The sequence below is a fragment of the Myotis daubentonii genome, chromosome 20 (assembly GCF_963259705.1).
Source record: "Myotis daubentonii chromosome 20, mMyoDau2.1, whole genome shotgun sequence".
NCBI lineage: Eukaryota > Metazoa > Chordata > Mammalia > Chiroptera > Vespertilionidae > Myotis > Myotis daubentonii.
The window spans coordinates 15695592-15830718 of NC_081859.1; the positions used below are offsets into that span (position 1 = coordinate 15695592).

At 49.8% G+C, this 135127-nt stretch overlaps 2 protein-coding genes and 2 pseudogenes across 13 annotated transcripts; 2 read left to right on the forward strand and 2 right to left on the reverse strand.

Moving 5' to 3' along the window:
- Positions 1-4410: 4410 nt before the first annotated feature.
- On the forward strand, positions 4411-5023 carry LOC132222648 (isopentenyl-diphosphate Delta-isomerase 1-like; annotated as a pseudogene).
- Positions 5024-10933: 5910 nt separating this feature from the next.
- On the reverse strand, positions 10934-12806 carry LOC132222649 (GTP-binding nuclear protein Ran-like; annotated as a pseudogene).
- Positions 12807-13725: 919 nt separating this feature from the next.
- Positions 13726-69769, forward strand: LIN9 (lin-9 DREAM MuvB core complex component). 12 transcript variants are annotated; one of them, XM_059677818.1, is made up of 19 exons: positions 15818-16019; positions 16121-16243; positions 16352-16459; positions 18922-19078; positions 21210-21242; positions 22732-22826; positions 23746-23796; positions 24426-24530; positions 32160-32293; positions 33683-33808; positions 38270-38427; positions 39391-39524; positions 42848-42967; positions 45714-45815; positions 54779-54859; positions 62846-62971; positions 67313-67492; positions 67645-67742; positions 68331-69769. In XM_059677818.1, exons 7-19 carry the CDS (start codon positions 23791-23793, stop codon positions 68434-68436), a joined length of 1476 nt encoding a protein of 491 aa, XP_059533801.1. In that variant the 5' UTR covers positions 15818-16019; positions 16121-16243; positions 16352-16459; positions 18922-19078; positions 21210-21242; positions 22732-22826; positions 23746-23790; the 3' UTR covers positions 68437-69769. The 12 variants fall into 12 exon arrangements, with proteins under 12 accessions (XP_059533800.1, XP_059533804.1, XP_059533797.1 ...); XM_059677817.1 differs by lacking the exons at positions 15818-16019; positions 16352-16459 and adding an exon at positions 13726-13832; XM_059677815.1 differs by lacking the exon at positions 16352-16459.
- Positions 69770-74915: 5146 nt separating this feature from the next.
- Positions 74916-76683, reverse strand: MIXL1 (Mix paired-like homeobox). Its single transcript, XM_059677842.1, is given in 3 exon segments — positions 74916-75022; positions 75025-75196; positions 76279-76683. Coding segments are annotated over 3 exon segments (684 nt in total).
- Positions 76684-135127: the final 58444 nt, after the last annotated feature.

A 135127-nucleotide genomic window follows, 5' to 3' on the forward strand; every position in this document is an offset into this window, starting at 1 on the left:
CAGAAACAATATAGAGTATGTTCTTTGACCACAAAAGAACCTAGAAATATGACTGCACATCTACCAGAATGGCAAACAAACAAAAAATGATAGTACCACATGCTGACAAAGATACAGAGCAACTGGAGCCCTCAGACATTGCTGATGGGGCGTCAAATGGAAAACTGTTCGGTAGGTTCTTATAAAGTTAAACACACAGCCCTAACCGGTGTGGCTCAGTGGATAGAGCGTCGGCCTGCGGACTCAAGGGTCCCGGGTTCGATTCCGGTCAAGGGCATGTACCTTGGTTGTGGGCACATCCCCAGTGGGGGGTGTGCACGAGGCAGCTGATCAATGTTTCTAACTTTCTGTCCCTCTCCCTGCCTCTCTGTAAAAAAATCAATAAAATATATTTAAAAAAAAATAAAAATAAACGCATCTCCTTTAAAAAAAATAAAAATAAAAAAAAATAAAGTTAAACATACACCAACTATATGACCTAGACATTTCACTCCGAGGTTTTTAACCCAAGTGAAATGAAAACACATAATCACAAAAAGACTTGTCCACACCTATTATTCCTGGCAGCTTTATTCATAATACACCAACACGACACAATCCAAACATGCACCTGCAGGCACATACACAACCAAAGTGTATGTCCACGCAGTGGAATGCTAGTCGGCAATGAGAAGGATTAAATGGGTTCGTGTGACTACATGGATACATTTCAAAAATATATCGCTGAGCGAAAGCATCAAGACCCCAAAAGAAAAGCAGATCAGCCCACCGGCCTGGCTCAGTGGTTGAGTGGCAACCTATGAACCGAAAGGTCACAGCTCAATTCCTGGTTGGGGCACATGCCCAGGTTGTGGACTGGATCCCAGGTGTGGGTGTGCAGGAGGCAGCTGATGGATGGTTCTCTCTCATCAGTGATGTTTCTATTTCTCTCCTTTCCTCTCTGAAATCAATAAAAATATATTTAAAAAAGAAAAAAGAAAGAAAGCATCTCAGTGGCGGTCCAGCACTGGGAGGGTGGGATTGACTGCAGAGAATGAGTGAAACATTTTTGGTCATGGGAATGTATGTGCCTTATGGTGATGTGTACATAGGTGTCAAAATTCACCAAACTACACATAAAATGTGTGCATTTTATAACTATAACTTTTACCTCAATAAAGTTGGGGGGGGGTTGTTGTTTTGTTTTTTTATTTCAGAGAGGAAATGAGAGGGAGAGAGAATTAGAAACATCAATGATGAAAGAGAATCGCTGACCAGCTGCCTCCTGTACGCCCCAATCAGGGACAGAGCCTGCAACCGGGCATGTGCCATGACCAGGAATTGAACCATGACCTCCTGGTTCATAGGTCGATGCTCAACCACTGAGCCACACCAGCCGGGCAAGTTGATGTTCTTAAAATTGCCAAGATGTGATATATTTCAGACTTGTGCACTTTACTATTATTATGCTTCAATTTAAAGATTCTTAAAATTGATTGTGGTACAAACTATTTGAAGAAATTAGTAAGACGAACATTGACCCACAATCCCACCCCCCGAAGTAAGCTATTTTAACCTTTCTTCCTGGCCCACCACCCTTCACACTATGCAGGTTGGTTGAACCACATCATAGAAATACAGGCTAGGGAGGCCTCGGGTTCCAAGTATCCCACACAGCTGTGCCTCAGGAAGGCAGGGGAATGGAACCAGGGGGGAGTGGAACCAGGAGGGGAATGGAACCAGGAGAGGAATGGAACCAAGAGGGAGTGGAACCAGGGGGGAGTGGAACCAGGGGGAATGGAACCAGGGAGAATGGAACCAGGAGGGGAGTGGAACCAGGGGGGAGTGGAACCAGGGGGGAGTGGAACCAGGGGGGGAATGGAACCAGGGGGGAATGGAACCAGGGGGCAGTGGAACCAGGAGGGGAATGGAACCAGGGGGGAGTGGAACCAGGGGGGAGTGGAACCTGGAGCGGAGGAGAGGAGGAATGGAACCAGGAGGGGAATGGAACCAGGGGGGGAATGGAACAAGGGGGGGAATGGAACCAGGGGGGAGTGGAACCAGGGGGCAGTGGAACCAGGAGCGGAGGGGAGGGGTGATGGAACCAGGAGGGGAATGGAACCAGGGGGGAGTGGAATGGGGGGGGGGATGGAACCAGGGGGGGAATGGAACCAGTGGGGAGTGGAACGGGGGGGGTGGGGGAAATGGAACCAGGGGGGAGTGGAACCAGGGGGGAATGGAACCAGGAGGGAGTGGAACCAGGGGGCAGTGGAATCAGGAGTGGAGGGGAGGGGGAATGGAACCAGGAGGGGAATGGAACCAGGGGGGAGTGGAACCGGGGGGAATGGAACCAGGGGGGGGAATGGAACCAGGGGGGAGTGGAACCAGGGGGCAGTGGAACCAGGAGCGGAGGGGAGGGGGAATGGAACCAGGAGGGGAATGGAACCAGGGGGGAGTGGAACCAGGGGGAATGGAACCAGGAGGGAGTGGAACCAGGGGGAATGGAACCAGGAGGGAGTGGAACCAGGAGGGAGTGGAATCAGGAGGGGAGTGGAACCAGGAGGGAGTGGAACCAGGAGGGGAGTGGAACCAGGAGGGGAATGGAACCAGGAGGGAGTGGAACCAGGAGGGAGTGGAACCAGGAGGGGAATGGAACCAGGAGGTAGTGGAACCAGGAGGGAGTGGAACCAGGAGGGGAATGGAACCAGGAGGGAGTGGAACCAGGAGGGAGTGGAACCAGGAGGGAGTGGAACCAGGAGGGAGTGGAACCAGGAGGGGAATGGAACCAGGAGGGAGTGGAACCAGGAGGGAGTGGAACCAGGGGGAGTGGAACCAGGAGGGAGTGGAACCAGGCGGGGAATGGAACCAGGAGGGAGTGGAACCAGGGGGGAATGGAACCAGGGGGAGTGGAACCAGGAGGGGAGTGGAACCAGGAGGGAGTGGAACCAGGAGGGAGTGGAACCAGGGGGAGTGGAACCAGGAGGGAGTGGAACCAGGCGGGGAGTGGAACCAGGAGGGAGTGGAACCAGGGGGGAATGGAACCAGGGGGAGTGGAACCAGGAGGGAGTGGAACCAGGAGGGAGTGGAACCAGGAGGGAATGGAACCAGGAGGGAGTGGAACCAGTGGCGGTGTGGGGGTAGCCCTTTGGGCAGGTGGTGCTCCTCTGCTCCCAGCGTCCCTCCCTGTGAGGCCACCACTATCTTCTCCTTGTGAACTGGCTTCTTCTGCTTTTCTAGCCCTAGAGCAGAAACCATGGGAACAGGAAAGCTAATTTCTGCCTTAGTTTGTAGTCGCCTGGAAAGTGACCCCAGCTATAGTCCCTGCAGGAGTGGCGGGCTGACGGGCCCCTGTCCTGAACCGTCCTCTGTGGGAAGGGTGAGGGTGGACCCTCGGGCGCCCCAGGGAGACTCACTGTAAGCTGCAGCGTTGCTGGGCGCTTGCTGTCTAATGGGCCCTGGACCCTCCGCTGCAGTGAGATCAGGGACATTTAGGACACAACAGACCTGAGTTAACATCTACACTAATAAAAGAGAAAAATGGTAATTGGCGTATGACGCTACCCTTTTCATTGGCTAATCAGGGCTATATGCAAATTAACTGCCAACTAAGACTGGCAGTTAACTGCCAACAAGATGGCAGTTAATTTGCATATGTAGGCACAATGCAGGGAGGCGAAAGGGAAAGCAGGAAGAAGCCACTGACAGTGATCGGAAACCCAGGGGGGAGCTAAGAGCTGGGGGGCAGGGCAAAGGTGGCCCCAGGGCCGCCTTTGCCCTGCCCCCCAGCTATGATCGGAGAATCAGGTGCCTTTTCCGCCCTGGCCAGTGATAGCAGGAAGTAGGGGTGGAGCCAGCGATGGGAGCTGGGCCCGGTCGAAGCTGGCAGTCCCGGAAGCTAGGGGTCCCTTGCCTGGGCCTAAAGTGAAGCCCATGATCACAGGGCTGCTGCAGCTGCGGGTCCCCGCTGCCCGGGCCGGACGCCTCAGCCAGAGGCGTTAGGCCTGGGCAGGGGCGGAGCCTGCAACCACGGGGAGCTGGGGGTCCCCTGCCCAGGCCTGACACCTCTGGCAGAGGCGTCAGGCCTGGGCAAGGGGCAGAGCCAGCAATCGGAGGGGTCTGGGGGTCCCCTGCCCAGGCCTGATGCCTGGGCCAGAGGCATCAGGCCTGGGCTGGGGGCAGAACCAGTGATGGGGGGAAATGAGGGTCCCCTGCCCAGGCCTGACTCCTCTGTCTGGGCAAGGGGCCGATCCTGCGATTGGAGGGTGATGGGGGTCAATGCCTGAGGGCTCCCAGTATGTGAGAGGGGGCAGGCTGGGCTGAGGGACACCCCCCCCCCACACACACAGTGCACAAATTTCGTGCACCAGGCCCCTAGTTTCTGAAATAACTGCTGACAACTTTGATGTGCAACCCATTCCGTTTCGGGCAGGGATGTGTGTTCTTGTTGACAAAAGTAACAATAAAATTGGACCTAGAACCAAAACACATTGTCACTTGAATGAAAACGTTGAGAAAAGACTATTGCATCGAACCTGAAGCATCACCTTATTCAACACAGAAAATAAGCTACTACGGCAGCCGAGGTGAGACGCAAAAACTTTCTTTTCAGGTTGTTTCACCAATATTTGTAGTTATTCATTAAGTTTTCCAGGAGAACTTGAAGAAAATAATGCCATTGGAGAACTGGAGGCAGAAGGGGGCACATAGCCCCTTAGAAGGTGAATTAAAAATCCCCATGGGAGCAGCTTTCCCCCGAAGACGTTAATTATTTAACACAAATTCACTACCAGCTCAATCTGATGATATTTGGGGAGAACATGACATTGTCTCCATTGTGTTTGGGAGGACGACTAACCTCAGACCGAGATCCCTGTGAGATTAAGAGCTATTCTTACCTGTCAGAGGAAGAAGGAGAAGAACTTCCGAGAAGAGCAGCCAGCAGTTAAATCAAGATAACGTCATGGTTTAAAATGACTGCACAGACTTCTCTCTTTACACGGTGAGATGACTTTATTTGAATCAGTTCGTTGAACATGAAATGTGAAGGCATGGCTGAATGATTTTACAAGTACTGAAAAACTTGCCCACATTAAACTTAAAAACCAAATCTGAAATGTGATATCATTAAAAAATATATATATATATATTAAAATGATATCACATTTAAATTATATATATATATTTCCCCCCCCCCCCCATTGATTTCAGAGAGGAATGGAGAAGGAACCATAGAAACATCAGTAGCCCTAGCCGGTTTGGCTCAGTGGATAGAGCACCAGCCTGCAGACCGAAGAGTCCTGGGTTCAATTCCAGTCTAGGGCACATACCTAGATTTTGGGCTCCATCCCCAGTAGGAGGCGTGCAGGAGGCAGCCATTCAATGATTCTCTCTCATCACTGATGTTTCCATTTCTCTCTCCCTCTCCCTTCCTCTCTGAAATCAATAAAAATATAGTTTAAAAGATCAGGCTAGAAATTTTTTGATATTTGCAACCATAGTAAAACAAAGACTTATATTTTTGATATTTATTTTATATATTTAAATGCCATTTAACAAAGAAAAATCAACCAAAAAAAATGAGTTTGTGTGTCACCTCTGACACGCGTGTCACCGGTTCGCCATCACTGCATTAGACGATGAAATCACAATGTTGCATTGAATTTTACCTAGCGCCTGCCATAGACTAGGTAAATATTTGCTGACCAACTACTGGGTAATTCTACCCTATTAAGTTGCTTAGAATACTGGAGGTTAAGAAGAGAAGGCAAAGTCAATTATTATCCAGCTGTTAATGTTTCCTTACATCCATTGGACACATACATGTCCGGAAGGGACAGTCTTTCTGTTCTCAAAGATCATTAGAACGAGTACCAAGAAGTCCAAAACGGACTTGGGGTGGGGCTCTCTTAGTGTGAGCTGATCATGTGGGCGTATTCCAGCTCTTTCTGGGTTAGAATCCACAAATCCACTGTGTTGAGCCATCTGATCTTTCTGGTTTGGGCAGCTCTGATGAAAAGGCTCTTTGGGGAGCCTGCTCGCATGTGCTCCCGAGTTGATGTGCCCCATTCATTTAGGAAATTCTGGACAGTGATTGAGCGTGTTCCTGTATGGGGGAAATGTGTCTCTCGACTTCCCTTCCATGGGATAACCATAACTTTTTCATATTTTATTACACAAGGTATCTGATGAAAGAGGTTGCTATTATTCCTAACAGAGGTGGTGTTCTTCCTTAACGTTGGCTCCATTTTGCAGATTGAAAAACAGAGACCTCCACAAGTAACCTGAGATGCACCGGTAAGTTTTGCCAAGCATAGTATCTTTATTTTATTTTATTTATTTATTTTATTTTATTATCTATTATCTATCTATCTATCTATCTATCTATCTATCTATCTATCTATCTATCTATCTTTTATTTATATTTCAGAGAGGAAAGGAGAAGAAGAGACAGAAACATCAGTGATGAGAAAGAATCATTGATCAACTGCCTCCTGCACGCCCCACACTGGGGATCGAGCCTGCAACCCTGGCATGTGCCCTGACTGTGACCTCCTGGTTCATAGTCGACACTTAACCACTCGGCCACACTGGCTGGGTCTAAGCATAGTATTTTTATTTTTTATTTTATTTTTTTAAATATATTTTATTGATTTTAGACAGGAAGGGAGAGGGAGATAGAAACATCAATGACGAGAGAGAATCATCGACCTGCTGCCTCCTGCATGCCCCCCACTGGGGACCGAGCCCGCAACACAGGCATGTGCCCTTAGCCGGAATCGAACCTGGGACCCTTCAGTCCGCAGGCTGACGCTCTATCCACTGAGCCAAACCAACTAGGGCAGTATAGTATTTTTAAAGGCTGTGTCTTAGAAATACAATTAACAACATTTAGTTATAGGTACCATTTAGGGAAATAGGATATAGGAAAGAGTGGCAGGGAGCTGGTGTTTATGTGTGTGTGCTGGTGGGGGGGGGGGGGAAGGGATCTGGACCAAGTATTTTACATAAGTGATCTCATTTAATTCTCACTACCACCTTAGGAAATAGGTCTAAGGATCCCCTCCTCTTTTTGTTATTTTTAGATCAAATGATGCTTTTACCTGGGTTCCAGGAAAACAGGTATTTGATGACCCTCCTAGGGGTTGGGCTATTCTAAAGAAACAGGATTTCTTGCCCTGGCGTCTGTGGTGAGGTTGGTTGTGTGGCAGCCAACCAGTGTTTAGCTCTCACATTGATGTTTCTTTCTCTCTTTCCTCTCCCTTCCTCTCTCTCTAAAAATCAAGTTTTTTAAAAGAAAGAAACAGGATCTCCCGAGAATGCAATTTGCATCTTTCTGTAGCCGCTTGGATCCACAGGAAGAGCAGCGTCTCTTTCTAGCAGTTTGCAGGATAGTAAGTAGAATGTTTAGCAGAAAAGACAGAATAGAAAGGAGAGCAGTTTGATATTGTTTGTTGCTATTGTTTAAAGTAGCCCAGCAAAGTGTCTCTGATTTTGCATCTTCATTACGTGCCATAGAAAAGTGCGTACCAAAAATTATAGATCAAAACAAATCTTATTTTCACATTTTATTATAATAAAACTAGTGGCCCGGTGCACAAAATTCATGCACATTTAAAGGGGATTAATTAGAGGAAATTTTTTTAAAATATATATATTTTATTGATTTTTTACAGAGAGGGAGGGAGGAGATGGATAGAGAGTTAGAAACATAAATTCAGCTGCTTCCTGCACACTCCCTACTGGGGATATGCCTGCAACCAAGGTACATGCCCTTGACCAGAGTCAAATCTGGGACCCTTCAGTCTGCAGGCCTAATGCTCTATTCACTGAGCCAAACTGGTCAGGGTGAGGAAATATTTTATTTTTTTTTATTTTATTTATTTATTTTTTTAAATATATTTTATTGATTTTTTACAGAGAGGAAGGGAGAGAGATAGAGAGTTAGAAACATCGATGAGAGAGAAACATCGATCAGCTGCCTCCTGCACATCTCCCACTGGGGATATGCCCGCAACCCAGGTACATGCCCTTGACCGGAATCGAACCTGGGACCTTTCAGTCCGCAGGCCGACGCTCTATCCACTGAGCCAAACCGGTTTCGGCGAGGAAATATTTTAATATTGCTATTTGCCCTTTCTCTATAATAGAAGTGTCAGAGTTGAAAGAAAATTAGTAAAATGTATATGAAAATCTTCCTCCTGTTAGAGTCTGGGGCACACCATGGGATCCAGAGTCAAGTCCCTGCCCACCCATGTGCACCTCAAAATCGTATGAGGCCCAGACCCAGCCAGCCCCCACATTGGGCTAGATCCAGACCTGACTGGTGCCACCCTTGTTAAGCCCCTCTGGGCGGGGGGCACAGCCTGAGGTCCCGTCAAGCACTGCCTGGCGGAAGGTGTGGCCTCAGGTGCCCCGGCCTAGCACTGTGGTGGGGGGCGTGGCCTGAGGTCCCCTGGCAAGCCCCACGGGGGCGGGGGGCGGGGGTGCAGCCTCATGTCCCTGCTGATTGCTCCTTAAGGCTTGTTACGGGAACTCGGCCACTGCGGTGGGTGCCGCCATCTTTGTGGCGGAGTGGTGGTCAATTTGCACATTCCCTCTTTATTATATAGGATATAAGATTTTTCTTGTAACAGCTTTATTGAGATATAATTCACATACCACACAATTCACCTATTAAAATGTATAATTCAATGGTTTTTAGTATATGTAGAGTTGTGCAACCACTAATCTACTTTCTATTTCTATAGATTTGCCTATTCTGGACATTTCGTATCAATGAAATCAGACAATATGTGGTGTTTTGTGACTGACTTTTCACTTAGCATACTGTTTTCTTCAAGGTCCACCTATGTTGTACTATGTATTAGTACTTCATTTCTTTTTATAGCCCAATAATATTCCATTACATGAATATTCAGTTTTTCAATAGGTGCTTTTATTATAAAAGTAGTATGAATGTTCTGTAAAAAAACGATAAATACAGATTTAAAGAAAATAAAACCACCCATAATCCTATCACTCAGGGTTAGCCACTATTGGCTATCTTTTCTTCTGGATTTTAAAATACGTTTTTATTGATTTTAGAGAGGAAGGGAGAGGGAGAAATATCGCTTGCTCGGCTGCCTCCTGGACGCCCCCTACTGGGGATACAGCCTGCAAACCAAGCACGTGCCCTGACCAGGAATGGAACTGGGACCTCTTGGTGTATGGCAGGATGCTCAACCACCTGAGCCACACTGGCCAGGGCTCATTCTGGATTTTAATCATGAATGTACATTTGTACCTGGGATCATATTGTAAGTACTGCCTGTGCCAAAGAGGATCTTTTATTGTGATAAAATATACACAAAATTTACAATTTTAACCACTTTTAAGTGTACAGTTCAGTTGCATTATGTATATTCACATGGCCATGCAACCACAACCACCTCCCATCTCCAGAACTTCTCCATCTTTCGGGAATGAAACTCCATCCCACTAAACCAGCGGTTCTCAACTTGTGGGTCGCGACCCCTTTGGTGGTCAAACGACCCTTTCACAGGGGTCGCCTAAGACTATCCTACATATCAGATATTTATATGATGATCCATAACAGTAGCAACATTAGTTATGAATTAGCAATGAAAATAATTTTATGGTTGGGTCACAACATGAGGAACTGTATTTAAAGGGCCAGAAGGTTGAGAACCACTAAACAGTAATTCCCCACTTCTCCCTTCCCCTGGCCCCAGGCAACCATGTCCTCCTCTTGCCTCTGTGATGTTGACCACTCCATGCGCCTCATGTAAGTGGAATCATAGAGTATTGGTCTTCTGATGGCTGCCTCATCTCAGTATAATATCGTCAAGATTCATCCATGTTGTAGCGTGTCAGTTTCCTTCCTTTTTAAGGCTGAATAATATTCCCTTGTATGTATATACCGCATTTCGTTTATCCATTCATCCATTGAGGGACACTTGAATTACTTCCACCTCTTGGCTGCTGTGAATAATGCTGCTATGAACAAGGGTGTTCAAATTATCTCAAGACGATGCTTTCAATTGTGTTGGTATATACAGGCGTACCTCGTTTTATTGTGCTTCACAGATGTGGCTTTTTTGTTTGTTTGTACAAATTGAAGGCCAGCTCCTCCAAGCAGAAAGATGGCTGGAACTGAAACCACAGTATCTCCAACATATGTCCATACTCAGAGGTGACATTACTAGATCATATGGTACTTCTGTTTAATTTTTTGAGGAAATACTATAGTGGCTGCACCATTTTACATTCCCATAAGCTGTGGACAAGTTTCAGTTCCTCCACAACTTTGCCAACACTCGTTACTGTCTCTCTGACTATAGCCACCTCGGTGGGTGTGAAGTATCTCACTGTGGTTTTGATTTGTACTCGCCTAATGACTAATGACCTTGAGCATCTTTTCATGAGCATGTTGGTTTATTCTATCTTCTTTTGAGCCTTTCCTCATTTTTGAATTGGGTTATTTTGGATATAATTTAGGTATATATTTTAGGTATGTCCCTTATGAGATATATGACTTGCAAATATTTCCTCCCATTCTGAAAGTTGTCTCTTTGCATTCTTGATAATATCCTTTGGGGCACACAAGTTTATACAGAAATAACTCAATATTCAATAAATGGGCCGCAGGTTTGAAATGATCAAAACTGACATGCCTAAAATGTAGCTGCTTATTTTTTATGGTGTATTTTTAACTAGATTTTTCAGGGCTTAGTGTCCTCATCCAATTTTTTTTTCTTAAGCAATGACACTTAGGCAGACATGTCACTGTAAATTGGAATACAAAATCTAACAGCTCTGTGATGGACGTTATCCTCGCATCACAGAGGGAGAAAATGAAGCGAGGAAAGTGGGCCAGATTCCTGATTCTATCACCTGGTGGATGTTGTCCTTGAAAAAATCACCAGGTTTTGGGGCAAATCAAGTAAGGCGATGATTTTATTTTATTTTTTTTAGATATTTGAAATACAACTTTATTCTGATTCTAAACGAAAAGGAATGGGAATGACAGTAACATACAAGGTTTCACCACTGAGTATTGTGATGCGACCACAGCATTCTTATAGTTGAAACTCAATAAGGAAGCAACTGCGTTCCAAAACAGCTAAATATGCAGGCCCAAAAAGTGAAGGTATTTTAACTGCCACATTCACTCGAAGCGCATTCATCTTTCGGCATCCCAGGATCAAGCACAGGTTCTGCTTAGCTATATGATAGAGTGATAAACACGCAGTACCACTGACGTCACAGGACAGTTGCCTATAAAACGAGACTTCGGACATTGGGCTCCAGCTTCCCGCTCACAGGTCGTCATCCTCGTCTGGGATTGCTGTGGTCCGAGCAACCTCGAGATGGTGCCCACGCTGTGCTGCCAGCGCGGGGTCCATGGCCACCTCCGGAGGGGCGAGAGCAGGCATGGCGACCAACTCCGTTAGGGTCTCCGATTCCAGCAAGCCAGAGCAAGGGCTTTTCAAAGCTGTAGTTACTTTTGGCAGAAATGTCGTAGCACCGAAGGTTCTTTTTTCGGGGGAAGACAATGGATTTCGCCTGCACTTTCCTGTCCTTGACGTCCACTTTGTTGCCACACAAGACGATGGGGATGTTCTCACATGCACACCAGATCTTGATGCCAGTTAGGCATGTTCTTGTAAGTAACTCTCGAAGGTACAGCAAACGTTATGATGATACACTGGGCTTGGATGCAGCCCCCGAACTTCTGGCCGCCGTGTCCCACGAGGTGACCGTGAGGGGCCCTCGGTTGGTGTGGAACACGAGGGGGTGCACCTCCACGCCCAGGGTGGCGACATACTTCTTCTTGAATTCGCCCGTCAGGTGACGTTTCACGAAGGTCGTCTTCCCAGTGCCCCCGTCCGCCACCAATACAAGTGTGAACTGAACGTGGGGTTCTCCTTGGGCGCCCTGGTGATGTCACTTCCAGAACTGTCTCCGGGCCGTCCCAAGGCGATGATTTTAAAACCCCTCTCACAAACATCCAATGAAGAACTTCTCTGAGAATAACAGCTGTTGCCGTCGCTCAGCTCATAAGCGGTGGCCTGCTGTGGGGACAGAACCTCAGGCGAGTGTGGAAACTCATCTAGGAGGATGTCCGTCTCACACACAGGCCCGGAGTGGCCTAGAAATTATCAGACACCAGACCTGCTATTGTGTGCAGAACCCCTTAGGCTCTGCCTTGGTTTAAGGATACCTCGCCCCTGGGTTACACTCAAACCTCTACTTCCACTCCCTAACCGGCTTTGCTTTTGTTTGTTTTTTCATTTTCAGAGGGTTGACCTTCTCTTGTATTGTCTCCAACTGACAGTATCCTACTGCCCCCCCCCTGCCCCCCCCCCCCAGGGGCTGGCAGTAGGGACCAATGGTTTGTTATATTCTTAGAAAGGAGATCAGGATGTGCTCGGTAGCATTTAATTTTTAAACCTCTGCTCACATCCTGCCTCCCCACAGCAGCACCCAGTACCCCAGGCACGGAGCTGGCCCCACTAACACCCCCTATTCGGAAGCGGGTGGCAACAGAAACATCTGAGCCAGGACGGCTGCTGGGAGCTATTACAGGAGGTTTTTTCATCCATCAACTCATTGAATCCTCAAGCCGACCCGGGCGCTGTCTGCACATCACACAGAGAAACGGGGCAGCGGAACAAGCTGAGGCTATGCCACCAGCAGCCAGAACCCCGCCGGCCTCGGACCCGAGCCGCCCGCCCCCACGCCTCCTCGAGGCCCTGGGCTCCTCCCGCCTCGCCCGACCCGCGCCCACGTTTCCGGTTCCACTCGGCGGGCACGTGCGCCGCCATCACTAAAGCCAGACCTGACCGGTCTCCTGCCCAGGCCGCGACCCCGGGCCCCACGGCCACGTGGGTGGTGGGAAGGCGACCGGGACTCGCTTCCGGTGGGGCCGGCACGGACGGTGCCACCTCCCGGCTTCCCGCGGCCTGGCCGGGCCCTCGCCGGCGCCCGCCGGGTTTGCTCGCGGTCCTTGGGCCCCGCACGGTCCGGTCCGTGTCCTCCCCGCGGGGCCTCCGCGCCAGCCTGCGCCCCCGGCTCAGCACGCGCCTCCGCGCCCGGCGAGGGGCCGGCCCGGAGCTGCCCCCGCGCGAAGCCGCGCTGCTCAGGGTCTCTCCTCCGGGCGCGGCTCCCACCGGCGGAGGGGGTCCCGCTCGGAACCCCGAGTCCCGGCCGGGCCCGCGCCCTCCCGGCTTCCCGGAGACGGGGGCGGGGACCCGGGGGAGCGTGGGTTCGGGACCCGCGCAAACGGACTCGGAGCCGCGTCCCCTCGGTGCCGCCCAGCCCTGGGCTCCCCGCCCCGCGCGCCCCGTCCCACCGGCGCCCCCTTCCCCTCGGAGCCGACAGCCCGCGGCTCCCGCAGCCGCAGCGCCCGCCCTCGGGGGGTGGGGGGATCGAGGGGCTCGGGGGACTCAGGGGCTCGCGCGGCGCCCCCCGCGCTCCGGCTCCCGGCTCTCGGCGCGGCCTCCCCCCGGGCGCAGGGGCGATGCTGCTGCTCCCGCTCCCGCTCTTCCCGCGGCGCCCGCTCCGCATCCGGGGGCCCGGGCTCAGCGCCCGCGGCGGGAGCGGCGGGAGCGGCGGGAGCGGCGGGAGCGGCGGGAGCGGCGGGAGCGGCGGGAGCGGCGGGAGCGGCGGGAGCGGCGGGAGCGGCGGGAGCGGCGGGAGCGGCGGGAGCCGGACGGCGGCCGCCGGACGGCGGCCGCTCGCGTTGGAACCGCCCCGCGCGGCGCCGCCCCACAATGCCCCGCGCGGGCAGCCTTTGAAAAAGCGGCGCGGCTCGTTCAAGATGGCGGAGCTCGACCAGTTGCCGGACGAGAGTGAGTAGCGCCGCCGAGCACCCCCTCCTCCCGCCGGCCGCCCGCCCGCGGGCCGCCCCGGCCGCGCCCGGCGCCCGTGCCCCCCGCCCGGCCCGGGGCGACCTCCCTCCCGCCGCGGCCCCGTCCTCCCCCGGCCGCCGCGCCGCCGCCTTTGTTATGGTGTCGGTGTGTGGGCTCCTGGGGTGGCGGGAGCGCCGGGGCCGGAAACCGGGAGCCCGGGGCCCAGCCCGTGCGGGCGGCGGCGGGGGCGGCGGGGCGCGGGGCCGGGCCGAGGCGGGGAGGCGGCCCCCGGCGCGCGGAGGGGCCGGCGCGTTACGTAACTCGCGCCCGGGGCGGAGGGTCCCGGCCCCCGCGCCCCCACCGGCCCCTCCGCACCCCACCCCTCCGACCCCGCCGCCCCCGCCGCCCGGGCGTCCACCGGGAAGTGTTTCCGTGTCAGAGGCTGGCCGCCCGGACCACAGGTGGCCGCCTCCCCGGGCGCCCCTCCCCGCCGGCTGCTCGGCGACGGCGGCGACGGCCTCGCGGGGACCTGGCCCCACGGACGTGCCCCGCGCGGGGTCGCCCCCCGGCCCCCCCCCTCCCGCCCGGCGGCGTCCACCTGCCAGACCTGCCCGCCCGCTCCCCGCAAGTAAACAAGGCGAACCCCGCGAGCGCGCTGGGCTTGGGCCGCCTGTCATTCATGTGTGAACTGTGTGAAGTGTGGGGGCGCCTGCTTAGGGGTCACCTGCTCGGGGGTCAGCTGCTCCAGGGGGTCACCTGCTCCGGGGGGGTCACCTGCTCCAGGGGGGTCACCAGCTCCGGGGGGGTCATCTGCTCCAGGGGGTCACCTGCTCCGGGGGTCACCAGCTCCGGGGGGTCACCTGCTCCGGGGGTCACCTGCTCCGGGGGGCGCCTGCTCCGGGGGGGTCACCTGCTCCAGGGGGTCACCAGCTCCGGGGGGGTCATCTGCTCCAGGGGGTCACCTGCTCGGGGGTCAGCTGCTCCAGGGGGTCACCTGCTCCAGGGAGTCACCTGCTCCGGGGGGCGCCTGCTCCGGGGGTCACCTGCTCCGGGGGGCGCCTGCTCCGGGGGGGTCACCTGCTCCAGGGGGTCACCAGCTCCGGGGGGTGCCAGCTTAAGGGTCACCTGCTCCAGGGGTCCGCCTGCTACGGGGGTCGCCTGCTCCAGGGGTCACCTGCTCCAGGGGTCACAGGGCCCCGACTCCACTCCCGGCGGAGGGTTTGTGTCGCTCCTGGGAGTTTAACGGGACCGTGAGGGCCACCTGCACCGGAGGCAGGCTACGCCTACCCGAGGGCCAGGCCGTGTCCGGGGGTGCGCTCCCCGCGCCCGGGCGGAAGGGTGGCGCCGGGCGTGTGCTCGGACCCAGCTGAGCACAGGACGGACACATGGAGGCTTCAGACGTGGCTGGAGTGACAGGAGCTGAATCTTCAATTTTACACAATTTCCGTCCTTTTGAATTTCAGATGGTCACAGTGGCGAGTGGCCGCTGAGCCGGGAAGGGCGCAGGGTGGGCGCCCAGGAGCTCGCTGTGTGGCGAGCCGGGTGGGTGCGCTGCTGGGTGCGCTGTGGGGCGGTCCACGGGCTGCCGTCTCGGTCCCCGCCGTCTGGGCCATACAGATTCTCTATCTCCTCCTGGAGTCACGGCCCAGACTCGGTTACTGTCCTTGTGCTGAGATGAGAGGCGTTTAAGTGCGTTCCTTACACCTGTCCCTGGAATGTCCGCTCCACACGGGGAGTGTGTTGACTTCCTGCGGGTCTTTGTAGAGACCCGGGGGGACCCGGTGCTCAGACTCCAGCTGCGCTCGCCGCATCGCTGGTTACAATGTGACCTGGCGTCGCACAGGGCGGGCGGGCGGCCGTGTGGTGGGTCCTGCCTGGCAAGCCCACAGCTTGTGCAGAGCAGCGTGGCTTGTCGCTCAGTGCCACACGCCAGTCATAGAAATACTTCCTCTAAATGGGATTGAACGTAGGGTAAGAGGCATGATTAGTGAACGAGCTGAATCGTGAAAAGGGGTGCAGGGAATAGCCATAGGTTCCTGTGCCCGTTCCGGTCCAGGGGACTGGCTGGTCCTTTAGCCAGCAGCTGGTCCGGCATCACCAGTGCTAAAAGCACCACTTACTGAGGACTTAGGGTAGACAGCTGCTGTGTGAGACGCCTTTGCTCATTGAACCCTCATTTCCGTTGAGGTAAGTGCTCTTCCTAGTTTGCTTGCATGTGTGAGGAGCCCAGGTCTTCCCTGGGAGCTCCTGTTCTTGATATCTCTTGCCTGTTTCACGTCTCCTCTTAGATGCCTGAGGCCCCTCAAACTTCACGGGCTCAAGATCCACCTCCCAGTCCCATCCCAGGGAAGGACACTTCCGTGACTCCTGCCTCAATGAGGCTGCACTATGCCCTCAGCTGAGACCTAGAGGTTATATTTGGAACTTCCCCCTTTTTTACTTTCCCTGTTTAAGCCTTTACTAAGTCTTGTAACTTTTGCCTTAAAAAAAAATTCTACCTACTTCTCACCACACCCTAGTCGAAGCTGTCAGCATCTGTTCCTTGCACTAATGACTTCAGCCTCTCGTACTGTACAGACCCAGCTGTCGTCCCAGCTCAGCCTGCACACAGTTAGAATGACAAATAGGTATGTCACCTGCTGCTTACGCACCTCCGTAACCTCCCCCCTCCTCCCCCAGGCTCTATGTGATATAGCACGTCCTCTCGTTCTGTCCATTTGAGCTGCGTCTGGCCTCTTTCATCCCCCACCCTCACCAGCAGGGCCTTTGCACCTGCTCTTCCCTCCACTTGGAATGCTCCTCCTTCCGGTCCTTTCTGGTTAACGGCTGCTCATCCTTTAGGTCCCTTTTGAGTGTCTTCAGACGCTCTTCCTCTCCTCCCTGATGAAGATGACATCTCCTTATCGCACCTTTTCGTGCCGCGATGTCACGCCGAGTGGCGGCTGTCACAGGTGCAGCTTTACACTGGCCATGTGGTTGGTTAACTCTGCTTAGAAGTTGCTCTAGAGAAGGTACCATTGCTGTTTTTCTCTATTCCAGTCCCATGCAGAGCACCTGGCTGGTTCTCTGACTTTTCTTCATCCTGTGTCCCTTGCTACTCCTCTAGCTTGGTGGCCTCCCCCCTGCCCTCCCTCCCTGGAATATGCTAAACTTTCTACCTCAGGCTTTTTTTTTCTTTTTTTTTTTCACCTACTGTTCTACCCAGACTCTGGTTTGACTTCCTGCTCTCGCATGGTTTCAGATCTTCCCTCCTCAGAGGACCTCCCCTGACTGCCCTGTGTGAAGTCACTCCCCACCCTGAGCGCACCTGGCTGGTTTCCTTTATAACAGCTGCCCGACTGTAATTGTCTGCTGTGTGTCCCCTCCCACTGGAGTGCAGCTCCCCAGAGCAGAGGGTTTGCTTATCTTTTCCTTCCTGGAACCCAGCCCTTAGAATAGTGCTGTCAGGCACCCGGCGAATATTTGTCGAATGACTGAATGAACATACCCAGTTAGAGCAGGATTCTAACTTAAATTCACATGCCTGTAAAGTCTGTGTTCTTAACCTAATAGTTGTGGGGGTTTTTATTGACAAAAGTAATACGAGCAGCATGATATAAGAATTAGCCATGTACTATGTGCATTGTTCTCGAAGCACTTTGACATGTATTAATTAATTTAATCCCCATTTTACAAATGATGGATCAGCCGCACAGAGAGGTTAAGTGACTTGCTTAAGGTAACATAGCAAGAATGTGGAAGAGCCAAGATTCAAGTACAGCTAGTCTCAATCTGCTCTCAACCCTCTGCAATGCTGTCTCAAAAAAGGTCAAAGGTTAAAAGAGGTCAGAATCCCCAGGACAAAGTTCCTGCCTTCATGGAGCTGGAATGGATATCCTTGCTGCTCACACCTCTTCCTTCAGATCTCTGCTCAAATATCACCTTAAGAGAAGCTATTCATGAGCATTTTATAGAGAAATCGTCTTCCCTCCCCCACCCCTCTCCACATTCCCTGTTCATACCGTCCTGCATTATTCGGTGCGGGTTCCCTGTTGGTACCACCCTGCATTATTTGGTGCAGGTTCCCTGTTCATATCACCCTGCATTATTTGGTGCAGGTTCCCTGTTGGTACCACCCTGCATTATTTGGTGCAGGTTCCCTGTTCATATCGCCCTGCATTATTTGGTGCAGGTTCCCTGTTCATATCGCCCTGCATTATTTGGTGCAGGTTCCCTGTTCATATCACCCTGCATTATTTGGTGCAGGTTCCCTGTTGGTACCACCCTGCATTATTTGGTGCAGGTTCCCTGTTGGTACCACCCTGCATTATTTGGTGCAGGTTCCCTGTTGGTACCACCCTGCATTATTTGGTGCAGGTTCCCTGTTCATATCGCCCTGCATTATTTGGTGCAGGTTCCCTGTTCATATCGCCCTGCATTATTTGGTGCAGGTTCCCTGTTGGTACCACCCTGCATTATTTGGTGCAGGTTCCCTGTTCATATCGCCCTGCATTATTCAGTGCAGGTTCCCTGTTGGTATCGCCCTGCATTATTCGGTGCGGGTTCCCTGTTCATATCACCCTGCATTATTTGGTGCAGGTTCCCTGTTGGTACCACCCTGCATTATTTGGTGCAGGTTCCCTGTTGGTACCACCCTGCATTATTTGGTGCAGGTTCCCTGTTGGTACCACCCTGCATTATTTGGTGCAGGTTCCCTGTTCATATCGCCCTGCATTATTCAGTGCAGGTTCCCTGTTGGTATCGCCCTGCATTATTCGGTGCGGGTTCCCTGTTCATATCACCCTGCATTATTTGGTGCAGGTGGTATTTGTTTACCTCCCTCACTAGAATGGAAATTCTCTGAGAGCTGGGACTTCCGCCGCTTTGAGTGCTCTCCTGTCCCATGTGCCTATAGCAGGGACCGGGATGCCTTGGCAGTCTGTGCATACTCCCGAATGTGTGCAGGGTCGCTCCTTTTTCTCACGGGAACCACGTTTCTCACGGTAGCCACGCTGGGGGATGTGTCCTGCCCACCACTGTTTCTGTCTGTTGTGTTGTTGGAAGTTTCTTAGCAAGACTTGACAGCGTTTCTCCCAACTTCTCCCCACAGCGTTACTGCCTTTGGTCATTAAGCTTCAATTTGCCATCAGAAGCTGTTCAGTTGTCCTGTTAACCATTCTCCACATCTAGGCAAGAGGGTAGTGAAAGCAGCAGTGGCTTTGATGTTGATGGGTTGTCTGTTCTGCTGCCCCTGGAGGAAAAGTCAGGTGAGGTCTAAGGATCTGAGATGCATAAAAAATGTTTCATATCCAGAACTACAATACTGTATCTGCTGCTTCTCAGTTCAGGTCTGTCTGTTTATATGAGTTGTAACTTACTGCTACTTCTGTTAAACACCGAGAATCTTTCTTCACTGATTTCTGTACTAAGTTCATGTTCTTCTTTCTTTATCCCCTGAGATTATCTTTCATTTCTCAATTTTTATATGTGTAGTGGCTCCTTAAAGATATTTACACACATTTTGAACATGCCATTTAAAAAATTGTCTTTTCGAATAACCAATGGACACAAGACACTGGGGGGTAGGGGAGGCCGGGGGAAGGTCAAGGGGAAAATAAAAAAGGAGACATATGTAATACTCTTTGTAATACTTTAAGCAATGAAAAAAACAACAAACCCCCCCCAAAAAAAACAAAACCTCCGTGACTGCAGGGATTACACCCAGGTCCCCAGCACCTAGCAGTGTCAATAAATGAAGGCAGCCCACTCTCTACAAGTAAAGCTTAAGTATAAGAAAATACAAAATAAATAAATAAGTAAATAAAAGATAAAAAAATTGTCTTTTCTCAATGCAAATAACTGACCACATTTCAAATAACTTCACTACTGTCTGAGTTTAGATTGTAGTCTTACAAATATAAATGGATGTCACAGTAACTGAGATGAGAAAGTAGCTGATTATAAAATAAAATTGAAAACTAGGAGTGATGAATAATTTGACTAATAAAAGAAAATAATAGGTATTCTAAACAGAAGAAGATTTGTTCATCTATAATTCTATGAATAACTTCTGTTTTGGAGCATAGAAAGGGTGTTTTTCCCTTGTTAATTTCTTTTTAAAATTGGGTGTAATTGACATAGCATTGTATTGTTTTAGGTGTACAACATAATGATTTGATGTAGATATACTAGAGGCCTGATGCACGAAATTTGTGCAAGGGGCTTGGCCCCGCCGCTGCCTTGACCCCCGCCTCTGCCTCGGCCCTGCCGCGGCAACTTCATCCAGAAGGACGTCCGATCTAATTAGCATATTACACTTTTATTATTATAGATATATAGAGGGCAAAAGTTATTACCCCACTAAGTCCTGCTAACACCCATTTCTACCCATTGTTACAAGTTTTTTCCTTGTGATGAGAACTTTTAGGATCTGTTCTAGCAACTTTCAGATGTGTGACAGCATTGTTAGCTGTAGTCACCATGCTGTGCGTCACATCCCCAGGTGTATGTGTCTTAGACCTAGAAGCCTGTACTTTTCACTTATTTCCCCCACCCTGGCAGCCATCAGCCTCTTCTCTGTACCTATCTGAGTTTGTCTGTTTGTTTGATGCCACATATAAGTGACAGAGATCACCCTTTATTATTTTTCAAATGACTTAGACTTCTTTGCAGTTCACATATTCAATTCAGAAATTTTCAACTTCGTGCTCTCCCTTTTTCATAAAAATCCTGTCCTTGATTCACACCAGTAGCTCAGTGTTTCTCAGATGAGCCTGCGGCTTACCTGCACCAGCATCCCTAGGGACCTTTATTAATCGTACAGATTCTTTGTGCTGGAGGAGCTTTCTGATTATTCTAATACGCACTAAAGTTTCTTTTAGCCAGTGAACCCCTCCAACTCTGTGCTAGTCCCCCTGGCCTTTCCTGAACTCCTTTTGCAGCCTGGGTCTTTAAGTGTTGCACAAACCAGCATTCTGCACACCCAGGGGACTTGCTGCCTACTGCGACAGGGCCGGCACGGTTTCTGTTTCCCCCTGTATTGCCCCTGATCTTTGCCTCCGTAAATGTCGGTTCCCTTCTCTTTTCCTTCTCCAGCACCAGCACACTTCTAGATGAAGATCCAGAATTGTGTCTGTCCTTAAGTCGTCTTCTTTCCCCTCTTTCTACATTTTTCACCCTGGGAAAGGTCTCCACTTGTCACAACTTCAGTAAGACTCCCAGATGTCTCTCCAGTTCTCCCTTACCTTTTGAGCTGAATGTCTACTAGTTATTTCTAATTGCACATCCCACCGTCACTTCAAACTCAACATCTAAAACTAAATGGATTGCTTCTGCCCCAATCAAGTTCTTTTTCTCTCACTTTGATTATGGAATAATAGTGATTTGTTTTAATTGCAGGCTCTTCAGCAAAAGCCCTTGTCAGTTTAAAAGGTAAGGGTCCCCCCCTGGTTCTCTAGGTATGGCATAAGCTAGAGATTTAATTCATGGAATGAATGTGGGTTAGTGTTTCTCTCTTCTGAGTTATGATTCATTATAGCTTTTCAGTACTGGTTTTCACTGGTGACAATTTTACATTCATATGCTGTTACAAATTGGTCCTTGGATATTAGAAATTACTAAGAATTTTTCCCCCTAGAATTATTGATTAAAGAACTTCCTTATTAGATTTAAAACATTTATTTTTTAAACATTCATTAAACAATTATGCTAAGCTGTATTTTTGCATAATAGCTTATTTTTTAAGAATCTTGCCTTTAAGTAATAATACAAATCTCTTAAAAATAAAAGAACAATAATAATTTCCTTTTCTGAGAAAAAAGATAAATGTTCCTTGGTCTTGCTGTTTCTTTCTGTAAGTAGTACATTAGACCAACCCTCTTAATATAGCTCATTTTGAAATTTTACCTTTTGAGCAAGATTCTACTGGGTAAGTACATTTGGAACTAAGCTAGATATTCTAAGCCTCATTAGTACTTTTAATTTTTAAAACTACTGTGTTGTGCTTTGAGTTGGTGATTTACCAAGTTAAATCCTCTGGCTTGAGAACACTTATCTTCCAGAGTTACCCGAATTTATTTGCCTACCAAGATCAACCCCATCCTACCTTTTTTCTTTTGTACTTATTAAAAAAGTATTTCATTATTATGAAATACTTCATACTTATTAAAAGTATTTCATATTCTTCCTCAATAGTAAAATCACTTTTCTTTTAAAAATACATATATCCGTGTATATTATATGTATGTATGGTACACATGATAAAATTTCTTATAGAAAAAAATTAGAAAATGCTGATGAGCAGCCAGAAGGAAATGAGCTAACTGCGTTTGGTGTACCCATCCCGGGACTCTCTGTTTCTCTGTGTAAAGATCCTTTTTATAAAAGTTAAACTCAGCCTTTTCTTCATAGTATGTCCAATTGGCCACTTGATTGAATCTCTTCTGGTTGCATACAACTCAAGACACTTCTTAGAATTAAGGAAAACAGAAACATCACACATTTCCTTTTTTGAATATCAAGGGTTCATATTCTGAAGTAGAAAACATTTAGAAATATGCTCTAAATTCAAGGTTAGAAGAAGTTTTTTTCATTGCCTGCTTTCGATTAGATTGTATTTATGAGATAGTTCCTGGAAAATGAGAATAAAGAAGCCACACATGTTTTAATAAGAAAATTTAATATTTTCAAGATGCATTGCCTTGCCTTGCCAAGTTACTTAGAGTTTGACCAAAACAACAACAACAAAAACACACAGAAGAGACCTTTCATTTGAAATAAACTAAAGTTATTATAATCAGTGTATTTTTTCTTATCTTGGTAAATACTTCAGATATATTGCTATTATTAAAAAGGCAATGTTCATAGTATGAAATCCGTTGAGCTAAACCTAAATCTTATTAGTAATAATTATTTATTACAGAGGGAAGCTTATCTAACACATGGAATGAAAAGTTCAGTTCTTTACAAAAAACACCTGTTTGGAAAGGCAGGAATACAGGCTCTGCTGTGGAAATGGTAAGGAATTAGTTTTTAGAATATGATAGCTAAATTGTTTGTATTATTGTCATGTGCAAGTTCTTACAGCACAGTAAAAATTTTCCAAGGTTTCCCCCCACCTTTAAGCATTTGAGGTTTTTTTAAAATTGATTGATTTGAAAGAGAGAAACATCAATTTGTTGTTCCACTAATTTATGCATTCATTAGTTGCTGCTTGTATGTGTCCTAACGGGGGAATTGAACCTGCAACCTTAGCATATCTGGAAGGCGCTCTAACCAACTGAACTACCCCACCAGGGCAAGCATTTGAGTCTTTAAGTGCCATTGAGCGGTATATGATCCTATATAAGTAAATAATCTGTAGACTGTGATAATCTGGTCATTGTTAAGCATTTGTTAAGTAATTGTAGTTTTTTTTTAAAATAGGCAAAAACAACAAAATTCCAACAACCCAAACTCGTACTTTTATTAGATAGTAAAATTTGCATGGCTCTGGTCCCTACAAAAAGATATATAAATAAGTGGTAAAATAGTAAAATCTTGTGTAGGTCAAGGGTAACTGCATTTAGGGGTGGGAAGTAGAGGTGAGCGTATAGTTGGCAGGACTAATGATTTGGGGGACCTCTGCTCCTCCCCTGCCCAGGAGGTTAGGGGTCAGTCCTTAAACAAGCCTGGAGCTGGGATACACAGCAGTGGTCACTGTACCTGGACAGCCGACCACAGTGAATGTGCAGGACGTTACACTCCCGTCAGTTCTGTCACCATCATCCTCTTCCTCCTCTTGGGAGGAAGCAGGGGAGAAGGGCTTCCGGTCAGGGCTGTGGAGGGTTGAGACTCTCAGTGGATTTAATTTCAAGGATCCTAACCTCTAACCTTGACGCGATGGGATGCTGCCCACATGTTGCTAGCTCTCTGTACCTCCCTCCCTTCTAAATAGGCATGAAGCTCTGTCTTGAATAGTGGAAGAAGGATTTGAAAAAGGATGCAGGTACTATGGGATATTATTTCTGTTGTTCTTTTCATGAGACCTCTGAACCTAGAATGGACTGTAAAATTTTTCCTATTATAGACCCTTAAGTATATGATGTACTTTGGGCACTTAAGTTTTTTTTAGTTCTACAGGCATTTATCAGGTATCTGTTATAGGTATCTCATATTTTTATTTATAAATGGAAATTCAGCTAACAATTTTTGACCTCAGATCTAGTATATTATATACATTTAGAGTTGGAGTCTAGAGTGACCTAGTCACTTTGCCCTAGCCCCGCCCTATTCAACAGACATATGTGATGCACCCAGGTGGCATTAACCCAGACACCAACATAGTAAGAACTGGAATTTCCAGAATTTATTTTCCTGCCTTCATTCAAAGCTGCTTGATTTCGGTTCCAGTTTTAATCATCAGCTAGGTGTTCTATTTGTAAACATTTTGCATAAATATGTATCTTACTGCTTTCTAAATCTGAGATCACTTGTACTTTGTATTACCTACTTCATCCTCCTGTACTGCCTGCTAATAATCTAGAGTTAGCTGTACTTTCCTATATAGAATTATATTTTGGAACAAAAGTGGGAAGTGTTCAGTCTTTTCATGAAATAAAATAATTTATATCATAGCCTTTCAGAAATTCAAAACGAAGTCGATTCTTTTCTGATGAAGATGACAGACAAATAAATACAAGATCACCTAAAAGAAACCAGAGGGTTGCAATGGTTCCACAGGTATGTGTGTGCTAAAATTTTGTTTCATGTGATAGGAAGTGAGCAACTGCTCAGTGTAATAAGTTTATATTTATTGTTACATTTTGAGTAACAAGTTCTTTTCTTTAAATCAGTGCTCTACCTTAGCTGCTATTGTAGTTACCTAGAAAATGCTATTATTTTATTGATGGACTTGAAACCAGAATAGAAAGCCAGTCCTCAGTCTTACAAATACACTTTCTTCTAAGAATGGAGATAGTGGGCATTAAGCAAATGGGTTTGGCAATATGGAATCAGTTTGGAATTTGGCATCGAGATGAGCTGCCTCCTGCAGGCCCCCCCCCCCCCCCACTGGGGAGCGAGCCCACAACCCGGGCACGTGCCCTTTCAGTCCACAGGCCGATGCTTTATCCACTGAGCCAAACCGGCTGGGGCTGGCATCTTTTAAAAGTCATGGCGGACATGTAAGAATCAAAGCAATGAATGAAAATTGGATAAGGAAATACTAACTTCAAGAATAATGTGGCCCAAGGTGGTTTGGCTCAGTGGATGGAGTGTCAGCCTACAGACTGAAGGGTCCCAGGATTGATTCCAGTCAAGGGCACTTGTCTGGTTGTGGGCTTGATCCCCAATAGGGGGCGTGCAGGAGGCAGCCAACCCATGATACTCTCTCATCATTGATGCTTCTATCTCTCCCTCTCCCTTCCTCTCTGAAATCAATCCTGTATAATAAAGAGGTAATATGCAAATTGACCATCACACCCTCGCACAAGATGGCCACCCCCATGTGGTCACCAGATGGCCACCACAAGATGGCCAACAGGGGAGGGCAGTTAGAGACGACCAGGCTGACGGGTTAGGGCAGTTGGGGGTGACTAGGCCTGCAGGGGAGGGAGGGCAGTTGGGGGCGATTGGGCCGGCAGGGGAGGGCAGTTGGGGGCAATCGGGCTGGCAGGGGAGCAGTTAGGCATCGATCAAGCTGGCAAGGGTGTGGTTAGGGGGTAATCAGGCTGGCAGGCAGAAGCGGTTAGGGGCAATCAGGCAGGCAGGTAGACGAGTGGTTGGGAGCCAGCAGTCCTGGATTGTGAGAGGGTGCAGGCTGGGCTGAGGGCCCCCCCCCCCCCCGCCCCAGTGCATGAATTTTGTACACCAGGCATCTAATAAAAATATATATTAAAAAAAGAATAATGTGATTTTTTCCCCCCTATCAAATTTTTATTTTTTGAAAGTCATTCCCTACTTCCCTGTCATTTTTGTTTGTTTTGTTAATCCTCATCCAAGGATTTTTGCCATTGATTTTAGATAAAGTGGAAGGGAGGGAGGGAAGAAGAATGGGAGGAGGGGAGAGAGAGAGAGACAGAGAGAGAGAGAGAGAGAGAGAGAGAGAGAGAGAGAGAGAGAGAGAGAGGAGAGCATCAATGTGAGAGAGTTGGTTGCCTCCTTCATGAGCCCCTACTGGGTGGGTATCAAACCTGCCACCCAGGTATGTGCCCTTGACTGGGAATGGAACCACTGAAGGAACAGCACCGGCCAGGGCTCATTTCCCCCGAGTGCTGGAGACTTCAGTGTGGTGGGTCATAGTAGAGGTGATTTCCTCAGCCAGGGATTGGGCATCAGAGGGATTAAAGGAGTGACCAGCAACATGCCCTACCAAGCACATAAAACGCCTTCCATGCCTTTATGATAATCTCAAATAATACAAATGCTTACGTTCTGTAAAGTGAACAAAAAGATATTTTGAAAAACTTTAATAACAAATGTACATGAGCATCTAAACTTCAGTTTGAAAAATGGAAATAATACAAAATGTGCATAGTTGGGCTTAGTAGGTGTTGGATACAAGGTTGAGTGAATGTAAGAAATAGTTAAATAACTTTTTCCTGTGTTGACTTAGGAGAGGTGTGTTATTAGGATAATTTGCGTAACAACTCTCTAAAGTGGGTTGTTTTAAAACTTCTTTTCTTCCTCTAGCTGTTTCTTAGGAAAATTTCCAAGCATTCAGAAAACTTTAGTCTCTGTGACTATAAAGCCATCCTGCCCAACTCATCCACTGCCTTGCTCTGCAGACACATGGTCCTTCTAGGACTATTACAGTCCTTTGTGCTTCTGAGATGAGACTTCTGAGATTGTCGTTTCTAGCCTTAACGTGCCTAGTTCTTCAAGTTGTATTTACATGACATGGCTTGTTCCCTTATCTTCCTACTCAGCCTCTAAGTACTTATATTCTGTCTGTGTGTGTTTTGTTGTTGTTGTTGTTAATCCTCATTTGAGGATAGTTTTTCCATTGATTTTTAAGAGAGTGGAATGAAGAAGGAAGGAGAAGAGGAGAGAGAAAAGCATTGATGTGAGAGAGCCACATCAAGTGGCTGCCCCCCCCCCCCCCCACACACACCCCAGCCAGGGCGGGGAACACGCAACCTAGGGCCCTGCCCTGGGCCAGAGAGCCCTCGACCCTTGGCTTCTCTGGCTGACACACTAACCACGGAGCACACTGGCTGGGGCATACCCCTTTGTTTGTTTTTTAAATTTACCTTTATTATTGAAAGTATTCCAGATGCCCCCCACTGCCCCTCGCCTCCCACTCCTACCCCGCCCCCGCATGTGTATTATGTTGATTTGCTCTGGAGCAGTCCTGATGAGATAGGCTACTATTATATTATCTCCCATTTTTCAGATGAGAAGACAGACACAAGTACCTTGCTCAGGGCCACAAACCTAGGAAGTGAAGGCTGCTACTAACGTGGCAGACATCCTGTCTCCAGAGCCCTGCTTTTTTATGTTTTAGCAGTTTTATTGAGATATAATTCATGTATCATCCAACTCACCTATTTAACGTGACACGTCAGTGGTTTTAATGTAGGCACAATTGAGCAAGCAGCACAACCAGTTTTAGAACGTTCTCATCACCCCCCAAAGAAACCCTGTTCCCTGTACAGTCACTTCATTTTCCATGCGCTGAATGAAAGAGGTGTGATGGCTACAAGGGTATGAACATTGAAACTTTAGAAGATAGTGCCAACAAAGTCAATTCATAAAAGTTGGAATAATTTCTATTTCCACTAATAGTTTGAATATATTTCCCCATACTCAACAGGGGATCTCTACTATAGTTTTACTGTATCCAATGAGCCATTAAAAAATCTGGGTCAGTAATTCAAAGGAAAGAAAAGTAACACTTTTTCTGATAATAATAATTTATAGTAAATTGGTTATTATTTATGCTTAACTCCCAACATACAGAGAGAGATAGAAACATCAGGGATGAGAGAGAATCATTGATCGGCTGCCTCCTGCACACCCCACACTGGGGATTGAGCTTGCAACCTGGGCATGTGCCCTGACTGGGAATCGAACTGGTGATCTCTGGGTCGATGCTCAACTGCTGAGCACACCTGGCTGGGCAGTTATTTTCTTATTAGTCTGTAAGAATTTTGTATATATTAAGAATATTAGCCTTTGGGCTGTTTATATTGGCTATCCTTTTCTTCAGAGTTTGTAGGTTTTTTATTTTTTAGTTTGTTTTTTTACTTTGTATTTTTCACCATGCAGGATTGAATAAAAATTTTAAGAGTCAAATATAACTGTCTTTCCTTTTTATGATTTACTGAGTTTGTGCTCAGAAAGACCTTCTTTAGTCTGAAATTTATAGTTCTAGAATTCTCTCAAATTTCTTTTTTTTAAAAATCTTTCAACAATAAAGATTACATATTTCAACAAGAAAGTATTACATATGCCCCCTTTTCCTCCCCCTTTAACCCCTTCTAGCCCACCCCATCTCTCATATTTCTTATATCATTTCATTTTTTAAATATTTAAATATTCGGTCCATCTGGAATTTATTTTGGAGTAAGGAATGAGGTAAGACTGCAACCTGATCCCCCCCCCCCTCCCCAGACGACTACTTACTTGTCCTGGTCACATTTACTGCGTAATCCATCATTTATACATTGATTTAATATGCTGCCTGCAATACGAGGCAAACTTCTGTATATATTTGGGATTATTTCTAGGCTTTCTCTCTTTATGTCTACTATGTCTCTATGTGCTAGTGTCAAGTTGTTTTAATATTGCTTTATATTTTGGTTAAATGTCTATAAGACATTCTTACTTACTCTATTTTTAGATTTTCCTAAATATTCTTGTACATTTTTTTCTATGTAAATTTTAGATTCAACCTGATTAGGAAAAAAATCTTGATGGCAGTTTTGTTGTTCTTTTCAAAGAACTTTTGGTTTCATCACATTTTTTTCTATTGTTTTTCTGTTTTTTATTTCATTTATTTCTGTTCTAATCTTAATTATTTTTTTCTTCTGCTTGCTTTGGGTATTATTTGTTCTTTTCTGGTTTCTTAAAGTGGAAAGGTAGGTTGTATATTTGAGATCTTTCTTCTTTTCTAATATAGGCATTTACCCTATAGATTTTCCTCCAAGCATTACTTTAGGTGTACCATTTAACTTTTAGTTTATTGTATTTTTTCAGTGGTTTCCTCTATTTCTATTCTATTAAGAATTATTTTAATAGATATTGAATTTTATCAATGTCTTTAGCATCAGTGAAGGTGATCATATGAGTTTTATTGTTTTGATTTATTAATAATGGCAAGTTATATTAACAGTTTTTTAATACTGGAATCTCCTTACATTTTGTTTTGTGTGTCTATTTATAATCCTTGCATTTTTGACAGAAGTTTTAGTTGGTTGTGCTGTATTCTTTTGATGTTCTGATGGTGTTTATCTGGTAACATTCTTTTTTTAAAGCTTTTTAAAAATTGAGATATAATGACATATAACATATTACTTTCAGGTGTACAATATAATGATTGATATTTGTATATTTGCAAAATCATTGCCACAATAAGTCTGGTTAACATTTGTCACCACAGTTACAAATATTTTTTCTTATTATGAGACCTTTTAAAATCTCTTAGCAACTTTTAAATATGCAATACTGTATTATCTATAGTCATCATACTTTGTAGCCCATCCCTATGACTTATTTATTTTGTAACTGGAAGTTTCTACCATTTGACCTATTTGGCCCATTTCCCACTCCTACCTGTGGCAACCAATATGTTCTCTGTATCTATGAATTTGGACTTGTTTTTGTTTGTTTGTTTGTTTGTTTGCTTTGGATTATACATATAAGTGAGATCATATGGTATTTGTCTTTCTCTGTCTAATATATTTCACTTAGCATAATACTCTCAAGGCCCATCCATGTTGCCACAGATAGCAAGATTTCGTTCTTTTTTTATAGCTGAATAATATTCTAGTGTGTGCGTGTGTGTGTGTGTGTGTGTGTGTGTGTGTGTGAGTGACATTTTCTTTATTCTTTTATCCATTGATAGACACTTAGGTTGCTTCTGTGTCTTGGCTACTGTAAATAATACTACAGTGAACATGGGGGTTTATCTTTTCTTTTTATTATTAAATTTATTGGGGTGACATTGGTTAATAAAAAGGGGGTATATGTCTTTTCAAGTAGTGTTTCATTTTCTTCTGATAAATGGCCAGCAATGGCATTGCTAGGTCATACGGTAGTTCTGTTATTACTTGAGGAACCTCCATACTGGTTTCCGTAGTGGTTGCACCAGTTTACGTTCCCACCAGTGGTGCACAATGGCTCCCTTTTCTCCATGTCCTCACCAGCACTTGTTATTTCCTAACTTTTTAACAACAGCCGTTCTGAAAGGCATAACGTGAGATTTCATTGTGTTTTATTTTCATACATATTTTTATTGATTTCAGAGAGGAAGGGAGAGAGAGATAGAAACACTAGTGATGAGAGAGTGTCATGGACCGGCTGCCTCCTGCACGCCTCCTACTGGGGATCGAGCCCGCAACCTGGGCCTGTGCCCTTGACTGGAATCGAACCTGGGACCCTTCAGTCCGAAGGCCAACGCTCTATCCACTGAGCCAAACCGGCCAGGCTCATTGTGCTTTTGATTTGTATTTCCCTGATGGTTAGTGATGTGGAGCATCTTTCCGTGTATCTGTCAGCGCTCTGTATGTCTTTGGAAAAATGTCTATTTAGATCCTGTGCCCATTTTTTAATTGCTAGTTTTTTTGCTGTTGAGTTTTAGAAGTTTTTTGTTTGTTTTTTTAAATATGCTTTTATTGATTTCAGAGAGTAAGGGAGAGGGAAAGAGAGGTAGATACATCAATGATGAGAGAGAATCGTTGATTGGTTGCCTCCTGCACACCCCCTACTGGGGATCAAGCCTGCAACCTGGGCATGTGCCCTGACTGGGAATTGAATGATGACCTGGTTCATGGGACTACACGCAACCAACCGAGCCACACTGGCTGGGCTCAATGCCTTTGCTTTTGATGTCAAACCCAAAAAGTCGTCACTTAGACCAAGGTCAAGGAGCTTACTGCCTATTTTCTTCTAGGAAGAATTTCAAGTTTTACATTCAGTTTTTTAATGCATTTGGGTTAGTTTTATGCGTGTGAGATAGTAATTCAGTTTCACTCTTTGGCATGTGTTTTTTCCAGTTTTCCCAACAGTGCTTATGGAAGAGACTGTCCTTTCCCTGTTAAATACTCTTAGCTCCTTTGAATTAATTTATCATATGTATGAGTTTATATCAGGGTTCTCTACTCCATTCTGTTGACCTGTGTGTCTGTTTTTGTGCCAGTATCATACTGTTTTGATTACTGTAGCTTTGTAATATAGTTTGAAATCAGGGGGCATGATGCCTCCAGTTTTGTTGTTCTTTCTCAAGATTGCTTTGGAGATTTGGGGTCTTTGTGGTTCCATACAAATTTTAGAATTGCTTGTTCTACTTCTGTGAAAATGCCATTGGAATTTTAACAGGTATTGTATTGAATCTCTAGATTGTTTTGGGTAATATGGAGATTTTAATAATACAGGGCGGGACAAAGGTAGGTTTCCAGTTGTATGTACATGAAACAATTTATTCTTCGTATGTGAAACAGTTTATTCTTGTATTATTATTTATTATTTATTGTATTATTTTCCATACGAACAACTGTAAGCCTACTTTTGCCCCACTCTGTATTAATTTTTTGCAGCCCATGAATACAGGATATCTTTCTAAGCGTTTTTAAATTTCATAGAAATAAGTGATATTTTCTGAGGTTTACTTTTATTATACTTGGGGCAGATTTTATTATCTGTGTTACGTGGTCTTTATGAAAATAGTTCGGAACTATGTTTTCTTCTTCAGTGATTTGAAGCAATTTAATAGCATTGGAGCCCTGGTTTAATAGAAGAATTCACTGGAAGCCGTCTGGGCCTCGTGCTCGCTTATATGTTTTCTCTCTGACTCTCTCAGGAGCAGCAAAGTTCTCTTACTGGTCTTTTCCGGCCCAGGAACTCTAGGAATATTTCTCACAAGCATCTTTTTCCTGCTTGCCTTAATTGAAATTGTACTGCAGTGCAAACATGTTGGGGACACATAGTTCACCTTCTTTGTAGGAATGTTATGAAACCAGAGGCTTTAGTTAACTTTGTCATAATTAATTAGAATGCTTATTAAATAATAACAAATGTTTCATGTTGGACATTGTGGAGTCTTTTTGAGTACTTAACTGTAATCTACTTTTTTACAAATGTATTCAATGTTGTAGAAGCTCATTTTTACTTAATGGAAATGTAATTAATCTCTGTTTCTTTATTGTATAGAAATTTACAGCAACAATGTCAACACCAGATAAGAAAGCCTCACAAAAGATTGGTTTTCGATTACGCAACCTACTCAAGCTTCCCAAAGCGCATAAATGGTGCATATATGAGTGGTTCTACTCAAATATAGATAAGTATGTATCATGAATTATATGATGAGTATTACTTGAAGCAAAAATTTAAGTTTTTCAAACGTTATAAGCTATAACCTTTTCTGTAGGTCCATTTTGAGCCTCTTTTCCTAAATTCCTTTTTCTATTCTTTATTCTGGTTTGACCTGTTGCCATTTCTCATCATTTTCTTCCCCCTTTTTGAGGAAGAAGTTATTATACATTTTAGTGTAAATAAAATGAAAGTATAATTTTTATATTATAATTTATAAAGACTGTGACACAAAGAACCAGTATTTGCAATGAATGGGGCTTGTTTTATAATTGTTCAGATTTTAAGTGTTAGTATAATAGTAGAGAAATAGTGGATTCAATAAGATTTCTAGACGGATAGTCTTTCTTATTTGGTAGCACTTAGGAACTTTAGTTACACATAAATGTTTAAATAAAACATTAAGAATCTATGCACTAACAGCATTTGCTGAGGAAGAATGTTGGTTTCTCAGCCGTCACATTCTGTTCCCTGCTGGTTCTGGGTGGTGCTTTGCTGGCTACTTATCTTTACTTCCCGTCCACACCAGTGGCCTGCTCTCCTCTGGTAAATCTCGTGACTGTTCATATTTAAGCCCAAGCCCTTTCTAAAAAATACATGTTTTTATGGATTTTTAGAGAGAGAGGAAGGAAGAGGGTGAGAGAAAAAGAAACATTGATGTGAGGAGAGCCATCAGTTGGCTGCCTCCTGCATGCCACATACTGGGGATGGGGCCCACAACCCAGGCATGTGCCTAGACCGGGAATCGAACCAGCAACCTTTTGGTGCACCGGACAACACCCAACCAACTGAGCCACCCTGGCCAGAGCCCAAGACCTTTGTGTATCATTGCTAGTTCTTGACTGCCCAAACCCATGAATAGAATTATTGTTGTCCACAGGTTTTCCATAGATATATAAGCAGGCTCTGAGGGTGTCGGAGTGTGGTCTGAGTTCTTGAATTCCGTTCTAACTTTCTGGAGTGCTCCGGTCTTCTAAAACGGATTTATTCTCAAAGAGGACTCCTTGATGAAGGTGTTCCTTTGGGACAAACACTTTGTAGCTAACATTGCTTATCCTCGCAGGTGCACTGCCAGAGCCAGGATAGCCCCGAGGGTGTACTCCTGTAGGACATTGAACATGAGTGTCTCCTGGGCCTCTCGAGCACAGGCTAACTGTTCCACATGATTTGTTCCACAAAAGCCAAGAATTTAATGCAGTTTTAGCCCTTTGTGTATCTGATGTGTATATATTTTGTGTAAAACTGAAAGTTTGCATTTTGTGATTAGTTTGATGTTGAAAATTGAAATGCATATTTAAATTTTTGTCTCTTTAAGTAACACACTGTCTATTAACCATTAAAATGCCATTTCTATTTTGTAGACCGCTCTTTGAAGGTGATAATGACTTCTGTGTATGTCTAAAGGAATCTTTTCCTAATTTGAAAACAAGAAAGTTAACAAGAGTAGAATGGGGAAAAATCAGGCGGCTAATGGGAAAACCACGGAGGTAAGAATGTTTTGTTTCAAGTAAAATCAATATGTCAGGAGTATCATTACTGCGTTGATTTAGGTTCACAACTGAATTGAGAGGAAGGTGTAGAGATTTCCCATATACCCCCTTGCCTCCACACAGGCATAGCCTTCACAGTGATCAGCATCCTCCAACACGGGTACATGTATGACAATTGGTGAACCTACATCAACACATTATAACAGTGATGGCGAATCTATGACATGCGTGTCAGAGGTGACATGCGAACTCATTTTTTTGGTTGATTTTTCTTTGTTAAATGGCATTTAAATATCAACACTAATAAAAGAGAAAAATGGTAATTGGCGTACGAGCTACCCTTTTCATTGGCTAATCAGGGCTATATGCAAATTAACTGCCAACTAAGATTGGTAGTTAACTGCCAACAAGATGGCGGTTAATTTGCATATGTAGGCACAATGCAGGGAGGCGAAAGGGAAAGCAGGAAGAAGCCCCCTGCCACTGACAGTGATCGGAAACCCAGGGGGGAGCTAAGAGCTGGGGGGCAGGGCAAAGGCGGCCCCGGGGCCGCCTTTGCCCTGCCCCCCAGGCATGATCGGAGAATCAGGCACCTTTGCCGCCCTGGACAGTGATAGCAGGAAGTAGGGGTGGAGCCAGCGATGGGAGCTGGGCACGGTTGAAGCTGGCAGTCCCAGGAGCTAGGGGCCCCTTGCCTGGGCCTAAAGCGGAGCCCATGATCGAGGGGCCGCTGCAGCTGCGGGTCCCCGCTGCCCGGGCCGGACGCCTAGGCCAGAGGCTTTAGGCCTGGGCAGGGGCGGAGCCTGCAACCGCGGGGAGCTGGGGGTCCCCTGCCCAGGCCTGACACCTCTGCCGGAGGCCTCAGGCCTGGTCAAGGGGCCGATCCGGTGATTGGTGATCGGAGGGTGATGAGGGTCAACTCCTCTGGCCGAGGCATCAGGCCTGGGTGGGGGGCGGAGCCGGGGATTGGGGGGATATGAGGGTCCCCTTGCCAAGGCCTGAAGCCTGGGTCAGAGGGTCAGGCTTGGGCAGGGGGTGGAGCAAGCGATCAGAGGGAGATGGGGGTCCCTTGCCCAGGCATGATTCCTGGGCCAGAGGCCTCAGGCCTGGGCGGGGGCCAGAGCCAGTGATCGGGGGGAGATGGGGGTCCCCTGTCCAAGCCTGACACCTCTGTCAGAGGCGTCAGGCCTGGGCAAGGGGCTGATCCTGCGATTGGAGGGTGATGGGGGTCAACGCCTGAGAGCTCCCAGTATGTGAGAAGGGGCAGGCTGGGCTGAGGGACACTCCCCCCCTCCCCCCCAACACACACACACCCAGTGCACGAATTTCGTGCACCGGGCCCCTAGTATAAAATAAATATCAAAAATATAAATCTTTGTTTTACTATGGTTGCAAATATCAAAAAAATGTCTATATGTGACACGGCACCAGAGTTAAGTTAGGGTTTTTCAAAATGCTGACACGCCGAGCTCAAAAGGTTCGCCATCACTGCATTATAACCATCCACAGTCCATTGTTAACATTAGGGTGCATTCTTGTGATTAGTTGTGTACATTCCGTGGGTTTGAGGACTATATGAGGACATATACCCGCCGTTATCATCAGACAGAGCAGAGTCCCTGCCCTAAAAATCCTCAGCCGCACTGTGCGTCCTTCCCCTCCACCCAGCTCCTGGCAGCCCCTGCCCTTCCTGTCATCTCCCTAGTTTTGCGTTTTCAGGATGTCATGCATTGGGATCATAGGGTATGTAGCCTTCCCAGACTGGCTTCTTTCACTTAGTAATCATGGCTTGGTAGCACCTTCTTTTTGGCCGTGAGTAATATTTCATATCTATATGTATACCATTCACTATGAAGGACACCTCGTTGCTTCCAATTTTTGATGATTAGGAATAAAGCTGCTATAACCACCCGTGTGCAGATTTTAGTGTGGACCTAAGTTTTCAGTTCATTTGTGTAAATACCGGGGCTGTGGTTGCTGGATCATATGGTAAGAGCATGTTTAGTTTTATAAGAAACCAATGAATTGTCTTCCAAAGTGGCTGCACCGTTTTGCTTTCCCGCCAGCGGTGAATGAGAGTCTTGTTGCTCCATGGCCTGGCTAGCATTTGTGTCAGTGCGTGGACTCTGGCTTTCTAATAGAATAGTGGCATCTCGTTTCATTTGCATTTCCCTAATGACATATTGTTACAGAAGAACGGAGAAAAACTAAGCAACGTTTAGAGCCGGGGCCCTCAACCTTTTTAAACAGGGGGCCAGTTCACTGTCCCTCAGACCGTTGGAGGGCTGGACTATAGTTTTAAAAAACAACAACTATGAACAAATTCCTATGCACACTGCACATATCTTATTTTGAAGTAAAAAAAAAAACGGGAACAAATACAATATTTGTATTTGCATGTGGCCCGCAGGCTGTAGTTTGAAGACCCCTGGTTTAGAGAAAGGGAGTTACATTTTATTATTATTATGCACGGGCACAGAGAAAAATATCTTTCAAATTCTGAGCCCCCAACATGGAGGAAACTTTCCCTATTTATACTTTTTCCAGTTCTTTGTCTCCCAAATTTGGAATGAGTCTTCCGGGCCTTCTGAGAAAGGAGGCCTGTGTGCTGGGAAGGGGCCCTGAGACCATCTCTCCAGGCCTGGCCTGGTGCCAGCCTGACAGCTCTGTCTGGGGCATGGTTTACGGCCTCTGGAAGGGAAGTGAGTGTTATTTTCCTTATTTAAGCAAGCAAATGTTTACAGAAGCCAGACTAGCAGGGTTAAAATTTCAGACAGCAGGTTTTATATAAGATGGATGCTTCAATATGATGTGGATCATCTTTTCATATGTTTATTTGCCATCTATATTTCTTCTTTGGTGATATTTGGTTTCTTAAAAGTTAAAACATAAACTGGCCATATGACCCAACCATATCACTCCTACGTATTCACATAAGAGAAATGAAAGTATATGTTTATACAAAAACCTATACACAAATATTCGTATCAGCTTTGTTGTAAAAGCCCCAAACAGGAAACAACCCAAACATGCACCAATAGGAGAATAGATAAACAAATTGTGATGCGTCCATAGAATAGAATACTGTTTTCCAGTAAAAAGGAATGAACCACTGATACATGACAACATGTATGAATCTTAGAATAACTACGCTAAATGACAGAAGCCTGACAAAAGAGTACATACTAGATGATTCCATTTATATAAAACTTTAGAAGATAGAAATGATAATGATGGAAAGCAACTCAGTGATTGCTTGGGAAATGGGAGTATAGAAGTAGGAGTGCAAAATAAGAATAATAAAGTGGCACAAGGAAACTTAATGGTAACCAATGTCTTCATACTTTATTAATCTCGACTGTGATGATATATATTTTGTGGCATGAAATCTGTGTTTAAATACCTTTGTTTCTTCATAGAATTTGAAAATATAAGTAAGACAAGCCCTAAAGATAAGAGTAAATTTAGTATTCATACTTCAAGGCAGGAAGAATGATTAAGCGTTTACACAGGCACGTCTAATATTTAATTCCTGTATTAGTAGGCTCACTGGGTGACAGGGAAAATGTCATGCTCTTCTTAATAGAATATTAAAATGGAACTTTTTCCTTTTTTTAAAAATTTATTTTATTTTATTTTATTTTATTTTTTTATTTATTGCTTAAAGTATTACAAAGGGTATTACATATGTGTCCATTTTATCCCCCCGCCCTAGACAGTCCCCTAGCCTCCCCTATCCCCCAATGTCTTATGTCCATTGGTTATGCTTATATGCATGCATACAAGTCCTTTAGTTGATCTCTTACCCTCCTACCTCCTGCCCTCCAACCCTCCCCAGCCTTCCCGCTGCAGTTTGACAATCTGTTTGAGGCAGCTCTGCCTCTGTATCTATTATTGTTCAAAAGTTTATAATGGTCTCTATTATCCATGAATGAGTGAGATCATGTGGTATTTTTCCTTCATTGACTGGCTTATTTCACTTAGCATAATGCTCTCCAGTTCCATCCATGCTGTTGCAAATGGTAAGAGTTCCTTCCTTTTTAAAGCAGCATAGTATTCCATCGTGTAGATGTACCACAGTTTTCTAATCCATTCATCTACTGATGGGCACTTAGGCTGTTTCCAGATCTTAGCTATGGTGAATTGTGCTGCTATGAACATAGGGGTGCATATATCCTTTCTGATTGGGGAACTTTTTCCTTAAGAGAAGACCTGGGATCCAGCCACAGTTTTGTCAAAGGATGTGAACAAATCCTTCTACTTTGTAGGAAGGAACAATCTAGACTTGCTTATGTATCTTTGAGTCTTGCAAGGTCTGTTTTTAATAAGATGTTTGAAAAGAAATTATTCCTTCTATGAACCCATTTTAAATACAGTACTCAAGAGCGAGATGGATGGCCTGATTTAAAGTTTTTGTATAGGGTAGTTATTTTATATTATTTTTATAATTTATTCTAGATGTTCTTCTGCATTTTTTGAGGAAGAAAGATCAGCATTAAAACAGAAACGGCAGAAAATCCGGCTCTTGCAACAAAGGAAAGTTGCAGATCTTTCACAATTCAAAGATCTCCCAGATGAGATTCCTCTGCCCCTGGTCATTGGAACCAAAGTTACAGGTTAGTAAAGACAAGCTTACCGATATTTTGACTTTTAATTTTTCTCCAAAATAAACTCCATTAGAGAAATGACTTTTAAATTTAGAAAGCTTAAATACAGTTCTACAGCAGTATACTGTAGAGATGACTGTTTCTTCATCTGTGAATTGTTTAAATTTCAAAATTTTAAATTATTTTTTTTCCCTTTTTTAAAGCAGACTTTTCTGTGTAGTTCATAAAAACCATTCTTCTTAGGATCCTTGGGTCTAGATATAGTCCATTTCTAATGGTTTAATAAGACTAAATTATTCACTAGGTAGTTTGCCCAAAATTTTGTAAGGGTATAAATTTTGTCCATTTGTAGATGTGATTCTGTATATTCTTCATTTATAACAGGGAGGGAAAGTACTGCGAAAACCAAGTTTAAAATTATCTTCAAGAATTTGGTAAACTAAAATCACAACTATGTAGTACAAGAAATAGCAAGGTGATAAGTGAGTGGGTGGGTTAGTAACTGAGAAATGTTTGGACTAATCAGGGGCTGTTTCTGGAGGGAAGGGAGCCTTAGCTTTTACTTTTTTAAAAATATATTTTATTAATTTTTTACAGAGAGGAAGGGAGAGAGATAGAGAGTTAGAAACATCAATGAGAGAGAAACATCAGTCAGCTTCCTCCTGCACACCCCCAATGGGAATGTGCCCACAACGAAGGTACATGCCCTTGACCGGAATCGAACCTGGGACCCTTCAGTCCGCAGGCCGACGCTCTATCCACTGAGCCAAACCGGTTAGGGCTCATTTATAGTTTTCTATCAAAAATTTTTTTGTTTCTCTAAACTGAAAATAAAATGCATAATTTTTTTGGAAACTATAACAGACAACAATACTGTTCTTTCTATGTTTCAAATTACATGCTTGGAGCAGTTTTGGATTTGACAGTTCTTTATATCTTCCAAACATAATGCCTTTTTGGTTCTTTTCTCAGCACGATTACGTGGTGTTCATGATGGTCTGTTCACTGGGCAGATAGATGCTGTGGATACTTGTAATGCTACTTACAGAGTCACTTTCGATAGGACAGGGCTGGGAACCCATACTATCCCTGACTATGAAGTTCTTGTGAGTATTTCATAATATATTTGTATGTTATGCATATTAAATATGTTATGTAGAATTTTCTTAGAGATTGTGCTGTATGATATCACCAAGATTTCAGGTCACTGAGGAAAAGATCCTTAGGGTTCCAAGCCCTGCCTCTGGGACCCCTGGGACAGAACTATACTTAAGCATTCCACATTGTTGAGAATCTGCCATTTCTCTATTTTTTTTTTTTTAAATATATTTATTGGTTTTTTACAGAGAGGAAGGGAGAGGGATAGTTAGAAACATCGATGAGAGAGAAACATCGATCAGCTGCCTCCTGCACACTCCCTACTGGGGATGTGCCTGCAACCAAGGTACATGCCCTTGACTGGAATCGAACCCGGGACCCTTCAGTCCGCAGGCTGATGCTCTATCCACTGAGCCAAACCGGTTAGGGCCATTTCTTTATTATACCTTAACCACATGGCACTTTAGTGAAACAGAACTCTTCACTTCTGACTCGAATAAGCTCTATAAACACTTTCGTTTCAGCTGTTTTGTTAGAGTGTAGTCCTCTTGCAGAGTGATTTTTAAAGTCTGAGGTAACATCTTTCACTTTAAGGTTTGTTCTCCTGTTTGTCCCCAGCACTGTACAGGGCAGGTGTTGGTCCCTCCCACGTCTTGCATGGTGACACTGAGACATTAGTCATTACAGACACTGTCAGTAATTTAGTCCAGGCTCTAGAGCTGGTTTCCTGATGGGCTGAGAGAGGAATTCAGGCCTTTTGAGTTTCTGATACAGTCCACTAAACTACTGGGCCGTTATTTCATGATCATACTTGATCTAGCCATGTCATGAAAATTATACACCTTTCTAATAAGTTAAAATAATTTTAAGGACTAATCTCTGCAATCTAACAAAGCTTTTAAAAAGTGAATAATGAACTTTAAAAAAAATTTTATTGATTGATTTGAGAGAGAAACAGTTTGTTGTTCCATTTATTTATACATTCATCAGTCATTTCTTATACGTGCCCTGACTAGAGATTGAACCTGCAACCTTGGTGTATTGGCACAACACTCTAATCAAGTGAGCTCTACCTGGCCAGGGCTCAATGATGAACTTTCTTTTTTTTAATCCTCAGCCAAGGATGTGCTTTTATTGATTTTTAGGGGGGGGGGGGGTTGATAGAGAAACATTGGTCAGCTGCCTCCCCTGTGCACCCCAACCAGGGATCAAACCTGCAACCTAAATATGTGCCCTGATCAGGAATCGAACCCATGACCTTTTGGTATGTGGGACGATGCTCAACCAACTGAGCCACACCAGCCAGGACAGTAATGAATTTTTTATAATAAAACTAGCGCCCCAGTGCACAAATTTGTGCACATTGAAAGAAAATTAATTAGAAGGTGGCTGGCAGGATGGTACTGGGCCAGGCGGGCCAGACACGCCCTGGAGCCAACCTCCCAAGGTCCCTCCCAGGCCGGTCGCACCTGGGGCAGCGCTGTGGCTCAAAGGGCGTCTACGGAGTGAGCAGGGTCCCTCCAGCAGGTGGGGTTCCTTGGCCTGGCCTGCGGGGATTGGGCCGAAACGGGCTCTCTGACATCCCCCAAGGGGTCCCGGATTTCGACAGGGCAGTTCTCAGGTAACGCACCCTGGAATTGGGCTCCCTCCTCTCTGGTTCCGGGGTGCGTCGCTCAAGAACCACCGCTGCTCAGTAACTGCAGCTTGTCAACTCGTTGAGCGTCTGCTCCCTGGTGGTCAGTGTGCATCATACCTAGCCGCCGGTCGGACAGTCGCTTAGCCTTTTAATATATATAGATTGTTTGCCTCTAAGCATCTTGGAAATTAAATTGTTAGCCTTTAGCCTCGCTTTTTAAAAATTTCTTTAATTTGACTTTTAAGGTTTATGGGCCTACAATTAAAAATCAAAATTTCTGCCCTAGCTGGTTTGGCTCTGTGGTTAGAGCAGTGGTTCTCAACCCGTGGGCCGCGACCCCTTTGGGGGTTGAACGACCCTTTCACAGGGGTCGCCTAAGACCATCAGAAAACACATATATGCCCTGACCGGTTTGGCTCAGTGGATAGAGCGTCAGCCTGCGGACTGAAGGGTCCCGGGTTCGATTCTGGTCAAGGGCATGTACCTTGGTTGCGGGCACATCCCCAGTAGGAGGTGTGCAGGAGGCAGCTGATTGATGTTTCTCTCTCATCAATGTTTTTAACTCTCTATCCCTCTCCCTTTCTCTCTGTAAAAAATCAATAAAAAATATATATATAAAAAAAGAAAAGAAAACACATATATAATTACATATTGTTTTTGTGATTAATCACTATGCTTTATGTTCAGTTTGTAACAATGAAAATACATCCTACATATCAGATATTTACATGATGATTCATAACAGTAGCAAAATTACAGTTATGAAGTAGCAACGAAAATAATTTCATGTTTGGGGGTCACCACAACATGAGGAACTGTATTAAAGGGTCGTGGCATTAGGAAGGTTGAGAACCACTGGGTTAGAGTATCGGCCTGTGGACTGAAGGGTTGCGGGTTCGATTCCAGTCAAGGGCATGTTCCTTGGTTGCAGGCTCAATCCCTGGCCCTTAGGCATGTATAGGATGTAACCTATCGATGTGTCTCTCTCACATCAATGTTTTTCTCTCTTACTCTCCCCCCCTCCCTTACACTTCTTTAAGAATCAGTGGATAAAATACTCTCAGGTGAGGATGAACAACAAAAACAAAATAAAAGAATCAAAATTTCTTTATCTCCTTAGTGTAAAAATAAAAGAATCTTCCTTTTCTGATACGTACTTTTTGAAAACTATGACTATTTACTGTGAGGGTTTCCTTATCCAACATAATTTGTAGAGAGGACAAATAAGAGAGAAAGAAAATTTGGACTAGATACAGAGCAAAGAACACCAGACATAAGTTTTTTCATTGAAGGATGAAATCTTTCAACCTTCCTTTCCAATATAGGAAAATGGTTTCTGCTTCATCAATGTAATTTCCTTTTTGAGAACACCTAACTAATTTTCTCTGGCCAGAAAGTTCACTTTAATTGCAGTAGGTAGCATTTAGATGGTCTTTTACACACAAGCAGCATCTTTGATCCTCTGTTTTGGTCTTTTGGTCTTTTTCTTAATTCTTCTTGTTTTGTGGGTTCACTTTCTTGGTAGTCTAGTATTTTCACACTCTGACTTAAGTTCTAGCCCTTTGATCTTTGTAGGATAATATAGTCTCTGGAAAACAGTATGAGCTAGTGTATATCAAGCAGAAATGTCATGTGTATGAGACTAAAATGATTGGCAAACTTCTACAAGTCTAGGACTTTTCTCGTTTCCCGTAGAGTAATGAGCCTCACGAGACAATGCCCATTGCTGCCTTTGGACAGAAACAGCGGCCTTCTCGGTTTTTTATGACTCCACCACGGTTGCATTACCCTCCTCTTCTCCCAGCACCCACTACGGTAACGTTTTTAAAATGTCATCAGTAATTTAAATGGTTATTATCAATGCGAATTATGTTTTATGAAATATACATCTATTACAGCAACCTCAGGAGGGACCCATATTATTTTGAGTTGTCAGATTTTAAATAAAATAGTAAACAGTTGCTTCAACTGGAAATATTTTTGTAGAGTTTTTAATACAATATTAAATATAAGAGAATTGACTCTTTATCTAAATATTAGTGGCCTGGTGCACGAATTCGTGCACATTGAAAGGAAATTAATTAGAAGAAATATTTTAATGTCGCTGTTCACCCTTTCTCTACACTAGAAGTGTCAACCAAATTCACAATGGACAATGACAGATGGAAACACACATGTGATTGGCGCCAGCGAGAGCTTTATATGTATCACGCATGTGCAAGTCAGCTTAGCCTTTTATAGATATAGAATAAAATTGCTTAATTTGACCTGCTTTCTGATTTAGCTAAACTTTTTCCAGCCCAGTGAAGCACCCCAACTTCTCTTTCAGATAATTGTCAGTAGCACAATTATATAATATATCAACATGAAGCAGATTATTATTGTAGATCACACAGGGAGAACTAAGGGTAAAATATTTAACTGCAACAGTGTTTGACTATATTCTGCACAGTGAGAAAACCTAGTCATTTTCAAATCGGGTCAAGTTTCTAAGATTTCTAAATCTCCGTTTTCTGGCTAATGAAAAGAAAGTAGGATTCCACCAAGTCTCCTATCTACCTATTCCAGGACTTCTGTGAGGATCAAATGAGATGAGGCACAGGAAAACAATTCACAAACATTTGATTAAAGTGTAAAATATTTCTACCAACGGCATACTTCAGAGATCTAGAACGAACTTTCCAAAAATTCATCTGGAATAAAAAAAGACCCCGAATAGCTGCAGCAATCCTGAAAAAGAACAAAGTAGGTGGGATCTCAATACCAGATATCAAGTTGTATTACAAAGCCACTGTTCTCAAAACTGCCTGGTACTGGCACAAGAATAGGCATATAGATCAATGGAATAGAATAGAGAGCCCAGAAATCGGCCCGAACCAATATGCTCAATTAATATTTGACAAAGGAGGCAAGAACATACAATGGAGCCAAGATAGTCTCTTCAATAAATGGTGTTGGGAAAATTGGACAGATATATGCAAGAAAATGAAACTAGACCACCAACTTACACCATACACAAAAATAAACTCAAAATGGATAAAGGACTTAAATGTACGACAGGAAACCATAAAAATTCTAGAAGAATCCAAAGGCAACAAAATCTCAGACATATGCCGAAGCAATTTCTTCACTGATACAGCTCCTAGGGCACTTGAAACTAAAGAAAAAATCAACAAATGGGACTACATCAAAATAAAAAGCTTCTGCACAGCAAAAGAAACCATCAACAAAACAACGAGAAAACCCACTGTGTGGGAAAACATATTTGCCAATGACATATCTGATAAGGGCCTAATCTCCAAAATTTATAGGGAACTCATACAACTTAACAAAAGGAAGATAAACAATCCAATCAAAAAATGGGCAAAGGACCTAAATAGACACCTTTCAAAAGAGGACATTCAGAAAGCCAAGAGACAGATGAAAACATGCTCAAAGTCACTAATCATCCGAGAGATGCAAATCAAAACAGCAATGAGGTACCACCTCACACCTGTCAGACTGGCTATCATCAACAAATCAACAAACGACAAGTGCTGGAGAGGATGTGGAGAAAAAGGAACACTTGTGCACTGCTGGTGGGAATGCAGACTGGTGCAGCCACTATGGAAGACAGTATGGAGTTTCCTTAAAAAACTGAAAATGGAACTCCCATTTGACCCTGTGATCCCACTTCTAGGAATATATCCCAAGAAACCAGAAACACCAATCAGAAAGGATATATGCACCCCTATGTTCATAGCAGCACAATTCACCATAGCTAAGATCTGGAAACAGCCTAAGTGCCCATCAGTAGATGAATGGATTAGAAAACTGTGGTACATCTACACGATGGAATACTATGCTGCTCTAAAAAGGAAGGAACTCTTACCATTTGCAACGTCATGGATGGAACTGGAGAGCATTATGCTAAGTGAAATAAGCCAGTCAATAAAGGAAAAGTACCACATGATCTCACTCATTCGTGGACAATAGAGACCATTATAAACTTTTGAACAATAATAGATACAGAGGCAGAGCTGCCTCAAACAGATTGTCAAACTGCAGCGGGAAGGCCGGGGAGGGTTGGGGGGCAGGAGGTAGGGGGGAAAACAAAAAAAAAAAATAAAAAAAAAAATAAAAAATAAAAAAATAAAGTGTAAAATATTTCTACCTGTGTTCCTGAAACTCCAAGGAGGCTAGTCACTAGGGAGAGGAAGTCAGGTGTTGCTACATGACGTCATTACCCGGCACCCACAGCGACCATTTCTGGGCTAGGCTGGGTTATGGGCTGCATTTTGCGCTATGGGGTGGGTCTTGGCAGCGTCAGCTGGGATTTGGTGGGCTTTTGCTCCAGGGTGGTGGCGGGGCCACTGTCTCACTTTGGGGGAAGCCGAGACTGCAGTGCCATTTCTCTGTGCGTGTCACAGCAGCTCCTGCATTGAGCATCTGCCCCCTGGTGGCCAGTTCATGTCATAGCAACTGGTCGGAAGGTGGGAAGGACATTAGCCTTTTTTATAGATAGATAAGATGCCTCCTTTTGAACAGGCAGTGGTTAAATGATTCCTTTTTATTTCCGTAGGATAATGATCCTTTATTAGGACAGTCACCTTGGAGAAGTAAGATTTCAGGCTCTGACACTGAAACATTGGGTGGTTTCCCAGTAGAATTCCTTATTCAAGTGGTAAGAATTTTTCTTAATATCTTGACTCTTAAAAAAAACCTCAAATGTCTTTTGTGTTATTGAAGTTGAAAGTTTTTCTAGGACCAAATATTTAAATTTTTTTTACCATTGTATTGGTTTTAAGAACTTCATTATTTCCATCAAAGCTTAAGAATAAAAATTTATAACAGCCATAAAAGACTTAGAGGTCTTTTTGTGGGGCTTTTATTTGGTTTGGTTCTTATTTTGTTATGTTAAGGATTCTCCCATTCTTGCCTGTCCTCTGTGAAACTTTTGAGTGGTTAGCTGTTAGTAACTTGTATAAGTATAAAGCTTTTATTTGGTTATCTCAATGCATCTTGCCAACTCAACAGTTATGATGTATTGGCTAGCTTTTTGGTTAAGAGGAACTTTCTTTCTGATACTAGAAATATCTATTCAACTAAGATCTAAGCCTAAATTGAAACAAGTATAGAATTATTATGTAGGACAGTTTTCCTAAATAGCCTCTTAAGAATGTAATGAGTCGTTTGTTTTGAAAATTAGGTTAAATGCATTATTTCCTTTGAGTCATAGTTTAATAATACTTAATTTGTTTCTTTTTTGCCTTTTTTCAAAAGAAAAACTACTTTGGCTTAGGATAGTCTTTATAAATAAGAAAGTTTGTATATATGTATATTATGTTATAAAGCAGTGTTACCTTAAAATTCAGTGTTACCTTTTGCAATTCATCGTTATCCTTAAATTACTGATGTTATTTCAAGGAAAAGTCTTGTCATTTGTGTGCATGTGTATAGCATTTTGTATTCCTCAATCATATGTTATTAAATTTCCTAATAATATAGAATTTTATTATGCCTTTGGCTTCAAAGGTAGAAAAGATATTTTTATATAAAAAGTTGAAATTGTGAAAAGAGCCAAAGCTTATGCTTTTCACAAATAGGATACTGTTCCCTTTTTTTTTTTTTTAAAGACATGCTTTCTTTAAATAGTAAAAGTATAAACAAAGCTAATATGTCATATTTAGAGAGAGAGAGAGAGAAAGAGAGATAGATATCAACCAGCAGAGGGAGCCAGAAACAGTACTACTGCACTGCTCCTAAAGTATTGATACTTTCATTAATGCTTAGATGTTTCGTTTCAGTGCTTAATTTTTTTAACTTCAAAATCTATGTCTAGCCCTAACCGGTTTGGCTCAGTGGATAGAGCGTCGGCCTGCAGACTCAAGGGTCCCAGGCTCGATTCCGGTCAAGGGCATGTACCTTGGTTCCGGGCACATCCCCAGTGGGGAGTGTGCAGGAGGCAGCTGATTGCTGTTTCTCTCTCATTGATGTTTCTAACTCTATCCCTCTCCCTTCCTCTCGGTAAAAAATCAATAAAATATATATTTAAAAAAAAATCTGTCTAAAACCTAGTTAAAACACTACTTTCATTAATATTTTAAGCTATCTGAGAAGTAAAAATAAGGTCCTTTTATGTATTTGTCTTGTAATATGTAAGGTTTTATGAAACTCAGGTTTACTCTTGTTAATATTAAACTTTGAAGTATATGAATGTTTTCTTTTATTTCTAATATTTTTTCCTATGGCAAAATAAACAACATTAAAATTTTTTACAAGTTTCATAATTCATAGTTTACAATGAATGTTCTTTTTGAGGGAACTTTTTATTCCTAGGGTTTGGGATTTGGAGGAATCTAAAAAGACTGATCCACTTTTATTTATTTATTATTTAAGATTTCTGTTTTGTTTTAGAGAAGAAGGGAGAGGGAGAAGGAGAGGAAGAGGGGGAGAGAGAGAGAGAGAGAGAGAGAGAGAGAGAGAGAGAGAGAGAGAGAGAGAGAAAACATCTGTATGAGAGCAGAACATCGATCGGTTGCTTTCTGTACTTGCCTGAATGGGGGTCAAACCCACAACTCAGGAATAGGCCCAGATGGGGAATCGAACTGGCAACCTTTTGGTGCACTGGGTAACACTCAGCCAACTGAGCTCTGGCTGGGCCTGATCTACTTTCTTTTTTTTTTTAAAATCTGTATTGTTCAGATTATTACAGTTGCTCCTCTTTTTCCCCCCATAGCTCCCCTCCACCTGGTTCCCACCCCACCACCTGCCCTTACCACCACCACCCCCACTGTCCTCATCCATAGGTGTACTATTTTTGTCCAGTCTTTTCCCGCAACCCTCGCACCCCCTTCCCCCCAAGAATTGTCAGTCCACTCCCTTTCTATGCCCCTGATTCTATTCTATTCACCAGTTTATTCTGTTCGTCAGATTTTTTATTCACTTGATTTTTAGATTCACTTATTGATAGATATGTATTTGCTATCACTTTGTTGTTCATAATTTTTATCTTTACCTTTTTCTTCTTCTTCCTCTTCTTAGAGAATACCCTTCAGCATTTCATATAATGCTGGTTTGGTGGTGATGAACTCCTTTAACTTTTTCTTGTCTGTGAAGCTCTTTATCTGACCTTCAATTCTAAGTGATAGCTTTGTTGGGTAGAGTAATTTTGCTTCTAGGGTCTTGCTATTCATCAGTTTAAATATTTCTTGCCACTCTCTTCTGGCCTGCATAGTTTCTGTTGAGAAATCAGCTGACAGTCATATGGGTACTCCCTTGAGGTAACTAACTGTTTTTCTCTTGCTGCTTCAATATCTCTCTTTGTCTTTTGCCCTTGGCATTTTAATTATGATGTGTCTTGGTGTGGTCCCTTTAGATTCCTTTTGTTTGGAGTTCTCTGCCCTTCCTGCACTTGTAAGTCTATTTCTTTCACCAGGTAGGGGAAGTTTTCTGTCATTATTTCTTCAAATAGGTTTTCAATATCTTTGAAATACCCCTATAATTTGGATGTTGGTGCGCTTAAAGTTGTCCCAGCAGCTCCTTGCACGATCTTCATATTTTTGGATTCTTTTTTCTTTTGCTTTTCCAGTTGGGTGTTTTTTGCTTCTTCATATATCAAATCCTTGACTTGATTCTTGGGATCCTCCAGTCTGCTGTTGGATCTCTGTATATTATTCTTTATTTCAGTCAGTGTATGCTTAATTTCTAATTGGCATACACTTTTTTATATTCTTGAGGGTCTCAGTATATTTCTCGGAGGTTTCTAGAAGACCCTTGCGTAACCTTATAACTGTGGTTTTGAACTCTATATCCAGTAGTTTGCTTTCCTCCATTTCTGTCATTTGTGACCTGTTTCTTTGTCTCTGCATTTTGGCTGCTTCCCTGTGTTGATAGAGTGGCTTTGTGTGTTAGGTGTCCTATAGGGCCCAGTGGCCCAGCCTCCCCAATTACCTGAGGTGAACACTCTAGGTGCACCCCTTTGTGGGCTGTATGCACAGTCTTGTAGTTAAGCCTTGATTGTTGTAGGTATCACTGGGAGGAATTGACCTCCAGGCCAATTGGCTGTAAGAACCTGTTATGTCTACAATGGGAGAACTGCTCTGCTGGAGACACCCTTATGGGGCAGGACTTGCTTCAGTGGGGCTTTGGCGCTCACTGAGTCTGCCCAGGTTTTTAGCCCGAGAAAGGCCAGGCAATTGGTATGCAAAAGCCACTGCTCACAGCTTGGGTGGGTTGTAAATTGGGTGGGGCGGGGTCTCAGGGAATCACCAGGGTGGAGCAAACAGCAATGGCTGCCAGTCTGCTCTGCCTCAGAGAGGTCCCGGATCTGTGTCCTGCGGCCCCATGCAGGAACAATGACCGCTGCAAGAACCTCTGCGAGAAAGCCACCCTCACGTTCCAGCCTGATGCCAGACAGTCCAGTTTCTTCTCATATGAGTCTGGGTCCCCAAATTCTCACCCAGAACTGGAGTTCAGAGCAGTCGGGAGCTTGTATCTCCCTCCCGATTGAAAAAAACAACAGCGTACCCAGCTGCCAGCCCCTTTCGCGTGAGCCTCCCTACCTCCAGACTTCCGCACCTCTGCACCTCCTACCAGACTCTGTGCTTTTTTCTTTCCTTCTAGTGGTAGAATTTCCACTCAGCCAGCTTCCCCTGGTTCTGGATGATATTTTTTTTGTCTTTTAGTTGTAGTTTTAATGTGTTTGTGCACGGCAGCAAATTCAGGTGTTTACCTAAGCCGCCATCTCGGTTGTCTCCCCTGATCTACTTTCTTATAGAGAACTCAGTTTTGAAAAGCATTGAAAGGAAACAAAGTGATTTTCTATCAAGAACAAATAAGCAATACAAAACAAACAAACAAAAAAGGGGAGAGAGACTGTGCCTTCATCCCATTTTTTTAAAATTAAATCTTTATTGTTCAGATTATTACAGTTCCTCTTTTTTCCCAGCCCATAGCTCTCCTCCACCCACTTCCCACCCCACCCTCTGCCCTTACCCCTCCCACTGTCCTCATCCATAGGTGTAAGATTTTTGTCCAGTCTCTTCCTGCACCCCCACACCCCTTTCCCCCCAAGAATTGTCAGTCCACTCCCTTTCTATGCCCCTGGTTCTATTATATTCACCAATTTACTCTGTTCATCAGATTTTTTTATTCACTTGATTTTTAGATTCACTTGTTGATAGATATGTATTTGCTGTTCATAATTTTTATCTTTACCTTTTTTTTCTTCCTCTTCTTAAAGGATACCTTTCAGCATTTCATATAATACTGGTTTGGTGGTGATGAACTCCTTTAGCTTTTTCTTGTCTGTGAAGCTCTTTACCTGACCTTCAATTCTGAATGATAGCTTTGCTGGATAAAGTAATCTTGGCTATAGGTTCTTGCTATTCATCACTTTGAATATTTCTTGCCACTCCCTTCTGGCCTGCATAGTTTCTGTTGAGAAATCAGCTGACAGTTGGGTATGCCCTTGTAGGTAACTGTTTTTCTCTTGATGCTTTTAAGAGTCTCTCTTTGTGTTTTGCCCTTGGCATTTTAATTATGATGTGTCTTGGTGTGGTCCTCTTTGGATTCCTTTTGTTTGGGGTTCTCTATGCTTCCTGGACTTGTAAGTCTATTTCTTTCACCAGGTAGGGGAAGTTTTCTGTCATTTCTTCAAATAGGTTTTCAATACCTTGCTCTCTCTCTTCTTCTGGAACCCCTATAATTCGGATGTTGGTGCGCTTGAAGTTGTCCCAGAGGCTCCTTACACTATCTTCGTATTTTTGGGTTCTTTTTTCTTTTTGCTTTTCTGGTTGGGTAATTTTTGCTTCTTCGTATTTCAAATCTTTGACTTGATTCTTGGGATCCTCCAGTCTGCTGTTGGATCTCTGTATATTATTCTTTATTTCAGTCAGTGTATGCTTAATTTCTAGTTGGTCTTTTTTCATATCCTTCAGGGTCTCACTAAATTTATCGGCGGTTTCTAGAAAATTCTTGAAAAACATAACCGTGGTTTTGAACTCTATATCCAATAGTTTGCTTTCCTCCATTTCTGTCATTTGTGACCTGTTTCTTTGTCTCTGCATTTTTTTGTTTCCCTGTGTTGGTAGAGTGGTTTTGTGTGCTAGGTGTCCTATAGGGCCCAGTGGCTCAGCCTCCCCAATTACCTGAGGTGGACACTCTTGGTGCACTCCTTTGTGGGCTTTGTGCACAGTCTTGTTGTAGTTAAGCCTTGATTGTTGTAGGTATCACTGGGAGGAATTGACCTCCAGGCCAATTGGCTGTGAGAATCAGCTGTGTCTACGGTGGGAGAACTTCTGAGCTGGAGACACCCTTATGGGGCAACACTTCCTTCAGTGGGGCTTTGGTGCTCACTGAGTCTGCCCCCTGAGTGTGTCCCTTATGGATCTGAGGAGTTGTAATCTGGATGGTCCCACTCTGACCACTGGGTACACTGGCTCTTGGATCTAAGGAGGTGCTAATTTAGCCTCTTCCTGAGGCTACCCAGCAGGAGCTACGGAGGGATCTGCAGATTCCCCTTCCTTGTTTGGGGTTTGGAGGTGCCAAGATGAGGCTCAGCTGTGAAGCAATGCAAGCTGCTGTGGGGCCTTGGGCCTTCTCTTGGAAGTTCTGGGTCTGTCTGGCCCAGCTGCAGTTTGTTAGGTAATTTTCAGATTGCAAAGGGCCAGGGCATTCATATGCAAAAGCCTCTGCCTCAGCTTGGGTGGGGCGGGGTCTCAGGTCATCAACAGGGCAGAGCAAGCAGCTATGGCTGATCCTCAGCCCTGCCCTAGGAGGCCCCGCACCTCAGTGTCCCGGTAATCACTGCAAGCACCTCTGAGGGAAAGCCGCCCTCAAGTTCCGAGTTCTGCCCGCTGCCAGACAGTCCAGTTTCTCCCCGTATGAGTCTGGGTCCCCAGAGACTTCCTGGAATTGGAGTTCAGAGCAGTCAGGGGCTTGAGACTCCCTCCTGATTAAAAAAGACAGCTGTGTCCTCAGTTGCCAGCCCTGCCGTGTGCACCTCCGTACCTCTGCACTTTACTCCGCACTGCACCTCCTCTGAGTCTCAGTGTGCTTTTCTCTTTCCTTCTAGTTGTAGAATTTCCACTCAGCCAGCCTTCCTGTAGTTCTGGATGATGTCCGTTTTGTCTTTTAGTTGTCCTTCATCCCATTTTTAATGCTTCTAACTTCCTAGGTCTGCATGAACAAGTGTGTAACATACCTCATTAGGCCCCTGCCAGCATGTAAGAACTTTTTATATCAAGCTCTGTCCAGTGTGTCTCAGTTGGTTGGATCTTCGTCCCATGCACCAAGAGTCATAGGTTTGATTCCTGGTCAGGACACATACCCAGGGTTCAATCCCTGGTTGGGGTGCATGCGGGAGGTATCCAAGTCTATGTTTCTCTCACATGGATATTTCTGTATCCCTCTCGCTCTCTAAAATAATTTGGAATTGTTTAATGTACTTCTTTGTACCCATCGTTGGCTGTAACAGCTATCAACAACTGCTGGCTAATATCAATCAATATATTAAAAAAACAAAGCAAAACTCCTGGCCCGTACTATTTCACCTTTACTCCCACTTTCTTCCTTTTGTGTTATTTGGATATCATTTATCTGTAAATATTTCCTTATGTGTTTCCAAAAGATAAGGGCTCTTTTTATAAAAAGAACCACAACTCTAATATTGTTACATCTAAAAAGTTAAAGTATCTTATTAGTATCAGATATCCAGTCAGCATTTAAATTTTTCAGTTGTCTCTTAAATGTTAGATGCTCTGTTTCCCCATACAATTTACTTTTCCATAGAGTGTCCCAGAGTCTGTTTTTTTAAATATATATGTCCTTTGAGGATATTTTTTTCATTCATTTTCAGAGAGTGGAAAGGAGGGGGGGAGAGAGAGAAACTTCAGTGTGAGAGGGAAACGTTGACTGGTTGCCTCCCCCGTGCACCCCACAAAGATGGGAACGCAACCGTTCCGTACATAGGCCAATGCTCTAACCACTGAGCCGCCGGCAGGGCTCCCACTGTGGATTTTGCTGACTGAATCCTTGTGGTATCATTCAGCATGATCTGTGTTTTGTGTTTCATGAAAATTGCTTATTGGATATAAAGTTTTGATTAGATTTGGGTTTTTTTATTTGGTTGGTTTACTTTTTTTATGTGCTTACTTCTGTAGGTAGTTATGTATTCTGATAAGAAACTCATGCTGCCCTAGCCGGTTTGGCTCAGTGGATAGAGCGTCAGCCTGCGGACTGAAGGGTCCCAGGTTCGATTCCGGCCTAGGGCACATGCCTGGGTTGCGGGCTCATTCCCCAGTAGGGGGTGTGCAAGAGGTAGCCAATCAATGATTCTCTCTCATCATTGATGTTTCTATCTCTCTCTCCTTCTCCCTTCCTCTCTGAAATCAATAAAGAATATATATATATATATATATATATATGAAACTCATGCTATTTTATCTCTTTTTAAATATAATGTTAGCTGGTACTATTAATCAGTACCCAGATCCACCATTCATTAGAATTGTAAATGGTGCTATTCTCGTTCTATTACTTCTTCACTTATTAGTTGAAAGAGTTCTATAAAGAAAGATTTCCCCTAATCTATTATTTGGTTACCTAATGGCATAGTTTACATAGGAAAGGCAGGATAAGTGCTTGATTTTCCTCTTTTCCCCATTTTATAAAATAATGCGTGTAGTCACTAGCATTCTTTAACAGTGGTTATTTTTTTAGAGTATTAATATGAACGCATGGATTTTAACATATTTGTGCTTTAATCCCTCGCAGTTACCGTTCTTGGTGGTTCACCAGTTGTCCCATTTTGGGCCAGTGAAAGCTTGTTCAGGTGGACTCTGTAGTCCTTTTGACGTGTCCTAGTTGCAATGGATTTTAAATAATATTTTTCTGTCAGCCAATCAGATTTATAAAATAAAACTAGAGGCCGGGTCAACAAAATTCGTGCAGGGGAGTTGGGGGTCCCTCAGCCCGGCCTGCGTCCTCTCACAATCCAGGACCCCTTGAGTAGGGTCCCTAGGCCTGGCCGGTGATCAGGGCCTATCGGGGCTTTCCTCCTCCTCCACCCCCGGCTGCTGGCAGCTGGCCCCACCTAGCCATCTGTGCAGCACTGTCCCCTCTTCTTCCTTGCCACCGGTCGCCTCCCTCTGTGGGTGACAGGCATGGGGTGTGATCATTTGGGTGGCCTGGGCTCCCTCTGTGGGGCGATCGCTGGCTGGCCCCACACACCTGCCTCAGTGTCGCTGGCCGGTGGCCTGGGCCTCCCTCTGTGGGGTGATGGATCGCGGGGCCCCCAGATCGATCGCCCCGCAGAGGGAGGCCCGCCCACCCAGCGGGGCTCCAGGATCAGTCACTGCACAGAGGGTGGCCTGGGCCTCTCTCTGTGGGGCAATCGTGGGGCAATGGCAGGGCCCCCCAACCAATTGCATCGCACCTGCCTTGGCGCCAGTGCATGTCATAGCTTGGTCGTTCAGAAGGTGGTCCGGGCAGTCGTTCAGTCGATTTGCATATTATGCTTTTATTATTATAGATGCCTGTGCTATATTTATATTGAAGCACTGAAATCTGCTCAAATATCTTAGTGAAAAATTGGAAATTTGAAGACTAACTGATACACTTAAAACATCTCTTATTTCTCTGTAGACCAAATTATCAAAAATTCTCATGATTAAAAAGGAACATATCAAGAAATTAAGGGAAATGAACACCGAGGCAGAAAAATTGGTAAGGATGTTTTTCATTCTTCTTTGCTTGTCTACTTTTGAAATAGTGGGAGCTTCTATAAGGAGTTTTTAAATATTTTATGGAAGAAAACTTTGAGATAAATGTTTATTTTTTAAAATATATTATTACTGATTTCAGAGAGGAAGGGAGAGGGAGAGAAACATCAGTGATGAGAGAGAATCATTGATCAGCTGCCTCCTGCACGCACCCCACTGGGGATTGAGCCCACAACCCAATCATGTGCCCTGACCTGGTTCATAGGTCGACGCTCAACCAATGAGCCACGCCAGCTGGGCGAGATAAATGTTATTTTTAAATATTCATTTGTTATCACTAAGAATTCCAAACTGGAGGAAAAATAAAATCCAAACTCTGATATATAAAAGAGACACATTGAATATAAAAGAACTCTCAAAGGATAAAAATGTAAATGAATGAAAAGATGTACAGTGCAAAGTTTTAAAATAACAGCAGAAGATCTTATAGCTATAGTAATAGCTGAGAGTAAAATTCAGGGCAATAGATATTACAGGACATAAAGAGGTTTCTTGCTAATGATAATGGTATAATTTAAAAATTAATAATTTGAAATTTATATGTACTTAATAATTCAGCCTCCAGATATATAAAGCAAAAATCGCCAAAACTCAAAGGAAAAAGACAGAGCCACTGCTGTAATGGGACAGTTTCCATAGCCTCTTAGTAACAAATAAAACAAGTAGTCAAAAAATCAATAAGGATATACAGATTTGATATACAGTTAACAAACTTGATTTTATTAACATAGGTACAATATTATACCTACCAACTACAGGATACTATTCTTTGGAAACACACATAGAATATTTACAAAAATTAATTATATCCTGGCCCTGAATCAAATTTCAGCAAATTTCAAGATGTTTAGAATTCTCCAGAATGTCCTCTGATCACAGTACAAATAAGCTTAGAAGTTAATAACAAAAGGATGCCAAGAAAAAAATGCTTGAAAAATTTTAAATGCAGCACTAAACTATTGATCAAATAATTAAGTTATGTTGGAGACTAAGAAAATGTTTGGAATTGAGGTGATCAACAAAGTCAAAAGTTGGTTCACATGGAATTTACAAAGAAAATCTGGGAAAGTCTCCTTGAATTTTGGAAAGCTCAAATGTTTATCTCATATTTTACCCAGCAGAAGCAAATGTTTAAACTTTCTGTTTGTAAAGTGAAAGGGGGAGGAAATTACTTTATATTATATTAAAACTAGTGGCCTGGTGCATGAAATTTGTGCACATTAAAAGGGAATTAATTAGAGGAAATACTTTAATATTGCTATTTATCCTTTGTCTATAATAGAAGTGGCAGAGATGAAAGAAAATTAGTAAAATGTATATTGAAAATATTCCTCCTGTTAGAGTCTGGGGCATGCCGCGGAACCCAGAGTCAAGTTCCCGCCCACCCGTGTGCACCTCAAAATTGCGTGAGACCCAGACCAGGCCGGCCCCACCCCCATTGGGCGAGATCCAGACCTGGCCGGCCCAACCCCTCATCAAGCCTCGCTGGGTGGGGTGCGCAGTCTCAAGTCCCCCAGCCTGGTGCCAGGGTAGGGGGCGTGGCCTGAGGTCCCCCGTCAAGCCCCGCCAGGCGGGGGTGGGGCAGGTGCAGCCTCAGGTCCCTGCTGATCACTTGTTACGGCTTGTTATGGGAACCCCGCTTCCGCTGTGGGCGCAGCCATCTTGTGTTACTGGAACCCTGCATCTGCTGTGGGCATAGCCATCTTGTTACAGTGTGACGGAGTGACAGTCAGTTTGCATAGTACTGCTTTATTATATAGGACATTTTAGTCACTTTCATGGAACAAGGACAAATTTCTCAATCATATACCTGAGAAGTTTTCTTACCAGGTTCATTCAGAGTTAAAGTTTGAGCTAACATTTCTTGGTTAAATTACATAGTATATTAAAGTCTGAAAGTTTGTCTAAGATTTTTAATTTCAATATGCCTTTTCTATTTCAGATTATTTAAATATTCAAAAAATACTCATCTAGATCATTCACATAGAAATTAATTGTGTGTGTGGAATTTATTAAAATAGATTTGAATTGCCTCAGCAATATATAAAAATAGATACTGAACTAATAGTCTCAATCTCTCATAACTGCTTTTCCACTTTGAAAATCTGTCTTGTCACACATGGACCTGAACCGTTGAGGAGTAGGGAAGGGGAGTGTATCACTGAGAGCGCTGAGTCATCCTTTAAAGCCCTGTCTCAGTGGTTCTGGGACACTGGATACTGTGTGTTCTGTGCTCCTTCCCTTTCTCATACTCACTGCTGCGAGAGCTGGTTTTCTCGCCCTGACTCTGCTGTCACATTGTCCTTACCATGTCTGTTAGTTCATGAATCTATGCAGAAATCTTCTTAACAGTAACCAGTCTTCAAAATAGAATCCATGTTGTATGTCACACTCCACCTGTATGTGATCACTTAAAGCACACTAGCTGATTATAGGAGGGATTGATAGAAAGCCATAGCAATAAGAGTAACATATTTAAAAGGGCAGGGCTTTTTTAAATAACAGCTTTATTAAAATAGTCACATACCGTGCAATTTACCTGTTTGCAGTAAGTGAACAGTTCAGTAGTTGTTAGTTTACAGTTCAGTTCACAAGTTGTGTGGTCATCACAGTCAATTTTAGAGTATTTCCATCATTCCCAAAAGAAATCCCATACCTTTTATTTATTTTTTATTTTTTTAAAATATATTTTTGCCGAAACCGGTTTGGCTCAGGGGATAGAGCGTCGGCCTGCGGACTGAAAGGTCCCAGGTTCGATTCCGGTCAAGGGCATGTACCTGGGTTGCGGGCACATCCCCAATGGGGAGTGTGCAGGAGGCAGCTGGTCGATGTTCCTCTTTCATCGATGTTTCTAACTCTCTATCTCTCTCCCTTTCTCTCTGTAAAAAATCAATAAAATATATTTAAAAAAAAAAAATATATTTTTATTTCAGAGAGGAAGGGAGAGGGAGAGTGAGAGAAACATCAGTGATGAGAGAGAATCATTCATTGGCTGCCTCCTGCACGTCCCCTACTGGGGATTGAGCCCATAACCCCTGGGCATGTCCCCTTGACCAGAATCGAACCTGGGACCCCCTGGTCTGCAGGCCGATGCTCTATCCACTGAGCCAAACCAGCCGGGCAATCCCATACCGTTTAGGAGTCACTCCTCATTTCCCCTTAATCACTTCCCCACCCCATACATAGGTAATCACTAATCTAACTTATTTCCGCCTGGATATTTAACATATCTAACATGTTAGCCATTTCCCAACTTTTTACATTTTGATGTACGTATGTAAAGTCCTTATATGTTTTTTAAACAACTTATAAAACTGTTGAACATAGCCCTAGCTTGTTTGGCTCAGTGGATAGAGCGACAACCTGAGGACTGAAGGGTTCCAGGTTCAATTCAGGTCAAGGGCACATGCCTGGGTTGCAGGCTCGATCCCCAGTAGGGGGTGTGCAGGAGGCAGCCAATCAATGATTCTCTCTCATCATTGATGTTTCTATCTCTCTCCCTTCCTCTCTGAAATCAATAAAAATGTACTTTAAAAAAGAAAAAAAGCAAAACAGAAGTCCCATTGAACACAAAAGTTGAGGATCAAGGTTTTTGACACCTACTAATGAATTCTGTGCAGGATGATACGGAGCCTTTAATTATATTTTTTATTTTTTTTTAAATACTAGAGGCCTGATGCATGAAATTCGTGCAAGGGACTCGGCACTCGCAGCCACAGCGGCTTTCCTTGGCTCTCGCAGCCCCAGCTTTGTCTGGAAGGACATCCGGAAGGTCATTTGGCTGTCCAGTCTAGTTAGCATATTATGCTTTTATTATTATAGATTATTATGGAAGATATTTTTATTGATTTCAGAGAGGAAGGGAGAGAGATAGAAACATCAATGATGAGAGAGAATCTGCCGGGATCCTGCCCCAGCGGGCCAGGGGTTCCCAAAGGTGTGGACGGAGTCGGCGAAGAATGATTTACATGGAAACAGCGTTCGTAGCTCTCTAGCTCTCCTTAGTCTCTGTGGATCTTCCTGTGCCTGACTGAGGCCACAGAGAGAGATCCCAAGGCAAACAGCCTTTATTTTATAGTCAGAGGTAAAGAAGGTAGTAGTTACCATAGTTACACAGTTCTTGTGAGTTTCACTTGTTTTTGTTCTTGTTCTTGCTGCACTTCCCTCAGCCCATTAGCTTCCCAGGTAAGATCTAGGGAGCGTTATAAGGTCAAGCCTAATTATGCTTAAGAGGACTGTGCCCTCGAAGCTGGGACTTGTTTGTGACTTTGCCAACAGGTCAGTCGAGGTCTAACCCTATAGCGGCTCCCCACAAGAATCATTGATTGGCTGCCTCCTGCACACCCCCAACTGGGGATCTAGCCTGCAACCCAGGCATGTGCCTTTGACCAGAATCGAACTCGGGACCTTTCATTCCGCAGACCAATGGTCTCTCCGCTGAGCCAGATTGGCTATGGTAGAGCCTTTAATTATTTTGATTTCGATTAACTAGTTCTGAGCCTATCAAATTATATACTTATCCTCAAGAAAAGACATGGTCAGATGCTTAATTAAACTCAACACTGTCTTCAGTAACCCCCAGTCCATCCAACAGGGAAATGAACTTAAATTTACCAGGTCCTGTTTTCCTTGCACTCTGATAAAATACTAAGTTTTTGGGTAGTACAGTGGGCAAATCCACAAAAATTGAGGCTTAGGTAGGGGAAATGCAGGAGGCACCAGTGGTAGACTGAAAGCAGGGCATCCTGGATATGATTCCAGGCTGCTCTAGAGCTACCCTCCCCTCCTCTCCTGTGACGGTCCCTCTCCTCCTCTTCCAGGGCATGAGTGGCCCCAGACAGGAATCTGACCCATGCACCCTGGCTTCAGCTCCTGCATGCTCACCACTTAGTGGCTGTGGTAGATGGGCCGCAGATTCCTCCTGTGTGACATGGGGTGATTCTAGTACCCTTCTCATGGGGTGGTTGTGATGATTCCATAAGACCACATTAAATACTGAGAATAGTGCCGGTACTTTATTTTACTTATTTATTTTAAATTTATTTTTTATTTTATTGTCTAAAGTTTTACGTATGTCTCCTTTTTCCCTGATTGACCCCGAGCCCTGTCCCCCCAGCCATTCCCACCCCGGGCAAGCCCCCATCACCCCAGTCCATTTTCTTGTCCATTGGTTATGCTAATATGCATGCATACAAGTCCCTTAGTTGCTCTCTAACCCCTCCCCCCCTTCACCTGCCATTTGTCTCTGGATCTATTTTTGTTCACTTAGCATAATGCTCTGCAGTTCCATCCATGCTGTTGCAAATGGTAAAAGTTCCTTCTTTTTTATAGCAGCGGAGTATTCCATCGTGTAGATGTACCACAGTTTTTTAATCCACTCATCTGCTGTTGGGCACTTAGGTTGTTTCCAAATCTTAGCTATTGTAAATTGTGCTGCTATGAACATATGGGTGCATATATCCTTTCTGATTGGTGTTTCTGGTTTCATGGGATATAGTCCTAGAAGTGGTATTACTGGGTCAAATGGCAGTTCCATTTTTAACTTTTTGAGGAAACTCCATACTGTCTTCCGTAGTGGCTGCACCAGTCTGCATTCCCACCAGCAGTGCACGAGGGTTCCTTTTTCTCCGCATCCTCTCCAGCACTTGTCATTTGTTGATTTGTTGATGATAGCCATTCTGACAGGTGTGAGATGGTACCTCATTGTTGTTTTGATTTGCATCTCTTGGATGATTAGTGACTTTGAGCATGTTTTCATGTCTCTCGGCCTTCTGGATGTCCTCTTTCTAAAAGTGTCTATTTAGGTCCTTTGCCCATTTTTTGATTGGATTGTTTATCTTCCTTTTAAGTTGTATGAGTTCTCTGTTAATTTTGGAGATTTAACCCTTATCGGTGATAACATTGGCAAATGTGTTCTCCCATGCAGTGGCTTTCTTATTATTTTGTTGATGGTTTCTTTTGCTGTGCATAGGCTTTTTATTTTGATGTAGTCCCATTTGTTTATTTTCTCCTTAGTCTCCATTGCCCTAGGAGCTGTGTTGGTAAAGATATTGCTACGACATATGTCTGCTATTTTGCTGCCTATGGAGTCTTGTAGGATTTTTGTGGTTTCCCATCTTACATTTAAGTCCTTTAGCCATTTTGAGTTTATTTTTTGTGTATGGTGTAAGTTGGTGATCTGGTTTCATTTTCTTGCATGTATCTGACCAAATTTCCCAGCACCATTTATTGAAGAGACTGTCTTGACTCTATTGTATGCTCTTGCCTCCTTTGTCAAATATTAATTGAGCATAATGGCTTGGGTCGGTTTCTGGGCTCTCTGTTTGGTTCCATTGGTCTATATGTCTGTTCTTGTGCCAGTACCAGAGTGCCTAGCACTTTAGTCCGCTCTAATTAATGTTAGCCTCTTCATCGTCACCATTAAGTCATTAAAACATTGTCATGTTGTGTGCTTATTAAGGAAGACATTTAACTTGGCCTCAGTTTTCTCATCTCTAAAATGACAGGCTGCATGGGGTTTCTGTTAGCTCGAATAATTGTAATGTTGTGATGGTGTTCATGTGAGTAGTTTACTCCTATACAGTCTAGGTACACTGTACTTGCTCCTTAGCCATACTTCCTAGATGGTGCAGTTGATCTGCTTTCTTGGAAATCTTCTGAAAAAAGAAATGGGGTTAAATTTGGCTCCACTGGAGGCATTTCATTGCAGCATTTGTAGCTGGGATGGAATGGAGAGTGTGATTTGTTGGCGGTACTGTAAAGAGAAAAGGAAGCGAAATCAAAGTCCATTTACACTTACTAATGGGAAGCAAATATGGAATGATGGCAGTGATGGTAACAGCTCACATTTGTTGACCATTTTCTTTCCCCCCCTCTTAAATATGTATTTATTGATTTCAAAGAGGGAGTGGGAGAGAGACCTAGAAACATCAGTGATGAGAGAGAATCATTGATCGGCTGCCTCCTGTACTCCCCACACTGGGATTGAGCCCACAACCCGGGCATGTGCTCTGACTGGTTATCCAACGGTGACCTCCCGGTTCAACCACTGAGCTACGCCTGCCGGGCTTTATTGAGCTTTTTCTATGTAGGGGGCATGTATTATTTCATTTCATCTTCGCCGTAATCCCATCTAGTATATATTCTTATTATCCCCGTTTTGCAGATGAGGGGACAGAGCACAGAAAGATTAAGGAACTTGCTAAGGTCACACAGCTAGTAGGTGACTGACTTGGGATTTGAACATATATACTCCAACTAGCCTCCATGCTTAACCATGATGCTATATTGAATTGATTCCAGATGGAGAATCAACTAAGTTTAAATAACTAAAACCCTTTAAATGAGTACATACAATTTTTTACCAACTTTTTATTTTGAAAAATCACAACACTTAGAAAAAAGTTGAAATACGAATATAAGGAACATTATATAGAATCGGCAATTTTGCTTCATTTGGTTTATCTGTATAATATTTCCTTTTTAAAAAAGTAAATAGCAGCCCTGACCTGTTTGGCTCAGTGGGTAGAGCGTCGGCCTGCGGACTGAAGGGTCCCGGGTTCGATTCTGGTCAGGGGCATATGCCTTGGTTGCGGGCACATCCCCAGTAGGAGGTGTGCAGGAGGCAGCTGATCGATGTTCCTCTCTCATTGATGTTTCTAACTCTCTATCCTTCTCCCTTCCTCTCTGTAAAAAAATCAGTAAAATATAAAAAAGAAAAAAGTAAATAGCAAACATCATGATGCTTCTAAGAATAAAGACAGTCTTCTAAGTAACAGTACATAGTGTTGTTATGACACACAAGAAGTATGGCATTGAGTATTGACAATTCTAATAACCTTTAGTTTGTACTGGATAAGTCATCTCTTATTAGATCATTGAAATTGCACTGCTCAAAAAAATCCTTATGAAAATCTGATTTTCTTCTCAGAAATCATATTCCATGCCCATCGGCATTGAATTTCAGCGGAGATATGCAACAATTGTTCTAGAGCTTGAACAGCTGAACAAGGACCTAAACAAAGTTTTGCATAAAGTTCAGCAGTACTGCTATGAGGTAGGTAATTTGCATGAATTTCCCTTGAAGATCTGTGCCCTCTATACTTTCATTTGAAGCTTAATACTGTTACACACTTTAGAAAATCCAAACTAAGCCAATACCTTTATAAAATCCTTTAACAGAACCATATTTCATATATATTTTTATTCCTTACAGTATCAGTGTTGAACAGTGCTTTTATATCCAGTGAGCTATCAATTTTATTGATTTTGTTCATTTGGATTACAACTGATATAGGTCTCAAAAATTTTAGAAAAATAATTACTCTTTAAAAAAAAATGTTATTGATTGATTTTAGAGAGAAAGAGGACGGGATGTGGGGGAAGAGAGATTTGTTGTCCCACCTATTCATGCACTCATTGGTTGATCCCTGCATGTGCCCTGATCAGGGATCAAACCCACAACCTTGGCACATCAGGATGATGCTCCAGCCACCTGAGTTACCTGGTCAGGGAGAAATATAATAACTTAATTCTGCTGTCCCAAAGACTACATTTTGGTTTATTTCCTCTTAGTTTTTATATGTACTAGTATATGCTTGTTATCACTAAGTTATGATCTTGCTGTGTATACAATTTTGTTTCTTCCTCCTTTAAACGTTACATTACAATTGTGGATTGTTGAACTTCAAGCACATAGGTCATAGGGTTATTTGTGAATTGCATTATCATGCACACAAAATTATATATATGGCCCTAGCTGGTTTAGCTCAGTGGGTAGAGCGTCGGCCTGCGGACTGAAAGGTCCCAGGTTTGATTCCAGTCAAGGCTGCATGCTCGAGTTGCGGGCTTGATACCCAGTGCAGGAGGCAGCCAATCAATGATTCTTTCTCGTCATTAATGTTTCTATCTCTCCTCTCCCTTCCTCTCTGAAATCAGTAAATACATTATTTTTTAAAATTATATATATGAATGTGGTTGCAGGTTCGATCCCAGGCCCTGGTCGGGGCGTTTACAGGAAGCAACCAATCGATGTGTCTCTCGCATATCAATGTTTCTTTCTCTCTTCCCCTCCTTCCCTTCCTTCCACTCTCTCTAAAAATTAATGAAAAAAAATATACTCAGGTGAGGATTAACAACACCACCAAAAAGATGACACATAACAAAGCTGATGATACATGCAGAAGTGGGTTACCCATCAGTCTTTTTGTATAATTTCATAGGTACACAAGGCCCTTTGTGATAGGCTCATTTTCTAATGAAGTAAAATTACTTAATTTTCAGAGTACTTTTGTGGAAATATAATATTGATATTAATATAAGAACATGTCAGAGAGAACACTTATGACTAAGAAATTGTACTCCTAAATACATACCAATACTTAATATATATGTGAACAGATATTTACCAAAAGATATACTCTAGAATGTTCATAGCATCACTGTTCATTATAGCCAAAAATTAGCAATCACCCAAATACCCATTAATATTAGAATACATTAATAAGCTGTCATAAAATTATCCAATGGAATATTCTCAGCAATGAGAATGAATGAACGCAACTACATGCAACACATGGATGAACTCACAAATATAATGTTGAACGGATAAAATCAGACACAAAAGAATATATATAATGCATGATTCCATTTACCGGTATGTAAAGATCAAAAGCTAGTCTATGATGCTAGAAGTCAGGGTGGTGGTTACCCTCAGAGCATTACACTGGAAGTTGGCGTTAGAGGGCCTCTGAAGTAATGTTCTGTTTTTTAATCTAGATGCTGATTTCTCAGGCATGTTTGATTTGTGAAAATTCATTAGTCCATATACTTTATGATTTGTGAACTTTTATGTAGTGATGTATATACTTCAATGGAAAATTTTTTTAGAAAGTGTTAGAGGACTAGGCTACTCACTGCAGCATATTGGTAATTGCAAAATATTAGATAAAACCTAAAAGCCCACACACAGGGGATTGGCTGAATAATATGGTGCAGCTGCACAGTGGGGCGCTCTGCTGCTGTGAGGACGAACCCAGAGCTCTCTGTCTGCTGGTGGAGGGAGTGTCCAGGATGTGGTAAGTGAAGAAAGAAAGACCCAAAGCTGTGGGTCCCCTCTGGGGAGCAGAAATCCACAGGAACAGAATGGACATGCCTCTGCTTAGCTTTTCCAAAACACCTGGAAGGGTGAGCCAGAAACCCACCTGGGAGCCGAGTGGGGATAGAGGAGCGAGGAGGAGTGACATTCCTGTCCGTGCTTGTTCCCTCAGCGAATACAGGTAAACTGTAAAGTGCGACGCAAACAGAGGAGCCTGACTGGTTCAGAGGAGCAGCATGAGCACACTGAAGGGCAGAGACGCGTCCACATGACTTTACCATAGTGCCTTGTCAACCAGACGTTAACCCGCCCTGAGCTCTGGGTGATAGGGTCTCTCTCATGGTGGTGAAGGGTTAGCAATGCTGAGGCGCTGTCCGAGGACTGAGCAAACGGTTAAGTGCGTATATGAGGGTAATGGGAGCCAAGCCTCGCCCTGTTGGAGAAAGGACTTACCGAGAAGGGGAGACCAGAGCGAACCCTTCGGTATGCGACTAGACTAGGAAGAATCGCATGAATTCCTGGTTCATTTTATGTTTACAACGTGGGTATAAGTACGTGTGGGTGTGTGCTGAGAGAACCTAGAGCCGGGACACCCTGAGCGCACTGAGCACACCCCGTCCGCATCTCAGTGTCTGAACCCTGCTCTCCCACAAAGGAAGCGGCGCTCCTTGGAAAGGAGCCTGACCCCAGAGCTGGGGCAGAGAGAGTAGAAGAGGAGCCTGGACCGTCTTACTGTGCCAGGGAAGTAAAATGTGCCCCAGAATTATGGGGACGTATCAGAAGGGACCAGCTCAACAGGGTCCCCACTGGCCAAATCTGGGACAATTTGAGCTTCAGCATAAGTAATTATAGTAAGAAGTTATAACCCATTGAATAAAATAAGATCCATGAGTCCACTAATATTAATTATTTCTTAAGGAAAAATTCTTAATAGTAAAATATCAGTAATAGACGTGGAAGGAATGATGAGTGAGAAAGACGCCATTTGTCAACTCTCATAGTAATATTTGGTAAAGATGAGAGTCATCAATAGATGCTAAGACTAGTGGGTAAAAGTTTGATGAGGAACATAATCTTTACAAAGCCTCACAATATCTCTTCTCAAATACTTATTCATGACTAAGGGGCAGGTCCTTTACTCTGGGGAATCTGCAGACACTTAACTACCTTAAGCAAGTGATCAAAGATAACACCACAGTGATGGGACTAGGTGCCTCCTGGTCATGATCCACAGAGAAGTCAGCATCTCGCTGTGGTTCCTGCCCAAACTGCATAACCTCAGTGTAGTCAGGAGGAGACACAAACCACATTGAGGGATGTTACACAAAGTAATCGGCGGGTCCTCTTCAAAAACATCAAGGTCATGAAGTAAAGGAATCTAAAGGGACAGGATAACCAAATGCATTCGGGGAAACAGCCGTGTGTAAGACATCATTGAGTCAATTAAGAAATCTGAATGTGGACTATTAGAAAATGGAATTATATCAATGTTCAATTTCCTGAGCGTGATAACTGGACTGTTCTTTTTTGAAAAAACATTTTTTATTGATTTCAGAGAGGAAGGGTGAGGAAGAGAGAGAAACATCAACGATGAGAGGGAATCATTGATTGGTTGCCTTCTGCACGGTGGCCCTCACTGGGGATTGAGCCTGCAACCCGAGCATGTGCCCTTGACCGGAATCGAACCCAGGACCCTTCAGTCCGCAGGCGGATGCTCTATCCACTGAGCCAAACTGGCTAGGGCAACTGCACTATTCTTATGTAAGACAATATTCTTGTATTTAGGAAATAATGAGTATTTAGGGATAAAAAGTATAAGGGAAAAGAATTATATATACACAAACAGAGAGATCAAATGTTAAGTCAAATGCAATAAGCCATAAACAGTGAATCTGGGTAAAAGGTTATCTAGAATTTTTAAAATATATACATATATATATTTTATTGATTTTAGAGAGGAAGGGAGAGGGACAGAGAGATAGAAACGTCAGTAAGAGAGAATCATTGATCGGCTGCCTCCTGCATGCCCCCCACTGGGGATCGAGCCCCCAACCCGGGCATGTGCCTTTGGCTGGAATCAAACCTGGGACCCCTCAGTCCACAGGCCGGCGCTCTATCCATTGAGCCAAACCCGCTAGGGCTTGTTTCATTTTCTTTAGAAAACTGTTATAGGAGAAAGACTTCTAAGGTAAGCGTGCACATAGTTTTCGTTATAAATGCTAGTTTGTGAAAATCCAGATCTGAAACGGCACAAGCACACAATGACACGGCTTCATCTTACCTGTCAATCCTCATGTCCAGCTCGCTCCAGACCAGGGGCTGCAGCCTGCAGACCAGCCGACAGACCTGAGACGGCGGTGTGAGGAGGAAGCACAGGAAATCGTTCGGCATGCGAACTCCTCAGCAGGGCAGCCCTGTGTCGAAAATAAAAACCTGACAGACCTCATCTCCAGGCTTACAGCTATTTTATTACAAATTAAGGTAAATTTCAGAGAAAATGTTTTCTTAATATCGATACCTAAACGGACTATGCTAATTTGTTGCTAAAAAAATTATAATGTATAGATTATATCGGTATTTTTTAGTCTGTAGTTGAACTATAAATTAAATTTTGAAATATTTTTTCCTTTTAGTGTCTAGCAGAAGGAGGAGACCTGAATTCCTTTGAATTCAAATCACTTACAGATTCATTGAATGATATCAAGAGTACAATAGATGTTTCTAATATCAGGTAATTCATTAGATGTACTCTAATCATTTTTATATTAAATTCAGTGATTTCCAGTACTAGTTTTAAGAATTATGCATATTTGTGAAGTACTTACATAATTTGTGTCCTTTAAATAAATTGTAAAAGAGCTTTTCAGTTATATCCAGTCTGTTGATAGAATAGAAACTTCACATGGAATTTTTTTTTACATGGAATTTTTATATAAAGGAATCAGAAAACATAATATTTAGTTTTTTAAAAAATATATATTTTTATTGATTTCTGAGAGGGAGGGAAGGGGGGAATTGGACTGTGACCACCTGGTTCATAGGCCCACGCTTAACCACTGAGCCACGCCAGCCAGGCCCGGTTTTGGTTTAGCAGGAGGCTCAGCGTAGAGGTGGAGAGAGCATCCCCTTCCCATCACGCCTGGGCTCCTTGCTGCTCTCACGTATCCTCCTTCAGTTAGTTCTGACAGAATTAGGGCCACTGTGAAGGGTGGAATCCTTATCTTAGCTATCTCCTAATATTCTTAGCTATTTGCCTTTTTAAAAACTTGTTTTTAATTTTGTGAGATAAAGCAGTGAACTCTATTTTTTCTTTCTTTAGTTGCTTTCAGAATAATGTAGAAATCCACGTTGCACATATTCAGAGCGGCCTAAGCCAGATGGGGAACTTACACGCCTTTGCAGAAAATAACACCAACAGAGATTGAGTAGAAGATTTAATTATTCCTCCTGGTAGGACATGGTTTTCGAGAAGTTCTTTCCTTTATATAGGCTTCCAAGACCAAATAACCTGACTGCTGGAAAACAAGGGAAATTTACATCTGCAAATAAGGCATTTTAATATACTGTACTGCTTCTTATGCCAGCATTGCTGACCATCAGTATATTTATTTTTCTTTTATTATTCAGCTGCAGTAGCATTGCTTGTATTACATATGTTAATTAGCAAGTCGTTTTTAAACTGAAAATGTCTGAACATAATTTCATGGAGGAATACATTGGCCATTTTTTAATGTGCATGAATTCAACCCTACACGTGCAGACAGCTGTAGTGGAGAACATGGAGCAACGGTCTTTTGTGCACACGTGTGGCAGTGTGGAAACCGCGTCTAGAAAACGGCGACTCTGGTTCATTCAGTCTGTCACCATCTCAGTCTTCAAAGGACATCATGAGCTATGGGAAGCCCTAAAGTGAGGAAGGCACTGGAATATAGGTGGGAATACAGACTGTACTGGTATATATAGTATATACTTGCCATGTGACATGGTTCTGTAGATCATTTTATAATAATAAATATTTTAATTTATCATAATTTATAAAAGAAACCTTTGTTGTTTGTCTGTTGAAAGAAAATGAAGGAGCAGGGAAAAAACCATTACTGGCAAAATGCCTGAATCTCAGCAAGTGGATTTGGCATGTCTTTCCCCGTCAGTTCAGGGCAAAAAGTGCTATTGTTATGAGATTTATTTAAAAAGAAAAGACTGATAACACACTATTTTCATATTTTTTGTTTATTTGCACAACTTTTAGACCAAATTATTGGTTAAAATCCAACAATATACCATTTATAAAGTAAAAAGATTTTATAAGGAAAACATAATAACCTGTGCTGTGAAATACAGAGAAAAGGTTTGTATTTGGTTGTGGTTTTGTTTTTTTAAAGAAAACCCTGCCTAAAATATTAATCTTGTAAAAAGTGTATTTCGAATTCTCTTTGTTTTAATATAGAATATTATAAAGTCAAAATATAATAAATTGTTTTCAGATTTGGAGTTTAAGATATAGCTGTAGAAGTGGCTTTAATTCTTTTAAATGTCTCATAAAATGAGGCTTTTTATATGTTAATGTATAAAAAACCAAACAAGATTATTTTCCATTTTAAATTTTTGTATAGTTTAAAAATGCTTCCATATTCTGTGCCACTGCAGAACTTTAGTGCAGAGTTTATATTTAGCTCAACTGTTATGTTAATTAAGAAAAGCATAAATCTTTTATTCTTAATATTTGTAATTCTAAATAAATTGATCTATGAAAATTAATATTGTCTACATTTTCCTTAATATAAGTTGATAAGTATTCCTTCTGTTTAAGAAGTTTTAAGGAATTACAATTTCTATTAAATTTTATTTTTAGGGGAAATAGTACAGATTAATTACTAACTCATTCTGAATAACAAAACCATCCAATATTATTTTAAGGAGGAGTTTTTTTCCATCCCTGAGTAAATCACAGGAAAACACTAAGCAAGTAAGTTACTTGGCTTACTATAGACCTAGTGAAAGGTCAACTTTAATGTATTCTGCCTAGCATTAGGTAAGTATTTTCTACATTAAAAAATCATTTTTATTGATTTTAGAGAGGAAGGGAGAGGGAGAGAGAGAAAAAAAACAATGATAAGAGAGAATCATTGATTGGCTGCCTCCTGCACGCCCCACACTGGAGATAGAGCCCAAAACCTGACCAGGAATCAAACTGGCGACCTCTTGGTTCCTGGGTCGAAGGTCAAACAATGAGCCACAACAGGCAGGCATACATGTCACATCTTACATTTCTTAAGGCTTACTCGTCACACGTACAGTATACCTCATTCTGCACATAGGTAAGTGCTGTCAATGTCAGTGCCATCCTGTGCTGACGGCAGGAACGGTGCTAAGAATATATTTGAATTTTATTTCTGTTTAGGGAAGAAGAAATCAGTGTAATCCAAAGCAGTCATTGGGTCAGCTGAGGTTACTTTGAATGATGCTGCCACTGCCTAACGCCTTTCTGGAGCTCTGAAGAAAGCCGGCAAAGCCAGGTTGAGTGAATAGGCAAGCGCGTCATGTGTTAGATAGATTTGGTTCTTAACTACTTTGTTAGTTTAAAGGTCAGATTCACTTGCTACCATTCAGAATCTACCAAGAGATTTGCCTGTGACCTATTTTCCCTCGAATTCATGCACCGTTCTCCGTCATTATCATTACAACGCTCGGCCCGCTGTCATCACTAGCCCGGCACAGGTCAGTGCTCACGCAGCCCTCAGGTGCAGCATCATGAAGCGATGTGTGTAACATGCAGAAGTGGTCATGTCCCCCTCTAAAGGCCTAGGGCTCAGGACAAATGCAGAATTCTTACGAGACCTACAAAGCCATGCCTCGCCGGCCCGCCTCCCCACTTGTCAATCCCACACCTTGCTCCGCGGGGCAGCGCAGGCAGGGCCGGCTGTGTTACCGCTCCTCCACCTGGGTCACTGCTCAGCCTGCAGAGCTCACCTTCAGCATCTCCTCAGAAGCTTTCCGCGGCTGCAGCACACCCTCAGGTCTTAATGGACCTTTGCTCCCAGCACATCTGCAATTTGATATTTCTTTTGAGTCCGTGCTGCCTTCTTTGCTCAGTGAGGGGAAGGACTGTTTCTGGTTTTCTCATCACTTATTTCCAGGCCCTAGTGAAGCATCGGTTCATAGGCACCAAATATTTGTGGGATGAATGAACAAATGAGAGTTTCAAAAGAGCTCTAAGCAACATTAGTGCCACTGGAATGAAAGTATGGGTTTTCGTGATGATGGCTTTGAAAGATGAGACAGTCATCAGATACAGAAATGCTGATCAGGGGCTTCCCTTTAAACCTAGGATGTTAACACTAGTCTGGATTGAAAAGGCCAGGCCAGTATAGGAGGCATTGTCTGATCGTGGATTAATGTGGACTGAGTTAGTCTTAGGTTTGAGTCCGGCTGCCCCTTATTAGCTGTGTGGTTGTGACCGACTTAAGTTTTTTGATCTCTAAAATAATAGTCTACCTTATTTGGCAATTTTGAGGACTAAACATATAATGCCTGTGACACATTTAACAGATAGGATCTCTTAAGAGTTTGAAAGAGGTGCAGACTAGAAGATCCCACACTTTTTAAAAATTAAAAATGTAACAAAATTCTTTCAATTGTTTCCTGGGGAAAAGAACATAACAATATAAATACAATAATACAATTAATAAGCTAATTACAAGATTTACTTTTTATGTTTTCTTTATTGATTAAGGTATTACATATGTGTCCTTATCTCCCCATTGCCCCCCACCTCCCCACTCATGCCCTCACCCCCCCTGGTGTCTGTGTCCATTGGTTAGGCTTATATGCATGCATACAAGTCCTTTGGTTGATCTCTCCCCCTTCTCCCCTCCCTCCCCTACCTTCCCTCTGAGGTTTGACGGTCTGATTGATGCTTCTCTGTCTCTGGATCTGTTTTTGTTCATCAGTTTATGTGTTAATTATATTCCACAAATGAGTGAGATCATGTGATATTTATCTTTCTCTGACTGGCTTATTTCGCTTAGCATAATGCTCTCCAGCTCCATCCATGCTGTTGCAAATGGTAAGAATTCCTTCTTTTTTACTGCAGCGTAGTATTCCATTGTGTAGATGCTTCATAGCTTTTTAATCCACTCATCTGCTGATGGGCACTTAGGCTGTTTCCAAATCTTAGCTATTATAAATTGTGCTGCTATGAACATAGGGGTGTGTATGTCCTTTCTGGTTGGTATTTCTGGTTTCTTGGGATATATTCCTAGAAGGGGGATCACTGGGTCAAATGGGAGTTCCATTTTTAGTTTTTTGAGGAAACTCCATACTGTTCTCCACAAGTGGCTGCACCAGTCTGTGACAAGGTTTACTTTTAAATGTGACCCTTGGTGGACTGTAAGTTTAAAGTGTTATGTCTTCAAGTGAATGTATCTCATTTGGCCATGTCACAAGTCTACCAGTCATGAAGGGAGCTCTCAGCCCTGGCTACCCCACCATGGGCCCTGAGCACACCGTCTGGCACTTACAATGATAATCGCTAATGTGATCATCTCATTTGTGGTTTCAGATAGTTTCTAGGTTCAGAAGTCACGTCTGCTACTAAAGCCTGAACTATCTCCTTGTTGCTCTTCATAGTGGGTCTGGTACTCTGGAGAGTCAAGCCGTTTAGATAATACCTCTGAACATTAGGGAGCTGGCCTGTAAACCTCTGGGACATGGCACATAGCTCAGACTCTTCCGGTAACCATCAATCATGGCCCTGGCCCTGGCTTCTCTCTGGCTTTCTCCAAAGTGCCGTTTATAAAGAAACCTCATCTCTGGTTCCCTCATACAGTTTCCTTTGGCCCTGAAGAGTTTGAAAACCCTCAAAATATTAAAACAATAATTAATCTCAGGCTAACTTAGGAACAGTAATTTACATACATTCTTAATATATAAATTGGGAAAGAGAAATCTCCTGAGACCAAAAACTCATGTGATTAAACTTAGAAAAAACCAAAGGTATGTGTTTAACCAGGTTGAATTTCTCGGCGCAGCGGCCTGCGGATACGGGATTCCTGCTTAAACTGCATTTGCAGAGGTGTTTTTCTTTGAGAAATGCTTTCCATGGTCACATGATGTATACGGATCAACTGGAAACAAAACCCTGTCTACAGGCCAGAATGCATTTCAATAGAAGGACAATGAAACATTTGTGGAAGACATTTAATAATCCAGTAGGCTGCATAGACGCGCAGTAACAAGTGCTAAGGGTAATGACTACTGAAGTGATTGAAGTAACAGGACAAAATCGGATTACAGGAAGTTTCAGACTCCAGAAAGAAGGGGGTCTCCAGGATTTCCAAAGAGGTATTTGTGTGGTTCCAAAAACGGAAGGGAGTGTCTTTGAGACGGCGGCGTAACTTGTGGACGGGTGACCCTAAGATCTGTGTGACTGGCTGTGGGTTATGGGTGGCAGCCATCTGGGAGGGGACGGGAGGTTTTTATAATTGGGTAGCAATTTCTAGAGAGAGTAAATTTTTTTTTTTAATTTTACTTTTACACTTGGTTTTATTATCTTTTGGGTATGTGAGTTGTCAATTAACTTTTTTTTTTACAGTTATTTTAATTTGATTCTGAGAATGTTTAAATCTTATCCATTTTGCATTAATTTGCTTTTTCTAAACTTTTAGCTTAACTTTTTAAAAAACTGTACATTGAGTTTTTAAAATCAGAGATCTGTTTGTCAAATTGTAAAGTATTTGACACTTGTTGTCTTAACAATTTTAAAAACCACACACAGCCCTAACCGGTTTGGCTCAGTGGATGGAGCGCTGACCTGCGGACTGAAAGGTCCCAGGTTCCATTCCGGTCAAGGGCATGTACCTTGGTTGCAGGCACATCCCCAGTGGGAGGTGTGCAGGAGGCAGCTGATCGATGTTTCTAGCTCTCTACCCCTCTCCCTTCCTCTCTGAAAAAAAGAAATCAATAAAATATATTTAAAAAAATAAATAAATAAACCACGCACAAAACTCTGTATTTTAGTTCCGTAGTCCAAAAGTGTCCTCCCATTTTGCAATTGACCCACCTCACCTGAAGAGAGTAGTTTTTTAGAAGTTGAGAACCGAGGCACAGGGAGCTCTGGGAATAACCTGGACACAGTCCTGGGCGCTACCCTGAGGTGGAGAGGCTGGGCCTGATAAGGAGCAGGAAGTCAGGATGAGGACGAGGACGGAAGGAGGTGGGCGGGGTTTAAGGCATAACCTTGGAGGAAGCAGAGAGGAGGGCAATTGTCAAGCAGAAAGGGAACCGGAGGCGTTCTGTGAAGAAGACACTGAGCCCTAACCGGTGTGGCTCAGTGGATAGAGCGCCGGCCTGCGGACTCAAAGGTGCGAGGTTCGGTTCCAGTCAAGGGCATGTACCTTGGTTCGGGCACATCCGTGGGGGTGGGGGGGTGTGGGGGTGTGGGGGGTGTGTGTGGGGTGTGTGTGTGCAGGAGGCGGCTAATCGATGTTTCTCTCATCAATGTTTCTAACTCTATCCCTCTCCCTTCCTCTCTGTAAAAAAATCAATAAAATATATATATTTTTAAAAGTAAGAACAGGACTGGCAAGGAGTCAGCAGGGACGGAGACCGAACGGAACGTGCAGACTTGGAAATGTACAAAATGTACAGGTGGGAATGGAAATGAAGCCAGAACTGAAGGGGGGGGTCGGGGGGGGGGGGTGGAGAGGGTTCAGAGAAAACCTGGGCCTGGGCGGGGCTTCAGAGGCAAAGGGGCGGAGCCTCCACAGGTGACAGATGGCTGTCAAAACCAGGACCGAGATGAGCACGGATGTGTCCTTAACAGGAAGCCCGGAAGGTCAGGGTCCTGGTGCCTCCCGGGCTGTGAGCCGCGGCTCCCCCGAGCGTGTCCTGAACTCCGGGTTCCTCAAGAGCTCGCGAAGGCAGAGAGGATGTGCTCCTCCCAGGAGTCCAGCTTGGTGGCCATGTCCTCAGGGAGCGCGCAGGTCTCGCCGTTCTGGCCGTGGGAGCTGGGTCCGAGGGCAGGCAGGTCACATCCACCGGCAGAGGCGGCTGGGCCTTCAAACACGGCGCTCCGGCTCCGGTTCCGTGAGCAGCGGGGTCGGGGAGGAGCGCGGGGCAGGCTGCCGGCGGCCGGGACTTCCCGCTCTGGCGCCGCGACTTGGCGCGCCGGTTCTGGAACCAAACCTGCAGGGGCAGAGGCGGTGAGTCCCGGGGCCGGGCTCCCTGCGGGCTCGTCACGCGTCCCAGGGAACGCGCGCCCGCTCCCCACGGGGACCCGGCAGCAGGAGAGCCCGAGGGGGAAGCCCACGGTGCTAGGGGCGGTGGAGTTCACATAGCGCAGAGCAGCGCGTTCTGAGAGCGCGTGCTCCCGTTTAAAAGCGCCAAGGACGCGTGCTGCTCGGCGGACCTCACTCTCCCGCTGCTCCCGGCAAATCCCGCAGGCGCGCCGCTCGGGAAGCCGGGGCGCGGCGGGCGCTGCAGAGGCTGGATCCCGCGGGGTCCGGGCCCGTCCCCTCCCGCCGCGCGCGCCCCGACGGGGGCCCCAGGCCAGCAGCGCAAGCCGCCAGGATTCCACCTCCTGCCCATTACGCACTAAGCGCACCTGGACTAGAACTTTCAAACTGTGATAAGCTCATCTGCTTCCAGCTTTACCCCAAGACGCTACACCTTTTTGCACCGAGATTGCAGGCCAGTACCTGCGGGCAAAGGGGCCCGAGCCCAGCGGTGACGTGTGCGTCAGCCCGCCCCCCGCACCTCTCCCACCAGGGCACCCGGCTGCGCGCGTCGCCCTCTTTCTCCAGGAAAAGGTGCGGACCGACTTTCTCACTATTTCAGGGACCGGCCAGCCTCCTCGGAGGGGCCCCCGCTGTGACACTCAGCACTTGGACACGGAGTCACGGGTGCGCGCCCGTCCTTTCCCTCCAGCCTCACAGCCCGACGCTGTAGGCGCGATATTGTCCCCATGACAACCGGACGCGGAGGCCCAGGGGAGCCACTTGCCGACAATCGAGTAAGCGAGCGGCCGGCCGCGGGTGCTGCCCTGGGGACCCCGCCGCCAGCCCGCAGCCGCCGCCCCGCAGCCCCGCGCCCCCGCCCCCTGACCCGCAGCCCCGCGCCCCCGTCGCCGCCCCGCAGCCCCGCGCTCCAGGCCCGCAGCTCCGCACCCCTGCGCCCCCCCTGTTCCCTGCCCACAGCCCCACGGCCCCCGCCCCGCGCCCCGCGCCCCCCGACCCCCGCCCGCAGCCCGGCGGCCGCCGCCCGCTCACCTGGATCCTGGACTCGGGCAGCAGGGTGAGCGCGGCGAGGCGCTCGCGCAGGTGGATGTCGGGGTACGCCGTCCGGAGGAAGACCAGCTCCAGCAGCCGCAGCTGCTCGGGGCTGAACGCCGTGCGCTTGCGGCGCTGCGACGCCGACGGGGCGGCCGCGCCTTTGGGGGGCGCAGGAGGGCCCAGGCCCGCGGGGGCCGGCGCGGAGGGCCCGGGGCCCCGCCCCAGGAAGCCGGGGAAGGAGGCCGGGGCGGAGCGATCCGGGCCGGGCCCCAAGGGGCGCGCGGGGAGCAGGGCGGCGGCGGGGCCCGGAGGCGGCGGGAGGGTCCCGCGGTGCGTGGGCCGGTACGCGGGGAACGCGGCGCTGTCCCCGAACGGGAGCTGGCGGGACCCCGCTGTGGCCATCGCTGCCCGACCCCGTGTGCCACCGCGAGGGGCACGGCCTGCAATTATACGGCCCCTGGGCCGAAGGAGGGGCGGGGTGCCGGGCGATCAAAGGTGGACGAAGGGAGGCCGCGGCCCTTGGGGTGTGAGCCCGCCCTGGCCCCGCCAGACACCGGCGGGGAGTAATCGCTTCCGCCGGCCGTGGGGTGCGGGAGGGAGGCGTGAACTTGGGCCCGGAGGCCCCCCGGCCCCTCCCCGTCCAGGTGCCCCGCCAGCCCTTGCACCGCAATCAACATCCAGGGCAGGTTTGCTCCGGGAGGGTCAGCGAGGGCCGGAGCTGGCAGAGCGCCCCGCCCCCACGGTCAGGGCCCCCGCTCGGCACCGGGCCAGGCTGGCCTCTCTCGCCCCGACTAGGCGGTGAGCCTGCCCGCCATCCCGCCCGTCATCAAAGGCGTCTGTTTACCCCCCTGCTACGTGCTAGACCCGTAAGGCTGGTCAAACAGCCGGACCCGACCCCCGTAAGCCTCCCCCCACATCCTGACCAGGAGGAGGGGCGCAGATAAGGGGCCTGAAGGGGCAGTGACACCTGGGGAGGGGGCGACCCTTGTGCCTGGATGTCCGCGTGGGCCTAGGAATACGGACCCCTTAGGCGCGCAGGTGGAAGACGTGGTCACGTTTAGCAAACACAGGACGTGGCCTTTCGGAGGCTCCCAGTTAGGCTCAAGGCGTGTCCAGGGGAAGGAAGATGAAGGGCTCCGGGAGGTCCGCTCCTCCTGTCTCTGCCCTCTGGGCCTCCTGTAAGGACCCGTCTTGTCCTGATGTGCAGTATGGCCATGGCTGTGTGCCTGCGTCCCCTCCTGGATTACCAGGCTTAGAGGGCAGAGCCCCACTTCTCCCTGGAGTCTGCGGAGTGTTTGGCCGGCGCATCAGGGCACCAGGCTCATCCGTGCACCCGGCGCATCCACGCACCAGGCTCATCCGTGCACCCGGCGCATCCTGTGCGCTGCGGAGTCAGCTGTGGCTGCACCCACTGCGAGGAGGAGAGGCGCGTGGCCGGGAGAGGAGCTGGGAAGGCCACCCTTCTTGTTCCCAGAACCTGAGCCCTGATTTCCCCGGCACCATTCACGGCCCATGACCCTCAGGGCGCTCTGTCGGGAGGGCCTGTCCGGTCCCCGTCCTGCTGCCATCTTTTCTAGAATGCTCCAGGGCAACCTCAGAAGAGCTCTCGGATGTCCCCCACCCCCGCCCCCGCAGCCAGGGGACATCTCGGCTGTCGAAGCAGCAAGGATTCTTGGGGCTGCGGGAGGAGTTCCGCGCTGGGCTTCCTCCTCTGGGTGTGGTGTCCGGGGCTGTGACCCAGACCCCTGCACAGCCCCGAGGCTCGGAGAGGCAGCCAGTTCCTCCCCCTCCCCTCCCTCCTCCCTTTCTTCCTTATGCCTGCGCCTGGTCACGGTGGACATTTAGGCAGAAGGTGGATGGGATGGAGGGCAGACATTCATGAACTCACAAGCTGTTTCTGAAGGGTCCCTGAGCTGGGCTGTGCTCTATGGGTGTTTCTGTGAATTGGGTATTTCTGCCCCGATTTTTTACAGTGAATTTATTTATTTATTTATTTGTCAATCCTCACTTGATATTTTCCCATTGATTTTTTAAAAAAAAAATATTTCTGTATTGATTTCAGAGAGGAAGGGAGAGGGCGAGAGAGGTAGAAACATCAATGAAGAGAGAGAATCATTGATCGGCTGCCTCCTGCACGCCCCCTACTGGGGATGGAGCCTGCAACGCAGGCATGTGTCCTTGGCTGGAATCGAACCCAGGACCCTTCAGTCTGGAGGCCGATGCTCTATCCACTGAGCCAACCAGCCAGGGCTCCCATTGATTTTTTAGAGAGCGTGGAGTGTCCCAGTTTCACAGACCAGGAGACAATCCACCATCTAGACAGGCCCAACGACTCCAAAGCCACTGCTGAGTTCCCTGTCACCTCAGGTAGAAGGTGTGTGTGTGTGTGTGGGGGGGGGGGTTGTTGTTCAGGCTCATTAGGTTCCCAGTCACTGGCAGTGGTGATGAAGCCAGATCTAGGCAGACCTGTTGCTATAGTGATGGGGACCAGGAAGCCAACCCCCAGGAAGCCAGAGGTTTCTTGGCTGCTGGCTGCAGCCGAGGTTTAACTACCAGGGATGGCCCAGGAACCCGGAAACTCTGCCATGGATCAAGGGTCTCCAGGTTCTCCGGCCTGGGTGGGAATCCCCGAGGCCCCCGGCCAGGTCTCACCCCTCCGCTGTGCTCACTGGGGAGGCCCCGAGTGGGCCAGGAACGCGGACCGGCAGAGACAAGGAAGCGCCTGGCCATGCATGGAAACTGGAGATGGTCTGACAAAAAAATCTAACCAAGTTTGAACGACAGTTCTTCTCTGTCTTTTAAACTGGTGATAAGAAATTCCAGCATTTCTGTCCTAACTGGTTTGGCTCAGTGGATAGAGCATCAGCCTGTGGACCAAAAGGTCCCAGGTTCAATTCCGGTCAAGGGCATGTACCTTGGTTGCGGGCACATTCCCACTAGGAGGTGTGCAGGAGGCAGCTGATCGATGTTTCTCTCTCATCGATGTTTCTAACTCTCTATCCCCCTCCTTTCCTCTCTGTAAAAAACCAATAAAATATATCTAAAAAAGAAAAAGAAAAAGAAATTCCAGCATTTCCTTTGTGGCGTAATAGTTATCCAAACGAACTAAACAAGTATGTTTTTATGGCTTTTCCTGGGAGTTTGTCTGGCATTATAATCTTCTATGTTGAAGTAGATCCCAGGCTTTCACCCTTTCTTCTCCTGTTGCTTAAAATGAAGTTTTTTTTTTTTATTTTTTAAAATATATATTTTTATTGATTTTTTACAGAGAGAAAGGGAGAGAGATAGTTAGAAACATCGATCAGCTGCCTCCTGCACACTCCCTACTGGGGATGTGCCCGCAACCCAGGTACATGCCCCTGACCGGAATCGAACCTGGGACCCTTCAGTCCGCAGGCCGACGCTCTATCCACTGAGCCAAACCGGTCTTGGCTAAAATGAAGTTTTAATTGTGTGTCCCTGACAATACCCTTGGAGAGGAGACAGTGGAAACCCAGGGTTGGAATTCGAGTGAAGGGTTGAGAGAGACTCTTTATCTTATTCCCTTTGATGCTCCTTTGTTATTATTTTTTAATTATATGTATGTATTAGTGTTATAAGTACATTTTAAAAATATATATTTTATTGATTTTTTACAGAGAGGAAGGGAGAAGGATAGAGACTTAGAAACATCGATGAGAGAGAAACATCGATCAGCTGCCTCCTGCACACTCCCTACTGGGGATGTTCCTGCAACCAAGGTACATGCCCTTGACAGGAATCGAACCTGGGACCCTTCAGTCCACAGGCTGACGCTCTATCCACTGAGCCAAACCGGTTAGGGCTATAAGTACATTTTTAAAGCCTAGTTTTTTGATGACTAAATGCAATGTGGGATTCGGAGTCAGATCTTTAAAAAGCAAAAACGGATATTAGTGCCCGGCCAGCGTGGCTCAGGGGTTGAGTGACGACCTATGAACCAGGAGGTCACGGTTCGATTTCCGGTCAGGGCACATGCCAGGGTTCGGGCTCGATCCCCAGTGTGGGGTGTGCAGGAGGCAGCTGGTCCATGACTCTCGTCATTGATGCTTCTCCCTCTCTCTCCCTCTTCCTTCCTCTCTGAAATCAATAAAAATATATTCCTTTAAAAAAAAGGACATTAGAGAGAAAACTGATGAAATCTGAATGAAAAAGAAACAATTAATTTTTAAGAACAGAAGCAGAGGAGGCAATGCAATGAATCTGAAAAAGAGAGATTTGCTCTGCCACGGATATGGATCTCCCAGTGCTCGGGGACCGTCACTGATGAGAGGCAGCTAGCAAGACATAAGCCTGGGAATACGGATCCCGTAGGCACACAGGGTGGAAAACGCAGGCATGTTTAGCAATCACAGGACGTGTCCTCTCTGGAGGCGAAAGAGAAAACCAGGAAAGGCAGGCCCCACAGCTCTGATGTGTGCACTCACTCCAAACTCAAATTATTTCCACTCCTCGTGGGTGTGACAGACACCTGTGAAGTCATGCGCTTTTCACTAAACGCCATGTCTAGATTCCTTTCTCAGTCACCTTGCCGCACACGTACAATGAACAACTTGTTAATTCTTCTCTACCTGTACCCCAAGTTGGACAATGGAACGAGCCCAGTCCTTGGCAATCTCTTAACAAGCAATGATTGCAAGTTATTTTCCCCGAACAGAGAAGCTGTGGGACTGAAGTGCTTTCTCCCACCGCAGCGAGTCAGTGCCCGACTTCAGAAGAGCCAGTGAGCTTCGCGCTGCCCTGGCCACCCGGGGCGCACTGGCTGGCCACTGGGTTTGCTTTGGGCTGGCGTTTACACGTGGCCTGTCAGTCACGTCTGTGAAATAGACTTGATCGATGGGAGGGCGTGGTAAAGTAGAAGGCAACCCTCAGAGCTGCTTCCGGTCAAGTGAGGAAAGGCCAGTAAATATAAGTAAAGATGCAACAGGAAAGCAGTAGCTTGAAAGAAAAGAAGTGTTGCCTGGAGCAGGCTGAGGGCGGGGGGGGGGGGGGGGGGGGGAGGGGTGGAGCCATGCGGGGCCACTGGCCCCTTCCGTCTCCTCATTTCCCACCGGGTCCTGACTCCCCAAAGCTCTCTGAGGCCTGCCTTCCTCTAAGTGCTAAGTACCCTCTTCCCCAGGCCTCTTTGTTGTTCAGCGGCCCCTCCGCACGGCCCAACGCCCTGGGCTGTGAGCCTGGTTGTTTATTGGAGAGAAAACCAGCAAAGGCAGCCCAGGGCGTCGATGGCTCCGCTTTCACCTGGAGGCCCCCCAGCTGTGCCCCTTTGATCCCGGCCTCGGCCTCCCTTTGATATCCTCTCCTGCCTGGGCCTCCCAGTCCCCAGGTTTACTTCAGACCCAGTGGTTACAGGAGATTGAGAGACACCACCCCCGAAGGCGTTACTGTGCCAGGAAAGGGGTGAACCCATATGCATTCACATCACAAACTCAAAACAGATTTTGAACCCACCAGGTGGAGTTTCTTAAAATGATTCCTTTTCTTCGTCCAGTTTTCTTCCACCCAAAGCCTCTGTGTGAGCCTTTCGCGACCCCGGTTCACGCAGCAAACCAGTGGGGTTGAAGGACTTGTCAGCGTCAGAGAGAGGAAACGTGGATTTGCCAGGTGTGTGTCTGCACACGCGATAAAGATCTGAGAGGACGAGCAGAACGTCGGTCATCAAACCCAACGCGCTGCGACTTCCTTCTGGAACGTGCCTCCTGAGCACAAAAGTGAAAACATCACCATGGACATGAACATGAAAGACAAAGGTTGGTCTCCTCTTAGGGTTCCAGGGAGCAAACCCTTTATTCTGGTCACAAAGAGAAGGAAGCAAGTATTTCCCCGGCCTTTTGTGATGACTGTAGCTCAGGGGAACCCGTTGACACAGGAAGCTTCTCCTGGTAGCAGTGTAATGATAAAAGAACAAGGACGCTGGAGTCGGAACAGCCCCACTTCGCAGCCTCTAACGCAGTGGTTCTCAACCTTCTGGCCCTTTAAATGCAGTTCCTCATGTTGTGACCCAACCATAAAATTATTTTCGTTGCTACTTCATCACTGTCATGTTGCTACTGTGATGAATCGTCATGGAAATCTCTGATATGCAGGATGGCCTTAGGCGACCCCTGTGAAAGGGTCGTTCGACCGCCAAAGGGGTCGCGACCCACAGGTTGAGAACCGCTGCTCTAATGAGATCGTGAGCCTAAGCGATGACCACTGCTGCCTTGTAGACACACACAGCACCTCTGAGCCGTTCTTGCCAAAACGTAGAACCAGAGTCAATCAAGCAAACACTCCTTCACCCTGGAGGTCCTGTCTGCTCCCCACTGTCCTGGGCATGTTTCAGGGGGCTCTGGGATGAATCCTGGGGTACCTCCAAGAACCCTCTTATCTGTTATGTCTCCTATGACATGAAGGTGCTGGAAATCATGTCAGCCAGGTGGCAAAGAGCCCTCAGGCGAGAGGCCTTTGGAACGGTTTCTCTGGAAGTCTGGGAGAAGGGACTCCGAGCTGCAACGACGGGGCCCACCCCCTGGGGCAGCCTCTCTGGGGCGGGTGTGCTTTGAGGTGCACGTGGCTGGGGGAGCCCTCCTCTGGCCCTGTGCTTGGTCCTGGGACCTGGGCAGGAGTGGGTGGGGTGGCAGGGGTGCAGCTCTCCCAGGGGTGCAGAGCTGAGACACCCACCCAGGAGCCTCCCAGAGCAGAGCAGGCCGCCTCTGGGTCACAGCAGCCTGAGGATGACGCAAGGTCTCCTGCTGCCTCCTGTCGGCGCGGCTCAGCCCTCGAGGCACTGAAGGCGGTGGGCCTTGGCCGTGTGGTTCCACGGAGCCTTCCTTCCGTGGCTCCGTGGGGGTGAGGGGCGACTGGAGGAGGAAATGAGCCCGGGAGGTTTGAGGTCATTGGAATCAGAGCCCTTTGACCAAATCCAGGGTTTGTGCTCCCCCTTTAGGCCATCCCTCCTCACCTCTCAAATCCCGCCAGCCCACTACCGGGCCTGCTCAAGGGTAACGTGGTCCTCCTCCTGATTCGGGTCCACACCCCACCCACCTTGCAAGACCCAGTTGAAGTCCTCCTTCCCCTGGAAACACAGGTTCCTCTCCCAGGCCTGCCCTCAGCTGCCCTCACAGTTCCACGGTTCCCAGTCATTTCACGTGAGTCCTATTTCTGTAGAAATAAGAGATAAACCACAGAAAAAAAGAAAAGAACTAACCTATCTAATAAACGCCTAATATGCAAATTGTTCCACCAGGAGTCTGACTGGGAGTTCAACCGCTTGCTATGACGTGCGCTAACTACGAGGGGGCGGCGCAGAACATGGCGGGCATCGGCGACATGGTGGAGCTGGCAATGGGCGACAATGGAGGCGCTGCCGGTCCCAATGGGCCCCCATGAGAGCAGGACCACGGCGGGATGGTGAGTCAGGTGAACGGGCAGTGCCAGTCCATGGCGGGTGCAAGCGGGGGCCCAATCGCCCGGCTGATCACCCTTCAGACCACGACCAGCGGCCCCAACTGATTGCCCCACAGATGGCAACCAGCAGCCGACAGGCCCTGACTGCCCAATAGGGCTGGGCCTGGGGCTGGGACGTGGAACTGGGGGTGGTGGCACCTGGATGGGGGCTATGACATCTTGCTGGCTACCAGGGGGCTGGGGTGACAGGGATGGAGGTGCTGTGAGAATGTGGAGTGTGAGAATGCAGAGTGTCTGCTGAGCTCGCTCTCACTCCCCCTGCTACCCTCCCCTGGGACGCCAGGGCTCCCACGCTGGGGAAGCCCCCTGCGCTCAGGTGCCAGGCGTCCGTGAGGAGCCTGCCCTGCACCTGTGCGGCCTCTTCTGGGTGAGCCAGGCCGCAGCCGCCGGGACCACAGGGGCCACTCGGGCTCCCCGTGGGTTCACGCAGGAGCCAGTCTGCGAGGCCGGCCGGGAGAGAAAGCACAGTGCCCGCCTGGCTTCCATGTGGCACCACTGGGCGGCCCAGAGGCCCACGCTGCGTCCTGGCCTGTGGCATCTGGCTGCACTCACCGCATCTCCACATGGGGACTCAGGTGTGGGGACTCAGGCAGAGGGGTGCACGGGGGCCCAGGGGCCCAGGTGCTGCCCAGGGCCCAGAGGTCAGCTGGGACCTGCCCTTCCACGCCAGACGCTCACGCTTTGATCGCCAGCCAGGCCTAGGGACCACACCCATGTACGAATTTCGTGCACCGGGCCTCTAGTAAATAAATAAGAGGGCAGCTGCTATCAACCCTTTTGTGTAAAACCTTTCCTCTGTGAGTGTATGTAGGTATGTGTGGGTCTTCACATGTACACGTGTGAGTGTTATACAGACACTTCATGTCTGTGGAACTAACCTTGTCTCCCTAACCTGGATGTGCTTTCCTTGCGGGCACGACTATGGAGTGTGGTCCCATCTCCCCGGAGCCCAGCACACGACACGAGATAATAGGCGCCCGGTGTGTATTCGACTGACTCACTGGAAGCGATCTCAGCTGACGATCCAAAGCCGGTGGATGCCCACTGTGGCGGGGGGTGGGGGGCGGGGGGAGGGGGCGAATGTGGAGAGGCGCCCTCACTCCCCTCTCATGCTTTGGCAGTGCCTGTGTTTATGTGCAGCTGTCACATAACCTCCTGACACCTGCCCTGGGTTCCAGGTTTGGAAGGACAGGATTTCCCAGCCTGGGAAGAGGCTGTTGGGGAGCACCTATCTCAGACCCTAAAAGGCCTCCCCCATCTCAGCCCCACGGCCTTCCCGACAACAGGCGTCTGTTCAGGGACAACATGGGGCTGTGCCCGAGCGTCAGGCCCAGCCGGCCCCGCCCAGAGGCTCTCCCTCCCTCTCAGCAGTCGCCAAGGCTTCTGACCTGAGCTAGATGGCTTGGGGTTCTGCCCCAGGGAGCAGTGTGGGTGCGAACACCCCAAGACCAGGTCAGGGTCTTCTGCGGGCGCTCCCAGCCCCCACCTGCGTGCCATCGCACCCGATGGACCCCTGCGTCGCTGTCTCCTTCCCTGGGGGACCGTCGGGAGCTGAAGCTGACTGGCTGTCCCCTCCCCGGCAGCAGCCCGGCATCTGGGGAACACTCCAGGATGGAGGAACCGCAGGGCTGGCAGCCTCTGTCGCTGCTCCGAGCCCAGGCAGGCCACCCCCTGGGCCGGCCCCACCCAGGCAGGTGCAGGCTGGGCTTGTCTGCACCTTAGCCCCTATCACGTGTGCAGCCTTGCCGGGAGCCGGTCCATCCTTGCTGTTTCAAGGGACCTGGCATATATGGCATACGGTTCTTAATATGTTTGCTCACCTTCTTGGCGCTGTGTTTTAACCAAGGTCACCTCTCCGAGAAAGGTTGAATCCCCAGGTAGGGATTTTCCCCTGAAGTTAGGGAAGGGAATAAAACCCCTCAACTAAGTGCCAGGCGGGTAATTAATCCCTTTAACTACGAACAATCATGCTTAAACTACATAATCTTTTCTCCCTGGAATGGAGATAAGAAACGCCCTAACCTTTGTAATAGAGATTGATAGGATTAAATCAACTGGTATAAATACAGTTGTAACAAGACAGAAACACACAGAATTTAGTACACAGAACTTATGAGGCAGAATTCAGAAGACAGAAAGACACAGAACTTAGAACACAGGGCTTGGAAGACAGGACCAAGAGAGACAGAGCCTAGGCACAGAACCTACACAGAACGTTCTCTAGAGACAGAAGATGGACCCCAGCATCTGAACCTGACTACAGAAATTGGCAAGAGAACCTGACTAGAACCTGGTGACTGAACCTGGCTGGAGATCCGAAGCAGAACCTCTCTGGAGATCCAGACCAGAACTTGGCTGGAGATCCTGGCTAGGCTGCTGATCAACTGAACGCTGTCTCCGTGTCATTCCTTCTTCGCCGACTCCGTCTACACCTTTGGGAACCCCTGGACCCGCTGGGGTTGGACCCTGGCACAGCCTCACGGGGTCCTCTGAGCTTAGGTTTGCTCAGCAGCAGCTGTGCCTCAGAGGAGCTCCCTGGCCAGAGGGTTTGAAAGCTGGCCGGCCAGCCAGGGCGGCACGTGGTGATGGACACGCCACAGGCACCGGGGCGTCTCCTGCATCCGAGTGAGGTGGACGGACCTCGGACCTCGGTGCCACTGGCTCTGGCCACCCCCCCCCTCCCGCCTGCGTGGCCTCCCGCGGGCCCGCTCCTGGCAGGCACCCATGTGCGCATCTGTCACGTCTCGCGCTGCTCGAAAAGCCCCTGTTTTCCCAGGTGTGTCCTCTGGGCTCCATCCGGCCGGGCGCTCCCGGGCAGGGCCAGGTGCGAGCTCCCGGGTGAGAGGTGAGCCCAGCACCCACCAGCGAGGGCAGCTGTCTGGTTCCGCAGCACTTTCTAGAAGACTCTCAGTGGGGTTGCTGTCAGCCCCCGGAGGTTTCTGTCAATGGGTTTATCTCAATTGGAACCGGAGGGCTCTGCTGGGGCACCTGCCCGCACTCCCAGGAGCCTCAGTTTTGCCAGCAGTAAAATGGGGAGAGTGGTACCTGCCTCCGCCTTCCTCCTGGGGTCTTTGATGGCTGGAACTTTCACTTTAAAAGGCTCAGATGAAAGGCACGGAAGAGATGAAAGGGCTGTGGTTTTCAAGGTTTTGCAGCCGGAGAGGCGGCTGGAGGAAGTGGTCAGCTGGCAGGTACTTGCGAAGCTGAGGTGACGGCTGGGGCATTAGCATGCCAATGAGCCACACCCAGGAGGGCGGCCTCAGGGACAGAAATCTGTCCGTCCCTGAGGAGGGGACTTGGGGTAACGGAGCTGAGGAAACTGGGCCGAGGGACGGAGGCCAGAGAGGCAAACCTCCTGCTTCTCGGCCTCCGTTTCCTGGTGTGCAGAGGGGGAGCCGCGGACTGAGGGGTCCCCAGGCTTGGCTGCCTGTCATCGCGGCCCAGGGAGATTCTTTAACTCCTGACTCCAAGCTGCCCCTCAGGCGACATGAATCTGAGCCTCTGGGGTGGGACCCTGGCATCAGATTAGTTAAAACTCCCCCTGATCCCAGTGTCAGCCGTGAGGACTGGACGAGAGAAGTCTAGAATTCAGTGGAATAGAGGATTTCTAGAATTCTGTGGAAGAGAGGGCTTCTAGAATTTGGTGGAATAGAAGACTCCTAGAATTCTGTGGAAGAGAGGGCTTTTAGAATTTGGTGGAATAGAGGACTCCTAGAATTCTGTGGAAGAGAGGATCTCTAGAATTCTGTGACTCATTCACTAATCAGAGCTCACTTTCCCACCTTGGGAAGAGTCTCTGGGGGATGAGCCAGGGAATTTGGAAACTTAACCTGCATAGCCGAGTCCTCTGGAGCACTTCTGTGTGCGGAACTGTTATTAATATAGACGGGGTCCCGCCCTAGCCGGTTTGGCTCAGTGGGTAGAGTGTCACCCACAGACTGAAGGGCCTGGGTTCAATTTGGTCAAGGCCACGTACCTCGGTTGCAGGCTCCATCTGGCTCTGGTCAGGCACATGTGGGAGGCAACCCATCAATGTGTTCTCTCACATCAATGTTTCTCTCTCTCTCTCCACCTCCCATTCTCTCTCAAAATCAATGGAAAAATATCCTCGGATATATATATATATCTCCCAAAATTTGTACACATACCTTGAAAGACAGTGTTTATTGAAATACATTTCATTTTAAAAATGAGCTATCAGCTGTTAAGTGTGTAAACACTTTTGGGGACACACTGTATTTTCAACCCCTACTCAATTGTACACTAGAAGGCAGAATATGGCAGAACTGAAATCCATGTCAAATCTTTCTAACACTACCCTAGCCAGTTTGGCTCAGTGGATAGAGCTATTGGCCTGCATACCAAAGGGTCCTGGGTTCGATTCTGGTCAAAGGAAATACCTTGGTTGCAGGCTCCGCCCCAGCCAGGACTTTGGTCAGGGCTCGTGCAGGAGGCAACCAATCGATGTTTTTCTCTGACATCAATGTTACTCTCTGTCTTTCCCTCTCTCTTCCACTCTCTCTAAAATCAATGGAAACATATCCTTGGGTGAGGATTAACAACAACCAAAAAATAAAACAAAATAAAATAAATTTAAAAAATCTTTCCAGTACTCTGTTTAGTCCGGTTTTAGCCTCTTCTTTGACAGATTCTCTTTTAAAAAAACAGAGTTGCCAGTAGATAATCCCAGAGGCTAATTGGAGTTTTCGGTGTCTTTATTTCTATGACCCTCCTGGTGGGAACTTGTGAGCAGCAGAAAGAGGAGGGGAGGGAGGAGGCACCAGGTCTCAATCATCAGAATTGGGAGAAGTTTCAGCCTCAGTCTGGTCTCTCCCCTTCTCTGCCTCAGAGACTCCGGAATCCTCACCGAGTCCGTGAGTCCTGCCAGGCCCATGGGGGTGCACCTCTTCGTAAAACCCCTTTTTAGTAAGAACCCCACCCCCTCAATGACTGACCAGGTTCCTCATCCTCAAACTCCCCCAGTGATGTCTGACCACTCTGGCTTGTCTTCAGCAAGAATCCCCCCTTATCCTGATGTCATCTTAGTAATTTTAATGTAATTTTACTAATTACCTCTTTTTTTTAGGTTTTAATACTAATCACCTCTTGATAATTTTCCATCCACTGTCCACCGCCCTGCTCCTTGCTCGTGCTGTGCTTGGAGTTAGGGAGTGGAAACCAATCTCTCTCCCTGCCCTGCAGAATTCCATGGGAGTGGTCCCTCTCTCTAGCAAAATGGTCCTGAATAAAACCCTGCCATCTTGCCCTAGCTGGTTTAGCTCAGTGGATAGAGCGTCAGCCTGTGGACTGAAGGGTCCTGGGTTCGATTCCGGTCAAGGGCACATGCCTGGGTTGCGGGCTCAACCCCCAGTTAGGAGGTGTGCAGGAGGCAGCCTATCAATGATTCTCTCACATCATTGATGTTTCTATTTCTCTCTTCCCTCTCCCTTCCTCTCTGAAATCAATAAAAATATATTAAAAAAAACAAACAGAAAAAAACCCTGCCATCTTTAAAAAAAAAAAGGTTTTTATTGGTGTCAAAGAGAGGAAGGGAGAGGGAGAGAGAAACATCAATGAGAGAGAATCATTGATCGGCTGCCTCTTGCACGCCCCATGCTGGGGATCAAGCCCACAATCTGGGCATGTGCCCTGACGGAGACTTGAACTGTGACCTTTTGGTTCATGGGTTGACACTCAACCACTGAGCCACACTGGCTGGGTTCTCCCACAGGGGGTGGGGTCTTGGCCTAACCCTTAACTGCCCTTTTGGTTTCTTTAGCCCTGCCATCATTAACAAGTGTCATGAATAACTGTTTCTTCAGCACAGAGGCCACTTCAGAGAGGTGAGGACCTCAGGGTCTGGCCGCTTCCCACACGCTGTGCAGAGGCCTCTGGACTCAGAGCGGCACCAGGACATCTGCCCCCGACACGAAGGGGATGGAAAAAGATGGGGTGCTGTGCAGGGAGGGGCGGCCGGCAGAGGTGACCCCACGCCCAGCGAGTGGTTCACGTGCACCGAGTTCCGTGACACCTGCCCTCATGCCTGCCCCCTCGCCGATCCTCCCACAGCTGGGGCTCCGTATCAGGCCTGAGTTGTGCCCTGGTTGTACGTGATGTCACAGGCCTGATGGACAGGAGGTGCCCTCGACTACCCAGGCAGCAGCGTCATGCCCACCTCTGCTGGGAGGTCACATGTTTCGTCTGACTTCCAATAAAAACCCTTAGGATGCAAGACATGGGGCTTTTCCTACTGCACCTTCCCGTGGATGTGACCGAGGGTGACCTTCGTGGACACCCATGTTGCAAACCTTCTTAGGAGACTTGGCTGCCACACACCTGCTGAGAGGGAAAGGGGCTCGGTACACTGCAGTTCAGCCCCTCCAGCCCAGTGAAGGGGGAGGAAGGAGGTCTGTGCTGGCCAGACACTCCAGATGCTCTGCACATATTACCTCCATCAGTTCCCGGTAACCTACCCTCCGCGTGCCTCCTCCTCCACGTGACCGGTGGGGAACCGAGGCCCTGAGGTGCAGATGACCAGCCAGGAGTCCGCATGCAGCTGGTGTGGTGGGGACGGGTGTGCCCACACCTGCCGATCCCACACCCCTCCATCGCCCGCAGCAGGACGGACGCCACAGGAGGGGGTGGGTCGGCTGGGCTGAGCGGCTCAGGCCAAGTGTGGGTTCTCCCACAGGGGCCGGGTCTTAGCTCACCCTCAGCTGCTCAGGTTCCTCATCAGATAGAGGGGCCAGGACTTCCCAGTCCCTTCAGCGTGATGACGCAGACGGAACAGCCCCGGGAGGAGGGCATTACCCAGCACATGGCCCCTCTGGACATGGCCCCGCTGCCCCTCCCTGGGCGGGGGGGGGGGGGGCGTGAGGGGATCCTGCCGGGGAGTTCATCACATCGGGTGTGTGTGTGCCCTCCACCCAGGCTCCGGAGTGGGTACTCCCTCATGAAATAAACTGGGTGGGGTCCATTGGTTCGCAGGAAACCGATGGACCCCCACCATGTGCTATTGTGGGAAGAGGTCCCCCATGACGCTGTGAAATGAAACGAGCAAATTGCCCGGCAATATATCCTGCAAGCACATCTGCGTGTTTCCTAAAGGCTCTGTACTGAGTATGCATGTGTACGTTTGCATATGCATAGAGATATCAGGAAGGGAACATGAGAATCGCTTACCTTGGGAAGTGGGACTGGGAGTGTAAGTGTGGGGGAGGGGATCGTACTTCTCACCTCATTCCCTTTCGTGCTGCCTGGATATTTCTTTTTGCCACAAATATGTGTTATTTTGCAATTCACTAAAAGTAAATATATTGGAAAGCAGTTAATAATGAATGTGTCTTTATTAAGGATTAATATTAATTATTCTTGATGAAATACATCCTATATTGAAATGTATTGATTATAATTGCTATTATTAGTAAGGATTAATCAATAAAATTCATAAGAGGTCCTGGCCGGGTAGCTCAGTTGGTTAGAGCATCGTCCTGATACACCAAGGTTTGATCCCTGGTCAGGGCACAGACAAGAATCGATCAATGATGCATAAGTAAGTGGAACAACAAATCCATGTTTCTCTCTCTCTTTCTCAAGTCAATGCATAAGAAAATGAATAAAAATGAAATGAAATAAGCTTTGTAAGAAATAAAGGGAATAAGAAGAAAGTATTGCCTGGTCCCACTGCCTGGCCTGTCACTGGGGCCTGGTCTCTGGGGCGCTCGCCGGGGCCACACCCTGACGCAAGAGCAGCTATAGCTGTGCTTCCCGAGCAGCTTGCAAACTGTTGGTTTAAAAATGAAATAGATCTGACCTGGCACAGGGCCCTGTCTTATTTTAAGGCCCTTTATGAGGAGGGCTTCATTTGATTAGCACCTTCTACCTGCCTCAGCCAGAATCCTGCCGTCTGGCACCTGGAGGCCAACCCCGGTCCCTGCCCGGCCGCACCCCTCCCTTTCCTGGGTGTCGGGACCCCGCCGTGTGGAGATATGCAGTGTGACCTCCCGCGAGGCGAGGCCAGGCCGCAGGAGGCTGCCCGACCTGGTGTCCTTATGGGGCCGGGTCTTCCCTCGAGGCATTTCTGCTTTTCTCAGCCTTGGGGACAAGAGCCTGGAGACCCCTGGGTGGGGCCAGGGGCTCAGGATGTCCCATCCTCTCCTTCCCGCCCCCCGCCCAGGTCACCCATCCTCCGGGCCCTGCGGAATGGTCGAGGAGACAAAGGCAGCCTGTAACGACTGTCCCCACAGACCCCCAAGGTCACAGGCTCAGCGATCATGTCCTCAACAGCGACCCCGTGCGATTCAAAGCGCTCCCAGGTGCAGAGGTGCAAGCATCCCCGCCCTAGAAGTTACGCCCAAACCCCACGGCTTTGTTATGAATCACTTGCCCTGCGTTTCTGACCTACAGGACATTTGAGATATTTAACAACGATTGTGCAGGCCTGCTGCTTTGTCAGGGGGTTTCTTTCAGGCAATAGAAGGGATGCAACACAGGGCTCATCTTATGAAGAGGCTGTGAAGTTGAGATGCAGGCGTTTGGACCTCCAGGTCCACCTGGCAGGGACCGCGTCTGCTTTGCACACCCCGTAGTCCCTGCACCTGGAATACAGCAGGTGCTCAACAAATATTGCTGAACGAATAACTTAACTCTGAAAACAACCGGAAAAAGTCAACACCTACCCCTTGCTCTGTCCTGTGCACATAGTGAGGGACAAAGCATGAATAAATGCAAATGTGAAAACAGCGGAGGTTAAAGGTCACATTTACAATAACCTTGTCACTTTAGAGACCACGGGAGGGTTTGAGGCCTGAGTTCTATTGGCGCAGTGAATGTAATTTAGGGAATGTTCTCTGAAGGGAAATAAAGATCAGAAAGAAATGCCTACAACCTACTCACCAATCTTATCCATTGAATAAACGTTTACCTAGTACCTACTGTGTGCCAAACACTAGGACGGGTAGCAGTCAAGATATCTATAGCAGCCATACCGCACAAATTCCTATAATAGGCTTTGAAGAAAAGATTCTTTAAATACAGGAGTAGTAGGTTATTTTTAATATAAGAATAGAAGATTCATGTATTTTTGCTTTTCAATATATGTTTTTTATTGATTTTTGAGAGAGAGAAGAAGGGAGAGGAATAGAGAGACAGAAACATTGATGAGAGAGAAACATCGATCAACTGCCTCCCACAGGCCCCCTACTGGGGATCGAGCCTGCATCCCGGGCATGTGCCATGACTGGGAATCAAACCAGCCACCTCTTGGTTCATAGGTCGATGCTCAACCACTGAGCCACACTGGCCGGGCTCCTCGGTGGCATTTGAAAAACAATGCCCGTATACGATGAGAAAATTCAAAACAACACAGAGAGTAGAAAATGCAGGGGAATGCCTCCCTCCTTTATCTCATGAACATTAATTTCTTTTGCTACACAAAGATTTTAACCCAAAAGATCCATCGTATACACGCGGCTCTACCTTGCCTTTGGAACATAGTAACATATCTTTTTAATTTATAGATTGATTTGAGAGAGAGAGAGAGAGATTTGTCGTTCCTCTTATCTATGCATTCAGTGGTGGCTTCTTGCATGTGCCCTGACGGGGAGCTGAACCTCCTGGTTCATGGGTTGAGGCTCAGCTCCTCAGCCACGCCAGCCGGGCACAGGGAACTACGTTTGAGATCCCCCCGTGCTGGGCCGTCTTTGCTAACAGCTCCTAGGACGCCCCGACTGGATGCTCCATTATGTAGCTGCTTGTCCGTCACTGCTGGGCCCTGTGGAGGGACTCTGCAGCCCTCAACAAGAGCCTGGGTTCTGATCTCACTCCCGCCTGGTCAGCCCAGGCAAAGCCGGGGCCTGGGGAGGTGACTTCGTCCCAAAGGCCAGCCTCTGCTGGGGGGGGGCGGGGGGGGAGGCCTGGCTCAGGTGGCGCTCTGGGTGGCAGAGTTCTGCACGATTATTTTCCTTCATATTATTCATTGAATAAATTTCCTACAGCAAATATGTATGTTGACAGTTTTTTTTTAATAAAAGCAACCTAGACTCTCTTTTCTTTTTTTTTAATCCTCACCTGGGGATGTTTTCCCATTGATTTTAGGGAGAGTGGGAGAGGGAGGGAAAGACAGAGAGAGACATCGATGTGAGAGAAACACTTCGTTTGGTTGCCTCCTGCATGAGCCTCAACCAGGGCCCCGGCTGGGGAGGAGCCTGCAACTCAGGGACATGCCCTTGGCTGGAATCGAACCCGGGACCCTCCAGTCTGCAGGCCGATGCTCTAGCCACAGAGCCAAACCGGCCAGGGCTAGACTTTATCTTAAATAGTTTATGGCACGTCCTGGCGGGGGGCGGGGGGGGGGTTCAGGGTCCCGAGGTGGAGGCCTGGGGACAGGCCTCTCCCACCCCCTGGCTGGCTCAGGACCTGGAGGCTCCTGTAAAAATCCTGACAATAAGACCGCTGACATTTATGGATTGTTTTTTCATTTCACAGGGAAAGGCTTCTCTTTATTTGTTTAAAGGGGAGAGGAGGCCCCAGCCAGTGTGGCTCAGTGGATGGAGCGTTGGCCTGTGGACTGAAGGGTCCTGGGTTTGATTCCGGCCAAGGGCACATGCCCGGGTTGCGGGCTCGGTCCCCCCTCTCACCCCCAGTAGGGGACGAGCAGGCGGCAGCCAATCAATGATTCTCTCTCATCATCGATGTTTCTATAATCAGTAAAGAAATATTAAAAAAATAAGTAAATAAAGCGGAGAGGAGGACCTTGTTCCACTAGGGTCTGCAGAGCTGGGCGGGACAGGCCAGCCTCCCGCTGCAGGCGCACACCCCCCCCCCCCCCGGGAGGAAAGGCCGAACACCGGGGTCCTCATTGGCAGCCAGTCCAGCGAAGGGCGGGGGGTGCTGCACAGGCTGCTGGGCTGTCTCTGGGGGTCCTGGTCGCCTGGAGCAGCCCCCCCGGAATTCTTTTCAATGACAAGATCGTTTTCAGGGCAAAGTTGTTGGGTAGAATCTAGTGCCAAGCAGCACTAGCATATATTTACTCACTCGTACATACATCGCCTCACCCCTCGGTCAGCTGCAGCCGTCTTTGCACTGCGTCGCTGCCGACACCGGCCATTTCCTACCACCCGTCCCACCACGTGGTGTTACGGTTAAGAACTGGTGCATGGCAGGTCAGCTCGGCTCTGAGTCACAGAAGCCACGCGTCCCCGCGGCCCTGAAAGGCTTCCTCCAGCTCCGGGGACGTGAGTAGGTGTTAACTTACACGCACACGGAGGGCGTTTCTGAGGCTAACACGGCGCCGATTCGCCTCGGGCAGGATAAACGGCTTTATACCTCTTAGCACAGAGCACACGGCACCGGGAACGGAGACGGACCACAGAACAGCTGAAACAGCCAGGAGACCACAAGGCTGGCCACTGACCGACCCGCTGACGTGCTGAAATTCCGTCAGAACAGGCTTTCAGTGAGGCTTGTTTCCAGCAGGCCGGGAAGAGACACCCCAACGGCGGATTTTCTACGCGTGGCTCCGCGTCCTCTTAAGAGTTGTTGCCTCGGGCTGTCACCTCCTCACAGCGCTGAGAGGTCTGCTCGCTCTTCCAGGATTCCGCAAACATGGACCGGGCAGGCCTGTGTGTCAGGGACCGGTAAGGCCTGTGTGTCGGGGACCGGGCAGGCCTGTGTGTCAGGGACCGGGCAGGCCTGTGTGTCGGGGACCGGGCAGGCCTGTGTGTTAGGGACTGGGCAGGCCTGTGTGCCGGGGACTGGGCAGGCCTGTGTGCCGGGGACTGGGCAGGCCTGTGTGTCGGGGACTGGGCAGGCCTGTGTGTCGGGGACCGGGCAGGCCTGGGTGTCGGGGACCGGGCAGGCCTGTGTGTCGAGGACCGGGCAGGCCTGTGTGTCAGGGCCTGTGTGCCGGGGACTGGGCAGGCCTGTGTGCCGGGGACCGGGCAGGCCTGTGTGCTGGGGACCGGGCAGGCCTGTGTGTCGGGGACTGGGCAGGCCTGTGTGTCGGGGACCGGGCAGGCCTGTGTGTCGGGGACTGGGCAGGCCTGTGTGTCGGGGACCGGGCAGGCCTGTGTGTCGGGGACCGGGCAGGCCTGTGTGCTGGGGACCGGGCAGGCCTGTGTGTCGGGGACCGGGCAGGCCTGTATGTCGGGGCCTGTGTGCCGGGGACCGGGCAGGCCTGTGTGTCAGGGACCGGGCAGGCCTGTGTGCCGGGGACCGGGCAGGCCTGTGTGTCGGGGACCGGGCAGGCCTGTGTGTCGGGGCCTGTGTGCCGGGGACTGGGCAGGCCTGTGTGTCGGGGACCGGGCAGGCCTGTGTGTCGGGGACCGGGCAGGCCTGTGTGTCGGGGCCTGTGTGCCGGGGACCGGGCAGGCCTGTGTGTCGGGGCCTGTGTGTCGGGGACTGGGCAGGCCTGTGTGCTGGGGACCGGGCAGGCCTGTGTGTCGGGGACTGGGCAGGCCTGTGTGTTAGGGACCGGGCAGGCCTGTGTGTTAGGGACCGGGCAGGCCTGTGTGTCGGGGACTGGGCAGGCCTGTGTGTCGGGGACCGGGCAGGCCTGTGTGTCGGGGACTGGGCAGGCCTGTGTGTCGGGAACTGGGCAGGCCTGTGAGTCCCTGAGCTGGGAGAAGTTCCCGTCTCCGCGGGGTGCCTGGCATAGGTGAGCAGAGCCATCGCCCGTCCCCGGATGGACCTCTGCCCAGGCTCAGCCTCCCTCTCCCCCCCCCCACCCCCCCCGCGAAGCTCCGATCCCCATTGGTACTTCTTGCGCTGGGCGCTTTTTACTGTCATTAAGGCTCGAAATTCCGCTCCTCCGGGAACCTTCCCAAACTGCCTCTGGCACCTGGCCCTCCAGTCACCGTCAGCGCCACGTCCCGATTTGCAGGTGCCAACGTCCGGGGTGCCCCCCCTTTTCTGAGCAACTGAAGGCTCCAGGCACTGAGTGCGGAGATGGAAGAGCCACAGCCAGGTCCTCCAGGAAGCTGGCCCCCTGGAGCGCCAGCACACGGGCAGGTTCGGAAGTTGTGTGTGTGTGAGTGTGTGTGTGTCTGTGTGTGTGTGTGAGTGTATGTGTGTGAGTCTGTGTATGTGTGTGTCTGTGTGTATGTGTGTATGAGTGTGTGCATGTGTGTGCACATGTGTGTGTGCGTGTGTGTGTGAGTGTGTGTCTCTGTGTGTATGTGTGTGAGAGCGAGTGTGTGTGTCTGTGTGTATGAGTGTGTCTGTGTGTGTATGAGTGTGTGTATGAGTGTGTGTGTATGTGTGAGTGTGTATGTGTGTGTGTGTATGAGTGTGTGTATGAGTGTGTATGTGTGTGTATGTGTGTATGAGTGCGTGTGTATGTGTGTGCATGTGTGTATGAGTGTATGTGTGTGTATATGAGTGTGTGAGTGTATGTGTGTATGAGTGTGTCTGTGTGTGTCTGTGTGTGTGTCTCTGTGTGTGTATGTGTGTCTGTGTATGTGTATGAGTGTGTGTGTGTGTATGAGTGTATGTGTGAGTGTGTGTGTATGTGTGTGTGTGCGCGCGTATGAGTGTGTGTGTATGTGTGTGTATGTGTGTGTCTGTGTGTGCGCGTGTGTATGAATGTGAGTGTGTGTGTGTGCGCGCGAGTGTGTGTGTATGAGTGTGTATGTGTGAGAGTGAGTGTATGAGTGTGTGTGTATGTGTGCGAGTATGAGTGTGTGTATGTGTGCGCGAGTGAGTGTGAGTGTGTGTGAGAATGTATGAGTGTGTGTATGTGTGTGCGAGTGAGTGTGAGTGTGTGTCTGTGTGTGTGTGTGTGTGTGTGAGTGTGTGTGTGGGGGTGTGTGTGAGTGTGTGTGTGTATGAGTGAGTGTGTGTGGGGGTGTGTGTGAGGCAGGCAGTGTGGGCCAGCTCCGAGGCCCAGTCCGGTGAGTGACTGACCTCCTCGAAGCTGGGTCTTGGCTTTCAGTTCTGTGCTCTTTCTGGAGCAGCCCTCACGCCTGGCTGGTTGCTCAGTGGTTAGAGCGTTGGCCACAGGCCCAAGTGCCAGGTTTGACTCCCTGTCAGGGGCACTACCTTGGTTGCAGGTTCAATCTGGACGGGAGGCAAACAGTCGATGTGTGTCTCTCACATTGATGTCTCTTCCTCCTCCTCCCTTCATCCCCCTCCTCCTCCTCCCTTCCTCCCCCTCCTCCTCCTCCCTTCCTCCCCCTCCTCCTCCTCCCTTCCTATCACTCTCTCTCTAAAGATCAATAGAAAAAATACCCTCGGGTGGGGATTAAAATTTTTTTTAAAAGAGCAGCCTCAAGTACACCCAAGCGCGGGCACAGGCAGAATTTGTGGGGCCTGCAGCTTATTCGGTTCTGGGGGAGAAGTGCAGTTATTTAAGAAAAACAATAGAAAATAATGTAGAAAACGGAATGTTTATTTATTTATTATTTTTTAAAATATATTTTATTGATTTTTTACAGAGAGGAAGGAAGAGGGAAAGAGAGTTAGAAACATCGATGAGAAACATCAACCAGCTGCCTCCTGCACATCTCCCTACTGGGGATGTGCCCGCAACCAAGGTACATGCCCTTGACGGGAATCGAACCTGGGACCCTTCAGTCCGCAGGCCGACGCTCTATCCACTGAGCCAAACCGGTTAGGGCCGAATGTTTATTTAGAATAACAAGTAAAGCCACAATGAATCACAAATGTCAAATAAGCAGACAAAGTTCAAAAGACTAATAATAACAACTATTATTACTGTTTGACATACATGTCTCTATATTTATTTCTCTTTCTACATGTTTTGGGCTGCATATTCCTTGGTCTCCATATGATACCAATTTCATAACTTGATTATCTACGGAGAGAATGGGAAGGTAATCCAGGCTTTCCTCTAGCGTGGTTAACTGAATTTTGGTCTTAATAACCATCGTTGAGAAAAGTTCCATGATCTGCAGGGTCTTGCCCGGGGCAGACCTACCCAGAGCTCCAGCCTCTGTCCCCGCCCCCCGCGGCCCCAGGGCGGGGTCCCCCTCCCTCACCCCCACCAGGAGGTGGCACAGAGCCTCCCGGATGGGAGTGGGCAGTCCCAGGAGCACCTGGTGGCCGGGAGCCCACGGGCCAGCGCTACCGCCTCCGGCCAGCTGGTGGCGATAAGAGCCCTGAAGCTTAAGCTCTGTCTCTGAGCTTTTATTTTTTCTTTTTCTTCTTTTCTTTTGGAGCTTCTGTTGAACAGGCCCTTTCCCAAACCTTTCACCTCTTCTCACTGTAAATGGAGGATAAAACAACTCAGTATTATTATCATTTCCGGTGTTAACAATAATTGTTAGTTTGTTATGACATGAATATTAGCATTTGTAAGACACGTGGAGGAACCCCACATTGTCAATGTTGGTGAGATCTCAGTGATGGCGTTATCGAAGGCGATTTTATTTTTAAAAACAATAAATTGAATTTTATTAAAATCAAAATGTTTTTGTCTTCGAAAAGACACTATGAGTCTGGCTGGTGTGGCTCAGTGGTTGAGTGTTGACTTATGAACCAGGAGGTCACTGTTCAATTCCTGGTCAGGGCACATGCCCGGGTTGTGGGCTCGATCCCCAGTGCGGGGCATGCAGGAGGCAGCCGATCCATGATTCTCTCTCCTCACTGATGTTTCTATCTCTCCCTCTTCCTTCTTTCCTTTCTGAAATTAATAAAAAATATTTTATTATTATTATTATTTGTTAATCCTCACCTGAGGATATTTTTCCATTGAATTTTTAGGGAGAGTGGCAGAGAGAGGGAAAGACAGAGAGAAACATCGATGTGAGAGAAACACATCAATTGGTTGCCTCCTGCATGAGCCCTGACCAGGGCCCTGGCAGGGGTGGAGCCTGCAATCAAGGTACATGCCCTTGACCAGAACTGAACCCAGGACCCTTTGGTCCACAGGCTGATGCTATAGCCACTGAGCCAAATCAGCTAGGGCAATTAAAAAAAAAATATATATATATATATATATTTCCAGCTTCCATATGACACTGTTTTTATTGTATAAAGTATTACATATGTCTCCTTTTTTCCCCATCGAGCCTTCAATAAAGGTATGTTTTTAACAAAGACACTAAAAAAAGATACTATGAGTCTTGTATTTTTTTTAAATACACCTTTCTATGTCTTTGGTTTCTTTTATTATACCAATTTTTACTAGTGAATCTGAAAAAAACCCTCTCACAGTGTTTTTTTGTGTTTTGGATGTGAAGGCCAGAGAGGAATGGTAATAGCTGCTACACAAATCATATCTTTTTTTTCCATATGTTTTTATTGATTTTAGAGAGAGAGGGGGGAAGAAAGAGGGAGAGAGAGAGGGAGAGAAAACCACCAAGTGGCTGCTTCTGCACACCCCCTGGGGGGACCCAGCATGAGACCTAGGCCTGGCCCTGACCAGGCCTCGAACCAGTGACCTCTTGGTGCATGGATGGCGCCCGACCGACAGAACCACACCAGCCAGGGCCGGGTCATAGCTCATCCGTTCGGATACTTCATCGTTTCTAAAGCACTTTCCCAGCTATACGTCAGGTTAGGCCGGTCCGCATCTCGTGAAGGAACCAGGCAGAAACAATGTCTACTTCCTGCAGCTAAGGAGACGGAGGTTCAGACAGGGGCCTCAGCCACAGGAGCTGAAAGTGGCAGGTCCAGCCCTGCCCTGAGCTGCGCGGCTGGCTCTCCCGCCTCTGCTGCACATCTCTTTGGGGTGCTCCTCTTCCTGTCTTCTCCCTGCACTCCCCGCCCCCCCACCCCCCAGCCCTGAGGATCTCATTGTCTTTATCAGGGCTAACAGCAGCTTCCTACTGAGCTCCCCTCCACACTCTCCCACCTCCCAGGCATCCCTCATGCCCTCCCCATCAGGGAAGTCTCTGACCAGCCTTCTGGGCCCTGCACCGCTGGCCCCTGCCTACATCTCCTGTTGCTCCTCCCCTAACAGAACCTGCTTTGGTCAAGGCTAACCAAACCTGCCAGGCTCTCTTAGCCCTCAGGGCAGTGGCAAGTAGCATTCCTTCTGCCCAGAATGGGTTTTCACAGTGTTCAATGTGAAGATGCAAGGTGACCAATCAGAATCATCTCCTCTCTGAAGCCACGCCCAAGCCTCCCGGCAGCATGCCGTTCTCTTTCTGTGTCAGAGAATTAGAAACATCAGTACCTACACCCAGGCAGGTAACTGTATAAGCAGAGTCTGTGTAAACAGATCAGTAGCCCCAGATACAGGCCCATGATGAAGAGCAAGGACAGTGCGGGGGCCTGGGTCTGCTGCACACTGGAGAGCGCGTGTCCTTCCTCCAGGTGGCAGCGCTGAGCAGCTCCAGCCCACTGTGGTTAACGCAAGCCCGGCCCAGTGTCATCAAATTTCTTAATTTTTAAAGGGTAAATTAGAAGTCTGGATGGTTTTATACCAAAAGTCCAGCTTTTAAAATGTTAGTAACCGATTCAGATTTAAAGCACTGTAGGGGCCAACATTTTTTTTTTCCCATTTGCATGTATTTATTTAGGTAAGAGATCAGAAAATACATTTTTATAAAACACATCAGAAAAAAACACATTTAAACGAATAAAATATAAAATGACCAAAGGTGAGCCCTGGCCAGCTGGGTAGCTCAGTTTGTTAGAGCATCGTCCAGATACTCCAAGGTTGTGAGTTCAACCCCTGGTCAGGGCACATACATATACAAGAATCAACCAATGAATATATAAATAAGTGAAATAACATATAGATATCTCTCTCTCTCTCTCTCACTCTCAAATCAATCAATAAATAAAAATTTTTAAAATGACAGATGGTGACAGAATTTAGTGTTTATAAATGAGATATTTAATAATGTTAATAATTCAGAGAAGAAATTGAAAGTGTACTTAAAAGTTTGAGATCATTCTTTACAATATGTTATAACAAAAATAAAGTATTAAGCTTTTAAAGAAATACATTACTTAATAGTTTTTCAAATGATTTCATAATGGATTTCTAGACACTCTTATATGGACATGAAAAGTAAAACAGTCAGAAACTTTGGCCAACAAGTATTAGTCCACAGAAGCTTGTGAAGTTTACTTTTTTATTATTATTGATTTCAGAGAGGAAGGGAGAGAGAAAGAGATAGAAACATCAGTGATAAGAGAGAATCATTGATCAGCTGCCTCCTGCACGCCCTACACTGGGGATCGAGCCCACAACCCGGGCATGTGCCCTGACCGGGAATTGAACCGTGACCTCCTGGTTCTTAGGTCGATGCCCAACCACTGAGCCATGCCAGCTGGGCAAAAGTTTACTTTTTTATATAAAAATTCTTCAATTTACACTTGTTCTTGTGACAGGAACAGAAAGAAATGAACATGCCAAATATATTTGAGGAGTCTGTAAATTATATAGCAAAAATAACTACTTTAAAAAGCCTATGAAAATGTGCACCACTCAACATCTATAGTTACTGAGCAAATGTAACCCATATGATTATTAACTCTTCTGAAAAAACACCATTTAGCCTAGGGGCTAACCCTCGTCAGCCAAGTAAAAGACAGTACTGTGCAGACTATCCTGTGAGCCTCCAGTGTGAACTCTCTTCTGCTTTAAAAAAAATGTTCTTAGAGAGAGGAAAGAAGGGAAAGAGGGAGCGAGGGATAGAGGGAGGGGGCAGGGAGACAACAATGTGAGAGAGAAACCTCAATCAAGTGAGCCCCCACCGGGGATCAACCTCGCCACCTTTTGGTGTGTGCCATGCTGCTCCAGCCGAGCCACCCCGGCCAGGACTCTTCCACATGTTAACGGACATTGTGCCTAACAGTCGCCAGCGCTTATTAAAAGCTCACCATGTGCCAGCCAGGTTATTTTCTCGGTGCTTTTCATGCGTTCACACAGCCAGTCTCCTCAACAGCCCAAGGAGTGGGGACCATTATTTATTTATTTTTTAAAAATATATTTTATTGATTTTCCACAGAGAGGAAGGGAGAGAGATAGAGAGCTAGAAACATAGATGAGAGAGAAACATCGATCAGCTGCCTCCTGCACATCTCCTACTCGGGATGTGCCCGCAACCCAGGTACATGCCATTGACCGGAATCGAACCCGGGACTCTTCAGTCCGCAGGCCAACGCTCTATCCACTGAGCCAAACCGGATTCGGCATGGGACCATTATTATCCCCGTCTTACCAAGAAGGAAACAGAAGGTCAGTAACCTGCTCAAGGCCAATGAGCTGGTAATGCATTCTAGGACTGGCAGCCTGACCCTAATATAGGGCTTCTCACATGGTCTCATTCCTTCTTTTTAGATACAACAGCTTCCCACCTTTGATTTCTTACAGTGTCTGGTACACAAGACACTCCTTAAATGCATGCAGCGCCGAGTTGCTATTGAATGTAGAGGATGTAATTATACCTTCACTGATTCATCAATAAAATATGCGCAGTGTCTACGGTGTTTCCTGTCCTGCATTAGGGACTGTGGGAGTCCAGGGACATGGCCTTTGTCCTCCAGATACATGCACTCAAGGAGCAAAAAATAATTATCACTCCTAAATTGCATTGCATTACCAGGAAAGACAAACTTCCAGCTGGGGTGGCTCAGTGGTTGAGTGTCAACCTATGAACCAGAAGGTCATGGTTTGATTCAAGGCACGGCACATTTCCGGTGGGCATGCGGGAGGAAGCTAGTCAATGATGCTCTCTCATCACTGATGTTTCTATCTCTCCCTTCCTCTTTCTGAAATCAATAAAAACGTTTTTTTTAAAAGTCTAACTGCACCTTGGCAGGATGGCTCCATTGGCTCTAGAGCATGGTCCTCATAAGCAAGGTTGTGGGTTCAATCCCCAGTCAGGGCAGATACAAGAATCAACCCACAAATGCATAAATAAGTGGAACAAATCAATGTTTCTCTCTCTCTCTCCCTTCCTCTCTTTCTAAAACCAACTAAAAAAAGGACTAACTGCAAAATTTTTCCAAGTACTGATTATTAATTCACCAGATAGAGCAGGAAACATGTAATGAACCCCCATCTCTATCTGGCGATCTACCGATATTTCACAGAACAGATGCAAATGTGTGGAGAGAACAAAGGGAAAGGTTGATTTTAGGGAAGAAACTTCAGAAAGTATTTCAGAAATGGTAATAGTTCTTTTTTTATTTCTTTATTGATGAAGGTATTACATATGTGTCCTTATCCCCCCATTACCCCCACCCCCCCCACTCATGCCCTCACCCCCCTGGTGTCTGTGTCCATTGGTTAGGCCTATCTGCTTGCATACAAGTCCTTTGGTTGATTTCTCCCCCTTACCCCCACCCTCCACTGCCTTCCCTCTGAGGTTTGACGGTCTGATTGATGCTTCTTTGTCTCTGGATCTGTTTTTGTTCATCGTTTATGTTGTTCATTATATTCCACAAATGAGTGAGATCGTGTGATATTTATCTTTCTCTGACTGGCTTATTTCGCTTAGCATGATGCTCTCCAGCTCCATCCATGCTGTTGCAAATGGTAAGAATCCCTTCTTTTTTACAGCAGCGTAGTATTCCATTGTGTAGATGTACCGCAGTTTTTAAAAAATCTTTATTGTTCAGATTATTACAGATGTTCCTCTTTCCCCCCCATATCTCCCCTCCACCCGGTTCCCACCCCACCCCAGGCCCTTGCTCCTCCACTGTCCTCATCCATAGATGTAAGATCTTTGTCCAGTCTCTTCCCGCACCCCCACACCCTTTTCCCCTTGAGAATTGTCAGTCCGCTCCCTTTCCACGCTCCTGATTCTATTACCTTCACCAGTTTATCCTGTTCATCAGATTTTTTCCTAGTGGGTTTCTGACAATGTTCTACAGCGTGCTTACAGCTCTTTAGCAGGGATTTCCCCGCATTGTACAAACACCTTTATACACTCTCCTCACCTTGAGAGATGGTTACCACGTGTTTTCCAACGATTTTGTAAACGTTACTGCTGCTTTTCAGTGTATTCCTGGTGGTTTCTGACACTGTGCGTACTGCTCTTTCAGCTATTTCTCCGCATTGGACAAACACCTTTCTACCTACCCTGTGTCCTCATGTTGAGAGGTGATTACAACCTTTTCTCACTCTTTTGTAAACTTCACTGCTGCTTTTTCGTGAATTCCGTGTGGTTTTTGACCCTGTGCTAGAGTGTGCTTACTGTTCTTTGGCAGTGGTTTCCTTGCATTGTACAAATACATGTCTACAATCGTGCCTCACTTTTGGAAGTGATCCCCACTGGGTTTCTTACTATTTCGTAGACTTTACTGTTGCTTTTGAGTCAATTCCTAGTTGTTTCTGACAATGTGCTGTAGTGTGCTTACAGCTCCTTAGCAATGATTTCCACGCTTTGTCAAACACCTTTCTACACTCTTTCCTCCCATTGAGAAGTGATTTCCAGTTGTTCACTGTTTTGTACCGTTTACTGCTGCTTTTCAGTGCATTCCCTGTGGTTTCTGAACACTGCGCTATGCTGTGCTCACTGCTCTTACTTGCCCTCCATGTACCACCACTTTTCTACACGCCTTCCTCATGTTGAGAAGGGGTTAGCACATTTTCTAACTCTTTTGTAAACTTTACTGCTGCTTTTCAGCGAATTCTTTGTGGTTTTTGACCCTGTGCTATAGTGTGCTTACTAGCTTTCAGCAGGGATTCCCCCGCATTGTACAAACACCTTTTTACAATCTTTCCTCACATTTAGAAGTGAAAGTCTACAAAATAGCTACAAAACAAATGGTAATCATCTCCCAACGTGAGGAAAGAGCGTAGAAAGGGGACACTCCGGCCTCAGGGGAGGTCAGTGGGTGGCAGGCAGGAAGGTTCCGGGTCCGAGGTGACAGGTGGACTCACATAACAGGTGTCAGGGCCTATGGGACCCACCCCAGGGGCGCGTCCCAGACCGTCACCCCTGCACGTGGCTGTGGGTTTGCTGCTCCCAGGGGCCCCCGGAATGAGGTGAGCACTTCGCCATGAGCTTTAAGCAAAGATGGTGCGTCATCGCCTTCAGAATTGGAAAGGCGGCTCCTGGGGGCGAGTCTGGAGCGTGTGCAATGGCGCAGGACAGCCACCAGGCGGCGCCCGAACCTGCTCTGTGGTCACAGGCGTGGATGGGTTTGCCATTCAGCTCTTACAACAATAACCTACAGGTTGCAGATCCCACATCCCAGGATTCTAACAAGGGGCTCCTGGGCTCCCACTCTTCTCAGGTGGCTTCCAGCTCTGGCTCCGCTCTGACTTCCTTGCTCCGTGGACTCCGATGCTCTGACCTCCCCCTGCACACACCCCGAGGCCGCCTCTGAGGCCTGAGCCCCCAGGACTGGCCCAGAGCCGCCTGTGAGGAGGGTCTGGTGGATGGGAAATGGCAGAACAGCGAAGGCGCAGCGTGGCCCCCGGGGGACGCCTGAGCCGGCTCTGTGGGCCCATCCTGGCGGGGCGTGGCCTCAGCCCTGCAGGTGCCCAAGGCCTTCTCCCAGGATCCCCAGCGCCACCGCCTCCAGGCCCTGCCGCAAGGGAACCTGGGAGAGGGTGCAGAGGGGATCCCGAATGTCACTCTGTGGGCCATGGGGATGCGCCTTGGGGAGTGTCCCCCAAACTGCAGTGATGAGCACAGCACCCACCTGACCTGGCAGCGGAGGGACCCCCTCAGGCCTCCAACCTCAGGCTGGGCTGGGCCCGGAGCCCCCAGGACAACAGACACGCCTTGTGCCCGCACCGCGTGACCCTCCCTGGAGGTTGTTCTCAGGACCCAGAGGCCAGTCCCCTGAGAGGGTGTGGGGCGAGGGCAGGCCTCAGAACTGCCACTGACTGGGCCCAGCCCTGGGCCCCGGGCTGAACCAGATCCCCCCGTCCCAGGGGGTGCTGTCTGTGTCGCCTTCCCCTCCCCCTGCCCTCTACCCTTTGCCCCCTGCCCTCTGCTCCCACCTTCCCCACCTGCCCCAGCCAGAGGTCTGGGAAGAGCCTCCTGCTGACCACGTGCTGCGATGCTGCTGACGGCCACACGGGGGCAGCAGAGCCCTGCGTGTGCTGGTGCTGGTGCCCAGCTCAGAGCTGCTGTGCTGGGCCTGGGGCCAGGAGTGGGCCAGAGGGGACGCCAGCTGGGCAGCCTGCTGGGAGGCCAGCCACCTTACTTGACCCCGTCCCAGGTCACTCGAGCCCTCTCCCAACTCACACTTGTCCTAGGTTACCAGACCCTCCCTCACCCCTGGTAACCTTGACCCGGTGCCCACCAGGCTGAGCTCACCACAATAGCCCGGCCATGGGGGCTGAGCTGGCTGGGCCTGTGGTGAGCGTCCACCCTAGGGCTGTGCTTGGAGACCTCGAGGGGCACTGGCTTTGGACACAGGTGGTTGCTTGGGACAAGATTGGGGACCACACTCCTGGTCCCTGTCCTGTCCCAGGTACTGCCACTGTGGAAACCCAGTGTGGCAGGAGGTGGGTGCCTGGTGCCTGCCAGGCAGACAGGCTGGGTCCGGGGACACTCGGGCCTCCAGGAGAGGTCAGTTGGTGGCAGCCAGGAGGTTTCCCGGTCCGAGGTGACAGGTGGACTCACATAACAGGTGTCAGGGCCTATGGGACCCCCCCATGGGGTGCTGCCAGATGGTCACCCCTGCACGTGGGTGTGGGTTTGCTGCTCCCAGGGACCCACGGTTTGAGGTGAGCACTTTGCCATCAGCTTTAGAGCAAAGATGGTGCGTCATCGCCTTCAGAATTGAAAGGCGGTTCCTGGGGGCGAGTCTGGAGCGTGTGCAATGGCGCAGGACAGCCACCAGGTGGCGACGGAACCCTCTACGATCACTGGAGAGGATGGGTTTGCCATTCAGCTCTTACAACATTAACCCACAGGTTGCAGATCCACATCCCAGGATTCTAACAACGGCCCTTGGGCTCACGGAGCCTCCTGGCTCCCACTCTCCTCGGGGGGCTTCCAGCTCTGGCTCCGCTCTGACTTCCTTGCTCCGTGGACTCCGATGCTCTGACCTCCCCCTGCACACCCCCCCCCCCCCCCCCCGAAGCCGCCTCTGAGGCCTGAACGCCCAGGACTGGCCCAGAGCCGCCTGTGAGGAGGGTCTGGTGGATGGGAGATGACAGAACAGCGATGGCGCAGCGTGGTCCCCGGGGGACGCCCGAGCCGGCTCAGTGCACGCATCCTGACCGGGCGTGGCCTCAGCCCTACAGGTGCCAAAGGCCTTTTCCCAGGATCTCCAGCGCCACCGCCTCCAGGCCCTGCCGCAAGGGAACCTGGGAGAGGGTGCGGAGAGGATCCCGAATGTCACTCTGTGGGCCATGGGGATGCTCCTTGGGGAGTGTCCCCCAAACTGCAGTGATGAGCACAGCACCCCACCTGACCAGGGAGCGGAGGGACCCCCTCAGGCCATTCAGCCTCAGGCTGGGCTGGGCCCGGAGCCCCCAGGACAGCAGACACGCCTTGTGCCCGCACCGCGTGACCCTCCCTGGAGGTTGTTCTCAGGATCCAGAGGCCAGTCCCCTGAGAGGGTGTGGGGTAGGGCGGGACCCAGAACTGCCACTGACTGGGCCCAGCCCCGGGCCTCAGGCTGAACCAGATACATCCACCCCCAGGGGGTGCTGTCATGTCGCCTGCCCCTCCCCCTGCCCTCTACCCTTTGCCCCCTGCCCTCTGCTCCCACCTTCCCCACCTGCCCCAGCCAGAGGTCTGGGAAGAGCCTCCTGCTGACCACGTGCTGCGATGCTGCTGACGGCCACACGGGGGCAGCAGAGCCCTGCGTGTGCTGGTGCTGGTGCCCAGCTCAGAGCTGCTGTGCTGGGCCTGGGGCCAGGAGTGGGCCAGAGGGGACGCCTGCTGGGTCACCTGATCCCTGTCCCAGGTCACGTGACCATTGTCAAGGTCACCAGACCCCCGCCATGGTCACCAGACGCCATCCCCGCCAGGCTGAGCTCACCACAATTGCTGGGCCATGGGGACTGAGCTGCATGTGCCTGTCTGTGGTGAGCGTCCACCCTAAGGGCAGTGCTTGGAGACCTCGGGGGGACACTGGGCCCTGGACACTGAGATGGGTGCTTGGGACACAGCTCATCACCACACTCCTGGTCCCCTGTCCTGTCCTGGGCACCTCCACTGTGGGGACCCAGTGGGGCAGGAGGAGGGTGCCTGGTGCCTGCCAGGGACACAGCCTGGGCCTGAGTGCAGGGTCAGATGGTGGCGGGCAGAGGGGGTCCAGGTCTGTAGGTGGCAGATACTCACATTCCAGGTATCAGGGTCTATGGGACACCCCAGGGGCTCCTCCCAGGTGGTCACCCTGCACGCAGGTGTGGGTTAGGGGCTCCCAGGGGCCACAGTTGGAGGTGAGCACTTTGCCATCAGCTTTAGAGCAAAGGTGGTGCGTCATCACCTTCAGAATTAAAAAGGCGGCTGCTGCCCCTCCTGCTAGTTCTGCGCCCGAGAGAAGGAGGGCACCCACAGCTTCCGGGACATAGAGCTGAGGTCCTGGACGCTCACTGGCTCTGTAGGTATCCCTGACCCTCGGGGCACGGATGGGTCTCTTGGTGGTGACCGCTGGTGGATGGACTCCTCAGGCCCCACCCCGCGGTCTCTCCAGCCTGGAGTCCAACCTGTCACAGGCAGGCCCTGGGGGCGAGTCTGGAGCGTGTGCAATAGCGCAGGACAGCCGCCAGGTGGCGCGCGAACCCGCTCTCTGGTCGCTGGGGATTGAGGACCAGGCAGTGAGACCTGAGCACAGGGAGCCCCGACTGTCCCCCCAGACAGGTCCGCCCCTGCCCTGCCGGAGCCTGGCCACTTGCCCTTCTGTCCGGATCCTGCTCAGCCCTGTTCTCATCCAAACTGCCCGGAACTGCTGTGTGTGTGTGTGTGTGTGTGTGTGTGTGTGTGAGTGTGAAGAGCTGAACGGTGTCCCACAAACTCCTACATTGACATCCGAACCCTCAGGACGCCACTCCGTGGCTGTACGTGGAGTTGGGCCCTTCAAGAGGTGAAGGAGGTAAAACGGGGCACCTCATGGACCTGATCCCACATGAGTGGTGATCTCAGAGGAAGAGGAGACGCGGACAGACACGCGCAGAGGGACCGGCGCGAGGACACGGGCGGAGTCGGTCGCCTGCCACCCAGGGCGGCCCCGGAGGAAGCAGCGCTGGGACCCTGAGCTGGGCCTCCGCCTCCAGGACCGGCCTGCGGGCTCCTGTCCCTCCGCCCGCACTGAGGGCTGCGCCCCGCCCGGGTGCTGGGATCCCGAGGACGATGCGGGGCCTTCATCTCTGTTGGAACCCCGGCCACGGCCTCTCCCGCCCCTGCGCTGCTCTGGTGCCCGGGCCCTGGAGCCACCGTCCGGCCAGCGCTGTGCCTGCTCCGCGGGGTCCCGGCGGCACCGGGAGCGCGTGTGCGTCTCGGGGAGGTCCCCGCGCGGGGCCCGTGGCCGCCCGTCTCAGCGTCCTCGTCTCCAGCGCCCAGTGCGCTCTTTCCAGAAGGTCTTCCAACCTGCGGGTCCAGCGAGCCCGTCAGTTTCCTGGTGTCACTGACCTCGTTAACCTCAACATTAACCCTCACGCTGCAGACCCACATCCCAGGATTCCAACAACGGCCCTGGGCTCACGGAGCCTCCTGGCTCCCACTCTCCTCGGGGGCTTCCAGCTCTGGCTCCGCTCTGACTTCCTTGCTCCGTGGACTCCGATGCTCTGACCTCCACCTGCACACCCCCCGAGGCGCCTCTGAGGCCTGAACCCCAGGACTGGCCCCAGAGCCGCCTGTGAGGAGGGTCTGGTGGATGGGAGATGGCAGGCGGCGATGGCGCATTATGGCCCCCAGGGGGCGCCCGAGCCGGCTCTGTGGGCCCATCCTGGCGGGGCGTGGCCTCAGCCCTGCAGGTGCCCAAGGCCTTCTCCCAGGACCCCCAGCGCCGCCGCCTCAGGGTCCTGCCTCAAGGGAACCTGGGAGAGGGTGCAGAGGGGATCCCAATGTCATTCTGTGGGCCATGGGGATGCTCCTTGGGGAGTGTCCCCCAAACTGCAGTGATGAGCACAGCACCCACCTGACCTGGGAGCAAAGGGACCCCCTCAGGCCTCCAACCTCAGGCTGGGCGGGGCCCGGAGCCCCCAGGACAGCAGACACGCCTTGTGCCCGCACCGCGTGACCCTCCCTGGAGGTTGTTCTCAGGACCCAGAGGCCAGTCCCCTGGGAGGGTGTGGGGCCAGGATGGGTCCCAGAACTGCCACTGACTGGCCCAGCCCCGGACCCCAGGCTGAACCAGATACATCCGCCCCCCAGGGGGTGCTGTCAGTGTCGCCTTCCCCTCCCCCTGCCCTCTACCCTTTGCCCCCTGCCCTCTGCTCCCACCTTCCCCACCTGCCCCAGCCAGAGGTCTGGGAAGAGCCTCCTGCTGACCATGTGCTGCGATGCTGCTGACGGCCACACGGGGGCAGCAGAGCCCTGCGTGTGCTGGTGCTGGTGCCCAGCTCAGAGCTGCTGTGCTGGGCCTGGGGTCAGGAGTGGGCCAGAGGGGACGCCCCCTGGGCAGCCTGCTGGGTCACCCGATCCTTGTCCCCGGTCACCTGACCCTTGTCCAGGTCACCAGACCCTCACCCATGTTCACCTTGGCCCCATCGCCGCCAGGCTGAGCTCACCACAGTAGGACAGCCATGAGGCTGAGCTGCATGGGCCTGTGGTGAGCGTCCACCCTGAGGGCTGTGCTTGGAGACCTCGGGGGGCACTGGGCGGTGGACACTGAGATGGGTGCTTGGGACACAGCTCGGGGGCCACACTTCTGGTCCCCTGTCCTGTCCTGGGCACCTCCACTGTGGGGACCCAGTGGGGCAGGAGGCAAGTGCCTGGTGCCTGCCAGTCAGGCAGCCTGGGTCTGGGGACACTCGGGTCTCCAGGGCAAGTCAGTTGGTGGCATCCAGGAGGGCTCCCGGTCCGAGGTGACAGGTGGACTCACATACCAGGTTTCAGGGCCTATGGGAACCCCCTGGGGGCGCTCCCAGATGGTCACCTGGCACGTGGCTGTGGGTTTGCTGCTCCCAGGGGCCCACGAAATGAGGTGAGCACTTTGCCATCAGCTTTAGAGCAAAGATGGTGCGTCATCGCCTTCAGAATTGGAAAGGCGGCTCCCGCTGCCCCTCCTGCAGGTTCTACCCCAGCAAGGAGGGCCCCTCCCAGCTTCCGGGACCTGGAGCTGAGGTCTGGGGACACAGGCTGCCTCTGTAGGCATCCCTGGTCGCTCTGGGCAAGGATGGGTCACGTGGAGGCGGCAGCTGATTGATGGAATCCTCAGGGCCCACCCGTGGTCTCTCCAGCAGGGAGTCCAGCCTGTCACAGGGGGCGAGTCTGGAGCGTGTGCAATGGCGCAGGACAGCCACCAGGTGGCGACGGAGCCCTCTATGATCACTGGAGAGGATGGGTTTGCCATTCAGCTCTTACAACATTAACACACAGGTTGCAGGTCCCACATCCCAGGATTCTAACAACGGCCCCTGGGCTCACGGAGCCCCCTGGCTCCCACTCTCCTCGGGGGGCTTCCAGCTCTGGCTCCGTTCTGACTTCCTTGCTCCGTGGACTCCGATGCTCTGACCTCCACCTGCACCCCCCCCCCCCCCCAGGACGCCTCTGAGGCCTGAACCCCCAGAACTGGCCCAGAGCTGCCTGTGAGGAGGGTCTGGTGGCCGGGAAATGGCAGAACGGCGATGGCTCAGCCTGACCCTCAGGGGGCGCCCGAGCCGGCTCAGTGCACCCATCCTGGCGGGGCGAGGCCTCACCCCTACAGGTGCCCAAGGCCTTCTCCCAGGATCCCCAGCGCCGCCGCCTCCAGGCCCTGCCGAAAGGGTACCTGGGAGAGGGTGCAGAGGGGATCCCGAATGTCACTCTGTGGGCCATGGGGATGCGCCTTGGGGAGTGTCCCCCAAACTGCAGTGATGAGCACAGCACCCCACCTGACCTGGCAGCGGAGGGACCCCCTCAGGCCTCCAACCTCAGGCTGGGCTGGGCCCGGAGCCCCCGGGACAGCAGACACGCCTTGTGCTCGCACCGCGTGACCCTCCCTGGAGATCGTTCTCAGGACCCAGAGGCCAGTCCCCTGGGAGGGTGTGGGGCCAGGATGGGTCCCAGAACTGCCACTGACTGGGCCCAGCCCTGGGCCCCGGGATGAACCAGATCCCCCCGTCCCAGGGGGCGCTGTCCATGTCGTCTGAACCTCTCCTGCCCTCTACCCTTTGCCCCCTGCCCTCTGCTCCCACCTTCCCCACCTGCCTCAGCCAGAGGTCTGGGAAGAGCCTCCTGCTGACCACGTGCTGCGATGCTGCTGACGGCCACACGGGGGCAGCAGAGCCCTGCGTGTGCTGGTGCTGGTGCTGGTGCCCAGCTCAGAGCTGCTGTGCTGGGCCTGGGGCCAGGAGTGGGCCAGAGGGGACACTTGCTGGGCAGCCTGCTGGGCCACCTGATCCCTGTCCCAGGTCACCTGACCCTTGTCCAGGTCACCAGACCCCCGCCATGGTCACCTGACCCCATCCCTGCCAGGCTGAGCTCACCACAATAGGACAGCCATGAGGCTGAGCTGCATGGGCCTGTGGTGAGCGTCCACCCTGAGGGCTGTGCTTGGGGACTTTAGGGGCCACTGGGCCCTGGACACTGAGATGGGTGCTTGGGACACAACTCGGGGGCCACACTCCTGGTCCCCTGTCCTGTCCTGGGCACCTCCATGGTGGGGACCCAGTGGGGCAGGAGGCAAGTGCCTGGTGCCCGCCAGGGAGACAGCTTTGGCCTGGCACCACTGGGGCCTCCAGGGGAGGTCAGCTGGTGGCAGCCAATAGGGTTCCTGTCCAAGGTTATGTGTGGACTCTTATTCCAAGTTGTAGTGTCTGTGAGGTCTTTTTGAGCTGCCACACCTGCACGCATGTGTCGTCCTGTGTCCGTGTTCTACCTGTGTGTGCATACGTGGCAGGCACATGTTCTAAATCCTTGCAACTTGTTCATGTGACCCAGGTCCTATGTGGCCCTGGAGTGCCGTCTCCTTTTCTTGTCCCACCTTGGATCATGACAGAGCCTGTCAGCCCTGTGGTGGCTGTTTGCTTGTGTGTGCTGTGTGTTTGCTATTTGCTGTGTGTTTGCTGTGTGTTGGCTGTTTGCTGTGTGTTGGCTGTTTGCTGTGTGTTGGCTGTTTGCTGTGTGTTTGCTGTGTGTTGGCTGTTTGCTGTGTGTTTGCTGTGTGTTGGCTGTTTGCTGTGTGTTTGCTGTGTGTTGGCTGTTTGCTGTGTGTTGGCTGTTTACTGTGTGTTTGCTGTGTGTTGGCTGTTTGCTGTGTGTTTGCTGTGTGTTGGCTGTTTGCTGTGTGTTGGCTGTTTGCTGTGTGTTTGCTGTGTGTTGGCTGTTTACTGTGTGTTTGCTGTGTGTTGGCTGTTTGCTGTGTGTTGGCTGTGTGTTGGCTGTTTGCTGTGTGTTGGCTGTTTACTGTGTGTTTGCTGTGTGTTGGCTGTTTGCTGTGTGTTGGCTGTTTGCTGTGTGTTGGCTGTTTACTGTGTGTTTGCTGTGTGCTGGCTGTTTGCTGTGTGTTGGCTGTTTGCTGTGTGTTGGCTGTTTGCTGTGTGTTTGCTGTGTGTTGGCTGTTTACTGTGTGTTTGCTGTGTGCTGGCTGTTTGCTGTGTGTTGGCTGTTTGCTGTGTGTTGGCTGTTTACTGTGTGTTTGCTGTGTGCTGGCTGTTTGCTGTGTGTTGGCTGTTTGCTGTGTGTTGGCTGTTTGCTGTGTGTTTGCTGTGTGTTGGCTGTTTGCTGTGTGTTTGCTGTGTGTTGGCTGTTTACTGTGTGTTTGCTGTGTGTTTGCTGTGTGTTGGCTGTTTGCTGTGTGTTGGCTGTTTGCTGTGTGTTGGCTGTTTACTGTGTGTTTGCTGTGTGTTGGCTGTTTGCTGTGTGTTTGCTGTGTGTTGGCTGTTTGCTGTGTGTTGGCTGTTTGCTGTGTGTTTGCTGTGTGTTGGCTGTTTGCTGTGTGTTTGCTGTGTGTTGGCTGTTTGCTGTGTGTTTGCTGTGTGTTTGCTGTTTGCTGTGTGCTTGCTGTTTGTTGTGTGTTGGCTGTTTGCTGTGTGTTTGCTGTGTGTTGGCTGTTTGCTGTGTGTTGGCTGTTTGCTGTGTGTTGGCTGTTTACTGTGTGTTTGCTGTGTGCTGGCTGTTTGCTGTGTGTTTGCTGTGTGTTGGCTGTTTGCTGTGTGTTTGTTGTGTGTTGGCTGTTTGCTGTGTGTTGGCTGTTTGCTGTGTGCTTGCTGTTTGCTGTGTGTTTGCTGTGTGTTGGCTGTTTGCTGTGTGTTGGCTGTTTACTGTGTGTTTGCTGTGTGTTGGCTGTTTACTGTGTGTTTGCTGTGTGTTGGCTGTTTGCTGTGTGTTTGCTGATTGCTGTGTGTTTGCTGTGTGTTTGCTGATTGCTGTGTGTTTGCTGTGTGTTTGCTGTGTGCTGGCTGTTTGCTGTGTGTTTGCTGTGTGTTTGCTGTGTGTTGGCTGTTTGCTGTGTGTTGGCTGTTTGCTGTGTGTTTGCTGTGTGTTGGCTGTTTACTGTGTGTTTGCTGTGTGCTGGCTGTTTGCTGTATGTTTGCTGTGTGTTGGCTGTTTGCTGTGTGTTTGCTGTGTGTTGGCTGTTTACTGTGTGTTTGCTGTGTGTTGGCTGTTTGCTGTGTGTTTTCTGTGTGTTGGCTGTTTGCTGTGTGTTGGCTGTTTACTGTGTGTTTGCTGTGTGTTGGCTGTTTGCTGTGTGTTTGCTGTGTGTTGGCTGTTTGCTGTGTGTTGGCTGTTTACTGTGTGTTTGCTGTGTGTTGGCTGTTTGCTGTGTGTTTGCTGTGTGTTGGCTGTTTGCTGTGTGTTGGCTGTTTGCTGTGTGTTGGCTGTTTGCTGTGTGTTGGCTGTTTACTGTGTGTTTGCTGTGTGCTGGCTGTTTGCTGTGTGTTTGCTGTGTGTTGGCTGTTTGCTGTGTGTTGGCTGTTTACTGTGTGTTTGCTGTGTGTTGGCTGTTTGCTGTGTGTTTGCTGTGTGTTGGCTGTTTGCTGTGTGTTGGCTGTTTACTGTGTGTTTGCTGTGTGTTGGCTGTTTGCTGTGTGTTTGCTGTGTGCTGGCTGTTTGCTGTGTGTTTGCTGTGTGTTGGCTGTTTGCTGTGTGTTGGCTGTTTACTGTGTGTTTGCTGTGTGCTGGCTGTTTGCTGTGTGTTTGCTGTGTGTTGGCTGTTTGCTGTGTGTTGGCTGTTTACTGTGTGTTTGCTGTGTGTTGGCTGTTTGCTGTGTGTTTGCTGTGTGTTGGCTGTTTGCTGTGTGTTGGCTGTTTACTGTGTGTTTGCTGTGTGTTGGCTGTTTGCTGTGTGTTTGCTGTGTGTTGGCTGTTTGCTGTGTGTTGGCTGTTTGCTGTGTGTTGGCTGTTTGCTGTGTGTTGGCTGTTTACTGTGTGTTTGCTGTGTGCTGGCTGTTTGCTGTGTGTTTGCTGTGTGTTGGCTGTTTGCTGTGTGTTGGCTGTTTGCTGTGTGTTGGCTGTTTGCTGTGTGTTGGCTGTTTACTGTGTGTTTGCTGTGTGCTGGCTGTTTGCTGTGTGTTTGCTGTGTGTTGGCTGTTTGCTGTGTGTTGGCTGTTTACTGTGTGTTTGCTGTGTGTTGGCTGTTTGCTGTGTGTTGGCTGTTTGCTGTGTGTTGGCTGTTTGCTGTGTGTTGGCTGTTTACTGTGTGTTTGCTGTGTGCTGGCTGTTTGCTGTGTGTTTGCTGTGTGTTGGCTGTTTGCTGTGTGTTTGCTGTGTGTTTGCTGTTTGCTGTGTGCTTGCTGTTTGTTGTGTGTTGGCTGTTTGCTGTGTGTTTGCTGTTTGTGGGCTATTTGTTGTGTGTTTGCTGTGTGTTGGCTGTTTGCTGTGTGTTGGCTGTTTGTGGGCTATTTGTTGTGTGTTTGCTGTGTGTTGGCTGTTTGCTGTGTGTTGGCTGTTTGTGGGCTATTTGTTGTGTGTTTGCTGTGTGTTGGCTGTTTGCTGTGTGTTGGCTGTTTGCTGTGTGCTGGCTGTTTGCTGTGTGTTTGCTGTGTGTTGGCTGTTTGCTGTCTGTTTGCTGTGTGTTGGCTGTTTGTTGTGTGTTTGCTGTGTGTTGGCTGTTTGCTGTGTGCTTGCTGTTTGCTGTGTGTTGGCTGTTTGCTGTCTGTTTGCTGTGTGTTGGCTGTTTGTTGTATGTTTGCTGTGTGTTTGCTGTGTGTTGTGTGTTTGCTGTGTGTTGTGTGTTTGCTGTGTGTTGGCTGTTTGCTGTGTGCTTGGTGTTTGTTGTGTGTTGGCTGTTTGCTGAGCTTCACAGTGTCAGCCATGCCCTGTGGGAAGCAGGAGAAGCAGCTGGGGTTGTGCCCACCGCAGAGCAGAGCCGACCCTGACCACTGTCCTTGTGACCCCGGAAGCACTGCCCTTAGAAACCGTAAAGCTGCCCCTTTGCTTTGGCCAGGTGACCTGTGAGAAAGGAGGGGCCGGGAGGTCCGGGTCAGGGCACAGGGCTGGGTCCAGGGCATGGCAGGACCAGGATCCCTGAGGGTGAGGGCGGCCACACCCCAGGTGCAGCACCCAGGCCCCAGGCCCTGCACGTGGGGACGTCTGCGTGGCCTCAGGGAGACCTGCAGCCCGGTTAGGATGAGGCCCTGGCGAGGTGACCTATGTGGCTCAGTGGTTGAGTGCCAGCCTATGAACCAGGAGGTCAGGGTTCGCTTCCCAATTAAGGCACGGGTCCGGGCTGTGGGCTCCATCCCCAGTGTGGGGCGTGCAGAAGGCAGCTGATCAATGACTCTCTCTCATCATGGATGTTTCTATCTCTCTCTCCCTCTCCCTTCCTCTCTGAACTCAATAAAAATATATTAAAAACAAACAAACAAACAAAATAGGTGATGAGCCTGGGGAGAGGCCAGGATGCAGGAGGCCAACACGGGTGGAGGCGCAGAGTGGGGGCCCCTCTGGCCTGTTCCCTGGAGACTCCCCACTTCTCAGACTCCTCGCCGGTGCCTCCCACTCTCCTGCCCACACCTCCCCCCATTTCCCTACACCCCCTCTTGCCTGTTCCCCCATGCTTCCCCACTTCCTGCTCACTGGCTTCCTGGGTCCCCTTTCCTTATGAGCCCACCCCACCTCTCTCCTGCTCCCAGTCCCTCCCGCCTGCCCGCCCCTCCTGGCCCCTGGGGGTCAGAGCGCCCCGGCTCAGAGTGCCCTAGTGTTGAGTGTGGGGTGGGCAGGAGCTCTTCCCGAGGCCCCAGTGGACACCCCCCGCCCCCCCCCCCCCCCCCCCGCCTAATTGTATTAGAACAGTGGTTCTCAACCTTCTGGCCCTTTAATACAGTTCCTCATGTTGTGACCCAACCATAAAATTATTTTCGTTGCTACTTCATAACTGTAAATGTTGCTACTGTTATGAATCATCATGTAAATGTCTGATATGCAGGATGGTCTCAGGTGACCCCTGTGAAAGGGTCGTTCGACCGCCAAAGGGGTTGCGACCCACAGGTTGAGAACCGCTGTATTAGACGGTCATGTGGGTGTGTGCAGACTGATGGAGGCAGCCCCTCTGTGCCCCTGTCCTCTGCCCAGCAAGGACCTCCAGGCCGGCCCGCCCCGGCCTCAGGGGCTGGTTCCCTCCACTTCAGCTGGAGACCTTCACCAGTGGGCAGGCGGGCGAGTTGGCCGGGGTCCTCTGGGGCAGCCTGGGGCTGACCACAAAGCAGCCTCCTCCCTGAGCAGCGGGCAGCCCCGAGGCCGCTGAGGCCGGCTGAGCGGCTGGGACCCTGGCCGTGCCCGGCTGTCTGGGGGGCAGGGGCTGGGCCTGAGGCTGGAGAGAAAGGCCCAGGAGGGGTGCGGCCCCCAGGATGACCAGACCCTCCTCCCTAGCTATGCCCTCCCCCCTCCAGGTGTGGAAGGATGGGGGGAGGGTGGGGAGGGGAGGCCAGCCAGCCAGTGGGGCCTCTGCCCGGGGGCGCGGGGAGGCCAGGAGGGTGAGGCTGTCCCCATCAGCCCCCAGGGACCCCCGGTCCTCAGGGACCCCCCAGCCCTCGGAGGCCTGGGCCTGAGGCTTCTGGTTCCTGGTGGTAGAGTGGGCTCTCCTCCCCAGGCCCGCACTGGCCAGCCTGACTCCTCTGCACAGGTCTCCCCCAGCCCCAGGCCCTGCCCCTCCCTCCCCTGAGGCCCCGGGACTGCCCTGCACTCTTGCTTCCCTTAAAGGAAAAACCCTTTTTATTGTGAAATGTCACTTTCTGACAGAAAATGCCCCAAACCAAGACACACAATCCAAAAGCCACCAAAAGCAGCCATACACCCCCCCAGGCTGAGCCACCCTCCCAGCCCCTCAACCCAAAGGCACCCCGAGTCCCATGGAGCGTGGGGGACACGGGCCCAGGGAGCTCAGCCTCTGTGTGGGGTGGCCCAGGGAGCTCAGCCTCTGTGTGGGGGTGGCCCAGGGAGGGGGGCTCAGCCTCTGGGTGGGGGTGGCCCAGGGAGGGGGGCTCAGCCTCTGGGTGGGGTGGCCCAGGGAGGGGGGCTCAGCCTCTGTGTGGGGGTGGCCCAGGGAGGGGGGCTCAGCCTCTGTGGGGGTGGCCCCGGGGTCTCAGCCACTGTGGGGGTGGCCCAGGGGGCTCAGCCTCTGTGTGGGGGTGGCCCAGGGAGGGGGGCTCAGCCTCTGGGTGGGGTGGCCCAGGGAGGGGGGCTCAGCCTCTGTGGGGGTGGCCCAGGGAGGGGGGCTCAGCCTCTGTGGGGGTGGCCCAGGGAGGGGGGCTCAGCCTCTGGGTGGGGTGGCCCAGGGAGGGGGGCTCAGCCTCTGTGGGGGTGGCCCAGGGAGGGGGGCTCAGCCTCTGTGGTGGTGGCCCAGGGAGGGGGGATCAGCCTTTGTGTGGGGGTGGCCCAGGGAGGGGGGCTCAGCCTCTGGGTGGGGTGGCCCAGGGAGGGGGGCTCAGCCTCTGTGTGGGGGTGGCCCAGGGAGGGGGGCTCAGCCTCTGTGTGGGGGTGGCCCAGGGAGGGGGGCTCAGCCTCTGTGTGGGGGTGGCCCAGGGAGGGGGGCTCAGCCTCTGTGTGGGGGTGGCCCAGGGAGGGGGGCTCAGCCTCTGTGGGGGTGGCCCAGGGGGCTCAGCCTCTGTGTGGGGGTTGCCCAGGGTGGGGGGCTCAGCCTCTGTGGGGGTGGCCCAGGGAGGGGGGCTCAGCCTCTGTGTGGGGGTGGCCCAGGGAGGGGGGCTCAGCCTCTGTGGGGGTTGCCCAGGGTGGGGGGCTCAGCCTCTGTGTGGGGGTGGCCCAGGGAGGGGGGCTCAGCCTCTGTGGGGGTGGCCCAGGGGGTCAGGACGTCCTGGCCATGGCAGCAAGACCAGGTGTGGGGCCTCAGCCAGGGCGTTGGCTGTGACCAGGGGTTTCCTGGGCTCAGCAGGAGGGGCCGGGGGTGATGGTGGCTCGGCACCAGCTGCCCTCAGCTGGGTCCTCACAGCCCCGCATGGACCTTCCCACAGACTCCTCCACAGCCGGTGGGAGCCGGGCCGGGTGCCTGGAGGGGCTGTGGAGGGAGGAGGCAGGGCCTGGCCAGGAGTCACCGCCGGGGCATTGAGGCTGGTGGCCTGGGTTCCAGAACCATCCTCAGGTGGCAGAGGAGAGTCAAGGGCTTGGAGGCCAGCAGGGAGGGGTCAGAGTGGGGTCCACGGAAGGGGACAGGCAGCTGGGTTGTGGGCCCCGGGCCCCTGGACTGCAGGCTCACACGGGTCCACATGGGCTCACATGGCTCATACAGTCCACACGGGCTCTCACATGCTCTCCAAGACACCGTCACTCCCAGAGGAATGATGGGGGAGGGGAGCTGTGTGGGGCCCGTGGGGATCTCAGAGAAGCCGGGGGGGGGGGGGAGGGGGAGGGAGAAGCTCTGCCAGCCCAGAGACCCCAGGCCTCCTCAGCTCTTCATTCTGGGGACTCGGGACCTGGCACAGCACAGAGACACCCCAGAAAGTGTCCACGGGCTCAGGCTGAGCCGGGGGCTGGGTCCCAGACACACAGGTGCACCAGCCACCCCAGGGACCCGCAGTCACCTGTGCACTTGCCCCACAGGGGACACGATGGGGCAGGAGGGCAGCATGTGGCCCAGGCCATGAGCACATACCCCACTCACACTCACTCACACCACCACACACACCCCCTCACACACATTCACACACATGCACACTCACACCCACCCACACACTCACCCCCCCACATTCACACCCACCCACACTCACTCACACCACCACACACACCCCTCACACACATTCACACCCACCCACACTCATTCACACACATGAACACTCACACCCACCCACACACTTACCCCACACACACATTCACACCCACCCACACTCTCTCACACCACCACACACACCCCCTCACACACATATTCACACACATGCACATTCACACCCACCCACACTCACTCACACCACCACACACACCCCTCACACACATTCACACCCACCCACACTCTCTCACACCACCACACACACCCCCTTACACACATATTCACACACATGCACATTCACACCCACCCACACTCACTCACACACATGCACACTCACTCACACATCCCCTCACTCACATCCCACACATTCACACACACCCACACTCACACATCCCCATACAATCAAACACATCCACACTCACTCATACACACTCACACACACACCCACACTCACACATCCCCATATGCTCACTCACACACACCCACACTCACTCACATCTCCCCACACTTACATCCCCATACACTGATACACGTCCACACTCACATTCCCCACACACTCACTCACATTCCCCCACACCCACACTCACTCACATCCCACACACTTACATCCCCACACACTCAAACACAGCCACACTCACACATCCCCACACACTCACACACATCCACACATCCCCATACACTCACACACACCCACACTCACTCACATCCTCCCACACTTACATCCCCATACACTCATACACAGCCACACTCACATCCCTACACACTCACTCACCCCCACACACCCACACTCACATCCCTACACACTTTCTCACCCCCACACACCCACACTCACATCCCCACACACTCACTCACACACATCCACACTCACTCACATCCCCCCACCCACATCCCCACACACTCACACACACCACACTCACACATCCCCACTCACTCACTCACACACACCCACACTCACATCCCCACACACACCACACTCACACTCACATCCCCACACACTCACTCACACACACCCACACTCACATCCCCACACACTCACTCATACGTGTGGTGGAGAGTGTGCTTCCGGCTCCATATGAGTCTCTGGAGGTGGCGTGTGCTTGCGTGTGTGAGTGCATAGCGTCCACATGGCTATACTGAGTGTGAGCCCGTGTGTGTGTGGCTGGAGGATGCCTGGGTGCGTGTCTGAGTGTGTCTGTGTATCTGTCTGTCAGTGTGAACACATGTTTACCTGAGAGGCCATATGCGTTCACATGTGTGCTTGAGCCTATGCATGTCTCTGTGTGTCCAGGCGTGTGTCTGAAAGCCTGGGTGTGTCCGTGTGTGTCTGCCTTGCTGTGTCTCCATGTCTCTGTACGTCTGCTTGTGTCTGTGTCTCTTTCTATTTGTGACTGTGTCTCTCTGTGTGTCTCTCTATGTTTATCTCTGTATGATTGTCTCTGTGTCTCTCTTTGTCTCTGTATGATTGTGTCTCGGTGTCTCTCCATGTCTCTATGTCTCTGTGTCTGTGTCTCTCTGTCCCTCTGTGTGTGTCTGTTCCTCTGTCTTTCTGTGAAATTGTGTGTCTGTGTATCTGTCTCCCCGTGTTTGTGTGTCTCTGTGTATCTGTCCCCCTGTGTCTCTGTGTGTGTCTGTGTGTCTGTATATCTGTCTCCCCATGTCTATGTGTCTGTGTGTGTCTATCTCTCTGTGTCTCTGTGTGTGTCTGTGTGTCTGTCTCCCCGTGTCTGTGTGTGTCTGTCTCACTGTGTCTCTGTCTCCCCGTGTCTGTGTGTGTCTGTATGTATCTGTGTCCTGTGTGATTGTTGTTCTCTGAGTGTCTCTGTGTGTGTCTGTTTGTGTCTCCATGTGACTGTGAGTCTGCATGACTGTGTGTGGGAGACTGTGTGTAAGGAGGGGGTGCCCTACTGACCCCGGTCACCCAGGCCACACCTGACCAGGACACCCTGTCCCGCAGCCCCAGACAAGGGCCCCCTCAGGGCTGCCTGTCCCATCGCCCCCACAGCCTTGCTGGCCCTCCAGGGTTTCCATGTGCAGGGTGGGGTCTCAGTGGCCTCCACAGCCCACACAGGACAAGGGGCAGGTCTGTCCCAGGGTGGCCCTGTGGGGCCTGGGGTGGGGGTGGGTGGGCTGGGAGCCCCATGGAGGCTGCAGCCAGAGGTGTGTGGACAGGTCCTGTCCTGGGCCAGCAGGACAGAGGGTGGTGGCTGTGCCCAGGGCAGGACAAGCTGTGAGGGCAGTGCAGGTGAGTGTGGGGGTGAGATTGGGCCGGGATGTCATCCCTGGGTCCTGTAAAGTCCACTTCTCAGGGAGCTGGAGACCTGCTCATAGGAGCTGCATTTTCCCGCCTGGGAGGCTCCCTCCTCCAGGCAGGCCTCCAGGCCTGGTCACTCAGGGCCTGGCCACACACAGGCCTGGGCAGCTGGGGGGCAAGGTAGGGGGAGAATAGTCAGGAATCCTTCCAAACAGCTGCCCTCCCCTCCCCCACCCATGCAAATGCCCAGTTGGCTCAGCTGTTGTGGTCTCAGGGGCAAATGCACGGGGCTTTCCACCCCAGCCCACCTGCTCTGCGGTTCTGGCCTTGGTGTTTTTAGAAATATTTGCGTGTGTGTGGGGGTGGGGGGTGGAAACAAGCTGGACTGTGGCTTGTTTTTCAGATGGGGCATGGGGAGGGGGCGGGGTCCGGCCTCCCCTGTGGGGGCAGGGAGGGTCCCGGGGCCAGGTGTGCGACCCCACCCCGGGCAGCGCGTGGACTCCCAGCCCGGCCATGTCCTTGCAGGAGGCCCTGAGTGTGGTCCCCTGCCCTGCTCCATAGAAACTTCCAGAACCACAGTCGCTGGGCTGGGGGCAAATGGAAAGCAGGACCCGCTCCATAGTCACACTCGTGGGTGCACACACACACACAAACGCACACACACACACATGTGTGTGCACATGCTGTGGCCCAGCACTGGCTGCCCAGGGGCAGGAGCTGACCCTCCTGTGCTCTGTGCGGCCACAGCCCTGGCACCGCGGCCTCAGGGCTCAGCCCTCGGCCCTGGGCACAGACATGCCCCTGGGCCGCCTTCCCTGATACAAGTTGGGAGCTCGGACAGCACACTGCCTGCTGTGCATGTGGGTGTGACCATGCGCGTGAGCACGCGAGAGTGCAGGGGCTAGTGGAGGGACCATTGTCCATGGTGTATAGGTGTGTGTACAGATGTGTGCAAATGTGTGTGAGTATGTGGTGTGAGTGCTGATGGTGCACATGTGTGTGTGGTGTGTGTATATGTATAGTTATGTGTGTGTGGATATGTATAGGTGTGTGTGGATATGTATAGTTAATGTAGGTCCGTTTACAGGGGTGTGCACAGATGTGTGTAGTGTGTATGGTGTGTGTACAGATGTGTGCACAGGCAGGTATAGTGAGCGTATGTATGTGTGGCATATAGGTGTGTGTGGAGTGTGTAGATGTGTGTAGGTCTCTGTACAGATGTGTGCACAAGCATGTGTAGTGTGTAGTGAGTGTAGGTGTGTATACAGATGTGTGTACAGGTGTGTGCACAGGCAGTGTATGTGTGTGTACAGATGTGTGCATAAGAATGTGTAGTGTGTCCTGCGTGTAGTGTGTGTGGTGTGTAGGGGTGTGTAAGGTGGACAGTGGGGCTCCCAGGAGACCCTGCAGCTCCTCCCACCCCCAGGCTGGCTGCCATCACCCCAGGACAAGGCCCCCGTCCATGCCCACAGCCCCTGGGCAGTGACAGGGCTGGAGGGGCGGCCCTGCCCCCAGCACAGTGGGCACCAATGCATGGTGCACGGTGGCTGGGAGGGTGTCCCCAAGTGAGGTGTGTGCAGCCCCCTCTCAGGCCCATATGTGTGTGTGCCTGTGTGTGCATGTTGGTGCGTGCACCTGAGTGTGCGAGCCCCTGAGTGTGCGAGCCCATGCGTTTGTGTATGTGCACATGTGTCTCTGTGTACATGCATGTGCACATGCCTGAGTGAATCCACATGTTCCTGCACACAGTCATGTCTGGTGTACATGCACTTAGTAGGGGCTGAGGGGCCCTGGGGTGGGGCTGGTGTGTGGGGAGGGGCTGGGACGGGGCCATGACTCACCTCAGAGGCAGCCGGGGCCTCTGTGCAGGGTCCCACACTGGACAGAGATAGAGGCCCAGACACACACAAACCTACTCCCACTCCCAGCACAGCCACACGCACAGACATGAGAGAAACACACCACCGCACCCTCCTACACACAAACACAGGCACACAGTCACTCGGGCTCATACTCACCCCTCCACACGCTCATAACACACTGACACTCAAACCACCCAGATGAACATAGAGACCCACACACATGTTCACTACCATGCTTCACACTCACACATACCCACACTCTCAGTCACACACTCTCACACTCACTCACTCTCTCTCACACTCACAGTCAGACACTCTTGCACACCCACAGGCTCACTCAGAGTCCCTCTCATGCACAGTCCTCCCTTTGGGCTAAGGGAGAACCACTGAGGCTCACTCTGGCCTGGCTGCTCCCTGTGGGGGGAGAACATGCTGAGTGTGGGGTCCACCAGCCCCACGACTCACTCCCCAAGTGCCTGGTCCTGCCTGGGGTCTCCTCTGGGAGGGGCATGTGCTCTGTGCTGGAGGAAGGCCCCAAGCACGAGTGGAGTGGGAGCCGTGGGGGAGTCAGCAGAGCTGGGAGCGGCCGAGCCAGGCAGAGCCAGGCCTGTGTGGGGTGGGGGCAGAGCAGGCCGGGCCCACCTGCAGCTCCGGGTCTGGCCCCGAGGTTGCTGGGACGCCCACCAGCCCTCTGCCCTGTGCAGGTCGCTGTGCTGGCGAGGCAACTTCCGGGACTCGGGGAAAACCCAGGCCTGTCTGGGCCCGGACATGGGGCTGGGAGGGGGCCTTGGGGCCAGGGCACCAGGGGAGGCGGGAGACCCTGAGACAAGGGCTCCCGGACCCCAGCCTGGGACTCAGGCCTGGGGCTGGGGCAGGACCCCCAGGAGGTGCTGGCAGCCTGGGGCTCAGGCCTGGGGCTGGGGCAGGACCCCCAGGAGGTGCTGGCAGCCGGGGGCTCAGGCTTGGGGCTGGGGGGGACCCCCATGAGGTGCTGGAAACCTGGGGCCTGGGCCTGGGGCTGGGGCAGGAACCCCAGGAGGTGCTGGCAGCTGGGGGCTTGGGCCTGGGGCTGGGGCAGAACTCCAGGAGGTGCTGGCAGCCGGGGGCTTGGGCCTGGGGCTGGGGCAGGACCCCAGGAGGTGCTGGCAGCCGGGGGCTCAGGCCTGAGGCTGGTGCCTGGGACAGTCACTGAGCAGAACACCAGCCAGTGCCGCCTGACAGTGATAGAAGCTGCCAGGATTCCCAGGGTGGAGGGAGGGCCTGGCAGGGCTGCGTGTGGGGCTGGGGGGCTTTGGGGGGGTGGTCTGGGAGGCCAGGCTTATCCTGAGGGGCCTGTGAGCAGCTGGAGCGGGCAGGCTGGGTGGGGGCAGAGGCTGTGAGGAGAGGCGAAAGGGCGGGTGGGCACCTCTGGGGGGTGTTGTCTTTGCCCTGACTGAGCCCAGATGCCTGGGGTCCAGGTGGAGGTGGGGAGTGTTGGACCCCATCTGTCCGCCTCCCACGGCTGGTGTGTCAATGTCACGCGTGTCCGTGTCCTGCCGGGCCCTCCTCCATGCTGATCGGGCACCTTGAAGGCCCATCTGAACACACTGGCTGAGGAGGACCATGTGGGCAAGGCCTGGGTGGGGTGCCCTATGTGCCCGCCTGCCCCGGCAGCTCAGACGCCCCGGCCTCGCCTGTAGGCCCATGGCTGGCGTCTGAGACAGGAGCCGGGCACAGCCATCGTCCTCGTCACTCTGAGGAGTCACAGCACCTGGTGTCACACAGGCCCACCTGGCTCCCTGCCACCTCGCCTTGGGGTGCGTGCCCTGCCGCCCGCCCTGCCCTGCCGTCCTGGACCAGGAGATGGGCCCCGGGGCAGCCCCGGCTCCTTGGGCCCTGGGCACGAGGGACTCTCTGTGCAGCTCACGGAGCTGCAGGTGTAGGTGTGGGCAGCCGCTGTCCATGGCTGCCTGGTGTGGCCCCTAGAGTCGCCCCCAGATGTGGGTGCACCAGCCGGCCTGGGGGACTCCAGGGTGTCCCAGTGCCAGGACCACTGGCCTCGGCCACCCTGTCATGGAGGGTTGGGATAGGCCCCATTCCTCTCACACCTTCCTCACGGGGCAGCTGGGAACCTTCTGGTGACTTGGAGCATGGATCACCCGGGAAAGAGCAGAGCAGCCTGGCCCTCCCTGATCCTCCAGGTTAAGACAAGGAGAGACACAGGGGAGAGGCACAGACGGACAGAGAGGGAGAGACAGACAGAGAGGGAGAGACAGACAGAGAGGGAGAGACAGACACACAGAGAGAGAGACAGACAGAGAGGGAGAGACAGACACACAGAGAGAGAGACAGACAGAGAGGGAGAGGCAGACAGAGAGAGAGAGACAGAGGGAGAGACAGACAGAGGGAGAGACAAACAGAGAGGGAGAGACAGACAGAGAGGGAGACAGAGGGAGAGACAGACAGAGGGAGAGACAGACACAGAGAGAGAGAGACAGACAGAGAGGGAGAGACAGACAGAGAGGGAGAGACAGAAAAGGAGAGACAGACAGACACACACAGAGAGAGACAGAGAGAGAGAGACAGAGGGAGAGACAGACAGAGGGAGAGACAGACAGAGAGGGAGAGACAGACAGAAAAGGAGAGACAGACACACACAGAGAGAGACAGAGAGAGAGAGACAGAGGGAGAGACAGACAGAGGGAGAGACAGACAGAGAGGGAGAGACAGACAGAGAGGGAGACAGAGGGAGAGAAAGACAGAGAGGGAGAGACAGACACACACAGAGAGAGAGACAGACAGAGAGGGAGAGACAGACAGAGAGGGAGAGACAGAGGGAGAGACAGACAGACAGGGAGAGACAGACAGACAGAGAGGGAGAGACAGACAGACAGAGGGAGAGAGACAGAGACACAGAGTTACATAGAGACAGAGAGACAGATAAATGAAGAAACAGAGAGAGGAAGACACAGAGAGAGACAGAGACAGAGAGACACAGAGATAGAGAGCTCCAGGGAGTCAGAGAGCCAGAGGGAAGCAGAGACAGGGACAGGGAGAGCCGAGAAAGGCAAGAGACGGAGAGGAGGAGAGGAGGAGAGGGTCGGGAGAGGGAACAGAGGCTCAGGTGGGGACGTGTGTGTCCAGGGCCAGGGCCAGGCAGGGTGAGGGCAAGGACAGGCCAGGCTGGGTCCGGGAGGCGACAGGTGACGAGGGCTCAGGCTCTCTGACCACCGCCTGGGCCCACCGTGCCCATTGCGGGATACCTCGGGACAGCCCCCTGCTGAGCCCGGTGGCCTGCGGATGGGACAGGCAGGGTCCCTGGTGGTCCCAGCAGCCCTGTCCTCTGCCCCCTGGACGCCCGCCAGCTGCGCGTGGGCCTGGGTCACAGGGATGGAAACCAGCTAGGAGCCGTTCAGTTCACTGAAATCACCATGTCAGGTGGTCACTGACGGGCCTGGTGGGCTGGGGGCTCTGCCCTGCGTGGATGCGGGGGGGGGAGGTCGCTGAGCCCTGAGGCAGTGGCCTGGCCATGGTAGGGGGGTGCAGGGAGGAGGCCTACCCGGGGGCTGCAGGTGGGGAACTGGCCGAGCTATTTCTGGAACAACCTCTGTGGGTGAGAAAGAAGTTTTTCGTTTTTCTGTGGAACAAACAGCCATTTGCATGTGCCCTCTGGGGCCATGTTTGCCCTGAATGAGTCACTCGGGGAGAAACTGAGAGGAGCCCCCTCGCACCTGCCTGGGGGGGTGGCATGGGGGGGCAGGAGTGGGCCCTGTGGGGGGTGGCATGGGGGGGCAGGAGTGGGCCCTGTGGGGGGTGGCATGGGGGGGCAGGAGTGGGCCCTGTGGGCCAGAGACCCCGACAGTGAAGCCCAGCCCCCATGGTGCCGGCTTAGCACCAAGCCTCCCTGACGGAGCTCTGAGGGTCCCCCACAAAGGAGAACAGGAACCCTGTGGCTGGGCCTGAGGCTGGGCCATGAGGAGCCAGGGCTCAGCGTGCCCTTGGCAGCCAGGATGTGGCCTGGGACCAGACTGGGCAGTGGGGGAGTGACAGTGAGACTCCCTCGCCCCAGAGCTCTGGGTCCCGTGGGGGCACACACGAGTGACCAGTGAGGGTTCTGGGAGGGTGGGAGGAGGCTGCTGAGCGTGGGCTGGCCAGGCTCCACCACTGGTGTCATGGATGGCAACCAGGCCGGTGCCCCTGCCAACGCTGGGAGGTACCAAGAGGAGCGGCCCTGGAGGAGGGCCAGGGGCTGCCCGTGGGGGTGACAGGCCCAGGAGGCTGCCCGTGGGGGTGACAAACCCGGGGGGCTGCCCGTGGGGGTGACAGGCCTGGGGAGCTGCCCGTGGGGGTGACAGGCCTGGGGAGCTGCCCGTGGGGATGACAGGCCTGGGGGGCTGGCGGCTGAGGCTGAGGGGCACTGTGGGCATGGGCAGGGAGCCACACCAAGCCACCAAGACACTGGGAAATGGGCTCATTATTCTGAAAACAGAAGAATCTAGGGAGGGCCAGGCTGCCCTGCTCTTCCCAGAATGCTCCATCGTCCATAAGCACCGACACAGCCGAGGGGCCTTTCTCTCCACAAGGTTCCCGCTGACACCTGAGGAAGGAAGGGGACCCACCCTGACCCTGTGGCATGACCTTCCCAGGCTCCCTGTGCCTGGGCTCAGACACCCTCAGGCCTTTCGTCCTCTCTGTCCACCCAGCCTGCCAGCTGCCGCTGCTCACTGACCCCCAGGATAAACCTGCCCCCCAAATTCCAGCCCCACAGGCGGCCCCACCAGGCCCTCCCTCCACTCTGGGACTCCTGGCAGCGCCCATCACTGTCAGGCAGTGCTGGCTGGTGTCCTGCTCTGTGATAGAGCCCCCGGCTGCCAGCACCTCCTGGGGTCCTGCCCTAGCCCCAGGCCTGAGCCCCAGGCTGCCAGCACCTCTTGGGGGTCCTGCCCCAGCCCCAGGCCTGAGTCCCAGGCTGGGGTCCGGGAGCCCTTGTCTCAGGGTCTCCCGCCTTCCCTGGTGCCCTGGCCCCAAGGCCCCCTCCCAGCCCCATGTCCGGGCCCAGACAGGCCTGGGTTTTCCCCGAGTCCCGGAAGTTGCCTCGCCAGCACAGCGACCTGCACAGGGCAGAGGGCTGGTGGGCGTCCCAGCAACCTCGGGGCCAGACCCGGAGCTGCAGGTGGGCCCGGCCTGCTCTGCCCCCACCCCACACAGGCCTGGCTCTGCCTGGCTCGGCCGCTCCCAGCTCTGCTGACTCCCCCACGGCTCCCACTCCACTCGTGCTTGGGGCCTTCCTCCAGCACAGAGCACATGCCCCTCCCAGAGGAGACCCCAGGCAGGACCGGGCACTTGGGGAGTGAGCCGTGGGGCTGGTGGACCCCACACTCAGCATGTTCTCCCCCCACAGAGAGCAGCCAGGCCAGAGTGAGCCTCAGTGGTTCTCCCTTAGCCCAAAGGGAGGATTGTGCATGAGAGGGACTCTGAGTGAGCCTGTGGGTGTGCAAGAGTGTCTGACTGTGAGTGTGTGAGAGAGAGTGAGTGAGTGTGAGAGTGTGTGACTATGAGAGTGTGTGACTGTGAGAGTGTGTGAGAGTGTGACTGTGTGAGTTTGTGTGTGTGAGTGTGTCTGAGTGTGATAGAGCATGTGACTATGTGAGTGTGAGAGTGAATGTGTAAGTGAGAGTGTGATAGATGTGTTGAGTGTGTGAGTGTGTGCCCATAAGCAAATGTGTGAGTGTGAGTGTGTGTCTGTCCATCTCTGGATGTGAGTGAAATGTGTGACTTGAGTGTGAAGAGGCCAGGCAGTGCTAGGGGACCTTGTAAATGTTCTGTGTGTGCAGGGCAGAGTGTGGCTGAGTGTGCATGTGGTGGGTTGCGTGTGTGTGAGGGGCCCACACCTGGCACCTGGGCCTGCTGCTCCCTTTACTGCCCCTTTCTGTCTGTGTCTGTTTATCCCCTGGGTCCTCCTGGCCTGGCTCTGTGTCTCCCACCTCTGCCTCTCTGTCCCTGTCTTTCTCCCTGTCTCTGTCTGTCTCTCTCTGTCCCTGTCCCTGTCTCTGTCTCTGTCTCTCTCTCTGTCTGTCTCTGTCCCTGTCAGTGTCTCTCTCTGTCCCTATCTCTGTTCCTGTCTCTCTCTGCCCCTGTCACTGTCTCTCTCTGTCCCTATCTCTGTCCCTGTCTCTCTCTGACCCTGCCTCTCTGTCTCTGTCTGTCTCTCTCTGTTGCTGTCCCTGTCTCTCTCTGTCCCTGTCTCTCTGTCTCTGTCTGTCTCTCTCTGTTGCTGTCCCTGTCTCTCTCTGTCCCTGTCTGTCTCTGTCCCTGTCTCTCTCTGCCCCTGTCTCTCTCTGTCCCTGTCTCTCTCTGTCCCTGTCTGTCTCTGTCCCTGTCTGTCTCTGTCCCTGTCTGTCTCTGTCCCTGTCTCTGTTTCTGTCTGTCTCTCTCTGTCCCTGTCCCTGTCTCTCTCTATCCCTGTCTTTTTGTCTCTGTCTCTCTCTGTCCCTATCTCTGTCCCTATCTCTGTTTCTGTCTCTCTCTGTCCCTGTCCCTGTCTCTCTCTGTCCCTATCTCTGTTCCTGTCTCTCTCTGTCCCTATCTCTGTTCCTGTCTGTCTCTGTCCCTGTCTCTCTCTGTCCCTGTCTCTCTCTGTCCCTGTCCCTGTCTCTCTCTGTCCCTATCTCTCTCTGTCCCTATCTCTGTTCCTGTCTCTCTCTGTCCCTATCTCTGTTCCTGTCTCTCTCTGTCCCTGTCTCTCTCTGTCCCTGTCTCTCTGTCTCTGTCTGTCTCTCTCTGTTGCTGTCCCTGTCTGTCTCTGTCCCTGTCTCTCTCTGCCCCTGTCTCTCTCTGTCTCTGACTTTGGTGCAGTGTCCCTGGGTGGGGGCTGTAGGCCCTCCATGAGCCTTAGGTTCATGCCTGTCTGGGCCTGGAGCCCACAGGGAGGTCTGCTGGGGTCCCAGGGCTGTGCCCACGCTCTACCTCCGGCTGTGGGGCCCAACACAGGGGAAGCAGGAAGGAGGGAGGCGTGGAGTGTCGGACCCAGCAGTGGGCAATGCCACTCGGGCCTGGCAGTGTCATGGTCACAGGCTCGGGGGCTGCAGGCTGAAGAGTCCAGTGGCCAGTTAGACGCCCAAGAACCTGGCCAAGTGGTGATGTCGGAACAATAGGTGTGGTGGCTCCTTGGCTGAGCTCACAGGCCTGGCTGGCCCTTCCTTCCTTCCTTCCTTCCTTCCTTCCTTCCTTCCTTCCTTCCTTCCTTCCTTCCTTCCTTCCTTCCTTCCTTCCTCTCTCTCTCTCTCTCTCTCTCTCTCTCTCTCTCTCTCTCTCTCTCTCTGTTTCTTTTTCTGAAATATGTTTTTATTGATTTTTAGACAGAGAGGAAAGGAGAGAGATAGAGAGAGAGAAACATCAATGATGAGAGAGGAACCTGACTGATCGGCTGTCTCCTGCACACCCCCCACTGGGAATCAAGCCTGCATCTTGGGCCTGTGCCCTGACTGGGAATAGACTGGCGACCTCTTGGTTCCTGGGTCAACCACTGAGCAACACCAGCCGGGCCTGGCTGACATTTACTGATCCAGGCTGACCTTGGCCTCTGTAAGGCCCGGTCGTGGCTCCACAATCACCAGATGGTGACGAGGAGACTGCTCCTTCCAGAAGGTTCCCAGGTGACATGTGAGGAAGGAATGAAAGGAATGGGGCCATTCTGACCCTTTATGACATGATGGCCAATGCCAGTGGGCCTGGTGTTGGGACACCCTGGAGTCTCCCTGGCCAGCTGGCCCATCCATATCCGGGCGCCATTCAGGCTGACCCTGGCAGTCCCTGGATGACCCTGGTTGACCCTGGTCTCTCTGAGGCCTGACCCTGGTTGACCTGGCTGATGTAGGCTGACATTGGTTGGTCTGGGTGAGCCCGGCTGACCCTGTTCTCTGGGAGCTGTTGTGGGTGGGGGCATTCTGCAGGCCATGGGGACCTCCTGCTCTAGGCTCCGGCCCATTGCCCAGGCCCAGCCACCTGGCCAGCTCTTGGTTTGGGGCGAGAGCTCAGCACTGTGGGCTCTGGCTGGGACACCTGGCTGGCGGGCTCACAATGACTCAGCTGCCTGAGGGGGTAATTTTGGAAGTTTCAGCAGGTGATGCGGCACCGGAGACTTGAGAACAAGAAAAACAAGAGAACACAAACACCAGTGCCTCCCCCTCCTGCCCTGCCCCACCCCGGGTAACCTCTGTGCCCGGAGACCCTCTTTGACAGGGTCTTGCTCAGGCTGCCTGGGCCTGGCACCCACACAACCCTTGGAAACCTGGAGAGGACAAAGCCAGGTGGTGGGTCATCCCTTCATCCTCCATCCAGTGCCCAGACCAAGAGGATGAAAGGTCCTCTGAGAGCCTCCTTGTTCTCCATGTGGGTCACTTCCTGCTGAGAGTCAGTGCTTGGGACCCAGGGCATGGGAGCTGGAATCAAGATCTAAGATAAAGTGACACAGGATGACAATAGGGATTCAGAGGCAGAGCAGGTGGAAATAAGACCAGAACCTGGCCAAGTGATGAGGACTAGGATCAGGGCTCAGTGACTGATCAGGGCCCAGTGACTGATCAGGGCCCAGTGACCATGATCAGGGCTCAGTGACTGATCAGGGCCCAGTGACTGATCAGGGCCCAGTGACTGATCATGGCCCAGTGACGGATCAGGGCACAGTGACCAGGACCAGGGCCCAGTGACTGATCTGGGCCCAGTGACTGAACAGGGCACAGCGACAAGCACTAGGGCTCAATGATCAAGACCAGGACTCAGTGACAGGACCAAGGCCTAGTGACTGATCAGGGCCCAGTGACGGATCAGGAACCAGTGACTGATCAGGGTCCAATGTCTGATCTGGGCCTAGTGACAGATCAGGGCCCAGTGACTGATCAGGGCCCAGTGACCATGATCAGGACCCAGTGACTGATCAGGTCTCAGTGACTGATCTGGGCCCAATGACTGATCAGGGCCCAGTGACCATGATCAGGGCTCAGTGACTGATCAGGTCTCAGTGACTGATCTGGGCCTAATGACTGATCAGGGCCCAGTGATCAGGACCAGGGCCCAGTGACTGATCAGGGCCCCAGTGACCATGATCAGGGCCCAGTGACTGATCAGGGCCCAGTGACCATGATCAGGGCCCAGTGACTGATCAGGGCCCAGTGACTGATCTGGGCCTAGTGACTGATCTGGGCCCAGTGACCATGATCAGGGCCCAGTGACTGATCAGGGCCCAGTTACCATGATCAGGGCCCAGTGACTGATCAGGGCTCAGTGACCATGATCAGGGCCCAGTGACTGATCAGGGCTCAGTGACCATGATCAGTGCCCAGTGACTGATCAGGGCCCAGTGACTGATCTGGGCCCAGTGACTGATCTGGGCCCAGTGACCATGATCAGGGCCCAGTGACTGATCAGGGCCCAGTGACCATGATCAGGGCTCAGTGACTGATCAGGCCCAATGACTGCTCAGGGCCCAGTGATCAGGATCAGGGCCCAGTGACTGATCAGGACCCAGTGACCATGATCAGGGCCCAGTGACTGATCAGAGCCCAGTGACTTATTAGGGCCCAGTGATTGATTAGGGCCCAGTGATCATGATTAGGGCCCAGTGACTGATCAGCGCCCAGTGACTGATCAGGGTCCAGTGACCAGGATCAGGGCCCAGTGACCATGATCAGGGCCCAGTGACTGATCAGGTCTCAGTGACTGATCTGGGCCCAATGACTGATCAGGGCCCAGTGACCATGATCAGGGCTCAGTGACTGATCAGGTCTCAGTGACTGATATGGGCCCAATGACTGATCAGGGCCCAGTGATCAGGACCAGGGCCCAGTGACTGATCAGGGCCCAGTGACCATGATCAGGGCCCAGTGACTGATCAGGGCCCAGTGACTTATCAGGGCCCAGTGATTGATCAGGGCCCAGTGATCTTGATTAGGGCCCAGTGACTGATCAGTGCCCAGTGACTGATCAGGGCCCAGTGACCAGGATCAGGGCCTAGTGACCATGATCAGGGCCCAGTGACTGATCAGGGCCCAATGTCTGATCTGGGCCCAGTGACAGATCAGGGCTCAGTGACTGATCAGGGCCCAGTGACCATGATTAGGGCCCAGTGACTTATCAGGGCCCAGTGGCTGATCAT

Excerpts from the sequence above, each read along its gene's own strand:
- LIN9 (XM_059677814.1), top strand. The coding sequence starts at position 13,802 with ATGGCGGAGCTCGACCAGTTGCCGGACGAGA. Across the intron at positions 33,809-38,269 it reads CTAATGGGAAAACCACGGAG|ATGTTCTTCTGCATTTTTTG; the intron begins GTAAGAATGTTT and ends AATTTATTCTAG. Across the intron at positions 38,428-39,390 it reads CATTGGAACCAAAGTTACAG|CACGATTACGTGGTGTTCAT; the intron begins GTTAGTAAAGAC and ends TTCTTTTCTCAG.